Source organism: Mixophyes fleayi, chromosome 6 (assembly GCF_038048845.1).
Source record: "Mixophyes fleayi isolate aMixFle1 chromosome 6, aMixFle1.hap1, whole genome shotgun sequence".
In the NCBI taxonomy this organism is placed as follows: domain Eukaryota; kingdom Metazoa; phylum Chordata; class Amphibia; order Anura; family Limnodynastidae; genus Mixophyes; species Mixophyes fleayi.
Genome location: NC_134407.1, coordinates 125,366,876 through 125,487,539, shown reverse-complemented (window position 1 = coordinate 125,487,539; position 120,664 = coordinate 125,366,876). Strand labels below are relative to the sequence as shown.

The 120,664-nt window shown below is 41.6% G+C and overlaps 1 protein-coding gene and 1 long non-coding RNA gene across 2 annotated transcripts; one reads left to right on the top strand and one right to left on the bottom strand.

Annotated features, from left to right (window-relative positions):
• Nucleotides 1-6,027: 6,027 nt before the first annotated feature.
• On the top strand, nt 6,028-69,259 carry LOC142161564 (glycine N-acyltransferase-like). The gene is made up of 6 exons (XM_075217291.1): nt 6,028-6,157; nt 21,508-21,586; nt 27,896-28,003; nt 31,154-31,280; nt 60,441-60,573; nt 67,750-69,259. Exons 2-6 carry the CDS (start codon nt 21,509-21,511, stop codon nt 68,165-68,167), a joined length of 864 nt encoding a protein of 287 aa, XP_075073392.1. The 5' UTR covers nt 6,028-6,157; nt 21,508; the 3' UTR covers nt 68,168-69,259.
• Nucleotides 69,260-70,990: 1,731 nt separating this feature from the next.
• Nucleotides 70,991-114,598, bottom strand: LOC142160382 (uncharacterized). Its single transcript, XR_012693192.1, has 3 exons — nt 114,532-114,598; nt 113,231-113,313; nt 70,991-71,322 (listed from the first exon to the last, which is right to left on the bottom strand). It is a non-coding gene; the product is annotated as an uncharacterized LOC142160382 (long non-coding RNA).
• Between the last annotated feature and the right edge of the window lie 6,066 nt (nt 114,599-120,664).

Genomic DNA, 120,664 nt, shown 5'->3' with positions numbered 1-120,664 from the left:
ATGCAAGTTGGAGAGCTTGGAGACTCCAAAGAGAGGAGGTATTCGTACATTTCACTTCTTTGAGGTCGCAATCTACCTCAGACCTCCTCAGGAAAGTGGGCCTTTCTTGTACATGATGTAAAGTTTAATATATATATATTGTGGCAAAGAAGGATATTTGTAAGGGAACAGGAAGGAACACAGTTATTCTGCAGCAGCAGGCTGCAAACAGGGTTAAGTTTTCCCTAGGTTCCTTTCTTAGCACACACACACACAGGTGTTCCACATGGGTGTGATTGGTTTGCTGTGATTTGTTTGTATTGCTTAGGGTGGAGGACAAAGACACTGTCTGTATGTGTGGGTGGCACCACCAAAGCCAGTAAGTGGCCGGCGAGTAGACAGGCAAGTAATGTCCAGCCAGATGTGGGTGGTGGGGATTTTTGTGTTCTGTTACTGGATATGACTGCTGCACCAGAATTGGAGCTGTTTTACCATCCTGACAACTGCTAATAAACAGCTAAATGGTTCAGCATACCTGTGTACGATTCCTGTGAATGGTGTACTTTCTCACTATATATATATATATATATATATATATATATATATATATATTGTAACAAAAGGAGGCATTTAGCTGGCAATATGGGCACTTCAGACTTTTCAATGGCAGTACTCACTACCTGAGGAGAGGTTTCCTCATCATGCCAAGGTTTGAGGAGTTTAACATGATATATTTGCTCCTCCCTTCTCCTACCTAACTGGCGGACTCTGTAATTGACAGGACCGACAGCCTCTAGAACTTCATATGGACCCTGCCAATGGGCGAAAAGTTTGCTTTCCTGGGTAGGAACCAGGACTAGGACCTTGTCCCCAGGCTTGAAAGATCGAACAACAGCACTTTTATCATAACTTTTTCTCTGTCGTTCCTGAGCCTCTTTTACATGTTGCTGCACAATGGGCACTATCTTTCCTAGCCTCTCATACATTTGGGACACAAATTGGACCAAATTTGGCTCCCTGGGACCTTGCTGCTCCCACCCTTTTTTTAACATATCCAAGATACCCCTGTCCTGTCTCCCAAACAATAACTTAAAAGGGACTAAACCCTGTTGAAGCTTGAGGTACCTCACGGATGGCAAACATCAAATAGGGAATAAGAGTGTCCCAATCTTTTATTTCTTGAGCCACTGCTTTCCTGAGCATGTGCTTTAATGAGCGGTTAAAGCGTTCCACCAAGCCATCTGTTTGTGGATGGTATACAGAGGTGTGAAGCGCCGTAACCCCTAGCAACTGGCATATGTCCTTCATCAGTTTAGACATGTACAGATATATAGATAGGGGACAAACCGCGCTTCCCATGTGGTATAGATGCAGCCTCTAGGTAATAAAGTGGTAGGGGAGGGATCCTACCCCTAATAGAAGTAGCAATAAAGGTGGAATTACCTGGCGCAAGAACAGTGATGGGAAATGTAAATCAGTACAAAACAATTTATTAATACAGGATGACAACGCTGGTCAGTACCAGCAGAAAAAGGTCTATAAGATAGTTCACACTCCCAAAAAATGGGTTAAATACTGATGAATGCTTGTAATTATGTATGGGTAAAAAACATGCAGAAAAACAGAATCTAATAATAACATATAAATACTACTATATTTCGACATAACTGACTATGTGTTGCAACTACCATTAATGTGTACTATTTTATAAGTATGCGTGTTTGTGCGAATGTATGGTAAAAGACCTATCACTGTTGCTGCCACGTGTAGTGGATGCGTACGCCCTTTCACGCCGTAGCGTGCCCTTGTACGTCGATGCATACTGTACGCATCTTTTCAGACAAAGACAACCAAGTTTGCTCGACTTTAATTGAAATGACTTTATCCAATTTGCTGACTTCGACAGTTTTGACACTGTACAGATTTCACAGCAATACTTGGAGACCCTAAACGCTAGCTATACATAGACCAGCTCTCTCTCAGGACCAGCCAGCTACCCCAGCGTTGGTCTCTCTGAACAAGTGATACAAACAAGCTTTTATACCTGATACTCCTCCCCCAGCCTTAGCTTGATGGACAGGTGACACACCCACCTTCTCTTTTAAAGAAAACGCCCATCACTGCCTCTGTTTGCACTAACAGACAGACACACCCTGTCTGTTTGCAGAGAGGAAGGATTTCAAATCATGTAAGTTAATCAAACTTAAACTATTGCTTTTCATACATAAGTCTTTACATTGAATCTAGGTGCGTTACTGCACAAATGTTTTACTCTATTTTCCTGCCTTCTCTGCATATTGCCAGCTAAATGCCTCCTTTTGTTACAATATATATATATATATATATATATATATATATATATAAAACACGCAAACAGAGATATATATGATGGCGCTAATTACCACAGCGTAAATACAATTTGGATAAACAACTGGTATAGATAATGTATAAAGTCCAGTATTAGAGGATCAGTCCCAAACAACAGCACTTAGCTCAGTTAAGAGCGGCAGCCTCAGGATACTTGTGGCCAGATGGTTAATCCGGATAACGAAGATGCTGCAACAGAAAAAACAAGTAGGGCGCCCCAATGTGTATTATCACAAATATGGTGTTGGGAAAATGTAATATCTGCGTACCGTAAGGATGTATTCAAGAAGTATGGATCATATGGAGGTTTCCTCTTCAGAGGTAATCCCTCTCAATCTCCATCAGACATATCGACAATGTAGAAAAACAAAACAAAAAATAACATAGTGCAGTATTGTTATGTATAAAACTGCACCAGAACCCAGAGATAATCCTCCACCAGGAGACAGAGTGTAAAAATAGGTAGCAGACCCAAAGGTGAAGCACACAGGTGCAACATACAGCCCTAGGTAAATAAAAACTGCGTACCAGATAGTCAAAGGACCATGAATTTCCTTGGACCATGTAAAAGATCAAGCCATTCCTCTGGAGTAACACAGCTCCTGTAAATCTGCCCCAGCACCGGACATAGACCGTGTATATGTGTGATATTCTAGTACAGAGCACTCTATAGATTCTTGGAGGACTCCTCTTCTCTTTGATTTTAATCTATTCCACACACGCAAATCTGTTTCTACATATCACAATTTTTTATTTTATGTGTTGCCTCCAACACTAGAGCCCTTTGCTTCTTCTCTTTTTGGTGTTTTATTATTTGTTCTAGGAGAGTACCCCAATGAAATAAAGTTTTGGGATATACTACCAGTGGAAAATTAAATATATAAATACTATTCTGGTGCAGATTCTTGCTCTATATACTATAATTCCCACCACATCGACTGTTTATTTCTTTGTTGATTCATATGTGACATGACACAGCTTATAAACCCATACATAATCTTGCTATTAAACAGAGCATCATCCATCAGAGTCTCTTTGCTTACACATGTTTGAAGGCAGTGTCAGGCGCTCAGAGGAGCTATCTAATAATGGAAAATATAGACATTGATAGCAACGACCTGTCCATCAATATAAAGACAGAAATTCATTGCAGCAGTGGGACCCCAGGCCTGGGCAAGAGCCACCTGTCTCTTCATGACTCGTTTGTCTATCTTCAGTGGCATTGGAGTATATGCTTCAGTGACTCTATGGACCTAGTTCATTATAATCTGTATTTATAAAAATCCACAAAAATCTGCAGCACCAGACAGTCTGCATAGCAAATCATGCAAAAAATCATATTAATCATTACAATCATACATAAAAACAGAGAAGGTACAGACTTCGAGATAGTGGGAAGGGAGGGCCCTGTTCCTAGTAGCTCATTCAACCTGGAGAATTTACATCTAGAAGAGTTTGGTGACAAACAATGCCTTTCCCAGCATTGTGGAGCACCTTGAAATAAAGCAAAAGTGATAAGTAAGTTGCTTGGGGATCAAAACATCGAAATTTTGGGTCCATGCCAGGAAACTCCCCAGACCTTAATCCCATTGAGAACCTGTGATCAATTCTCAAGAGGCAGGTGGACAAACAAAAACTAGTAATGCTCGGGTTCGGTTTTCTGAATACCGAACCCACCCGAATTTAGGGGATCCGAGTAGGCTTGCGAGCCAGCTCGGTACTTTTGCACGTCTTCGGATCTGAATCGAGGCAAAACGTCATTGTTACATTGTCGGATCTCGCAGGTTTTGGATTCTTTAAGTACCTCCCTCCCCAGGAGACCCAGCACCATTGCTCACACAGAAACAGGGTTAGCAGTGTTCTTGTCACTCTCCATTCTCCAGTAACATTGCTCAGTGCCATTGATCACACAGAAACAGGAGTAGCAGTGGTCTTGTCGCTTGACAAAAATTGACTGGAAATGACTGGACATTAATGTTATTGAGGTTAATAATAATGTAGGAACAAAAAAAGAGTAAAATTATGTGATTTTAGCAAAAAAAAAAGGGGATTTTAGAAAAAAAAATATGGATCCAAAGCCAAAACATGCGAGAGTGGTTTTGCCAAAACCAAACCCAAAGTTAATCCAGATCCAAAACCCAAACATGGGGGTCAGTTAACATCTCTCGCAAAAACCCACAAATTCTGACAAACTCCAAGCATTGATTAGGCAAGAATGGGCGGTCATCAGTCAGTATGTGGCCCAGAAGTTGATTGACAGCAAGTCAGGGCGAATTGCAGAGGCCTTCAAAAAGAAGGGTCAACACTGCAAATATTGACTCTTTGCATAAATGTATGGTAATTGTCAATAAAAGCCTTTCACAATCATGAAATGCTTGTAATATTACTTCAGTATACCATAGCAACATCTGACAAAAAAGGCCTAAAAGCACTGAAACAACAAACTTTGTGAAAACCAATGCATCATTCTCAAAACTTTAGGCTGGCCATAACTATATATATATATATATATATATATATATATATATATATCAAAATTAGAAGTGTTGATATTTAATTTTTTTCAAATGACAAAATGCAAAGTGAATGAACAGAAGAGAAATCTAAATCAAACCAAGAATTGGTGTGACCACTATTTGCCTTCAAAACATGATCAATGCATCAATTCTTCTAGGCACACTTGCACACAGTTTTTGAAGGAACTCGGCAAGGAGGTTGTTCCAAACATCTTGGAGACCTAACCACAAATTTTCAGTGGATGTAGGCTTGTTTAATTTATTCTGTCTCTCTGTAATTTCAGACAGACTCGATGATGTTGAGATCAGAGGGCTGTTTCATCACTTCTAGGACTCCTTGTTCTTCTTTACGATGAAGATAGTTCTTAGTGACATTGGTTGTCTGTTTGGGGTTGTTGTCCTGCTGCAGCATACATTTTGAGCCAATCAGACACCTCCCTGATGCTATTGCATGATTGTTAAATACCTGCCTGTATTTCTCAGCATTGAGGACACCATTTATCCTGACCAAATCCCCAACTTCATTTGCTGAAATGTAGCCCCAAACTTGCAAGGAACCTTCACCATGCTTCACTGTTGTCTGCAGACACTCATTATTATATTATACAGCCCTTTGGTGAACAAACTGTCATCTGTTGCAGCCAAATATTTAATTTTTTTACTCGTTAGTCCAGAGTATCTGCTGCCATTTTTCTGCACCCAAGTTCCTATGTTTTCGTGCATAGTTGAGTCACTTGGCCTTGTTTCCACATGGGAGGTTGGCTTATTGGCCGACACTCTTCCATGATGACCACTTCTGGCTAGACATCTCCAAACAGTAGATGGATGTTCCTGGATCAAACTGTTTTTTTCCAGTTCTGAGCTAAAGGACTGAGTTGGTTTTGTGTTTATTAACCCTTTCACACCCACATGTCACAAGGTGAGTCTTATGACACAATACTAGAAAATTTGGGCACTGAATCATAAAGGAATAAAGGTTAATTCTGTAAACAAGCAAGGTAGCAAATTCTGGTATTATTCCAATAAACACTAAAAGTTAACCATAGAGCACACATCAGCAAGTTATTTTCCCCATTGCCTTAACCAGATTGCTAAATCTGGAGGCAAGAAAACAAATAATTAATCCAGGGTTTTCTATTTCATAGCCTACAAGTTTTTTTTTATATTAAATTGCTTTCGCTAGTGGACATTAATTAATCTAATCTGTGATCCCTATCTATCATATTATTAACAGTGGTGGATTATAACACAGACCGATACCAAAGTGACCTAGTATGGAGTTGCATTTGATAGAGGTAGTGTAAAACTAATGTCCTGTGCATGTTATAATCTGTTTGCTCAGTTTCTGCTGTTCTGCACATCATCCAGTGTGTTTTGTCCTGTGTCTGGAATCCTGCATGTCATTCTACGTACAATGTCCTGTGCATATCATTGTGGGTGTTCTGTCCTTTGTTCAATGCCATGTGCATTTTAAATTTGTCATGTCATCTTGGGTGTCCTGCATGGTAATCTGTGTCTTTAATCCTATGTGTGTCCTGTGTAGGTCATACTTTCTGCTGGGTCCTGTGCAGGTCATCTTATTTGTGATGTCGTCTGCATATTATCCTGTGTGAGATGTCCTGTATGTCATCCTATGTGCATGGTCCTGTACATGTCATCCTGTGTGTGGTGTCAATTGTATCGTCTGTGTCCTGCCCAGCATATGGTACCTTTCTAGATCCTCCGTATTGTATGATGTCCTGTGCTTATCACCCTGGGTGTTCTGTCCTGTTTGTGGAATCCTGTGCGTATCGTCTTCTGTGTGATGTTCTGTACATAACATCCTGTATCTTCTGTCTTCTGCATGATGTTTTGTATATAACATCCTGTATCTTCTGTCTTCTGTGTAATGTTTTGTATATAGCATCCTGTATCTTCTGTCTTGTGTGTGGTTTTCTGTGCATATTGTTTTGGGTTGAGTACGTAATCACGATTAACTAAACCCCGACAGTACTAACAACGACAGTGGAATAGCGAAAGTGACATTCCCTATTTACTCTTAATTCCAAAGATGTAATTTTCCGATAAAGTCTTCATTCCAACTGTTTACAAAAGTGTGCTGGAACTATTGCAGCATTTTAACATCCCCGCAGCCGCATGGATGTCACTTATAACAGCCGCACTACTAATTATGCTGTTAAAGGGGCAATGCAAGTAAGCAGAGGCTGTACAATGTAGAACGCTTAGTAAAAAGCCTTGTTCCAATAGTTTCATGTCACGTTTGTAAACATTCGCATTACCACCGATTGTTTCATCCTAGATCTTCTGCCTTGTGTGTGGTATTGTCTTCTATAAGAATATATTTCACTTAAATTAGGTGAGCAGCACATTTATTGATTTGAAGTCACTTGTTGAAAAACAGTATCTACTATATTATATTAATTCCTTTATTGTGGACCATTGTGCACCAAGTGATATTTTCTAGCTGTTTCAACATATATGGAAGGATACTGGAGGCCTTCTGAATCCCTGAGGGATGCGAATTTGGACTAACATTCACCACAACTTAATGCTTAATGATGTGGCGAAGATCACTCCTACATTTTCAATATTAAGTGCATGTCATATTGAATGTGACGTCATGTGCATATCATCTGTGTTTTATATCCTGTGTTTTTTATCCTGTGTATGATATTTTGTGTTTGATGACCTATAAATGTCATCCTTTGTTCAGCATCTCATCTTGTGTGTTATATTTTGTGTGCAATGTTCTATGCATGTCATCATGTGTGTCCTATATTCCGTATATATCATCCTGTGTGTAATGTCCTGCACTATCATATTGTGTGTCCTATCCTGTATGTGATATCCTATACATATTACACAGTGTGGTATCATGTGTTTGGAATACTGTGCTTGTCATCCTGTATGGTATCAAGTACTTTTTTTGGGTTGGGTACGCTTTACCGATGTCCACTACTCTGACATGGTGAAGGCCTACAAAGAAAATCCGAAATTAAAAACCGAGTAGAAAAGAAACAGACTTAAGCTGGGTACACACTACAGAATTTTCCACCAACTTTTTATGCCGATCGATTTTACATGCGGTCGATGTTCCAATCACTCGGTCCATTGACTGCATACACACTAGCCTTGTTTAGGACGATAAAGGGAAGAGCGGATGTCCCTTTAGCGACTTTTTACAGCCACGTTGTCGTGAGCAATGACTGTAATTTGTACTCACTGTTGTGCATCGGTCGGAAGTTTATACACATTACACAACGGAAACGAGATTGGAACGAAAATATTAAACAGTACGACCAACCAAATGAGGCGACAATCGTCCATTTGGGCAGACTTTCAACCATCGTGTCACTGCACACACTGACCCGACTTTTGAATGAGCGGTCGTATGTTGGCTGATTTAGCCGATTATTGGATGAAAACTGTGTAGTGTGTACCCAGCTTTACCTTCAACCCGACACTGGAGCTCTCCCATGGGAGCACGATGCTGACAGCAAGTGATTCCGATTGGAGAAATGCTTGTCACTGCAGGCTGACGTCATTGCGACGTCTGTCATTAGACATTTAAAGCAGCAATGTCGGGTTAAGTGTTTAAACACTTAACCTTAGGGGTCCCCACATTGCTGCTTTAAATTTCTATTGAAAGACGTTGCGATGACATTAGCCTGCAGTGCCGAACACTTCTACAATCGGAATTACTTGCTGTCAGCATGGTGCTTCCATCAGAGATCTCCAGCGTCGGGTTGAAGGTAAGTCTGTTTATTTTCCAATCATTTTTTTTCATAATTTCGGATTTTCTTTGTAGGGCTTCTCCATGTCGGAATAGTGGTAATCGTAAAAACGATTTTCTGTATGTGACAAAATACATCAGTGGAGGCTTGCAGTGTTGCATATTGTGTTGCCCTACTAACCATTGCATGATGATGTGATTCACGTCATCACACATTGGTGGACAGGGCAGCTCGGTCCTGTCCAACCTAACTTTGTACGTCTGCCTTCTGCATCTACCAGAGCGCAGGTGTACAAAGTCAGTGATTATGGTATCATGTGCGTGTCATTAGAGACAAGGTGATCTCATTCAGATGGATAGCTACACTAATAATTCCTTTAACATTGGAACATACCTCTCTGTTGCTTCTGCATGAGGTCACATTGTTGTGGTATATATGCATTTACAATTTGATCAAAATGTGCACAAGAATGTTTACTTCAGACATTACAATTGATATTATTGAGTCTAATACACAAATGTTTATTGTCATAAGTATGTCTTTAGTGTCTAAAGTGTGCCGCTGCATTCATGTTTTGTATTACAGTCAGCGCCGGTGCTAGGGTCCTTGTGTCCAGTGTGAAAATCGGCGCCCCCCCCTTTAAAAATCGGCGCCCCCCCCTTAAAAATCGGCGCCCCCCCCTGTCAAAATTGGCGCTGCGCTTCCCTCCCCTCAGCTCCCCATGTCTTTCTTTAACTTACCTGCATGAAGCTGCTCCTCTCTGCTCTGTCTTCTCCCCTCCACTCACAGACACTGTCGGGCCGTGATGATGACATCATCACGGCCTGTCACTGTCAGTGAGCGGAGGGGAGGAGACAGAGCAGAGAGGAGCAGCTTCATGCAGGTAAGATTCATAGCCCCTTCCCTCCTCTCCTCCCCGTGGATTTCCGTTTTAAATGACCATAGTCATTTTTTTTTAATTTCGAGGCACCCTGCAGAGCCCGGCGCCCTAGGCAATTGCCTAACATTGCCTAATGGGAGCGCCGGGCCTGATTACAGTGAATTGGTAGAGTTCAAATAGTGCTTAAATGTCCTTTGCCTTTGATGGTCAGGGGCAGATTAGTGATAGGCCTTACCAGTGGAAAATGAGGCCGCTTCAGGCCATCTGATTTAAAAAAATAAAAAATAAAAATGTTTTAATCCTCCTGGCTGCACGGGAGGACAGGGTAGAGGTGCCTGCGGATTGTCGAATCGTCCGTTCCCCCTTCCATATTTGGCCTCCGCCAGGCCCTGTAGAAGCAGAATGACACATGGGACAAGCACCACATGACAGGTGCTGTCCCATGTCTGCGAGAGTTGCAGACAGGGCCGGATTAACCCGAGGTCTAACTGGGGGCCCTTCAAAGTCCGCAGCAGCATTATTGATCGGTCCGGGGGCGGGGGGCACCCCCAGCCCGATCAATGCTGCTGAGCACAGTCAGTCCAGTCCTCCATCCCCGGCGCTCAGTACTCTGCTTATTGAGGAGATCTCGCGAGTAAACTCTCTCCAGATCTCCTCAGTAAGGAGCTTACAGCGCGCCAGGGACGGAGGACTGGACTGACAGGTAAGCGCTTTGGGGGGGGCCCTCACGGGGGACGGGGGCGGCGGGCGGCTCACAATGGGGGCCTCACGGGGGAATGGAGGCGCCCTTAGCCCAGGGGCCTCCATTCCCTTAATCCGGCCCTGGTTGCAGATAGGAGAGGACACTCCAGTGCAGCATGGCTTAAACAAGGTAAGTGTGAGGCTGTCACGGGCACTAGGAGTCTTTGCCCAGGATATCACCAGATGATGGACTTACCAGAGTAATATAGTTGGTAATATGGTTCTCTGGTAGCAGGGTGACAACGGAACAGGAGAAACAGCAGATGGTGAGAGAATGCTTGAGGAAAGTCTATGACTAGCAGCAACTGGTAATGAGTAGATGAATGTACACGAGGAACCAGATGGACAAGGGGACGTGAGTAAAGTCAGTGGTCTGTGTATAGCAAGTTGTACCACTGCGATAGTGAGGAGGAATGTCAAGGAGTAGCGAGGAGGTAGTGAGAGTCAGCGGTCTGCGTATAGCAAGTTGTACCGCTGTCTAGGTGAAGGAATGGAATCCAGGTGAAGGTAGGTAACAGGGAAGTCAGTGGTCTGCGTATAGCAAGTTGTACCACTGCTTATGTGAGAGGATACTTGAAACTGGTGTCACAGGGAACAGGAGTCAGTGGTCTGCGTCAGCAAGTTGTACCCCTGCTATATATATGTGAGGAGGGGCACGAGGAGATGAATGTAATACAGAGTATACACGGGGCACACAGAACTTGATTCCACGATGATATCCACAATACAACGATAACTGACAAGCACTGCTTAAGTATACAAAGTCACAATAACTATCCAGGCAATAGGAAACAAAGTCAATGGTAACAATAGCTTCAGTGGATAGGAGGCTCCGGAGGAGAACACAACTCAGTCCAGATGGATATGCAATACACAAGCAAAGTCAATGGAAAGTATGCATACCGCGGTTCAGGAGAGCAGGCTGTCAGAGAGACGTGCAGGGATACCTGAACGGCTGAAGGCCGGCAGGAGGAGAGACCACTGGAGGGTGGAAGCGGTAATCAGGTTGGTGCAGCGCACGGCAGGTAATCCAGAATGAACGAAGCAATACTCAGGAAGCAGTAGTAAGTGGAACTGGAAACATGAAGAACACGGGAGAGTTGAGGCTGTCTGGTATCCAGTAGTAGAGGTGAAGGCAGCGGGGCGCTGACACGATAAACCCAGGAGAGTTGAGACGATCAGGAACTCTGTAGTAGAAACGGAGGCAGCGGATAGGAATCAGCTGAGTGCAGGCACGATGAACACAGGAGAGTTGAAGTGAGCAGGAACTCTGTAGAAGCAACGGAGGCAGCGGATAGGAATCAGCTGAGTGCAGGCACGATGAACATAGGAGAGCTGAAGTGAGCAGGAACTCTGTAGAAGCAACGGAGGCAGCGGATAGGAATCAGCTAAGTGCAGACACGATGAACACAGGAGAGTTGAAGTGAACAGGAATCAGCAGGAGCTGAATACACGAGGAACACAGGAACACCTTCAGAGGCTCATGGGGAATGAGACTCCAAGATCAGCCAACCAGGTAATGATCACAGGTGGTTAAAATAGGGAGGGTTGCCTGATCATCCAATCAATTAAAAGCAACAGGTACTGAAGGTTTGAAAGGGCTGCACATGCGCAGACCCTCAGGATGGCGGACGGCCACGGTTCCTGAATACACGGGAAGTAGCACTCACAGTCCGGTGAGTGACAGAGGGGAAGGGAGCTGCTAATATATTTTACTATACTATGGGGGTCTGCTAATCTATTTTACTATACTATGGGTGGTTGCTAATCTATTTTACTATGATATAGGGGGACAGATAATCTATTTTAATATCCTATGGGAGGGGCTGCTAATCTATTTTATTATACCATGGGGTGCTGCGAATCTATTTTACCATACTATGGGGGGGGGGGGGAACTGCTAATCTATTTTACTATACTATCGGAGGCTGCTAATCTATTTTACTATACTATGGGAGGACTGCTAAACTATTTTACTATACTATGGGGGAAGGCTGCTAAATTATTTTACTATGCTATGGGGAGCTGGTAATCTATTTTACTATACTATGGGGGTTTGCAAACTGCTTAACAATACTATGGGGGGGGGGCTGCTAAACTATTTTACAATACTATGGGGGGCCTTTTAATCTATTTTATTATACTATGGGGGGCTGCTAAATTACTTTACTATACTGTGTGAGGAAATGAGAAGGGGGTTGCTATTTGATGGTGGGGCTGCTATACCTCTATACTATGTGAGGGAATGATGGGGGGCTGCTATACTACAATATAATGTGAAGGAAGGGCTACTATACTATGTGAGGGAAAGAGGCGTGGGCTGCTATACTACTATACTATAGGGGGCTGCTAAACTATTTTACTATACTATGGGGGGCTTCTAATCAATTTTACTATACTATGGGGGGCTGCTAAATTACTTTACTATACTGTGTGAGTAAATGAGAAGGGGGCTGCTATAGTTTTATAGTATGTGAGGGAATGAGGGGGGGCTGATATACCACTATAATATGTGAGGGAAGGGGGGGGGCTGCTATACCTCTATACTATGTGAGGGAAGGATGGGATGCTGCTATACCACTGTACTATGTGAGGGAAAGAGGGAGTGGGGCTGGTATACCACTATACTATGTGTGGGAAGGAGGGGAGGGCTGCTAAACTATGTGAGGGAAGGAGGGGAGGACTGCTATACCACTATAATATGTGAGGGAAGTAGGGTAGACTGCTATATCATTATACTATGTAAGGAAAGGAGTGGAGGGCTGCTATACCTTTAAACTATGTGAGGGAAAGAGGGGTGGGCTGCTATACTACTATACTATATGAGGGAATGATCGGGAGCTGCTATACTACTATAATGTGTGAGGGAAGTGATTGGGGGGTCTTAATATTAATTTGGATGAGAGTAATGTTATTCATCTAATGGTGGAGTGTAGGTGGGGGCTAATTATTTAATGGGTGCTATTTTATTTGTGGGATGATGGTGAGGATATTTAATTTAATAGTGGGGTTATTAATTTAAGATAGTGTGATGGGATCTTTAACTTAATCTTTGGGTGGTATGGGGACTATTAATTGAATGTGGGGATGTTTGGGGAGAATGAGGTCTATTTATTAAAAATTAATTATTTAATGGCAGTGATGGTTGCGGGATTTAGGTATATTTATTAAACGTAAATGCAATTAAATTATTACTGGGGTGTGGGTCTCTACTGTAATTTGTGTGGGAGGTAGGCTATTAATATAATGGGGGACTATGGATCGGAGCTAATTATTTAATGCTGTGTGCTATTAATTTATTTGTTGGTTGATGGTGGGGCTATTAAAAAGTAATAGTGGGCACTATTAATTTAAGGTGAAGTGATGGGACCTTTAATATAATGCTGGGATGGCTTGGGGCTAATACGTGAATGTGGAGGAGGGCTATTCATAAATGTGAATGCAAATTATTTAATGTTGGGGATGGTTGTGGGAAATGGTTATATTTATTAAACGTAAATGCTATTAATTTATTGGTAGGGCTGTTTGGTGGGAGGGAGATAGATTTATTTTTTAAATGTGAATACTATTATTTTATTATTGGGGCTGGAGGGAGGCCTAATTATTAATTGTGGGTGCCATTGATTTAATGCGAGGCTGGTTGAAATTTCATGTACCCATTTTTGTACCCAAATAGGGCCCCCAACACTTCAGGATCCAGACAGCCAGCAAGTGAGCTAAAGACACCAGCAGCCACAGGTGTTGAAAGTGACAAGAACAGGCAGGAGAGAGCAGGACCGTCTGCCATCTCTCCTGAATCTAGTGGGGCAGTCCCGGATTTGGGTGACTGTCTCACTTAGTCAGGACTTGGTTCAACTACAAGGACATTTGGGTGCTATGTCCCGCTTCACACTGTACTGCTCGTGAAAGCAGCGCTGCATACACAACAGTAGAGCTCACAGTTTTGTGTGTGTATTTGTCTAAAATATATCTAATATAATAACCCCCCACCTGTTGTAAGTGCCCCAGGCCCCCCCAGAGCCTTATTCCAGCTCTGGTGATACTTTAGTGGTCCTTGCATTGAGTCCATTGAATGCCTCCTTCCTTGCATTGTTACCAATCTTAGATCACCTTGTTGAACATACGGCCAGTCCCTGTTCCACTGACAATATCACCAATCCTGCCTCCTTTGTACTTAATATATCACCAGCAAACCCTTATATATATATCTCCCCTTCACTTATGCCATTGTCAGTCCCCACTGTACTGATCCCTTTGCCACCCCTCCCTGCACTGTTATTATTTCAAACAACCCCCAATCACTGGGCACATTTAGGGCTCATACACAATTGTTGCAAACTAAGTGTTTTGTTGCAGATGCTAGAAGCAATTCACCTTTGTGGTGATCGCATCTTTCTACTGGTAGTTTGCAACTCATGGCATCAGGGATAGATACAACAGTGTGGTGAGGTGCCAATACGCAACTCTGTCAGACTGTTAAATACGATTGTGCCAACATGTTTCATAATAGTTAAACTTTTAAAACAAAGTCAAATATGTTTCTATGAAGGGAATATTGGAAGGATGTGTTGGTAGGCAACAAAACCGTTTGGAGCACACAGGTATAAAGCATTCGCAGACAATGCAAAAGCATTCATGTATTTTTATAACAAAGGACTGCAGCTTTCGCCCTGCATTGCTTTAGAAAGCACCCACTGTGACTTGAGTCATCACATCTAGGCTTTTGTAAATACTAATACAGCCAAATTCCAGTAATTCTAAATCCCACCTACTTTTGTGTTGGCCCCACCTATAATTGATTTGGTGCTGCCCACATGAGGCCACTTCAAAAAAAAATTCCACTGCCGTTTTAAGTTCCCAACCCACCCCTGCTGATGATAGAGGTATTTGTCAAGACTCCTTACTTAATTCCAATGTAAACACAAACAGGGGTAGAATGGGAACATAAAGTGACCCTAGAAAAAATTCTAGAAGTGACCTCATGTGGGTGGGTCCAAATAGACTGTAGGCAGGATTTGCACATAGTTATATTTAGCCACATTGGTGGTAGGCGAGGCTTATGCAACACGCAATGGTAGGCAAAGTCATATCAACACAAGGCGGAACTAAGGGATAAAAAGGTTGCTGATCAGAAAGTACAAGGTGAACGGACTGACCTGTCCTGGTTTAGTTGATCTGTGGGCTACTAATACATCCTCTTTATAAGTTGTTTAATAAGTTTAACTGGTATCAAATATGCTGTCATAATTGTATTTGATCAGTCTGCCAGATCAGAATGTGAGCACCTCAGCGCACTGTTGCATCTTCCCCTGATGCCATGAGATACATACATACATACAGAGAGATCTGACTGGCAGTTTGCATATATGTATATATACATATATATATATATATATATATATATATACATACACACGTACACAAAAACATGGATACTCTGCACTCACCAAAGACACAAGTAATGCTATTCTAAATACTTTTATATATTAAAATCAGGGAATATTAGTTCCACATATTTAAAAATATGTTAAGCTGACAAGCTAACGCCAATATCTTCCCCTTCTGGTCAGTCCTAATATGATCAAATGCTATACTTTTCTATCTGGACTACAGGTTTATCTGCACAAAGCTTTCAAAGGCAAGCCTTTTCCAAGCACTAGCAGCCATGGGAGACCTGGAGCTCACCTGACACAAGTTGGAAATAATTAATGTAAATAAAAAAATAGGGTGCAAGTGATTGGAACTTACATAGCATAAACAAAATGATGTTGACCCTCTGCACTCTTCATGTGCAAACTGGGAAGCAAGAGGGGGTTGCCCAACATTGTGTAGGCATAAAACATGGATACTCTCCACTCACCAAATACACAATTAAAACTGTTCTAAGTACTTCTCTATATTAAATACAGGGAATGTTAGTTCCACATATATGAGTATATGTTAAGCTGACAAACTCACACAAAAGTCATCCCCTTCTGGACAGTCTTAACATGATCAAATGATATGTTTTTTTAGCTTGACACATATTTCAATATGTAAAACTAACATTCCCTGTTTCAGCTCCCTGAGCCCTCCCTTTTATTCTCCTCCTTTGAAGCCCACTATATCTGTCTCGCCTACCTCACCCCATCCATCTCTGTATTTCAGTCATCTACTGCCCCCTGGTCCCACTTCCCAATTTCTTGAAACTTTTTCAGTCTGGCCTCCCCACTACCTCTCCTCACACCCCTCCACCATCATCATAGGTGACTTTAACATTCCCATTGACAACCTCACTGACCCAGGGTCCATCAAAATTCTTGCCCTTTCTTCCTCTTTTGGCCTTTCATAATGGACCTCTTCCCCCACGCACTGTCTCAATCCCTCACTTGATCCTTGTTTTCTCCCACCAATGTGCTCATTCTTATTTCTCCAACTCTCCTTTCCTACTCTCTGACCACCATTTTCTCTCCTTCAATCTTTCCCCCATCTTTTCTCCAGAATTCCTCCACAAATGAAACCACCCTTACTAGATGCAATCCTAATGCTCTTGATCCTGCTATTTTGTCAATTCCTATCCCCTCTATCCACTCAGGCCTGCTCCAACCAGATGGCCTCCCTCTACAATCACACCCTCACCACCACTCTTGACTCTGCTGCCACTGCCTCTTCTGTCCACCTTCACCATTCTAATCCCCAACCTTGGCACTCCAAATTTACCTGTTTCCTTTAATAATGTACACATACTGCTAAATGCCACTGGAGGAAATCTTATTATCTTGGCAGATTTCCTTCATTTCAAGTTCATCCTCTCATCATACAGTACCTCCCTCTCCCTTGCTAAACAATCAATCCTTCATTTCTTAACAGTCCCCATTACCTACTGCAGTTTTTGCCAATTTCAACACTCTCCTTTGCCATCCCTCTCCTCCTCCCCTCCCATCCTCCTTTCCTGCCATTGACTTTGCCTCCATTTTCACTTCCAAAGTTGAGGCCATCAGACACAAAACCTCTTTCTTTCATCACTCTTCTGCCACTCCACCCTCCTCTCCCTCCAGCTATCATCAGCAGCAGCAGCAACAGCTATATATATATCACCTTCTGTGCTCCTTCTAACCCACTGCCTGCACCTCCTTGTTCACCTCTTCAATATGTCCCACTCCACTGGCATCTACCTTTCATCCTTTAAACAATGCTCTTGTCACACCCATTCTTAAAAAACCCTATCTTGATCCCAGTTGCCTCTCCGCCACCTCCTCCTGGATGTATTTTTGCATTCTCAAACGTAAAATGTCTAAATCTGAACTCATTGTTTCCCCTCCATCAATAGTCTGCTCCCCTCCCAATTTCTTCATCACTGTTGATAACACCACTATCTACTCTATTCCCCAACTCCCCTTACAAGAATCTTCCTCTCCCAGGATCCCACCTCGCTCCTCTTCGATCTACACTTAATGCTGCAACTAGACTTATCTTCCTCTCTTATCGCTCCACATCTGCCTTCCCTCTCTGCCAGGCCTTACAATACCTCCCCTTCCCCTACAGAATCCTCTTTAAACTCTTCTTCCTTAGGTACAATGTACAACTCCACTGCTCCATACATCTCCAGTCTCATCTCCATACATACTCCCTCCCGCATTCTCTGGTCAGCTAATGATCATTGCTTTTCCTCCCCTCTGGAAGGCACATCTCAAACGGCCATTGAAAACTCACTTGTTCATAAAAACCCTGCAAACCATTTCAACATGTAGTTTACCTCACCCTCTTTTGTCCTACATGTCTCCCACTGTTACCCTCAGATCCCCTTACACTGGTTCACCGCCATGTGTTAACCGTCTGTCTGCCCCTTTCCCTTTAGATCGTAAGCTCTAGCGCACCTCCTCTTTGGCCTCTCTGCCCCTTGACTTCCTCCTCCATTGTCTTAACATTTCATTAGCTCTAAACCTGTCAGTTGTGCTTACATTAGTGGGTACAGGATTCATCCATTGCCCTCATCACCCATCCAGGCTTTCAGTAGCTGTGTTGAGAGTTGTAGTGTTGCTTATGTATTGTATTGTACTATTATACAATTTACTGTCTTGCTGTTTGATCTCTGTACGACACTGCAGACCATAAATGGTGCCCTATAAATAAGGGATAATAATAATAATAATAATAAGAAGAAGAAGAAGAAGAAGAAGAAGAAGAAGTAAAAGATAATTAGCACAAAAACTTATGGTGGTCTTATTTTTCTAGGATACCAGGAACACTGGATGTCCAGGGGCTCATAGATGCTTCTATTATACCTAAGGCTGGCATCTCCTCTAACTACTTGCAGATACACTTCTGAGTCTATTTTATGATGCTGGTCACACCTGAGTCCACATCATTAAGTTAGTGTGCTCTGGCATTCAAGTGAACATCTCCAGCACTATATGCAGCTGGTATTGCTTTGAGACACTGCTCTCCCACAGTAACATATTTAACTCCTAAATATTTCTTAGCTACCTAGAAGAAGTCAGGAAGTGGGTCAATCTCAAGGTCTTCCAAGTGGTATTGACCATCCCTTCATGGTCCTGGCAAGCCTTTTTTTATATTTACATAGTATGTGGATTGTAGTATAGCCCTTATCAAATTATATAGTGTCACTCTATCCCCATGGTTTTGCAAGTCTACATACAGTCCAGCCCAGGCATCTTGCAGATTCTTGAGTGTGGTCACAAAGCTAGTGCTCCCTGCCCCCTCATAAAATTATCTGCTATTGCCTGCTACTTTTTTCTGTTCTGGACTTCCAGGAGATTGGCTCTTGCTAACTCTTTAAAAATCTCAAGTTTGTCTCTGAGCCTGAGCACTTAATCCACAGTGGAGAAATCTGTAGTGGTCAGCTTCCTTTAGAACTCCTCCCACAACAGATTGAGAGGGCCATGTATGCATCTGACCCTCAGGAGCTTAAACCAATTGAATCCTGCAGAGTTTTTCTACATTCAAAGAACATTTGTCTAGGGGTGGTAGGGAACTGTCGAGGGTTGCATAAACCCACCCTGGACTCAAAAGACTTGGAGATGCAGGTTCAAGGCACAAGAAAAGGAGGCAAAAAAAGTTTCAGCTTTACTAAATGGGTCACAGTGTCTCACGCTGGACTCTATGGCTCACTTATTGGGGTCCGGTTCACAAGACGGGTATCCGCCGTCTGTCCTCTCTCTGGCGGTGATGGCTCCTCTTACAATGGTGGCAGTCTTCTTTTATGTTTTCTATTTTCAGCCATTGGCTGATTGCTTTTCATGCCTCCTCATCCTTCAGACTAATTAAGGCACCTGTTTTGGCAATATGGTGCCAGATTTACTTGTCCTGTAGCCTGCTAAGCTGCTAGATTGTTTGGTTCCTGTGTAGTTCTGGTATCCTGTATCTGTTCCTATTCAGCAGATCTGGGTATCCAGCACTATATTCATCTCAGATAATCTTAGGTATCATGTAATTCTGTAATTGTTCTTATTCAGCATATCCTTGTATCTTGTGATATATGCTTCTCAACTAATCCTGGTAACCTGCTATCTTATATCCATTCCTATTCTCGTCACACATTGTCGGCTAATAACATCTTCTTCTGTCAGTCTAGCCTGGTACCCATCTGGAGAACCGAAACTGTGGACTGTAAGCAGCAAAGCCCAAACCTTCTTACGGGGATCCCTGTTGAAAACCTTCACCTTGTTAGACTCCACTGGGTGGAGACAAACTAGGCAGGTTGCAAATAATCCAACCGTCCTTGTGAATTCTGTGATACACAGGCATACCGGGACATTTGCAGGTAAAAGATATTTCCCCAGGATACAGGAGAACTTAAGTTATGAACAGAATACATATGATATAGGTTACAATGCATACAGGTCAATTAGTCTGCAGGCTCGAAGAAGGACCTCCAATATATACTATGTATACCTTTGAGGGCTTTTACAAGGTATTCATTGTCAATCTTCCAGTTTAATATTCACCAGTCAACAATACATTCCCACTAAGGGTTATGTGTCCTCTGTAAGATCAAGAAACATGGATCCAAGAATTTGCCACAGAGATAACACTTTTAAACACTGTTTTTGAGAGAGAATTGTCTGTAATTGTCGAGAAAATCTGTGAGATGACCTGGAAAGTCCCAGTTTCATCTTTGATAATCACTGAGCACAGTAGGAGATGCTATTACCCAGTCAAGCGTTTACAGGGTATAACAGATGCCTTTGTTGTTAACATAATTGCAAAATTGTCTATGTAGTCCAAGATACCGCAATTTACTTAATAACTGCAACTTTGAGTGTCTTCTTCTAAAGTCTTTAAGTTATTTTGTAAATACCTAAAATTTTGCTCATTAGTCACATACATATAAAATGTATTATTTCTCATTCTTCATTTTCTCACAGCTATTTTTGTAAAAAAATATTGAAAGAATCCTCCTGTGAATAGCCCCAGACACTGTTAGGAGGACAGGAGATAACACTTCATATTCTTAAAAGTAAAACAGACTAAATTAATCCAAAATTTGTGGAATTACAGCTCTATGGGCCTTATTCTTTAAGGAACTTAGGCAAGCAATTGAGTAATTTTTCTTACTCAGATTTTCTGGTCAAAACCACGTTACAATACAAGGGGTGTAAACTAGTTTATTATTTTGTATATAAGTTAAATACTGGTTGTTTTGTCATGTAACACACAAATACTTGATAGCTTATTTATACACTGAAATTTAATGTTGATATTTGCGTGCTACATAAAAAAACAGCTAGTATTTAACTTATGTACAAAATAATAAACTCATTTACACCCCTTGTATTGTAACGTGGTTTTGGCCACAAAACTTGAGTCTGAAAACGTACCCAAATTCTTGCCTAACTACCTTAATGAATCAGGCCCAATGTGTTTACCAGAAATTTAAATGTGGTGGGTAAAGTGGACTTGTACAATTCTCACACTCTCAGATTCTTGTCTTTTAAAATATAAGGGTATAAAAAAGACAATATTATTTAAATAAAGTATCTCTTTAAGGCTGCAAACCTTAGCATTTATTCAGACAAATGACATGATTTAAAATCTATCCTGCCTTACAGTAGTTAGTTGTCTTGTACTTCTTCAAGCCATACTTTCTTAAATCCATCTTATGAGAATGGTGTCCTTGTGTATGCAGTTGAAATATATACAATTGTTGTATTGACTCTAATGAAGCATTGTAAGTGTAACAGGTTGAACAAGCAATCGAATACCAATACCACTCCTTGATATCAAAAGTGCACCCCCTTCTTGATTGTTTGCACCTTGTCAAATCTAACATGTTTTATTTTGTTTATAGAATGCTTTTCCTGACTTGTTCCTCAAAACTTGTCAGTCTGAGAAGACTACTGATCCGCAGCTTCCCAGAGTCACTGAAGGTAAGTAAGTAAGTCTTCATATGCCTAGAGCTACATTGAATGTATTGTAAGTTTTTCAGGGGAGGCTGGCAAATTCTACAGTGGGCACAAGCACACTTAAATGGCCCACATTAAAGTCGCATCAGCAACCTTGTTTATGACATCTGGCTTTCATGAAAAGGAATGCAAAGTCAGCAACATCTGATGAGCTGGTAGCCCTGATCTTACGGTATTATCATGGAACTCTGATGAGGGTTAGCAGGATAAAAAAAATGCCAACAGGTCTATTTATGAACTGATGGTAGGCCTTAAATCTGGTACAAACATCTGTAGCAAAAAAAAAAAATCATTCTGAGAGTGTTTAGAATTGTAAGGATGTATCAATGCAATTATTCCTCTAGCATTACAGCTATCTCAAAGTAACCAATACGGAGTTAACGTTTCAAGGTTACACACTTACGATTCCAGTCTTCTTTCTATATTATCTAAATTAATCCAAGAGTGGTACTAAAACATCGACATCACATAATTATACTTTTCTTCTATCACACTTACTCTGTGAACTCTGTATACCATAGGCATTAATAATTCATTGTCCGATAATAGAGATAAGCCTGTTACACTGTTCAGCAGAGTACCTTATGCTCCATATATTTAATCACACATTTAGAAGTGACAGTTATATGAGCCTGGAATTCAGTGAACATATTTGTGAATATAATTATTTACTATTTATACAACTATTCTATTTAGCTAGATTACAGCTATTTTAGAGTACCCAATATGGAGTTTATACTTATGTCGTGAACATAGAGAGCTTGCAGTTAGTTATAAGGGATAATTCATAACTGCAGTGTAAATAGGTTGTATCAAATGAATCCATTGATAAGTTAGTGTGACATGGTTCTCTTAGAAGCTGTTAGATCAAGGGGTTTTGTGTATGTTAAAGCACCCAGAGGGGGCTGGTAGATAAGAGTAGCACCTCAGGGGCGCACAGAGGATTGTCGGGGGGGGGGGGGGTTTCTCCCCGCCGACCGAAAAAAAACAAAAAAAAAAAACAGCAGCTCCGTTTCGCCAGCGCTGTCCTATACAGCAGCCGCAGCGCTGTCTAAGAAGCGTCTGCGGCGGTGCTGTATACAATACAGCACCGCCGCGGACGCTTCTTTGACAGCGCCGCGGCTGCTGTATAGGACAGTGGCCACTTAGTTAGCGCAGGGGGGTTTCTAGAGACTCAGAAACCCCCCCTGCGTGCGCCACTGCACCTTATACCATTTATGGCAGGACGCAAAGGTGAAAGCCTTTGAGGATATCTCTTGCAAGACAATGAAATCTAACACATGTTTGGGAGGCCCCCAGACATGCCGACTGCAGAGACAGGGTTGTATGGTAATGACAGATTCAAGCTGGATAAGGTCACAGAAAGGGGGGGCTGTGGGCCCTGTAGCTTGCTTTTAAAACTGTATTGAAAATGTAACTCGTGGTTCACTCTGAGGGAGTCAATTCGATATTGAAGAGGTCCCATTTTTCCTGCTTCTCCCAGCAACAGAACCTTGATTATAAGTGAGGTATCAATTCTGTATTTTATCCTTTTTATTTTATAAGAAACAATTGCACTATATTTGTCTGTCTTTTATTATCTTTTTATCTTAAGCATTGTGGATGTATTTTCCATATTAAATTACACTTAATAAGTTCTAGTCTCTGTGTTCTTACGAATTCACGCGACAGTTTGGTCCAGACGCTACCTAATTGAAACTGTGCAAACCTTGTGGTTTATGTGAACTCTGATTAAAGTAAATTGTGCTAGATTAATGCTAGGGAGAACCGAAGGCTTCCTAAATAAGAGTGTCAGCTCTTGTCCGAAAAACCTTGGTGGTGGTAATTAGTATCGCAAAGCTAGTGTGTGGCATAGATAGGGAAGGATTTAATCATTTTAGACAGACCAGGTGGTTGTTGTTTGGTTAACCCTGTGTCACATATGCATCACGCAGACTCAGGTGAGTGCTGTTCGTGACAACTTACGATTCTATTCCTCTTCCAATATTATTCAAGTCAATCCAAAAGTGGTACTAACATTTTAACATCGTATATTTTCACTTCTTTCTTTCATAGTCAATCCGTGAACTATGTATCTCACAGGCATTAATCATTTATTGTCCGACAATAGAGACAAGCCTGTTATATTGTTTAATAGCGTGTGTATGCTCTATATATTTGATCACACTTTTGGATTTAAAAGGTACAGAAGCTCGTAATTTAGTGAATTTATTTGTTAAACTAATTATGAACTACTACCTATGACTGCACATTTCATAACATTCAATTCATTTGCTGCATAGTGCCAGATCTATTCACTTCTTCACTAGTTGGTATCTGATCTGGACTATTAATTTTCTATATTTATTATATGCAACAACTATTATATTGAGCCCTAGGTTATTAAATACAACTATTGAAGACATGCATTTAGTGAATATATCTGAATAATAATCAATACTAAGGGGTAGCATTATAATATAATATTCAGTTCCTAGTGTGTTTTCTTTTTTAACACACTGCACTAAATGTATCCATTTTTAATTATCAATTCGCTGACATTATGATTTTAATATTAAATTAATAAAGATATTATTTAAATCTAATTTGGATCAGAGTACTTTCACAATATGCCAATAATTTGAATAAACCCCTTTAAAAGGAACTCCAGATATGTACTCCTTCCTATATACATACTTTTCTCTTTGTTTTTTTTGACACATGTTTATTTATGTATAAAGGTTGCACCTCCTATGAACAAAAATATTTCATCCTAAATAGGAGTATCTGGTTCGTTATACATTGCTAACTTATTTAATCTGCTGCGACAGTCCCCCTTTCCCTTTTTTTTACAGTGAAAACATCTGTAACACAGCACTTAGGGAAAGTTTTTAAATGCTGTTATTGCCTAAGCTATACCTCTCATAGACAATATATGAGTTATTGTTATTGTACTGAGTTAATGTCAAACAGGAGCTTTATTGTGAGGATCCAAAGCATAACACAGCAATACATGTGAACAGCAAACCAGAGTTAATCAGAGTTGTTCAGGGTATATTGGCTCCTTCAGTGGAGAGGTGTAAGACTGCCTCCCTTCCCAGACACTAGCCAAGACTGAATTTGAGCCCTTAAATAGGCCCAAGCTCCACCCCTATGAGTAATGGGTGGGACTTCTTCCTGACTCCCAGGAGGTTAGTTTGTGGTAGTTTTTCCCTCTGCCATAGTTATAGGGGACAATTCAATTTGGATGCGTTATTCTAGGAATAAGTGGTTTGCGCACTACTATGGTAAAAGTGCGCAGTATTACCGTTAGTACGGTAATTTTAACGCTGATTTTTGCTTGCAGCCCTCGGGGCCACAAGCTAAAATCCAGGTTAAAGTTACTGTATTAATGGTAATACAATTAGTGCCGCATTATTCCTACAATGATGTTGCCAAATTGAATCGACCCCATAGACTGTTTACTGGTAAATTGGCCATCAAGGTGTGACTTAAGAAAGAAACCTTCTACAATATTGAAGGACTCATTTAGTGGTAGATGCATTTGCTCCCATATTGTGCGTAGAAAAATGTGCACGCACATTTATGTGCATATATTCAGTTGGACACATTTGACAATGCGTTAAGCTGTAAAACAGTAACATTTGCACCAGACGTATGCCAGGCATATAGGTATGTATATTTACGCCCCATGATAACATAGAGATGTGGCTTGACAATGTTAAAAAGCTGAAGTCGCATTACCCTGCTTGCACACACAATAATAATTTAATGTGGTATCATATACACATAAGAAAATAGTAGATTAAATTAAATATAAACATTTGTTATTATCCCCTTTAACAATTAAATGGGAATCTTCTTTCCTGCAGTAGTCCAAATGGAAGTGTCAAGTAATGAGAATAAATGTAAGCAACTTCATATAATATAGTCACAGCGTTAATAATTTAATTACTGTCGGCTGGAGGGGTCAATAAACAAACAACCAATCAGAGGGTGCTAGATAGTGCTACTGATAAGTATCATCAACATTATGTTTTGTTATACTTGCCCTCTAAGCACCTGCTAGAGATGTGCTTTGTAAAGGAGGTATATGCTGATGGGTCCAGGTCTAATTGAGTCGCAATTACGTGATCACTCCCTTACTTTACTCAGCCTCTCTCCGACCCCGTTCTGCCTCTCCAGGCATAAGGAGATGCAAGTCATTGATATGCAAAAACGTATATGTACGAATAGGTGTACGCACTTTTGGTGCACATGTGATGCATGTAAATGTGTATTTCATGCAAATAAAAAAGTATGACAAGCTCTAAATGAGCACCTAAATCTTAAAGGAAATTGCATACTGGTCCAATTCATTAGTCTGATTGTACAGTCTGTGGGCCTGATTCATTAAGGAAAGTAAAGCATAATAAATGGGTAAATTTTCATCTTGGCAAAACCATGTTACATTTGAGGGGGGGGGGTAAATTTAAAATGTGGGTACAGATTTATAGTTGGTATAGGGCATGTCCTAGATCAACAGCCAGTGTTTTCCGTAAGTGCAAAAGAATGAACTAATTTGCACCCGTTGCATGATAACATGGTTTGTCCAGGAGCAAATTTACTCGTTTTTTTGCTTTGCTCTCCTTAATAAATGTGTTCAGTAATCAGCCAGAAAGACAATAATTCGATATCACAGATGTTCTAATTTTTCAGTATTGTTCCAGCCTTTACTTCTGAAAACCTTTCATTTAGTATGTGTTTTCTAGAACCTAAAGCCTTGGTGAGCCTAGATTAATAAACACATGTAATATATTTTATACCTCCCAACATATGGGTAGGCGGGATCGGGGCAGAGGTCATGGCCATGGCATGACAGGGGGCAGGGCCACGGCACTGTTGAACAAACAATACCTACCTAATTTCCTAAAGCCCTCAAATCAGACTGTCCCGCCTAAATTGGGGTGATTGGGAGGTATGGTAACAAGGAAGGTAGGTATCCCATGTTTCTGTTTTTTAAAAACATGGGTGACTTGCCCATAACAGATACATACGCTGTCTAAGTCGTATAATTGGATGAACGAAAGTATATTGGTTAATATTGTTTTATCGTGCGATTGCACTCAGTATGCCATGCTACACGTGGCATAGCGCGATCACGCGGTAAAATACGCGCGCACACACTTGCACTACAACTTTTAGTTATTTATATATTTCAAATTTATATTGATTTCAATCCACAGTGATTTATGAGCAGATAGTATTTAGTTTATTATTAGTTTATATAATATGATTATATGTAGACTTCAGTGTTATTTAAGGTTCAGGTTATAGGAAATGTGTCATGTCTGATATAAATTTAATCCCCTATTCTTCAGCAGCTGTCCGGTTCATTTGCCGAAGACATCGCATATTGCACACTCTAGTTATTGATGGTAGGGAATAAATAGTCAGAGTGATACCAAACTGTAAAATGCTAATGGACTAGTTGTAACTGGTTTCTGGGTGGGAGAATGATCTGGAATGTTGACCCTCAGCCTTTGAGGGGGTTGTTTGAACTAGCCTATGACCTGTTTACACTGGACCCATCTGAAGTCTGGACCTATAGAAGCAAGCCACGTTATCTACATTGTTCTCTCTGTAACACTGAATGTATATAATCATAGCTGTGATCCCACTGGTTTCAGTCTACTCTGACCACAGTATTCTAGAGTGATATACTGTTCACTGGTACCCCTGGGAGCGCAGCGAGCGCATGCCAACGCAGCGGTATGTATTTATCTTTTGGTATTGGCTGTACTGTATTATAATCATGTATTGAACTGTTAAATGTTACATCTGCTAAAATAAATTACTTTGTGCGTTGAGAACACAATACAATCGCTTGGGCAATGCTTATTTGAAAACGATAGAATTACTTTAATAACGCATACGCACCAGTGTACAAATTTCAGATTTTTAGCTCCACCCATCTCTTATAAATTCGAAAGGGGAAATGTGTCACTTGTCTTACTCCCCTAGTCAGCCTAATCTTGCATTTAGTGGCAAAAAACATAATTTCTAACGTGTCATAATCATCAGAATGTATATTATTTAGGTGTAGTTACATGTGCCCCTTTTATTTACTGGAAATATAGGTGTCTATAAAACACCTATACAGAAGGTTCCATTTACCCCTTATCTGTTTGTTAATACCCGGTCTTGTTTTATTACTGTGCTTTTCCAATTGTATGGCACTGCAGAGTATATGTATATAATAGTATAGCAAAATGTTTCCTACCTGAACACATTCTCACTGTGCCCATCATGCAGGTGTGTGGGGCTTTGCATCATATCATCCATGACAACCCTTTCAGACTACAGGTTCTGGTGGATCAGTGGCCAGAGTTCACTTCTGTCATATGTCGCCCCCCACTTGAGGTGAGTTAAATAAGGGAGAGGCTTGTATGAATGGTTAACTAATTCAGTAATTACACATCCTGTAATACAGAATGAACACGGAATCAGTAGATTTCTTTCAAATATTGGTAGATATTTATTTATTTTTAAACATGTATGTTCTATAATTTAGACAGGACCCTGGAATCTGCATAAATTACAATTTATTTAGAGTTTAGAGATTAGGGGAAGTTAGAAAATAAACATTAGGCTTTTTAAGTGCTCAATGCTGGTATTTTGTGGAGCTATGTAACATTTCCCTCAAAGACAGTGGCAAGTTAAAATTACCGTTGGCCCAAACTCCACATCATATTTTCATGTTTAAATACACACTGAAACACTTAGTTCTGTAATAACCACTGTGGATCGCTTCTTAGTATACATAGAAAGCCTTATGCTTCAGCACCAAGAACAGCTTCCATTGGAACATGCAGAAAGCCCATCACAAGACCCAAGTAACAGAGTGCAGGATAACCGTGGTAAATTACCTAATTACCATAACTTTCTGTGGGAATTTGGTCATTTACAATGTTCACCTTTTCATATAGAGTCTTGCCTTGCAGGTCTACAACTTTACTGTACAGCATAAGAAGGGGGGTGGGGTATGGAAAGCTGATGGTCTATTTATCGCCAGGTGGAGCCAAAGTCTGCTCCAAGAAAGAGGTAGCGCAGCGAAGGACTCCAGGGTTAATCAACTAAAGATTAAATCCTGGAGTACCTCTAGAAGAAAAAGAGGTGTGCGGACACATATGCTGCTCATTCAGATCAGGACACATCTCCAACTCTGAATATGGATGGAAATAAGCATTTTTTGATTGCAAGGGAACGTATTTATGTTTTCTTCTTTAATTGTATATGTATGTACAAATGTCTGACTACATCAGTGATGGCCAAACTGATATACTTCAAGGGCCACATGTGCACCCTCCAAACTTCAAAAGCGCTGCATATTATCCTTAATGTTAAGAAAGAAAAAACAGCCCCAAAATGACCTTGACAACCCATCACTCATCCCATGCCTGCACATGCCCATCACTTGCTACAAAATGCCAACACATGCCACTCACACTCCCCCATATATCACACAGACCTTCCCACATGCCACTCACACATTTTCACATGCCATTGACATCTCCACACATGCCACTCAGACCTTCCCACATGCCTCTACTTTTTGGCACTTACCACATGCTCACACTCACTGGCACACCTCATATGCCCCCCACTCATTTGCACTTCCGAACATGCCCCTCCACTAACTAGAACACCCGACATACTCTCTCACTGGCAGTCTAAAATTACTTTTCCTGAAAACCGCAGCTGCAGAGGAAGGAGGGAGAGCAGGTGGTTCAAAATACACTACACTCTCTCCTCTTTCTACTCTGATTTGATGATTGCATAATCTCACTGCAGTTTGTCAGGTTGGTCACATGACACGGAACATGGCTACCTCTGGTCAACTTTTATCCTTTGCTTTATAGCAAAGCAGAGAATATGTTAAATGAGAAGTAGTGGCTGGGTGTCGCACGTGAAGGCTCGCTGGGATGCGGGCTGTGGGCTGCCTGTTGTTCACAGTTAGTCTTTATAAATTATTAATTAAAATCTTGCATTATCAGTTGTGACCACAAGATGTCCCCTTTCCCAGAATAGGAGAGGCTTACAGAGGGAAGCTAAATTCCTATACACAATATTTTGCCTTTTGGTATGGATGGCAAAAAAAATATTGTTGTGAACCCCTCTAATTCAACCGTGTTGAATCCAATGGTAATTCTTATATTACCCCATTATAGCTTATGAATTATGTTTGGTTACTTATAAAATTATGACATGATAAGTTTTCTACACTTCTAGACAAAGATCTTTACCTATTCAAACTACTGTATGTTAATGGCTCCCTCCAATAATATTCTTAAAGAAATCTAAAAATGTTAGTGCTGCAGGAAAACCTTTGTTCTTCTTTCGGGCTTCTCGCTGGGAATACGTGGTACCTGAGGCATCCTTGAAGGTTGTGCTGACTTGGTGAATTGTCTTGGCGTTTACTGGCTCATTGATCTGTATACATTATTACCTGTATCCTGTTTATCCTGTTTATTAAGTTATTTTGTACTTTTGCGTTTGGTCCTCTTCAAACGCAAAGGACACTTACTACAGCCTATGATTTCATTGAGGGAACGGGGAAGGGGATAGGACGTTTGTCCATAGTCATTGTACAGTAAGGGCATGCCAATCACGATGGCATTCTTATATGAATTTATATTCCACATTGGTATTGGACGTATCCTACAGTGTCTTGTGCAGTAGAGCTGAGCATTCCTACACCCACGTATCTTCAGATCCATTCCTTGTTAAATCGGTAGTGTGGAACAAATGCACATTGCACTCAGTATGCATGTCTTGATTAATCAGGCCCGTAGAGTTAACTATCTGAATCTCCTTGCACCATATAAGGAAGGTGGTAGCAGTATTTCCAACTATCCCATTGAGGTACTTTGAATCAAAGGGTTCCAGATGAGATCACGTCTGCACAAGATAGTATCACAGTGATTCTCTAACAAAGTAGGCACAGATAGATTAATGGAGAAATGCACAGCTTGGATTGATGTACTCATACAAGGATCAGGGTCTGTGAATTTATAGTCATACTTGCCTACTTTTTGGACCTCCCCTCTGGGACAAGTGAAAGGATGTGATGAGTTGAGTCATCATGGGGCCATCCCCTACCATGCAATGATGCAATTCACATTACCGTGATACTTGGAATGGACCATGATGATGTACATTATGTTAAGGCCTCGCTCACTTCCAACAGAAGTGATGTGGGATCTGGGAAGATGGCCTTCTCTCCCAGGAGTCTGGTTGGAAATTCAAGATTGTAAGCAAGTATGCCTACAGTATAATAGATGGCTGCATTCTCAGCTTTTTGACTTATATGTTATCCCATCAGGAGATTGTTCTGAAGATATGGGAGGCGCTTTAGCTGTCTATAGTGAAAAAAGAAGTTAATACTTTACTTTTTAACAGAGATACAGTGGAATGTTAATTTCAACAATGTATTTTGTCTCCATGGTTTAGATTTGAAGATTTCACTTTGAGTTCTTATTGCTCCTTTACAGACTCTCTATCTTTCCATAGGAAATGACAGACCCCTTGGATCCTTACACCAACACGTACTTTGTCTTCAGTAAAGACCCACAGAGCCTGCACCAGATGTTGCAAGATCCCCAGACTATAAAATGGAACCAGGAGTTATATATTCGAGGTGAGAGGGAAAAGTGCAAAAGTTATTAGAGGGAAAGGAATATTGACTATGGACTTGGAAACATGACATCAGCTTTCCTGGTACCAAAAAATAAGATTTAAGTAAATAGTTATTTGTTAACAAAGATGTACTATCAATGCATTTAGTGGAGTTCTTCTTTAAAGTTTAGTTTAACAGATTGCATTACAAAGCATCCAACTTCTTCTCTCCAACAAGTATGTTGCTTAAAAAATGTCCGTTTCTGCTTCTTTCTAAATGCTTTATCTGTTTATTTATCAGTCTTGTTTTCCACTCACAGTAGCTGATTTTATTTGCTAGATTGACTAAATGATCAACTCTTTCTCTTTTCTCTACTTCTCTTACAGAACATTCTCAGAATACAACACAGTTTATTGTTATATTCTTCTTTGGTTCTAGCAAGCAAAGTCATAGTCAGGGCCCAGTTTTAAATTAAACAAGTGCATAGCATGGCTTTCACCTAACAGACACAAGCTCTCATTTATAATTAAAACTAATAAAAAGACCCAAAAAAGATTTTTAAAGCGGCTGGGAAGTTTAATTGGTCTATTTGATCAATTTGACCAATCTGCCAATTACTGTACTGTGTATGGGCACAGTATACTTATACAATTGTATCAGAACTGACCTGTGTATGGTGAAAAACCGAGTCAAGCAATAACTGTCACCTCCATATGTGCAGTGGCAGATCCAGGGGGGGGGGGGGGGGGGCGATCGGGGTGATCGCCCCCCCTAGCAGGGGCTTGCTGCCGACAGCTACACACTGTGCAGGTCCGTTCAGCAGTGACAATGTGCTGCCCGGCTGCTCTGATTGTGTTTTAAACACAATCAGAGCAGCGGGACAGCACACTGTCACTGCTGAACGGACCTGCACATACTGTGCAGCCGCCGGCAGCCTTAGAAGTCGGAAAGGGGGCGGGGCCTAAATCGCCCCCCCTACATCGCCCGGGGTATAGTCATTTCCTAGATCCGCCCCTGCATATGTGTGGAGTAATCATTCAATGAAGTATTACAGGTAGGTGAATGTGCACACTGTCTGCATACCAATCTGGCTATTCAGTGCACATCCTGAAAAACCAGACCAATGCAATTATGCCACCCATGTGGTTCACTGGTCAAGATAAAACTAAATATGGAGAAAATAGATGGGAAGTAGGTAGGTAAGAGTTCTCTAAGCTCTTGATATTGCTTGGTGTGTCTTGTAGAAACAATGACAATATCTTGTCATGATTGTGAGGACACTGGGTTATTGTTTAGCTATTTTCCTGTTGGTTTGCCCAGAGGCAGCCTTATGTACCAGACTGGCACATATGATACAAAATCACCTAGGCTAATAGTTGCTAAAGTAAAACCGTACTTTGTTGTAATTGAACATCACTTGTTTAAATCACTTTTACAGAACAAGTACCAGTCGGTTTACCACACCACAACCTAGCATACAAGCCTATCTAAATAGAACCATAGTCCCTGCTCTTTCAGAATGCTGTTCGCGCTGCTAAGCCAAGATCTTCACTCATCTACCAGCAAAGTAGGCATCAAGCCCTAGGACTGCCCACTTGTATTTAGCTCACGATCCATGACTAACTCAATGGAAGCCATAACCCCTTGTCAGTATTGTCCAAGCAAACAATTCCCAGTGTTGGGGCAATGTTTCCTTTTATCACTTCCATAGTGATGTGGCTTCAGCAAGGTGGGTCCTAGATCAGGTTTGGGAAGTCTAGCCGCCTATGGTGTCAAAGAATGGGTATCCACTAAACCATATACAGGAACATAATCATCTTAGTGTAAAGGCATCTCAAACCATCCTCTAAGTTTAGCGTTAAGATGAATTTATGCACTGTACCAACCATCATTTCCAGCACAGTATGGCTGACCGCTAGTGGAGAAAGTCTCACAAAGTACTATACCAGCAGTCGGTCCAAATATTCTGGGTTCTGTCAGTCAGCTGGGTACCCAGATGACCTCAATGAAAATAGCTCCTTCAGGGGACATGTTAAACAATGTAGCAGTCCACCTGGCAACATTTAAGATCTGTGTACATTCAATCATTACAACTCGTATAACAATATATAAAACATTTGCATGTTATTTGTAACAGAAAACTGGCAAGAGGGAATAACAAGCAGGCTTAATATTTATTTTCATGTAGTCTGACACCCTGCTCTCACCACAAACATCTGCACCGTTGTCGTGAACATAGAGAGCTTAGAGTTACTTATAAGGGATAAATCATAACTGCAGTGTAAATAGGTTATATCAAATGAATCAATGGATCAATTGAGCGGTTAAAGCTGGCTGTGCACATTCCAGTGTGAAAAGATAAGTGTGTCACATGTGACAGCTTCAAATGACTCCTACTGTGAGACAGCCTGGCCTTGGAGGGAGTTTTGGACACTTAAGTAGACTGTGTGGGGCCGATCACAGCTGGAGATCCTTGTAGGCAGCACGTGGAAGCCTATACAGGTATATAGAAATATGACCTTCAAAGGAAAATGTCGTCATCGTTTTGGGAAATCTGGGTGGAACGCTATACTGAGGAACAGAAATCACACAGGGTTGTGAATGACAGGTACGGGTGGTATCCGTGAACAGCTAAAATCACATATCTTTGGAAAAGGTATGTCACATTGTCATAATTCCATCATGATTGTTATTTAAATGTGCAAGAGATTTTGACCGGTTTATTGAAGGGGGAGTTATTTCTCTGGGATATATCTGTGAAGAATTACCCACAGATCAAAACCTTGGGAATATTTATGAGTACAGTATAGTGACACCCAGGGGACATTCCTTCCCCCTATTAGCATTAAACACTGCCCCTGTGAAGACCATCCCATTTTATTTTGCTTAAAATACCTGTGTTGGGAAGGGGCAAGGGTCAGACTTTTTGGGGAAATCAAGCCACATTGATAAGTTGTCCATCTTCCTAGCCAATTCCCCATGGCGCAGATTATGCAACTCAAGTAAGTGCTACTCTAAATGTAACCCCTTTTATTTTTTTATCTGTATGCTCTGTATTTTTGTATGTTAAATCTATAATTTAATATGTTGCGTCCTTGATACTCTAACGAATCCATTAGCCTGTTAGAAGAGAAAGCTCAACCAAGTTAACCCTTGGAATGCCAGTGTATGATTTGTTGATACATTTGATTAACAAGCTGTGTGTGCTTGTATTTACATTTGTGTAACAGTCTGGAGGTGTGAAGAGTTAACCCTGTGCATGCTGGTGTGGGTCTTGCTAGTCTGTGGAGAGATAGAAGCCTGTGTGCCAGTGTGGGACAGTATATTGGGGTCCTATTGCCCATATTCAATAGGTGGTGATAAACCTGAAGTGTCTGGGGGTGTGAGAGCGCTGTGTTTGGGGGCAATTTCGTAGGTCTATAACCTATGTGATAGGTAGAGAGAGACTGTGGGCTGAAAATGTGTGTGACCTCATACAGCAAACACCCCAAAGTCACGGCAGCTGGGAGCGTGTTCGTGACAACCGTATTCCCCAAACATTAGATAGAGAAGTAGGAAATACATACAGACACATAGGCAAAGGGACATAGGGCAGAGATACAGACTTACAGGCAAATAGGAGTACAACCAAAGGGATGGACAGGAAAAAAGGATAGCCAGTTATGTAGGTACATGGATAGATAAGGAAATAAGACAGAAACACAGACACAGATAGAAATGGAGATAAACAGTAAGTAGGAAAGACAAGTATACCTACACAGGGGCAAACGCAGGATTCGAGGAGGGGGGTTTCCGCGCCATGATACAAGTGGGCGTGTCCAATATGTGTAGGGGCGTGGCTACAAACACACACTATGTCAAACACACAGATATGTAAACTTTCCCATACACAGACAAGCACAGACACACACACACACAGGATCAAACACACAGATATGTAAGCTGTCACATACACACACATACATAAACACACAAACATGTAAGCTGTCACATACACACACATACATAAACACACACATACATAAACACACAGATATGTAAGCTGTCACATACACACACATACATAAACACACAAACATGTAAGCTGTCACATACACACACATACATAAACACACACATACATAAACACACAGATATGTAAGCTGTCACATACACACACATACATAAATACACACATACATAAACACACAAATATGTAAGCTGACATATACACTGACAAACACAGACTCACACACACACAATCTTACCTTCTTCTGCTGCTGCCTCCTGCATAACACCCATGCTGGCCCCGTGGGAGGAAGGACGAGCCAAACTGCCGGCAGAGAGCTGTGCTCTCACAGCAGGGGAATAACTGGGAGAGTATTGCAATCAGTAGTGGCTGGTCCCGGGAAAGGGGTCAGCCACTGTAAGCATACAACACCCCAGGTAGGACAGGGGTTTCTGGGGACTAGGAAACCCCCCTGGGTGCGCCCCTGCTACACACATATATAATGGAACATAGGACAGACATGCAAGACCTCATTTACTAAAAGCGCAACAACAAATGCACCTTAATGGTTCACTTCATAGGTGAACGTCTATTTTCTGGTCCTTGAAGACATCTGTAGAAACTAAGAGTGTGGCCTGTTTTGCAGGGAGGCAGAGAAAGTGTAAAAGTGTAAAACTGTGAGTGTCTACCACTTTTAAATCTCCACTTTATTTAAATGAAATCTTAGTGTTTTTCTCCTAAAATACTCCTCAGTAAAATTCCTGAAGGAGCAATTTATGCGGCTTCGACTGATTTGCTCAAATGAAGATATATTTTTGGAACAGGCTGAGATAATGAGAAAAAAACTTCTTGATCGGGGAGTACTCATTTAAATTGGTAGATCAAGCACTCAGGGAAGTCAAGTTAATGAATATAATTACTTTACTGACACCTAAGATAGCGACTATGAATCAGAAGGAGATTGAAAAAAGCATCATCATCATCATTTATTTATATAGTGCCACTAATTCCGCAGCGCTGTACAGAGTACTCACTCACATCAGTCCCTGCCCCACTGGAGCTCACAGTCTAAATTCTCTAATATAGACACACACTCACTCACAGACAAACAGACAGGGAAAGACTAGGGTCAATTTTGATAGCAGCCAATTAAGCCACCAGTATGTTTTTTGGAGTGTGGGAGGAAACCGGAGCACCCGGAGGAAACCCACGCAAACATGGGGATAACATACAAACTCCTCACAGATAAGGCCATGGTTGGGAATTGAACTCATGACCCCAGTGCTGTGAGGCAGAGGTGCTAACCACTGAGCAACCGTGCTGCCCCATCACTAATTCATTAAATACCATAGAAGAAAATAAGAATGTTGTTACTAATTCTTAATGGGCTTTTGTCTCAAAATATAGTAAAGCCTCAATAAATGTCAAGAGAATTATTGCTTCTAATTATGTAATTTTGAAACAAGATCAATTGTAATAAACCTTGTTACCTGAAAAACCAATTGTGATTTTTTTTAAAAAAACAATAATCTGAAAAATTTACTAGCCCCTAGTTTTTTAAAATCTAAAACAAACACTTGGAAATTCAATATTACGGGAAGCCAAGGAACAGATGAGATGAGTTCTGAGTGGTTTTCTGCTACCCCAAGTGGTTTCTATAAATGTGGTGGTCAACGATGCATTACATGTAAACATATAACCAATAAGGTTGCATTCTGTTACATCTGGCAATAAAGAATTTAAGATAAAAAGATTTATTAATTGTAACTCTACCTTTGTAATTTGCCTGTTGAAGTGCAATTGCAATTTATACATAAGCAGAACAACAAGAACATTAAAAATAAGGTTTCATTAACATAGACATAATTTTTTGAATGGTTTTAGGGCACATAGTGTCTCTTGACACTATGTGCTCAAACATAATTGTAACCCTGTTTGCCTGTTATCGGTGTAGAGCAAATTAAGCCCACCCAAAGAGGAGGGGATATATACAGAAGGCTGTGCAAACAGAAGGTTTTTGGATGTATCAGTTTAATACCCTCTCTCCGGTAGGGCTAAATGAAATCCTAGAACTAAGCGAAATCGTTTAGCTGTGAACATCATAATCAGTCGTGCTTTATATTGGTTTTTGTGATGATACTAGATTATAATGTCTTTGGAATTGTAAGGTTAAATACACTTTTTTTTAAGATAATGAGTTTGCTTTTTTTGAAAATCGAGGTGCTGTGTTATTGCTTTTTTCATTCTCTGTTATTGAGTTATTGAATCATGTTATAGTTATACTAAGCTAATATCCTTGTGGCTTGTAAGGACACAGGAGTTACGATAGTATAATTATATTCAACTGGAACACTAAGTTCCTAGTTATTTTATTGCCCCATACTTGAAATCTAGTGCTACACTGTTTGCTGTATGATGATACTAGTTTAGAGTTTTAATTGATGTTAACCGGTAGTTACAGGATGGACCGCCTATGCCACCTTGTCTGTTGCTGGGAACCGGCTGGGCTTACTTTGCCACCGTTCCCTTTCGTTATCCCAAATGTTTAGTAGGAGGGGCTTACAATTGCTGCCACCACTAGACTCCTTACCGGCATCTAGGACTGGGTTCCTTCTGGGTAACTGTCAATGCTAGGGTACCCGTTTGCTGGTACACCTGGGCTGGTACCCCTGACCTCTTCCTATAGATCAGGATTGCTGTGGATGGATCTGTCACACTGGTTGAACGTAAAATGGAACAAGAATGATGATACATTTCAGTGTACAAGGTCTGCCTTTTTATATAGTTTTTGGACACAGCTTCACAGGGTAAGTCAGCCCCCTGAGGTCTGAGTTATTTTTAGTATCAGGGTGAAATATGTTTATCCATACAGGGATTTACATGCAATGCAAATCTAACAATATTTACACTTATATGTGATATCCTTAAAATTGCTGTGATTTCCTGCATCTTGTTTTGGACACAGAGGAAATCTAACAGCAAGTTTAATTAAACCTTCCTGTGCCTTCAGGTGTTTGGACACTTACACATCAAAAGGTCTAATTAACATGGGTTTAACATGGGTCCTTTCTTCAGACAGATGCAGAATACACATTTCCTCCACTCTATTGCTAACTTGAGAATTCCCAAAGAAAAATTACAAAACTCCAAACAAATCATTTCCCTACCACAAAATACACAAAAGACTTCCTAAACAAATGCTTATTGCATCAGATATATACCACAGAATATATATACCACTTTGCATTTCCTCTAGCAAAGTTAAATCAAAACGAATTTCCGCCCCTTGTCTCAGAAATAAAGATATTTCCTTTACCAAAATACACACAATATCAAAAGTAAGTATATTTGTAATTATATAAATAAGCCCCCTGCGCTATTTTCTTTAAATACATTTATACCATAAGTTATTTATAGGTTATACAGTCATAACCGGATTTCTTAAACCCCCATTTTTTGACCCTGACCAATAAGTCTAAGCTAAACTTATAGTCTATAATGTTATTTTTATATATTTTTATAATTCTCCACCCTCTAACTCCTATTTCTTTGGGAGAGAGAATAAATATAGTATAGATGTGAATTTAGCAGTAATATACATATGCATTACTACCATTCTTTGTTTCTGAATAGTGGGAGAATTCAGCTCAATGTATGGTTTTAGACTTCCCATTTCCCATTTTTATTATTTTTTTATTACATATTCTTTTGTAAAAAATTATGCATTGTTTATATAAATTGACAAATTAGGTTTATGTTTAGCTTATTATTTGGTGAAGATGTAGGGCCTGATTCATTAAGGAACTTAAATTAAGAAGTTTCTTATTTCCGTCTCCTGTCTTTGTGTGCTACATGTTTTTTCATGTAGCACACAAATATCAACTTTAAATTTCAGTGTACAAATGAGCTACCAAGTATTTGTGTGCTACATGTAAAAACAGTCAGTATTTAACTTATATGCAAAACAGAAAACTAATTTTCACCCCTTGCATTGTAACACGGTTTTGTCCAGGAGACTTAAATAAGAAACTTCTTAATTTAAGTTCCTTAATGAATCAGACCTGTAGTTTTTAAATGAGACTTTTTTATAAATGTATCAATCAGGTCTGTGGTCTTCGGTAAACTGATGGCTAAGATGAGAAGGATACCAATGAAGTGTTGAATATATAGGGAAGCTTATACATGAGCTCAGTGTGTGTCTGGTGAAATTGCCCTATAGTTGATGAAACGCGTCAGCCTATGTGTGGAAACTGTGAATTTGTGAGCGTGGAACACTACGATTATAAAGCAATTCCTGCCAGTGAACTGCCACTATTCTTCTTGGGACCAATACTAACTGAAAGACACCAACAATACCTGAATGACCTTTATTGATATCTAACGGTTTTCCATCTTGATATACCTTTTTTGGATCTTGACTAACATTTGCCAAGAGCTCATTAGAACTATTTCAGGTTTGAATGTATGTCTTAGTGGTTTTGTTATATTGTTTTAATATATTTTATATATTTTATGGATATATAAATAAATGCTAAAAAGTACCGCAGTCTATTCACCTGGTTATTGATTGATACGTTACATACTGTTGCATACTTTTTGCTTGTGAATATTCAGATATGTCCCTACAGCTCTACCGCTCTGACTGACACAATTTACCACCCAAAGTAAATATGTTTGCCTGTCAGTAATTACAGCTCCCTATGGTAGTGAACAAGATTAGGCAAACAATCCAACAAAGTAGAATAGATTTGATTGTAATAGAATTTAATGAGATTGAATTAAATAGAACTTGGTCAGTATATCCCTTAATGATAACTATAGCAAATCAACTGATGCTGGATGCCCGAGGTCTAACTGGGCTACAGCCCAGAGGCCTCGGGGCATCCAGGGGGCCCTTGACAGTGCTCAGCAGCATTAATGATCGGTGTGGCGGCGGGGGCGCCCCCGGCCGATCAATGCTGCTGAGCACTGTCACTGTAGTCCTTCCGCGGCGCTCAGTAATCTCCTTACTGAGGAGATCTTGTGAGTCTCACTCTCACGAGATCTCTTCAGTAAGGAGCTTATAAAGCGCCGCGAAAGGACTACAGTGACAGGACAACAGAAATAGGTAAGTGTTGGGGCAGGGGGCGGTGGGCGGCTCACCAGGGGGGGTGGGAATATGTGGCTCACAGGGGGGCCCTTCTCACAGGGTGATACAGGAGCAGGTTAGCTTATGCAGAACATGCACTCTATAACCGGCAGGAAGGCTAAACCCTCCCTGCCTTTTATATACATATGTGGACCAATGAGAGACCAGGACTCAGCATGGGCTAATTACTCCCAGGAGGCGCTAATTGATTTGCCCAGAATGCGCACGCATCTAGCTGTTCATATTTGTCATGACGCAGCGCTGATAAGAAGAGTGTCAAGGCAGTTGCCACAGATCATTCCGGTCGTCTTATTTAAACTTGTTATAAAGCAGATAATAAGTCAGACCTGAGGCAAGAGATAGTAGCCACTAGTGATAGCTCTCCAGATATCTAGCAGCATGTGGCCCCCCTGTTGCTCATCAATGCTTTATATGCAAGGTGAATGACAGTTGCATTTCTGCTGAGGACTGTTGGAGTATTGCATTATATCACATGTCCATATAGAAAGGTGTAATAAAAGTGTAGTTGTGACAGGATGGACCGCCTATGCCACCCTGTCTGTTGTTGCTGGGAACCGGCTGGGCTTACTTTGTCACCGTTCCCTTTCTTTATCCAAAAAGCGCCCTTTTGCCGCAGTAGGAGGGGCTTACAAAGGCTGCCACCACTGGACTCCTTACCGACATCCAGTACCTGGTTTCTTCTGGGTAAATGACGCTGCTAGCGTGTCTCATTGCTGGTGTACCTGGGCTGGTCCTCCTGACCTCTTATTATGGATCAGGGATGCTGTGAATGGATCCAGGGCTGCTGGGTAGCAGACAGAGCGGTGTTACTGGAAACGCTTGGTTCCAAAACCTCAGAGACAGCCGGAGAACTGATTAGGTTTAGCGTCTAATCTGTAGATCACAGGAATACAATGATATTGAAGATGGTTCAAAGCAGGTCTTTGAAGCAAGATGGTTTATTTGCTCACATACACTAATGGAAGATACCAGTGTGATCAGGTCAGATGAAAATCAGAAGAACACTTACATGCTCAAAGAGCTCATCTTTTATACAGTTCAGAAATAGTCTATTTTTAGAAACAGGATATACTCTATTGACACAAACATGAATTTACATGCATTTCAAGGCTAACAAAATTTACACTTATCTATGAAATTCACCCTGGCAAAAGGCCACACAGTAGCGACCCCCTGCTGGGCCTTTGGCCAGAGCAGCGCTTTCTGCTATCAGACTTCCTTGCACATATACCTAATTGGAGGTTTCCACTAGCAACCTTACAAATCCTAAACAATGACACTTCCATACTAAATACATCCCAATACACAGAAGACCTCCATCCACAAAGGCCTATTGTATCAGATCTTTTCTAACCTAGTCTCAGAGATAATGACTTCCTATCTTACAATAAACAAAAATAAGTGCCTGTGCCATGCGCTATTTCCTTTAAATACATTTTTACCAAAAGTTATTTAATAGTGATCCAGTCATAGTAGTCCTTAATCAACAATGAGGAAACACAATGTTATTTTTAGTAAGAATATGTACCCATGGGCTGTTATAGAGCTACCAATGGTATCTTCTCCATTCACCAATTTGCCAAGCATGCCAAGTACCATTCATCACAGGAATACCAATCCCATATGGTAATTTATACCAAAGAAAGGAATTAGTTATTCTAGAGAGATAAATTGTGAAACTGTGAAATAAAGTTTATAGTTTTCATTGTAGAGGAAATGTTGATCCTTCTACCTAGAATTACTAGGATCTCAGCAGGTAGTAGTTTTAACCTTTAATAGGTTATTAGTTTAAGTTGAGAACAGTAAGTATGTGTAAATGTAGCATGTTCCCTGGAGTTGCAACCTAATGAGACTTGGGGGTATATATACTAAACTGCAGTTTGAAAAAGTGAAGCTGTTGCTTATAGCAACCAATCAGATTCTAACTATCATGGTCTAAATAAATTACAGCAACAATCTGATTGGTTGCTATAGGCAACATCTCCACTTTTTCAAACCCGCAGTAAATATACCGCTTAGATGCAACACCAGTTTTGCTTCTTATAAGGCATATCTTTGACAGGCATCAGAGGTCTGGTAGTAGAACTATCTAGCAGTTTTTGATTGCTGTTTACATTCTGATTCCTCTAGCTCATAATACCTCATTCATTGATATCATCGTTATATTATGACAAGTTATGACAAGTTGCACCATCTAATTGGATTTCTTATTTGTCAATTCCATTTAGACTACGGAAGAAAACGACAATCCCATTGGATTTTTAAAATGGTAAAAAACAGATGTAGGAATGTTTGTATTTCATTACAGTGGCTGGATCACATAGAAATAACTGTAGATATTTATTTCAATAAGAGGTGCAATGCGCACTGTATATCATTGCAAATGTACTTAATATTGATATTGTGTTGCTTTGCTGTATTGGAAATGTATTGATTTTTGAGACTGTATGTCATGCAGGAAGAAATTCGTTTTTTGTAACGTTCCTACAGGAAGTGCTAATTAGGCCTTTTGATTTGTGTATGACCAACACATCCTTTAGTTTGAATGCCCGAGAGGAGGGACCTTTCACCCTTTGTTAATAGGATAGACAAACTACATGAATAATGCAACCAGCATGTAATTTAGGAAATCACAGGCTTAGGTGAATTTTATTAAGTACAAGATTAGAGAATATATTACATCCTCATGCTAATATCTGATGTAATATCTCAGACGTTGTGGTGCCAGCTAGAATTAGGGGGCTGGGTTACCCACTGCAAACATGTGTCTAAAACTGTATAAAAATAGCCCTGTTTGACCATGTATTGTATCATATCATCTGTAACTTTTGGAGATCGCTAGTGCCTAAAACTGGCTTGTAACTGTTCTTATTAGGACTACTTGAGCTAGTCCCCAAGATGCTGCTTTGACACCTACTTACCTGCTGTAATTCCTGTGTTTTACAGATTACACCAATCTAATCTGTTATCTGGCTTTTCGGAGGTTGGGACCCAGTGTCTAATAACAACGTTCTGCCCGCTACCCTGCAAATCTGGGCATCCCTGATCTGAAAGCAAGAGATCAGGGGTACCAGCCAAGGTGCCCAGCAGGGGGTGCACTAAGAGCATAATTTGCCCAGAAGGAAGCGGTTCTAAGCACTAGTGATGGAGCCCCATTTCGTTATCCCAAGTGGGATAACGAAATGGGACGGTGACAAGGCAAGACCAGCCGGTCCATATTAACAAAACAGGGTGGCATAGGATGTCCATCCTGTCACAGATATCTGGTGGCAAGCTGTGGGATATCCCGAGGCAGCATTTGTGCACCAGTCAGGAGACCCGAGTTATTCAGGAGAGGAATAACTGCAGCCAGGAGAACGCACAAAATATCTATATATTTGCCAACGTGTACAGCGCAGACCTTGAGACTCTGTGCAGTGCCAAGGGCATTGATATTAGGTATTCGCCAACAGGGAGGAGATGAGAGCGACGCTAAGTAAATGGCACCTACAGCATGGTACCCCGGCTGAGGAAACTGATGTCGGTAATGGCCAAGTTGAAACCCTTGAACAAGGTGAACTAGACTCCAGAGAACAGCCCCATCTTCTCAACAGTCGGTAACAACCGAGCCAGCCCCTCTGTCCTATGATGAGGGCAGGGAAGATTGGCTAAGGATCCATCTGGCGACCTTAGGCGACAAGGCAGCTGCAGCTGAACGGGCACAGGTCATCAAGGCATGGCATCAAGAGGGAAGGGGGCGCCAGCCGCACAGCCCAGGAGGGTAGGTGCCCCCTAGCAGATCTGGATTATCATCTATACCTTGCCCTAAATTTGAGGACAGTGTTGGAATTATTGATGATCACCTTTAAGTATTTGAAAGGACCTGCAGGCTACATGCTGTACCCAGAGTGTAATGGTTCAAGCATTTGGTGCAAAGACGTGCAGTGGAGGCCTACCATTTAGTGCCCTCAGAGGACTGTGAGGATTATGATATAATAAAAAGGGCCCTCCTTAAACAGCACACTATTTCCCCAGACACCTATCGACAAAAGTTCCGGAACCTTACCAAGAACCTCCACACCCCCCATGAGGAGTTTGGCAACCTGCAGCAGGAGTCTGCCAGGAAGTGGGTGCGTGGAGCTTGCGCCCAGACTATGGAGGAGGTAATAGACTTAATGTACCAAGTTAATTTTTGCTGCCGATGCACACTAGAGATGAAAGAATGGGTGTTGAATAGGAAGCCAGTCACCTTGGAAGAAGCCGCCCAGTTGGTGGATCAATATGTGATAACTAGACCACACTGATAAAAGCACCAAGTTAACAGCCAACCCCAAAGGACTGTACAATGAGGGGGACACCCCTCTTCTACTCATCCTCCAAAGCAAGTATGCAACCTTCCGGGTACTTCTTCCCAGCCACCACCATGCTCTGTCCTTGGAAGTTATCAGAGACCACCAGAGCCCAGGCTGGAGAAGAAGTGCTACAGCTGCAGGAAAACCAGTCATCTGATGATGAACTGTCACACACCTGCCTGTAGAGACTGCTTCCATCCCTGTCAGCACAACAGAGTGTGGCGTGATTGAACATGAATTGGAAGGAAGAGTTACATTTTTGGCCATAAAGACCCCCTAAAAACATGTGGAGGAACCCGCAGCCCCTCCAAGTGGGATCCCTGCAGGGAGAAGGACTTAGAGACTCAGGGGCCTCAATCACTACAGTTAGTCCCCATCTTATTGATCCTGCCGCAGTATTGCAATTCCACCCCAAACGATGTTTGGGGTGGAATTGTGACTGCATTTCTCAACTCCATTAACCAGAGCTAAGCTGACAGACTACAGTCTTCAAGATCAACACCTGCAAAATGCAGCACAGAGGAAAAAACTGCTAGACAACAATCATCACCATATCCACAGCATCAGCAAGCGGTGAGTAAAGCTCTCCACAGTGACCTCTGTTTGACCAACCCCACTTTGATTGACCCTAGTAACCCCAGCATAGGCTCCCCTGCAGAGTGTCCCCTTAGATGATAGTGAAGGCCGCAGGAAAAATTTCAGGGCAGCTCAGCTCTCTGATTCTTCTCTGGTAGGCATGAGGTGCCAAGCTGGCACCTCATGCCAGCTTGGTACCTCATGCCAGGTCAGGAGTGTGACCTGGCGTAAACAGTTTTTGTACTGTGTAGCTAGAAAGGTAGGTGGAGATAGACCAGTCCCGAAACAAGTTCAACTGGTCGTCCCAAGGAGCTTTTGCATGCAATTGATTGTCACTTGCCCACAAAATCCCTATGGCTGGACACCAGGGGAGGGACCGACACTGACATGCCTGACACAGACCCTTTTCTGGCCTGGAATGTCATATGATGTCTGGACCTACTATAAGTTATGTGATGTGTGCAGCGGTTTGGGCACCCCAGTGCTCGTGCTCCCCTCAGGTCATTGCCAATAGTTCTGGCACCTTTCCAGCGAGTGGCTGTGGACATTGTAGGTCCACTTCCTGTGCCCAGTAATTCGTGGAAGAGGCACATCCTAACCTTGGTGGATTACGATTCCCAGTATCCAAAGGCTGTGACTCTGTCTGCCATCACTCCAGAAAAGATAGTGGACGCACTGCTAGGAATATTTAGTAGCATAAGGTTCCCGAGTGAAGTGCGGAAACTTCATAGTGCCGCATACCATCCCCAGACTAACAGACTGTGCAAGCGGTTCATCCGCACTCTGAAGCACATGCTACAGGCATTTGTAACTTTGAAGGGTGGGACTGGGAACGCTAACTGCCACACCTCCTGCCACAGCAGTCTATTGATTGCTCCCCCTTTGAAACACTATATAGCCACAGAGTCTGTGGACCTCCTGACCTGTCCTTGGAGTCTTTGGAAGGAGAGATAACCACCCAAGATGTCTCTGTGGTGGAGTATGTGATAAACCTCAGAGATCAGTGAGTGAATGTCATGGGGCTTGCGCAAGCTAACCTAGCGGAATCGCAGACCAAGCAGGAGACTTGGTATGAGCAGGGCGTGCTTGATAGTGTATTTAAGGTAGGGAAGAAGGTTCTTATTCTGATGCCAATTCATCAGAACAAGTTTCAGGCTGCCTAAGCTGGACAGTACATAGTCTCAAACCGCCTAAATGACATCACCTATGTTGTGTCATTTGATAGCGGTGGTAGGCGGAAGCGGACCTACCATGTGAACATTTGGAAGGCATACCACAAGCATGTGGAGTCAGTAGCATCGGTTTACTGCTGATCGACTGAGGACCCAGGAAGCGGTCCACTACCTGACCTCTGTCACACTTCAATGCAGAAATTACAGCTATGGAGCCCGGATATGGTGAAACACACAATGTTTATTGCTGGATGGTACAAACCGGATGGTGTAAGTATAGATTGAGGATTGCAGGGAGATGCAGAAAGCAAATACCAGGAACATGGCTGATGCAGGTAAACGGGTAATATGAAGATATTCCATGGAACAGCTGAACCAGGAGCACAGCAGGGAACAGCACAGCAACATGGAACAGCAACAAAAATGACCAGCAAGGTATGCAAGGAGTGGCAGGTATATATAGGGAACACCCAGGCGCAGGGGATAATTGGTGCAGCAAGGTAATTCCTAAAAGACAGAGAAACAAAGCACAATAGCAGCACCTCTGGTGGATCAGAGGTACTGCCGATAACACATTCAGTGAAATGCAATAATAAAGTCAAATCCAATCCCAGAGACAGGAACTGCTATGATAAAGCAGCATCCTGACAGAAGCTAGGCAGATCCTGACAGCCTGTTCACGGATGCCAGTATGTGAAAGTGGTCTGGATGAATGTGGGTTGGGATGAACAGTTGTGGACAATGGCAAAGATGGGGTCCGCGCTCCTAAACCTATGTATGAGCAGCCAAAAGGAAGGGAATGGGGCTAGTCCTACTCCCCAGAATTGTAATGGATAAATCAGGTATTCCCAGGCGCAAATGTATAAAAGATAATGACAATGTTAGTGTGTTGTGAACAATCGGCTAAATGCCTGATTTATTGTTCACAGTAAAATGACCAGTATTTAGTGTGCTGGTGCATGGGATGAACAGTTGAATGCCTGCAAGAGGGAGCAGTGTGAGGCAGTTTTGCGGCCCTTTGCAACTCAGTTTAGTAGGAAGCCTGGCCAGACTTCCTTGATGATGCACCATGTGGACACTGGTGAGCATAGGCAAATTACGGAACCCGCTTATCGTGTCTCACCAGATGCCAAAGAGTGTATGTATAGGGAGATGCAGGAGATGCTTGAGCTAAGTGTGATCAAGTCATGGCGCAGTCCCTGGACGTCCTCCGTTGTACTAGTCCCCAAGAAGGACAAGACAATGTGGTTTTGCGCAGATTACAGCCGGATTAACAAGGTGACTGTGCCTATTCTCTGCCCCACATTGACGCTCTGTTAGACGAATTAGTTGGAGCAACCTTTATTTTAACCCTTGACTTGAGCAAAGGGTATTAACAGATACAACTGACACCAGAGGTTAAAGAACAGCCAGTGTTCATCCCCCTATTTGGCCTGTTTGATTTGAAGTCCATGCCATTTGGGATGAACAATGTGACAGCCACCTTCCAGCGTGTAGCTCATTACCTGCTGGAAGGGTGTAAATACTTTGCTCAGGCTTACGTGGACGATATTACCATTTTCAGTAAGTTTTGGGAGCACCATCTGATCATGTAGGGCAGGTATTGGAGAAGATTTAGTGGGCACGACTGACCATCGGGGCAGACAAGTGTCAAATGGGGATGTCAGGGGGTACAGTTCCCAGGGCATCAAGTAAGGGGATTTAGGGTTAGGCCCGAACCAGCTTACTAAACTTTTTTAATACAAACAAACTAATGATGATAATATCAAAACTACTTTCTTATTTCAAATCCACAGCCAAAAGCAGCATAGGGTTATAATGAATATAATCGCTGTGGTAAACCCCACTACTTTATCTCTACATTGGGCAATATTTAGAGGAAAGCGCAAGCATAACTTGTGATTAACAAAGTCGCAGGCAGTTTGTATGTACGCCATATTCAGTAGTAGAAGATGCATCCTTGTCTGAATGAGATGCACTGAACAAAAGACACATCCCTCAGACACTTATGACCAACTTGCTAACATGTACAAAAACCTCTTACTTTATATATTCCCAATCCAATTGACATGAAGCATCATTTAAACGTATACAATTTTTTTAAAATCTTTGCTATAACGTGCTTTGCAAATCTTAATCTATAGATGAGCAACTACTAAAGTCTTAATATGTGTCTGCGAATCATTCCCAAACTTTACAAGAGGTTCAATATTTTGGGTGTTCGCTATCATAATTATCTACTTACACCTGCCCCTGACCACCTGCAAATAAACCATCTATTTGAGGAGTATCAGCATCTATGTCCCAGTCTGAATATGTAGGGAATTGCTGGAACACACGTCTAATGTACATTATGTACGTTACAACTCCCCTTCCCTCTCGTCACTCCTCTTCAGTGATAAGGAGTCATAAGTGCCAAAAAGTGTCAGGTCTGAATAGTCGCTGTCGAAGTCAGCAAATTGGATAAAGTCATTTCAATTAAAATCGAGCAAACTTGGTTGTCTTTGTTTGAAAAGATGCGTACGGCATGCTACGGGGTGAAAGGGCACGCTACGGCGTGGAAGGGCGTACGCAGCTGCAACACGTGGCAACAACAGTATTTAGTCTTTTATATACATTCGCACAATGACACACACTTGTAAAATAGTACACATTAATGGTAGTTGCAACACATAGTCATTTATGTCAAAATATAGTAGTATTTATATGTAATATTATAAGTTATATGCATATCAGTAAAACATATGGTACACGTTGAAGGAATGTGTGGTATCATACTAATCCCCTTCACATTTGCGACTGTCCGGTTCACTCTGCGAAGGGATTGCAAAGTGCATACGCAAGTTATTGATGATAAGGAATTATGGGCTATTATGATTAGAAATCTTGGCGGGAAGATCAGAGCTCATCCCCTGGAGAGATGACCCCCCTCCTTTGGATTCCTGAGCTTAAACTAGCCTATGATCTGCAACCCCCTGGACTCTCCTGATGCCTGGACCAATAGAAGCAAGCCACACCTTTGCATTGTTTTACTGTATCTCTGTTTGCATATAAGCAGCAGCTCCTCATCCAGAGTTCAGTCACCTAGACCACAGACTTCAGGACTGAATTACTGTTCACTGGATCCAGAGCGCCTGCGATAAGTAACGGCTGTACTTACTATTATTTTTCTAAGATATATATACTGCTACTTTTGGAGAATAAATCTTTGTGCATTGGAAACACAAATCGAGATTCGACAATCGTTATTGGATAGCGACAAAACGCTCATAACCATTTGGGGGCTCGTGAGTTTGGAGGTTTCGTTGCCGGACGATACGCAAGACCAACGGATTTCGGTTCCACAACAAAGGGTGGAGACGCGTCATATACGGGTAAGAACGCAATGTGTTCAAAACCTGAATTTTACTCTGTGTTGTGAAACCGAATGTCCGTTTTGCATTATCTAAGGTACGCTAACTGAACCTAGGGACAAAAGAGAAAACTGTTTCTTTTTACTGTCATTGTGCGTTTTAACTGTATTACATTGCTTAGCGTATGTGTACTTCCTGCTTTGCGTACGCAAACTTCTGGGAGATTTGCCACGTGGTTAAACAATCGTTTTGATAGTTGTTATACATGCATAGTATAATTACTTGTTAAAACCTCTGGGACATTATTACTATTGTTGGGAACTTTGATTTTCTGTGCAGAAAAGGTGTATGTCATGTGATTTGGTGACTTTAAATACACTGAGGTTTGATCTTTTGTTGAGTAGAGTGTCAGTTGCTGTCTGACGAGGCAGGTGCCCAACTGGTGTACGGTATAAGAGGCAGGTATACCGGGGGCGGAAACTGAATGAGTTTTTCGCGACGTGCACCCAAGGGTAATCACATCGTTTACGGATTAGCTTTAAGCGTTGCGATTGCACCGCACGGCAAGGAAAGCCGTGATTGTGACTTGGGAGTAACGGGGAGGAATTACGTTGGTAAGGCTGGTAATTGACTTTACTGGATGCTACCAGATGAAATAAAACGCAACAGATTTTGTTGGAGAGTCAGGGGTGATCGAGGAGCTGATAACCCTTTAGTCCGCATTGATATTTCTGTATTAGGGGTCCTCGTTTAATCCAAGAGGAAATCGAGTGAACGCGGCTTGTAGCAAATACGTCCACGGGCCAGTAAAATATCTCTAGCGGTAGTGTTGAAATTAGTGGCAGGATATTGTGTTATTGCTGGAACCTTTTTTTGTGGCAGGATATTGTGATATTTCTGAGACCCTATTGTTCCACATGGGTGCTAAGCAAACGCTAGAGAAGGCCAAGGTAGTGCCTAAGGAAGGGCCTATTGGTTCAGATAGATTTTTCATGTGTAAGAAATATGGTGCATACGCAACTGCGTATTGCGACACGTGGGTCAAGATAACCAAAGATTGTGATAGGCCTTTCCCAACAATAGGGAGTTTTAATGCAGAGGTACTAAATACTGTAAAAGATAAAGTATGGTTGATTAAGTCAACGAAAGTGAGGAATAAAAATAATGATTGTTTGAAATTTGTGGCAAATGGAAGGTAACACTTGGCAGAGCAGCGAAGCACAGCGGAAGTAGGCATGACGAAAAGCGCACGTGCGTCGGAAGTAGCCGTTGAGAAGCGTGACGAACTCAGCGCAAGCGCGCTTCGCCACCTTATGTGGCGGGAGGGGTAAGTACAGCCGTTATTAAAACTGAAAAAAGAGAAATTGCTAAGTTATATCCTGTTTTAAGTCAGTTTAAAACAAGTGTATCAGAAGATGAAGATGAACCCACTGTAATTTCAGCCATTGCTCATGCTGTTAATATGCTAGAGGTTCAGCGTAAGTATGGGAAAGGAGCAATGGCTGAGATAGGTGAGAGTAGTGTGACCAAATCCTGTAGTGTCTTCTGAAGACAGTGAACCAGTGGGTGCGTATCCAGTCCGCACAATATCAGTTCCCAATGGGAAGGCGGACAAGGATGGTGTAGTTCCTTTAAAGAATGTTACAATGCATTGTCCCTGGACTAGATCAGAATTACGTTCTATTATGACTGAATTCCCAGATCCTAGAAAAGAGTTGGCTAAGTGTCAGAAATTTGTTAAAGACTTAGGAAATGCACACGAACCAACCAATAAGGATTGGCGTGTAGTGTTGAGATCGTGTCTTCCTCCCAATACTGACATACAAATTTTTTTTTAAAGATTGTTTGTTGGAGGAAGATGACACCTTGACGGATGAGATAAATCAAGAAAATATAGAACAAATTGTCAAACATTTAGCCATCTATTTTCCAGTAGTGGTAAACTGGAGTAAGATTTTCACCATAAAACAAAAAGATAGTGAAACTGCAGCGGACTATTTTGGTAGAGCTCTTGCATCAATAACACAGTTTACTGGGGTATCAGATGTAAGGGAGAACCCACATCATAGGGAAGTAGCAGTAACAGTAGTGATGGATGGTTTAAAGGAAAACCTAAAGACAAGAGTACAAACCTGGTTGGAGGGGCAGCACGGTAGATTCTCTTAGAGAGATTGCTGTGGAACATGACAAAAATATTTTTAGAAAAAGGGAAGAAAAGAGTGACAAGTTGATGACGGTGAGTATACAAGCATTAGAGGGAATGCATACACGACCACCAGTATATAACCCACATGACAGGAAACGCAGAATGTTGAGATGTTACAATTGCAACCAGGAAGGACATATGAGGAAAGATTGTACAAAGGGAAGACATAAGTCTACTGAAGGGTCACATAGATATCCTCCAAGGAGGGATTCACATAGACTAGAAGACTCATACCTGCCCGTGCATGTTATAGCAGCAAATGCTGCATGGGAAAGCAATAGTCAGCGCTAGGGGTCAGGTCATACCTGTAGTCTACAGCCAGTGAGGTTAACTGAGAGTCTGAGAGAAGAACCAACAATGATAGTTGACATAGCTGGTAGGAAACAAACTTTTCTTGTAGATACAGGGGCGACCAGATCTGTGATAACCTCTCCTTTTAATCTACAGGTGACCAGTAAAACTATTCCAGCTATGGGGGTAAGGGGAAGAGTGTTACATTATCCTCTAACTAAACCCGCTGAAGTTACTATCGGGCCCCTGCATACTAAGCATTCATTTCTCTTGGCTGCAGCTGCTCCTACTAACTTTCTAGGGAGAGACTTGTTATGTAAAATGGGATGTGTCATATACTGTACTTCAGATGGTGTGTTCCTAGATATACCCGAGAAGGTCACTCATGAGGTACAGGATATATTGGACACCCCTCAAAGGTTAATGTTACACTCTACTGTTATAGAACAAAGTCCATGTTAAGTAAAGGGGATGTTGCTGGAAATACCAGGTTCACTATGGACCAGAGATGGACAGGACACTGGACTGATGGCAAACGTAGCCCCTGTCATGGTAAATCTAAAAAGTGGTAGGATAGCTCTAAAAATCCCACAGTATCCATTAAAACCAGAGGTGGAACTAGGGGTATATCCTGTTATTGAAAGGCTGTTACAACAGGGGATTTTAATTCGTACATCAAGCACAGCAAATAGTCCCATTTTCCCTGTGAAGAAGAGTGGGGGGAGGGGCTATATATTAGTCCAGGACTTAAGGGGAATTAATAAAGTTGTTGAGAGCCAATTCCCCGTAGTGCCGAATCCAGCTGTCATCCTCATGCAGATTCCACCGTCTGCTAGTCATTTTACTGTCATTGACCTATGTTCTGCTTTCTTTTCAGTCCCCCTTCACCCTGACTGCCAATACCTATTTGCATGCTCCTACAGGGGATTGCAATACACATGGACCAGACTGCCCCAGGGGTTCATTGACAGTACCAGTATTTTTTCCCAAGCCTTACATGACTGTTTGCAATCCTTTCAACCCTGCAATGGGTCTGTTCTAATTCAATATGTGGACGATTTGTTGCTGTGCTCTGATTCTTTTATGTCATGTTTACATGATACTAAATTGTTGTTGCTTCATCTCTCACAAACAGGGCACAAGGTGGCAAAGGATAAATTACAGCCATGTCAGACTAAGGTCAAATACTTAGGACACTGCCTCACCAAGGGGCTAAGACACCTGACAACCGACAGGATTGAGGCCATACAACACGTGACTCTGCCGCAGAGCCAGAAGCAGATTCGTACTTTCCTGGGGATGTGTGGATACTGTAGATCCTGGATCCCTGGTTTTTCTATTTTGGCATTACTATTGCAGGAACTAGTCTCTTCCTCGAAACCAGAATGTGTCGTACACACAGAAGAGTCAGAGCAAGCGTTCTTTAATCTTAAAGATAGTCTGACTAGAGCACCTGCATTGGGAATACCTGATTATGAAAAGCCTTTTGAGCTATACTGTACGGAAGCTGACCGGTAGCATACTACAGTGCACAATTGGACACTGTGGCAAGATCAATCCCAACATGTCTCAGAAGTGTAGCAGCAACTGCTCTTCTGGTAAGTAAAAGTGAAGACGTAGTATTAGGACATAATTCAACTGTCTATACACCCCATGCTGTATCAGCTCTGTTAAATTCAGCCCAAACCAGACATGTTTCTTCAGCTAGATTCACAAAGTGGGAACTAGCCCTGATGGCACCCTCAAACATCACCATCAAACGATGTAGCACCTTAAATCCAGCTACATACCTTCTGTATGTGTCTCTAGAGACACAAAGGGTGGGAGGTGAGGAGACCCTGGTTGATGATGAGTTAGGCAAGAGTACTGACACGCATGATTGTATGGAACACCTGAACCAGACCTTTACTGCAAGGCCCGACATACGTGACACCCCCTTAAAAAATGTAGATTTTACGTTTTATACAGACGGGAGTTGTCATAGACAGACAGAGACGGGAGAGCTATGTACTGGTTACGCTGTGGTAGATGATCAGGATGTGGTAGAATCTGAACCCCTTGGCCCACCTCACTCAGCCCAAGTGGCGGAACTAGTAGCATTAAGGAGAGCGTGTGAGTTGGCAGAGGGTAAATCAGCCAATATATATACTGACTCTATGTACGCCTTCGGGGTAGTGCACGATTTTGGGGCATTTTGGCATCTTAGAAACTTTACGACGTCAGCAGGTACGCCAGTGGCACACTCACAACACATAAAAGGACTTTTGACAGCGATACAATTACCCAGAACGGTAGCCATCATAAAGTGCAAAGCACATACCTTTGAAGAAGACCCAGTGTCATTGGGCAACAACAGGGCAGACAAAGCTGCTAAATAGGCAGCAGGGCAACTTATGACTTTATCGACCGAGACTATGATGGTTTTTCAGACATTAGACATGCAGACATGCAGAAATTAATTGAAATGCAAGATTTGTGTTCCCTGCAGGAAAAGGCGGTCTGGAAGGCGAAGGGATGTGGTCAAGAGTCCTCAGGACTCTGGAGGGATGGACAAGGTAAGCATGTAGCTCCCCGAACGTACTATCCAAGCCTGGCTGAAGCAGCACACGGTCTGACTCACCTGGGTAAAGAAGGTATGTGCAAACTGGTGAGAGCATACTGGTGTGCTCCTGGATTTTCCTCTCAGGCTGGTAAGAAAACAATGTCATGTCTTACTTGTTTGAGGAAAAATGTCGGGAAAACTATTCCAACTGAGCCATCCCACATCCCTCCTACAGACGGACCTTTTCAGGTAATACAAATTGACTATATCCAATTACCACCGTGCAGGAATCTAAAGTATGTGTTAGTATGTATTGATGTGTTTTCCGGTTGGGTAGAAGCATATCCGGCAGCCACTAATACTGCTGTGTTCACTGCAAAGAAAATTGTACAAGATTTTGTGTGTAGGTTCGGTATCCCTAGAATCATTGAAAGTGATAGGGGTACCCACTTTACTGGTGATATCTTCCAAAATATGTGTAAACTCATGGGAATCAGTAGCAGACTTCACACCCCTTACCGACCACAAGCCAGTGGTAAGGTGGAAAGAGTAAATGGTACTATAAAGAACAAGCTTGGTAAGATAATGGCTGAAACTGGGTTGGCATGGCCTGAAGCTTTGCCACTAGTCCTCCATAGCATCCGAACCACTCCTAGACCTCCTCTTAATCTGTCCCCCTTTGAGATACTGTTCGGACGACAACCTCATTTGATCGTGAGTCCGCAAGATGACTTAAAGTGTAATAATGAAGTGACTGTGCAATATCTTATAAAAATGAGCAGACAGCTGAAACAACAACAAAAACTCAAAATGCTGTCACCTGGTATGCCAGAAACGAATTGTCATGATGTTGAACCTGGCGACTATGTTATGATCCGCAATTTCTTACGTTCAGGTTGTTTAACAGACCGTTGGGAAGGCCCGTACCAAGTGCTGCTGACCAGTACTACATCACTGAAGGTTGCAGAGAGAGACACTTGGGTCCATTCCACCCACTGCAGGAGAGTCAATTACCCGGAGAAAGTGCGAGATAAAACTGAGACCGATGAAACAGATCTGTCACTCGTAAATCTGTTCTGGGAGACCTAAGGCCCGCAGTCAAGACACCTAAGCCAGAGACGTTGCATCAGAACTATCTTTCCAGCTAAGGAGTGGCGGTTTTTGTATTTCTTTTGTTCCAGGATTTTCCTTATTTTTACTTTTTCTAGGACATTCTATTTTTGTGAAGGAGGATGGAGGACAGAGGAAGGTTCTAGCAGTGATGCGGATGAAATGGAAATCGAGGAAAAGTTATTAGAATACCCAGAGCAGTCCATTATTAAGCTTGGTCCAGGGGTTATGAAAAGGTCTGCTAGCTCGGGAACTCGGAGACAGTGTGAGGGGGCTATTGTCTGATGAGTATTGTATCTGCAAGTTCTGTGACTTCCTAGTTGAAGAGAGGTGCATCCAGCGATGTCAGTCCACCGGTAATTTGAATGTGGGCGGGCATCCTTTGGAGGATTATCACTCCCTGGTGGGTAAGGTGCTAAACCAAACAGAGTGCTGGGTGTGCTCTCATGTGCCGCAGGGGCAGCATAACATAGGACTAGTGCCATTCCCATTAAACATCTCTGAAGTATTTGAATTGAGGGGTGGGAGGCCAATAGAGGGGAGGTACAACAACTCTAGGTCTCCTAGTCTAACGCTTCGACAATACTCTGTAGACAGATCTTTGCTGTGTCTAAATATCTCTCATGCAAAGCGTCTGGAGAATTGGGAAGCTGACCTATCAGATCAGACAATGGCTCGCCACGCTCATTTTGGAGGGAGACTGAGGCCACCAATAAGCAGGAATGTTGATGGAAGTCACAAATTAGGGCGTGTAACCAAACATAAGAAAGTATCCATTGGAAAAGTCTCTATAGATAATTGCAAAAATGTCATCCATGCTGACACGTGTCTTGAGCAAATGGAGACACTAGGCATGGGTAGTTTTATCGAAACTCTGTGTGATATAATTAATAGACATACTGTTCCTTATGTTCTCCCTGATGATGTGTACTTTGTTTGTGGGAGGAAAGCTTATTCCTGGGTGACTCCGAGTTCCAAGGGCTTGTGTTTTTTAGCTAAACTGGTTCCTGAAATCATGACTATTACTCATGAAGAAATGGATGGTATTCACAAGACTACATCACCACCATACATACACATACACACACAGTATGAACACCGTGGCAAGAGAAATATGATTCCTGGTGAGGAGCCCATAGCTACAAAATTGATTAGTGAAACCGCTGGGTTTCAAGTTATGGTTGCTCTAGATCTCACCAGGACCGCTCGGGGAACATTAAACTTTAAATATATCCAAAACCTAGTTAAATTAATAGATAATATCACCGAGATGTATGATGACACTTTCAGGTATACTGGAAGGGAGCTACAAGCGTACAAGAAGGGGTTGGTGCAACATAGACTGGTACTGAATGATCTCACCTCTATTACTGGTGGGTACTGTGTGACGTTGGCTACCCAGTTTGGTGTCAAATGTTGCACGTACATCACCAATAATATGGATGACCCTAAGGATGTTATAGACCGGAAGATGGATGAAATTCTGCAACTGAAATGGGATTTTCGAAGGAACCATAATTCTTCGTTATACGAGGTCGGGGAAAAGATGGCAGGTTGTTTCTCGTGGTTGAACCCTGTGAAATGGTTCTCTGGTCTGAGGGAGTGGGTACAGGAAATGGTTGCTAGTGTAGCTAAGCTCCTTCTCCTTATACTGGGTGTCATCTTAGCAATTGGTTTATGTGTCAAATGTGTTCCGACTGTGTTGAAGTGTAGAAAACAGTCTTCTGGGAGTAACACTGAGAAGAAGACTGAAAGGGTGGTGCAAGATACCGAGATCATGGTATGTGAAGAAGTGTTGTATAACCCTGAACTTGAAACGGTGATTAGGTGATAGTTTATTACACTATCAAAGGGTGGAGCTGTCGAAGTCAGCAAATTGGATAAAGTCATTTCAAATAAAATCGAGCAAACTTGGTTGTCTTTGTTTGAAAAGATGAGTATGGCACGCTACGGCGTGAAAGGGCACGCTACGGCGTGGAAGGGCATACGCAGCTACAACACGTGGCAACAACAGTATTTAGTCTTTTACATACATTCGCACAATGACACACACTTGTAAAATAGTACACATTAATGGTAGTTGCAACACATAGTCATTTATGTCAAAATATAGTAGTATTTATATGTAATATTATAAGTTATATGCATATCAGTAAAACATATGGTACACGTTGAAGGAATCATATCATGTGTGGTATCATACTAATCCCCTTCACATTTGCGACTGTCCGGTTCACTCTGCGAAGGGATTGCAAAGTGCATACGCAAGTTATTAATGTTAAGGAATTATAGACTATTATGATTAGAAATCTTGGCGGGAAGATCAGAGCTCATCCCCTGGTGAGATGACCCCCTCCTTTGGATTCCTGAGCTTAAACTAGCCTATGATCTGCAACCCCCTGGACCCTCCTGATGCCTGGACCAATAGAAGCAAGCCACACCTTTGCATTGTTTTACTGTATCTCTGTTTGCATATAAGCAGCAGCTCCTCATCCAGAGTTCAGTCACCTAGACCACAGACTTCAGGACTGAATGACTGTTTACTCGATCCAGAGCGTCTGCGATAAGTAACGGCTGTACTTACTATTATTTCGCTAAGATATATATACTGCTACTTTTTGAGAATAAATCTTTGTGCGTTGGAAACACAAATCGTTATTGGATAGCGACAAGACGCTCATAACATCGCAAATGTTAACGCTCATTTAATGAGCATGCACAGTGTGAAACACTTACACTAAAAGACAGGATTTGGACATAAGAAGGCATTCCAGTTCACTAATTATTAAAACCTCTTTTATTGGTAACGTTTTGCTAAAAGTTGTATACTGATATCTCCACGTTTCTTGGGCCTATAGCAGCAAAATATTTTAAACTAAAGATGAGAAAAAGCGAAAAACAGAAAGAAATTAAGTGCTCCATTGAAACTTGATCAGACCCTTTGGAGGGGAGGGAATGTATTGCCTGGTAAACCAAGATTTCTGTTTATCAGTTATTCATTCTCATATGCTTTCTCACAGAACTAATAAATCTAATCCCTATTGTTTCTATTATTATTTACTAACTTTATAAATGTATATGATACAACGTTTTTATACACACATATATATATCTACAATATAAATGCTTAGTGGCGTGTGTTAGTCTGTCTGTGTGTGTGTGTGTGTGTGTGTGTAAAAAATAAAACCAAGCTGCAGCGCCACCTGCTGGGCGGAGTTATACACTGACCTACTAAATTCTTAGTGTGTGTGGAAAAAAAAATTCAGAAAGGGCTGAAATTTGGTATACTAAAATGTTTTTAATTTGTTAATTGTTAAAAGTGTTTATAAAGATTTTAAAAGTATATATATATATTTCTTGAAGGAGAAGTGACAGTTGGGAGTGGTTGGTGGTTGCCTGGGGTGACAGTGGGGAGTGGTTGGTGGTTGCCGGGGGTGACAGAGTGAGAGGAGTGTGATACTCAGGACTGCTGATAGAGATCCCTGTGTCTGGATAGACATCTGGATAGATGTGGCGATGAAAATGAAGGATGAGGTGATGGAGAAGAATGATGAGGTGGTGACATGTGGACAAAACCACGTTAAAAAAGGGCGCTTACGTCGGGAAGTAACGCTCTTCCTCTGAGGAGGCCTGGGCTATGGCCCAAATGCATGACAAGAACCTTTTTAACACCTTAAGTAGCTTGATTTGACTAAAATGCATGAGTATCATGCACGGGTTAACTTTTATATATATATATATATATATATATATATATTGTGGCAAAGAGGGATATGTGCCACAGGTAGGAACACAGTTATTCTGCAGCAGCAGGCTGCAAACAGGGTTAAATTTTCCTTAGGTTCCTCTCTTAGCACACACACACACACACACACACACACAAACACGCGTGTTCCACATGGGTGTGATTGGTTTTCAGTGATTTATTTGTAGTGCTTGGGGTGGAGGTTTTTTGCTTATCTTAAGCAAATCCACTCTGTGCATGCCCAGAAAAGGGAGTTAAGAAGCAAAATCCACTGCGTAAGTGAATAATTTCTTAAGTTAAGATGAAAATCCATCTTAACTTCACTGTTATCTCCCTGTTTCTTCTTAAAATAAGCATATTGGGCCTGATTCATTAAGGAACTTAAATTAAGAAGTTTCTTATTTAAGTCTCCTGGACAAAACAATGTTACAATGCAAGGGATGAAAATTAGTTTTCTGTTTTGCACATAAGCTAAATACTGACTGTTTTTTCATGTAGCACACAAATACTTGATAGCTTATTTGTACACTGAAATTTAAAGTTGATATTTGTGTGCTACATGAAAAAACAGTTAGTATTTAACTTATGTGCAAAACAGAATACTAATTATTACTCATTTATATTTTTACTTTTGCTACAGTACTTTCTTAATAAAAAATATTTTATCAACTTAAATAACTTTATTCCTATTAATGAATTATTAATATACCTATTACAGGATGTCAACCAGAGTTGGGGAAGGTGCTTCAAGAGGTTAGTTCCTCTTATGGAAGCACCATGCATACAACAAGCAACCTGTTATACATGAGGGATGGGATGGAGAAAGAGGAAATGGAACAGAGCACAATAAGGTACAACAAACCATACAAGATCATTTAAATATATACTAATGTGAAAAAGAAATGTACACAGAATTATGTCGCAAACAAATCCTGCCATTTACAAATGTCTCCCTCTCATCTTTAATATCCAGCTAGTTGTGTGTTCCATCATGTCGTGCATGCCATTATTTTTGCATCTATTTTGTACTGTAAAATGTGCAACTGTTCTTATATACATATTGCAGCAATTAATAGCCATATGCTTAGTTTGTATTACTGCAAGAACCAGAAAATGTATATTTTAATTGCAATGAGGAAAAAAATATAATTTCATTTAAAAGTTTAGCACATGGAATGAAAATATTTATGCAGATTTAACCATTTGGCAGCTTTTATATATGTGCAGGCATGCACTTAGGGTTGGTCCTGATGTCCCAGGATCTAGCTCATGCTTGAATTGCGTGATATGTTTGTACACCATTTGACCATATAGAAAGATGTACCTCAGGTGAGTTTGCCCTGACCCAATCTGGCTCCCATAGGCAACTTTAAATATATTGTCATCATCATCATCATCAACTTGGATTCTTGGACTCAGTCTGTTGGGCACACAAAGATATACCTCCTAAAAAAAAATGTATGTTAAAGATATATGTCAAAATTGGAAGCCTTTCTATGTGGCATGCTTGATTTATATATCCATGCCCTCCTGTACTGATGGCCCCTGATCAGGGCCAGACTGGCCATCTGGCACTTCTGGCAAATGCCAGAAGGGCCGATGGCTATATGGGCCGGCCCGACTCCCCCTGTCTTCTTGGTGGCTGGTTCCAGGAACCAGCCACCTCTGCTGCGCGCTCCCCAGCTCCCTCCCCCGTTATGCTGTGCAGCCAGTTACACTGGTGAGTTTACTTTTTTTTTTAATTTGTTTTTTCTTTTACTGAAGAGGGGGGAGGGGGACGCGGGGGTGCCGCGACTTTCGGGGGGGTGCCCGCGATTCTAGGGGGGGTCGCGGGGGTCGCGGGGGTGCCGCGATTTTCGGGGGGGGGGTCGCGGGGGTGCCGCGATTTTCGGGGGGGGGGGTTCCGCGATTTTCTGGGGGGGGTCACGGGGGTGAGAGCCGGCGGTGCTGGGAAAGGGGGTGAGATCCAGGGGGTGCTGGGAGAGGGGGTGAGAGAGCCGAAGGGGGTGCTGGGAGAGGGGGTGAGAGAGCCGAAGGGGTGCTGGGAGAGGGGGTGAGAGAGCCGAAGGGGGTGCTGGGAGAGAGGGTGAGAGCCAGGGCATGCTGGGAGAGGGGGTGAGAGAGCCGAAGGGGGTGCTGGGAAAGGAGGTGAAAGCCGAAGGGGGTGCTGGGAAAGGGGGAGAGAGAGCTGAAGGGGGTTCTGGGAAAGGGGGAGAGAGAGCTGAAGGGGTGCTGGGAGAGGGGATGAGAGAGCTGAAGGGGGTGCTGGGAGAGGGGGTGAGAGCCAGGGGGTGCTGGGAGAGGGGGTGAGAGCCAGGGGGTGCTGGGAGAGGGGGTGAGAGAGCCGAAGGGGGTGCTGGGAAAGGGGGTAAGAGAGCCAAAGAGGAAGGGGTGCTGGGAGAGGGGGTGAGAGAGCCAGGGGGTGCTGGGAGAGGGGGTGAGAGAGCCAGAGGGTGCTGGGAGAGGGGGTGAGAGAGCCAAAGGGGAAGGGGGTTCTGGGAGAGGGGGTGAGAGAGCCAGGGGGTGCTGGGAGAGGGGGTGAGAGAGCCAAAGGGGAAGGGGGTTCTGGGAGAGGGGGTGAGAGAGCCAAAAGGGAAGGGGGTGCTGGGAGAGGGGGTGAGAGAGCCAAAGGGGAAGGGGGTGCTGGGAGAGGGGGTGAGAGAGCCAAAGGGGAAGGGGGTTCTGGGAGAGGTGGTGAGAGAGCCAGGGTGGTAGGGAGTGCAGGAAGAGGAGTGAGAGAGCCGGGGGTAGAGGTTGCAGGAAGACGTGTGAGAGAGCCAGGGGAGTAGGTGGTACAGGAAGATGTGTGAGAGACAGCGGAGAAGGTGGTGCAGGGGGTTAAGGAGAAGATGGTGCAGGGGCATAGGTAAAAGAAAGTGTAAAGGGAGAGACATCTTAAGAATGGGAATGTCAGGGATGCAGCCATCATAAAACACAAGTAGTAATGAAGAATGGAAATGCACAGAGGGGACAAGTGTTAAAAAAAATAAAAAATCAAGCCTTCATACTCCATTCACTTATATTTTCTATACCCCCACTCCTAAATTTCTGCTTCGACCACTGCCCTCTATTCCTGCTCCCCACTGCCTGTGTGAGCTGACAGCTGCTGATCCCTCCTCGCCCAGCGTGCCCAGTAGGAGAACAGAACACAGGATGCCATAATCAGGTAAGTTCATATATTTTCTCGTGTGGAATATGTTTTTAACCATCCTTTCTTGAACTGGGAACACTACAGCGTATCCAATAATGTTTAACACTATGTATTGCTCATTATTGCGCTGTAAGGTTTTTTGCATATTTATCTGTACAGAGATTTTTAATTAAGAGGAAAAAACATTGCTTGTCATAAATTTTATCTGTAATTGGGTCAATATATCTATTTTTGTTTGCATTGTAAATGATGTATTAAGCTGCTCTTGGGACTCACACTCAGAATCTGATATGCTGTACCAATTTTTATTTGTGAATGAGTTTTTGTCTGAGCTTTACTAATGATTTGGGGGCACTACTATGGCATAATGTTATTTGGGGTCACTATTGTGGCATAATATGATTTGGAGGCACTGTTGTGACATAATATGATTTGTGGGCACTACTGTATGGTATATGTTTTGGGGGCACTACTATGCCATAATATGATTTGTGGGCACTTCTGCATGACCAAATATGAATTGAGGGTAATACTATGTGGCATAATATGACCTTGGGGCACTACGATGTGGCATAATATGAACTGGGCACACTACGGTGTGGCATCATATGAACTTCTGCCAAAGGCAAGTTTTTCATTGTTGAATATGATGGGAGCCCAAAGAAGTTGCTGTATCAGGGCCCAAAATTCCTCTTGTCAGCCCTGCCTGTGAGTCAAGGGGGTAGACGTCTCCAGGTAAATAATCTAAATGTTTCCTATCTAATCAAACTGATGGATCATGATGGGTCACATCCAATTATTTCTCACCCACCTCCTCTATCCCCCTTAATTTATATACTGTGTTATTTAAAATGAATAGAAAAGACGCATATCCAATTACTGTAGTAAAACAAAAATATTTTTCTCTGACATTTTGCTGTAGATGGAAATACTTTTAATGCGGCCATGTGGGTTCAACTGATCATTCAATAGTTATGTTTTTTTTTTATATATATGTTAGTTTTATTTCATGTGGAATGATTCATGAAAATTCTGCCATTACTATTTCATTGAGGGAAAAGGGTACCTGTTACCTATATGTGTGTGTAAGTACTCTGTTCGTAGTTGCTATTTTGTGGGAGATTTGAAAAAAGCAAAACATTGTTTCCTACAGTGGCGTCTGTATAATTGGTGGTATTGCTGTAGTATGGGGTGGCGTGCTGGTGGCAATGTTGTAGTGTGTTTGGTGCTTAGTATTGCTAATAAGTAGGAGAGGGTATTGCTATAATGTGGGGGGTGACGCTGGACGCTGTAATGTGGGGGGTGATGCCGGTTGCTGTAATGTGGGGGGTGATGCTGGACGCTGTAATGTGGGGGGTGATGCTGGACGCTGTAATGTGGGGGGTGATGCTGGACTCTGTAATGTGGGGGGTGATGCTGGACGCTGTAATGTGGGGAGTGATGCTGGACGCTGTAATGTGGGGGTGATGCTGGACGCTGTAATGTGGGGGGTGATGCTGGACGCTGTAATGTGGGGGGTGATGCTGGACGCTGTAATGTGGGGAGTGATGCTGGACGCTGTAATGTGGGGGGTGATGCTGGACGCTGTAATGTGGGGGGTGATGCTGGACGCTGTAATGTGGGGGGTGATGCTGGACTCTGTAATGTGGGGGGTGATTCTGGACGCTGTAATGTGGGGAGTGATGCTGGACGCTGTAATGTGGGGGTGATGCTGGACGCTGTAATGTGGGGGGTGATGCTGGACGCTGTAATGTGGGGGGTGATGCTGGACGCTGTAATGTGGGGAGTGATGCTGGACGCTGTAATGTGGGGGGTGATGCTGGACGCTGTAATGTGGGGAGTGATGCTGTAATGTGGGGGGTGATGCCGGTTGCTGTAATGTGGGGGTGATTGATGTAGTATGAGTGTGTGTAGGGGGTTATTTATTGCTGTAATTTGGGTACTAATAATGTATTGTCATGGTATTTATTGATGTAATTGGGGTGCTAATAATGTAATGTTGAGGGTCATTAGGAAAAATAAATACCCCCTCCCCCCCCACACACACACTCATACTACATCATGTTGTACTGCGCCAGCATCAGTGTGCAACAATATAGTGCATGGAGCCCACGTGGGCCTGTGTGCTTTAAATGCCAGGGCTGATTTTTAGTCCCAGTCCGGCCCTGCCCCTGATCCTACTATTCAAACCCAAGTAGAATATGCGTAATGCAAAATATGAGTCCAATTTTTACATCCAACTCTAAAACGCCCCTATTGTTTTCAGACATGAATATCCCCATTAGTTGTTATCAGGTGACATGCAGGTGGGAACCTCCCCAATTGTAGGCCTAATTCTTCCTGTAGAATATCCTCTGGACATCTATTCCTTCCAATACTACCAATTGAAGGTATATGCAAGTGAACTCATTTTGCAGTGTAAAATGAATCACAATAATGTCACATCATAACCAAACATTGTCCATTTCAGGTATATTGCATTGTTCCAAAATTAAGCTTTTAGAACCCCCCCCCCCCCTCTAGAAATGTTGTTTTTGCCTCTGACCTGGGCCAGTGTATTTCAAGTGCAATTTGATTTTAAATCATTTACAACCATAATGGCTCATACACTCAACACATATATGTTACTACTCCACTTTCGGTGAAAGGGATGGTATCCATAATACATTTGTTTTGACTGAATTCCTAGTCTGTGAATTCTGACAAGAATATAATATCTTGCAAAGAGGAACCATCATGAAATGTGTAACTGAAATATGGTGTGGTCATTGTTAATTGATCCATTTTCTGTTTGGGTTGTATTAAAACTGTCAATTATTAAAAAAAACCTTTGTTGTCCTCTGTAAGGCTAACAAAGTTTTTCTTTTCTTATTATTTTCATTGTAGGTCTAGGGAGATATTACAGATTATTTTGTTAGGCTGCTTAGAAAGGGTGTCATGGATCACACCAGCTTTATATGACGCAGAGGCTTTACTTATTGTAATACTGGTGTGAGCTTGGGAAATACATATTGTGAGTGACTAGATACAAATATTTATCTTATTTATTGCTATTGGCATTTTTAGTATACATTTGATGTAGAAAATACATTCAATGCCCACAAGAGATTAAATGAAATGTTTGTGGGTATGTATGTATCATTTAGTGTGCAGTGTGTTACAGCATGCAAGACAGAGATTAGGTGCAACAAGACATTCATATATCCCAGTACAAGAGTAAAGAAGTCCATACGGGGAAGAGTCTAACTATGAGGACACATACAAAGATAGACGGGTAGGTAAAAGTAAATGTAAAACGAAATGTAAAATAAAAGGAGTTGTGGACTTTGCAACAGTTCTACCCATCAATACTATAGGATTTCAGAATCAAACTGAAGATAGATGTTAATGTAGATCAAGAACGTTGAACTAACAGAGAAAGCACAGTCAGATAGAAAGCTTTAAGGTGTGAAAGGGAAAGGATTGTACAGAAATGGGGTCAGAGGGTTAATTGGCAGCTGACAACCCTAGTGTGTGTGTGTGTGTGTGTGTGTGTGTGTGTGTGTGTGTGTGTGGGAATTCAGACTATAAGCTCCAACGGGGCAGGGACTGATGTGAGTGCCAAATTTTCTCTTTACAGTGCTGCAAAATTAGTGGCGCTATATAAATAGATGATAATTTGTAGGAAAGTGCAATTGAATAGAGAAGAATTTTGTAGGTAATACAGTGATTGTCACTAAGCCATGAGGGTGACTGTGACATAAATTTTGGATAGCGTGGCACTAGCTGCTTATAGTAGGATGGAAAGAGGAAAGGAAGACATTGCAACAGTTCAAGGCATGAAAGCATACATGAGGATTTTGGTGGTGGATTTGGATAGAAAATTATTTCTGCAATATTATAGTTGAAAAAGGTATGTTTCATACTGAGTGTTAAAGCTACACTACTACCTGGTTAAATGTGGTAGTGCATGCCCCTTCCCCTAGCCAGAGCCCTGAGGGATGCTACATGCAGTGCCATTTCCCACGGCTCTGCCAGTTCTGTAATATAGAAACGGTAAATTAATTTTGTTAGCCAACTTAAAAATACTATGGAGGGGCGAGCAGGGTTCTCTTACCTCTCTCTGTATGTATTACCCAGTATTGTCTTATCAATGTTTGTTCCCAATTGTAAATCGCTACGGATTTTGCTGGCGCATTAAATAAATGTTGATGATGATGATGAGGGGGGTTGTGAGTGGGAGGGACAATCTCTTGATCAAAGCTTGGGAAAAGTTAGTCTTTTACAGGTAGGTAGAAGGTAAGAGAGGGAAATACCAGATGTTGGGGGGACATTTAAAGGTGAAGCTCTGCAATAATTGGGGTGAAGAGAGCAAGTTAGCAGAGAGAAGAAGAGATGTTTCTACAGTTTTGATTATCACAAGTCCAGTGTCAGGAGAGTAGAAATCTCTTTTGATATATTTTGATTTTGAAACGGGTAGCAAAGAACTGTGGGGAATGTGTGGAAGTAAAAGACATAGCAGAAGGAGAGATGAATAATAGATATAAAGAGAGCTGACATAATGTAGACTGGGTATTATATGTGTCCTGTTACATTTAACCGATGACCTGGATTCGTACTGCAGCATGTGATTATAGAGGGACATACCAGTAAATAAAGAGGTAAGGCTAGATTTCCATAGAAGAAAAGGAAGGGGGTTTGCACTAAAAAAAAATAATGGCATAACATTAGTGATACTGTAGGGTTTTCCAACATGTCTAGTTGAAAAAAGCAAAGAACAGACTAGGTGATGATTGATTAGAGACAGGGGAAGTCTAACTGTAAAGGTAGAGAGTGACAGGTTTCAGATAAATACCAGGTAAAAACCTTAATTGTTTCTCCTTCTCTGCTCATACAGTTCAGATGAGTTGCAGTTTACCCCACTCTTAACCCATGAAGCTCCCCTTGTTCAAGGTCAGTCAGTGTTTCGCAACAACAAGTTTGGACTTCATTTCGTAGATCGCTGCATCCAGAACTTTCCTAATGTCTGTATCCGGAAAAAAGGTGTCAACCAGCCTATTGCCTGGTCAGTCACTGAGCATTCTGCGGAGATACGTATGGGCTATACTGAACCAGCCTACAGGAATATGGGGCTTGCCCGTATAGTACTTTTGAAGCTTGCAGCTGTCAATCACAGTAGAGGGGCACCTATATATGCTCATGCTGTTCCTGATAATAAGAAAAGCCAAGCTGCAATGCAGAAGGCAGGATTCCGACTCAGTGGCAGATGGTTACTGTGGAGCTTCCAGCAACAAATATTAAATGCTAAATACTAATACTTAAAGAAACACACACAACAAAACATACTTTTTGGGCTCTAATAAAGAAAGGCAGATTTCCATGTCCATCATGTAATTGCTCCATTTTGATTATTAAAGGTGAAAATGTTTACCATCCCAGTCTGGGTACACCATTTCCTACATTCATATTCAACACTTGTGGCAACATGAATGTTATATATTTTCTTACATGTCCCTGTGGTTTATGCTTTGTTGGCCAGACCAACCAGAAAAGTAAAACCTGTCCAGCTGAACATAAAATCCAGATTAGAAATTTTAACCTTTATTTATTTGACCCTAGCACTAAGGCTGTTACCTTTCTAGAAATGCATTAGTAAATTTTACAATCAACGTTTTTTTTTTCAATTTCAAACTAGCATTAAGGTCTCATGATATCAATTTGACATATACTATCATACATTTAACAATATGGTAAATATATTATTTGCGGATTGCGGTAACTTGTGATTTAGAATTGACGCGTCTCTCTTCATTAAGTGTCAGGATATATAAATACAGGGGAATGTTTCTCTTTAATTTAAGTTTGGAATTGAAGAGACTAAATCAATGGAATATAGAACTGTGACTACACCTTTGATTGAATTAACTATAATAATCTTCTTTAAGACATTAGTTTAAGTTAAAAGGCTAATAATAGCAGTGTCTGTGACAAAGTTGAAAAATCATCATCATCATAGTTCAATATTATTTTTTTGAAAACGTTAGTGTTGCATATGGCTTTAAGTGTCTTTTGCAGTATGAGCTGGGATGGTTTTAATGATTAACTATTGATCTCCGTGCATCACAATAATTAACTATATAGACTATACCCAATTTAGAGATTAATGAGCTAAAAACTTAACATATCACTCTCATATTGTACATAATCTTCAATCCTTGGGGGTAAGTTGATTGATAAGGTGATAAGATTGGTAAATTTTTGAAGTATGTGGGACAACTAACGCATGGTAATATAACATCGGACATTATATCAAGAATTTGGAACAATCATGTTTTGTTTCCAATCATGTTTATATCACATTATAAATAAAGATATGAATGTTTTATTTTAAACTCTGTGGTTCAATTCGAGTCCCTGTGTTTTTTTTTTTTGGTTTTTTTTATAGTGTATTAAAGCTCTGTCTCCTGAGCTGGTTTACTATTCCTTCTGTATTAATCCATGTGTCTGTTGTTAATGTTATTTTTCCTTGTTTTTGCAGTGTGTAGCTTATAACAGTACTATGTTTTTATATTGTAAATTTTTCATTTAATGGTTTCACAATGTTTGTTACACATTTAATTAACTGGTTAACTATAACACTAGATCATCAATGCTGCATTTTAAATCTTCACTTTTTTCATGTAATTGTTAAACCTGAAGATGTGATCATGTTCTCTGAAACGTTGTGCCTCATACCATCCTGAATAAACATACTTCTTGTATGTAGTCAATATTAAACCACATTAACACAGGATCTCTCAAATTAGCATATCTCTCATCAGCCTTAATTTCTCTCTGTTCTATCTCTGTTTTCTATAGAGTGACTTGCAATTCTCTAAGTTAAACCCTGATGAAGCAAATCTTGTTAATGCAGTCTGGGCACTAGGTGGTATTTAACACAGTGAACGTCATGTCAAACGATGTATCCAGCGATTTCCAACAGTGTATGCCAGAAATGGAGGTGTGGGGCATCCTGTTGAATGGGTATTGAGTGATCAGTCTTCAGAATTACGTATGGGGTACACAGAAAGACTCTACGGCAGTGTTTCTCAACTCCAGTCCTCAGGATCCCCTAACAGTGCATGTTTTCCATATCCCATTGCTGGAGCACAGGTGTATTCATTACTGACTGACACAGTGTAGCAGGTGGTATAATTATTTCACTGGTCACCTGGAAATCTTGCACTGCTAGTGGGTCCTGAGGACTGGAGTTGAGAAACACTGCTCTACAGGAATCTAGGAGTGATTCGTACAATGATAATTAGGCTGGCTACAGTGATGAAGTCCAAGGGAACCCCACTCTACTGCCACGTGGCTACAGACAACAAGAGTAGCCGAGTAGCTACTCTGGCTGTAGGATTCCCACTGGTTGGCAGATGGCGACAGTGGAAGTTTCAGCCTTTGTGACCTCTATTCTGGTTGTTTATTTTTCTTATAAAATTCCATTAAACACTTAGCAAGGAATATGCCAGGAAAAAAAAATGTTTTTTGAAGTGGCTTACAATAAACATAGATCTTATTAAATGTATAAGTCCAACGTGAATTAAAGGATAGTATTCAGTATGCCTCATAGAGCAGAAAGAAGTAGGTTGAGAATGGGCATCAAAATGTTTTATTTATGGTATAATTCCCACCAGTGTTAAGATTACAAAATATAATGACAATGTGCACAATGTGTCACAGTAACATTTAAAACATTCAAGAAAATCATTCTTTCACAGACTGGAGTAGTCTGTGTATGTGATCATCTGTGTGCAATAAGTCCATAGACAAACTGTGTTTGTTCTGTGATTAACTCAGGAAGTTAAAATATGATATGTGAATGGGAGACCTCCCAGTTGTTACAAGTATATTAACAGGAAGCAGAAGCCACATATATCAATATTGTGATAGAATGATATATGATGGGGATATAAAGATGAGTGCTACAGCCTGGATTGATATATTGATACCTATTGATTGATAAAATTATATTGTACATGGAGAATTGAAATAAATATATATATATAATATTGTAACAAAAACGCACCCTTCTTGTGGCACTTTTGTCACCTTCTGTTGCAAGAACACCCAGCAGATATCAGCAACACTAAAAAAAAACTTCTTGTTTTAAATCAAATATATTTATTGTTTGCATCACAATAAATGGCACTTCTTCTGTCAGGATGACACCAGCAAGCAATCCCTTTTGTTTGCACCTCCTGGTGACCCTACTGCTTACTAGACACAGACCAGCTCACTACTGACTGGCCAACTAGTTCAGCATCAGTCACATCTGACAAGAGCACAACTCAAGGTTAAATACACAGGTCTCCTCCCATAGGCTTGGATGACTGACAGGCGACACTCCCACCTTGTCTTTAAAGGAAGTCTCCTCAGGTGCTCTGTAACGCATATTCAGCACAGCCACCCCTATCAGCTCTGCTGCTAGCTGTGGAAACAAACACGTCAAAGCATGTAAGTAAATCACATTTTACATTTACTTTATCACATGTCGCAGACCTGTACATAACTGAACCCAAGCACAGTGCTACACCTGTATATAACTTGGTTTGCAGCCTTTTACCTGCAGACTGTTAGCTCCATAGCTAATTCCACTTTGAGGGGCCTGTGGAAAACCACTCCCATTGCCACAATGTGTATATATATATATATATATATATATATATATATATATATATATATATATATATATATATATATATATATATAGTAACAAAAGGAGGCATTTAGCTGGCAATATACAGAGAAAGCAGGGAAGTAGAGTAAAACATTTGTGCAGTAATGCACCTAGAGTGAAAACTTATGTATGAAAAGCAATAGTTTAAATTTGGTTAAACTTACATGATCTGAAATCCTTCCTCTCAGCAAACAGACAGGGCGTGTCTGGTTCTGCAAACAAAGGCACATTGATGGGTGTTTTCTTTTAAAGAGAAGGTGGGTGTGTCACCTGTCCATCAAGCTAAGGCTGGGGGAGGAGCATCATGTATAAAAGCTTGTTTGTTTCATTTGTTCAGGGAGACCAATGCTGGGTGAGCTGGCTGGTCCTGAGAGAGAGCTGGACTATGTATAGCTAGTGTTTAGGGTCTCCATGATTGCTGTATAAGTATACGGTGTCAAACATTTACCATCCTGACAATAAAGCACCATAAAAAGGAAGATGTTGTTCGCGTGTGCTTCTGCAGTAGCGGGCTCTTGCCACAAGTGATGTCAGGAGTGGGATGCTCTGGGAAGCAAGTTTCCGCTACCCAACCCGCGCAGACGTCAACATGGAGGAAGTACTGAAAACCTTTGTGAATGTGGCCGCTGCGCAGCAACAGCAGCAAGCTCAGATGCTACAAGTTGCCGAGGCACAGGTGGAAAACACAAGGCTCTTAAGGGAAGAGTTAAGCCAGATGAGGCATGACAGAAATGAACCACCTGGTCCTGTTCTCCTGAAAATGTCGCCAGTTGATGACATAGAAGCATATCTGGTGTCCTTTGAGAGACTTGCAAAAAGGGCAAAATGGCCTCCTAAAGATTGGGCTGTTTGCACAACCAGACACGTCCTGTCTTTTTGCTGAGAGGAAGGATTTCAGATTATGTAAATTTAACCAAATTTAAACTATTGCTTTTCATACATAAGTCTTCACTCTAGGTGCATTACTGCACAAATGTTTTACTCTACTTCCCTGCTTTCTCTGTATATTGCCAGCTAAATGCCTCCTTTTGTTACAATATATATAAATATAGATATATAGATAGATAAATATAGATATATTTGCAGGATATAGGCCCTGTCAGAGTGTACAGAGTTCTGGTCTATGTACAAGTGAATTTATGGAGGTATTCTGATGGTTTCTATGAAGTACATTTTAGAGATAGGCTTTTAAGTTACATACCCATTTATGGGCTTTTAATACTTACAACAGTATATTGATTTGAATGACTGCACTATGAGGTAGTGGTAGCCTTATTTCTATGGTTCTCAGTGAGGCATTTGCTGCCATAGAGGATCCAATGAATTTTAGAAAAGTTTCAGTTTGTTCATTCCAAGTAGGAACTTAAATATATTATCTGGTGCCATAATTATTACATTATATTGCTCTTTGATGATTGTGAGTACAGGTGAAAATGTGCATGGTCAAAAGAGTACAAATGTCACATCAACGTCCTGTCTACTACCCCCTTAGGGTTACCTTCTTCATTAAACATTTTTATTTCTATCTAAATTATTCCTTGTTCCAGCCTCATTTAAATTTTAAATAATTCAGTGGTACTGGGAATATTGGCTGTTGACAACATATGTCACTATTGTGTGATATAAACATTATTATATGGGTGTCTGTACACTTAGAAACATGCTTTCCCACATCAGGTATTCCTAGATGATACAAAAGCTGTCCCCTTATAAAGGAAGTACTAATTACCAGAATATTCTGTTCCATGCAAAACACAGAACAGTTGCTGGGAGAAAGAGGCTCTGGGGTCACCTGCTATCCTGGAAATACCCCCATAAATGCAAACGATATACCCCTCTTTCCACAGATCTGCCCAGATTCTCCCATCAGAAGATGCATCAGTTTAGACTCCCACATACAGTATATCAAAGAAGAAAAAAGTCTCTTTTGTGGGGGCTCTCAAAGGGTCCACACTGATCAATTAAAATATTTAATTATTTATTTCAATACATTTGAAATATTCCAAACTATATGTACTTTTATTTATTTTTTTCAGCAAATTATATTGAAAATGATAGCTAAGTTAAGTGAGAGAAAATATGAGTAAGTGAATTAAAAATATTGTCAATTTAACAATCTATAGAAATCTGATAATGGGTTAAATCAATATATTCTGTGTTACATCCATTATAATCATTAATCACTTCTCATTCTTTAGTGTTTATCTCCCTTTCACTGAAACAATATTTACAATCTCACTGTGCAAGGTTGTTAGTTAAACTTGGCACATTTATTAAAAATATCTTTAATTTGTAATTTGTACCTTGGTGGTTTTTAGTTATTCATTGTTGCAATTTCTCTTAGGAGTTAGATTTTATCAAACTTCACTGACAACACTTTACACTTCTGATCTTTTCCTTATCATCATAGTTCACTGCCTGTCTGATTCATGATAATTTAATTGCAATTATATGTTTTTGATACCCTGACAAAGCAATAGCGAACCATACAACGGTTGTGAAATATGATGCCTGCTGGAAAATCTGTTTTAATGGGGAGAATAACCATGAATATAGTGAGGAATCCAATAGCACAATAAAATGATGATTTGGATAACATAAATACTGCGATTGTATCAAACAAAATTACACAACTTAATCCACTCAGAATCTCTCTGAAATATTACCATAACTGCTACATTTTATAATGATATATAATGATTACTCAGATAAAGTATGGGAGGCAGAATGTACTTATAATTGAAATTAATGCCAATGTTAAATTCTGAAAATACATTGAATAAGGTTGTATAAATGATAATGTGGACACATTAAGAGAATGCCACAAAAGGATGGAACTCGTGACTATATAGTTCCGCTTTGCAAATCAGATAGGTCTGCATCTTTTAATGACATATAAATATCCTCATATTGAATTAAAATCACATTGAGCTACATTGAACTAGCTTTGAATGAACTTCTAAATCAAGATGAAAGTCAACGTGAACTTATGAATAAATTTGTTGACGAACTTATGAATTAAATACGAGAGCTGTAGATTGCAATGTTAGTAAAATGATATATCAAACCATATTTTAGTAGTGTAGCTAGCACAATTATATCAATGTAGTATGAATGATAATAACCAGACTTTCAGCAAAAGACAGCACGTGAATTAAGGAATCGGCTGTCAGCATTAGTGCTGGTAATGCATTAATCACTATGTCATTGGAATAAGATAGCAACCATAAATATTGGTGTTGTAGATGGTCAGTGAACCATAACATGATTATTTCCTCATACATGCTGTAATTAACTCCTTGAACATTAATTAGAGAACTAAATGCTGTCAGTATTAGAGCCGTGATGGACAGGGATGTGATTTGAGAGTCATCATGATATAATTACAATTAAATAATCATGAAACAGACAGACTGTGAACTATAATAATAAGGATAAGATCAGAAAGTGTTATGATCAAACTTTGAGAAAATCTCACTCCTAAGAGAAACTGCAACATTGAAATACTACAAATAAAAGTTTAACTAACAATTTGGTACAGTGAGATTGTAAATAACTTTTCAGTGAAGGGGCGCTAGACACTAAAGAAGAGTTCAAAAGGGCGATAGACACTAAAGAATCGTTCAGAAGTGACGTGATTATATGATTACAATGGATGTAATACACAGCATATTGATTTAACTCATTAACAGATTTCTATAGATTGTTAATTTAACAATCTTTTTGTTGACTTATATTTTCTCTCACTATTCTTAGCTCTCATTTTTAATACAATCCACTTAAAAAATTGCAAATATATGTACTTTGGAAGATTTTAAATGTATTGAAATAAAGAATGAAATATTTCAATTTATCAGTGTGGACTATTTGAGAGCACCCACAATAGACTTTTTTCATCTTTGATATACTCTAGTGGAGCATCTAATGATTATCCATATATGAATATGACAAGGGATCCTTAATAATTGATTATATACGGACAATTCGGGGAGGTCCACATAAGTATTTTGTCCAATGTGGATATTCACAATTACTTCACATGTATACCATCATATTGTCACACACATATTGTTACATTTGTGCTAAAAATAGGAGAATGATATGATAAGATGACATATATGTCGCAGAGACATATTTATACATATATATAAATGACCCTTTGTAGCTGGGTACACACTACAGAAAAATTTCTCTCAATCAGATATTTGTAATGATTTTACCAGCGATTGAAAGTCCCGATGATTGTGCAGATTTATATGTACACACCTACATAATTTGGATCTGTGCTCATCATCTGTCATAACCATCTACTGAAAAGATCATAACTCTGCACACTCTAGAGACACTCACACACTACATACTCTATACAGACATTGTTCAATCATGGATAGTGATATTTAGTCAATCTATAAAATAAAATCAAACAATATGATGAGCTTTGGTACAATAAAACATGATCGTGGGAGCGTACACACTGATGCAATATCGGACCTAAGAGTGGTTCATCGTGTGATTGGCATGATAATTGGGTGAAAAACCTGTAGTGTTTACCCAGCTTTAGGCTTGTCCTGTGAAATGATGCACAAGGCAACCTTGAGTATAGCTCTGCATATAAACTGATATGATTACTTACCTCAGAGATATGGTAACAGGACAGCAACAATCACCTGTTCAATGTGGCAATGCTGGAAATGTCAGTGTGTCTTCAACCCTTCAGCCAGGTGGAGTGGAACTGACTTGTGTTGTTGTTAGAAGGAAGACTGAGAAGATGCTTACATATACAGGTAGTGATGTCACTGAACTGACACCCGTCCCCTGCAATCTGATTGGACAATGCTTTCCTCCAATTTAGACAGAGGTCATAAAACTTGAAATATGTGACATCTGAGCTCAGTTTAAATTGCAGTCCAGGAAGCTGAGAGAGGGTTCAACTATTTTGCTGCAGGTTGAGAAAGACTGAGCTACACAAGATAGAGAAAACCTTTGTATTACATTTATGACATTTATACAAGAGATATTGGGATTTCTGTGAGAGAGGAGGACTAGGATGGATTTGCATTTTGGAAGGCTGCTGTGCTTCATTCACAAAGTTTAATGTATCTTTGGTTTGCATTTTCACATGCTGTTGCGAGCTTTGCACTTCTGTTAAAAAGTCAAGCACAATATTTAAATGTCAGTGGGTAAGGAGCCTAACTGTGATGTATCTCTTATGATTTGCATCATAATAAAAACATCTTCTTTAACTTTAACACACCTAGGCAATGAATTACCAACTGCTAACACACAAGCATAGCATTTATTATACATTATTATTATTATTATTATTATTATTATTATTATTAATTTTTATTTATAGGGCGCCACTGGGTATCCGTAGCGCCGTACAGGGACAGACAGAATCACATATACCAAGTGTGCCTTCCTTAGTGTGGAAGATTTATCAGGATGTTTAATATCTTGGTTATGTACTGTTTGCTTATTAAGTTTCACTCAGCATAAGTATGCTTGAATACATGAGTATGTTCTTACAGTGCTAGAAAGCTACAAGTCTCCAAAATGTTGTATAGGACCTGGTGTTACATAATAGTGAATATGATCATGTAAATGAAACTTATGTACTGAAATACAGTGATTGTGAAATAAACTAGCAAAAATGGAACATATTATATATACGCTGTTTTGGTAAATCCCACAGTGTGACCAGTGCAAGATAGTGAGTGAAAAAAATGGATGTAGAAGAAATTGTTATTAATAATATCAAACTAATGAAAGCGAATTAATAAAAAACTTTCATCCTTGCCTAAATATATTTATTGAGACATATGCACCTGACTATGTATCAACTACAGCAAATCTTTATTTCCTTAAAGAAAAGCCAGTTACTACAACTGCTGAGAATACAGCACTCTGCACTGATTCAGTCAGGGTGGGCCTACATTAAACCAGAGAAGAATAACCATCATCATCATCATCATCAACATTTATTTATATAGCGCCAGCAAATTCCGTAGCGCTTTACAATTGGGAACAAACATTAACAAGACAATACTGGGTAATACATACAGACAGAGAGGTAAGATAACCCTGCTCGAAAGCTTACAATCTACAGGACAATGGGAGTTAGAAACACAAGGGCATGTGCTACATCATATTGCACAATGGACCAGCCAGACTGCAAAGGTAAAAGTACTGAGTGGGCTGTGTGTGTTGCAATGTTGGTCAGAAGGTTGTTGTCTTGCGTTAGCAGTGTAGAGGATGGTAATAGGGTAATCTAGGGAAATTAGGATGATGGTTGAGGAATATCATAACCTTGTCTGAAGAGGTGGGTTTTCAGTGAACGCTTGAAGGTTTGAAGACTAGAGGAAAGTCTTACTGTGCGAGGGAGGGAATTCCACAAAGTAGGTGCAGCCCGGAAAAAATCCTGTAACCGAGAATGGGAGGATGTGATGAGAGTGGAGGAGAGACGTAGATCTTGTGCAGAACGGAGGTGTCGAGTAGGGAGATATTTCGAGACAAGTGAGGAAATGTATGTCGGTGCAATTTTGTTGATGGCCTTGTATGTTAGTAGAAGAATTTTATATTGGATTTGTTGAAATACAGGCAGCCAATGTAGAGACTGACAGAGTGGCTCAGCAGAGGAATAACGGTTTGTAAGGAAAATCAGTCTAGCTGCTGCGTGCAAAATAGATTATAGGGGTTCAAGTCTGACTTTGGAAAGACCAGTAAGGAGGGAATTACAATAGTCCATGCGGGAGATGAAGAGTGCATGATTCTGCGTATTCTGGAAATGTTCTTTAGGTGTATGTAACATGATTTAGATATAGAGTTGATGTGGGGAATAAACGACAGTTGTGAATCAAGGATTACACCTAGGCAACGAGCTTGCGGGGTGGGATTTATGGTCATGTTATCGACAGAAATAGAAATGTCAGGCAGGAAGCTTCTGTTCTTGGGTGAGAATATTTTTAATTCAGTTTTTGAAAGATTGAGTTTGAGTTGGCGAGAAGACATCCAAGATGAAATGGCAGAAAGACAGTCAGTAACGCGAGACAACACAGATGGTAAAAGATCAGGAGAGGATAGATAAATGTGTGTATCATCCGCATAGAGATGATACTGAAATCCAAAGGAGCTTATTAGTTTTCCAAGAGAAGTGGTGTAGATAGAGAATAGCAGAGGACCTAGGACTGAGCCTTGTGGAACTCCAACTGATAAAGGAAGCGGAGCAGAGGTGGATCCAGAGAAAGTAACACTGATAGAGCGATTAGATAGGTAGGATGAGAACCAGGATAGGACAGTGCCTTCAAAACCTAGGGATTGCAGCGTTTGTATGAGGAGAGAGTGGTCAACAGTGTCAAATGCAGCAGAGAGATCCAGGAGAATTAGAAGAGAGTATTGGTTATTATTTTTTGCAGTGATCAAATCATTGACAACTTTGGTCAGCGCAGTCTCTGTGGAGTGTTGAGAGCGAAAGCCTGACTGAAGAGGATCCAATAAGTTGTTTGCTGTAAGAAAGTGTGTGAGGCGAGTGTAGGCAATTCTCTCGAGAAGCTTGGAGGGGCATGGGAGCTGGGAGATGGGGCGGTAATTTATGAGAGCGTTAGGGTCAGAATTCTGTTTTTTTAAAATGGGAGTAATCACTGCATGCTTGAATATAGATGGAAAAATACCAGTAGAAAGAGATAGATTACCATAAACACAGATATCGCTTGAGAATTTGCATTTATATTTTGGTGCTTGCTAGCTTCTGTCCTAAGAAATTGTCAGACCCGTCAGCACAATAAAAGATAACTGGTATCTATTTATGACTAATTGCTTTGCAAAATGACTGGATTCCATGTCAGGAAAAAACTGTTTTCAATGCCTGTAAGCAACTAATAGAAAGAATTCCTATGTCACCAAAAAGCCCTAATGAGACTGTATCTCCAGAAATATGTGCTTCTCACCTGACCAAGGCTACTAATGTGGAAAATCCTGCTCACGCTACAGCTAACAATACCAGTATTACTATCAATGAACAAAGGACTATGTTCCTCTTGTTTGGATTAGAATAGAAATCTGTTCTTTTTAAAGTAACACTGTCATTTTTCAGAATTGTATATTCTGTCAGATCGCCAGTACCAGACTGTCAATCTGGAAACTGGCAAATGCCAGTGCACTGATAGGTAGACCCAGTCACTGGCACCCTTAACAATCCTGTGACCACAACCCTGATTGCAAATGTGTGTAGCTGCATGAGCTGGTTTTGAGAATAATGCAAATATTGGTTCTCACAAAGTTTGCTGCTTCAGTGTTTTTAGACCTTTTTGTCAGATGTTAGTATGGTATACTGAAGTAACATTAAAGCATTTCATACGTGTCAAAGGCTTTTATTGAGAATTACATTTAGTTTATGCAAAGAGTCAATGGGGCATATTTAAGAAAGCACGATAGTGCTCTTACTGGGAAATTAAGGTCCCTCTGTGTCCTCTGCATATTTATGAAAGGTGCATCGCAGCAGATAACGTGGATATCTGCTGCTTTGCACTCCTCTTCGTTTTTGGGAGCAGTCACCATTCAACAGTATGGTGACTGCTCCTGGCCGCAATATAAGAAGTTCCGAAAAAAAGTTTTTTTCGGTAACTTGTCTTGATAATATACGCCAGCTGAAGCTGGAGTACATTATCAAAATTGGCAGATTTCAGTGCTGTCAGCTCTGCTCCGAAGAGCAGAGCTGGACAGCGCATGTGTGGAGGGATCACATGATCCCTCCCTGTCACTCACCACTCTCTCTGCAACTATAGTTGCAGAGACAGAGCGGGGATGCTTGTGCGCATGTGCAGTTCCAGTGTGAAGACAAATGAAGAGGACCTGGAGGACATCGCGTTCCGAAGAGGCGGGGTAAGTGTGATTTTTTTTATCACATAAACAGCAGTTTATCGGAACTGCTGTTTCTGTGATCCGTTTTTAATAAATTTGAGAAATAGTTCAATCCTTATCCATGCGATAAGTATTGATAACTATTTTTCATTTTTGCCGATGATTGATACATGTGCCCCAATATTTGCAGTGTTGACCCTTCTTTTTGAAGACCTCTGCAATTCGCCCTGGCCATGCTGTCAATCAACTTCTGACTATTGCCCACCCATTCTGGCCTAATCAATGCTTGGAGTTTGTCAGAATTTTTGGGTTATTTTTTGTTCACCCGCCTCTTGAGTATTGACCACAAGTTCTCAATGGGATTAAGGTCTGGGGAGTTTCCTGGCCATGGACCCAAAATTTCGAAGGTTTTGATCTCCGAGCCACTTAGTTATCACTTTTGCCTTATGGCAAGGTGCTCCATCATGCTGGAAAAGGCATTTTCATCACCAAACTGTTCGAGGATGGTTGGTAGAAGATGCTCTTGGAGGATGTTTTGGTACCATTCTTTATACATGGCTGTGTTCTTAGGCAAAATTAGTCAGAAAGAAGGGAACATCGCTATGTTCTCAAATAATTGTATACTTGTGTGAAGGACATTTCTAAAAGTTTTATATAAGACAATTTTTAATTTAGGCAAATAATATTTTCAACAAGGCTACCATGAAATGTTCACCAACAAATATTGTTTACTTATGTTAATAATACCATATTTCAAATAAATGACACATTTATAAGCAATGGTCCAAAGTAATATGCTGCTTCTAGAATCTGATCAGAACATTTTGATTCATCTAGTGAATCCAAAGAAAACAAAGAAAAGAGCTCAATACAGTATATTTAGTATGGCACAGATAATAGCTCACATAAGAACTTCCTTAGAATAATTTATTCAAGCTTCTTTAATATTCATTGGATCCTCTATGGCAGCAAATGCCTCGAGAGGCAACCTAAAAATAAGATAAACACCACCTCATAGAGTAGTAATTAAATCAACTTAACATTGTAAGGATTAAAAACTCATACACAGATATGTAATTTTAAAGCTTATCCTGACTTATATTGTGTAGAAACCATTAGAATCCTTCAATAAATTTACTCACACATTGACTGGAGATCTGTGCACTCTGAGCCAACCTGCAAGTGAAGTCCTGTGAGGAAGGTGAATCAGATCAAAGGGAAAAGTAGTTTGTGATGCAGGGAAGCCACTGACACATTTCAAACTTGCAACTTTGCCAGGAGTATGACTTTCTGCATTCCAACAAATGCATTTGTAGTGTCTGTCTCTATTCATATTAACCCTTTCACTGCCAAACATGGGAAAGTGACTTAGAATGTTAAAAGAACATAAAAATAAAACCCAAATGAAGGTTTCAGTACTTATATAAACGCATACTTGCCAACATTTCTTTTTCTTTTTCCGGGAGATGCCGGCTGGGAGGTGGGCGTGCAGGGGTCGGGGCGGCGAAATCGCGTCATTTTGGCCCCGCCCCCGTTACGGAATGACGCAAATCGCGTCATTTAACAGCAGGGGCGGGGCTAAGCGCCGCGATTCCGGGTGAATCGCGGCGTTTAAACTGATTTTTTCCCACTTACAATCAGGGAGATTGCCACACTCGTCCGGGAGACTCTCGCAAAATGCGGGAGTCTCCCGGACATTACGGGAGAGTTGGCAAGTATGTATAAACGTTTTAAGAGATTTTAATGATAAACTATAATATGTTTACTTATTTGGTTTCCAATACAACTCCTATACTGAATTTACCAACCCTTCCCCCTTTTGACTGTGAAAGTGCTTTACATATGTAAGAACTTACCTGCTCCACAATCCCGATCGCAGCACAAACTTGTTTATTTCCTGCACAGTGCTGCAACTATGTGACTCTGGGCAGGGAGTTGGAAACTTCCTGCACTACATAAGATCCACTCTGACATACTATCTGTGCTGCTGACTTCTGTGTGTATCTGACCCGGCCTGTTTATTGACTACGATTTCTGGCTTACTCCTGTTCTAACTTTCCTCCGTGTACCTGACCTGGCTTGTTTACTGACCACTGACGCTGGATCATTCTTGGCACTGCACATCCCAGTGTGTATCTGACCCGGCTGATATATCCGACCACCTCTCATGTTCCTTGCTGTGTTTATCCAGCCTGTGCATAGGAATGGACTCTTCCTGATCTCTCTCTATGGGAGAGATCATTATATAATCTTGTAGTTCTATGTAAAAATGCTTTTTTTGCTACTTTCATATGTATGCAATAAGGAATATTGTATCTGTTGTATTATAGAGGATTTTTAATTCAAACCAAATTTGTTGTTCACTATCAAAATAAATGTGAAGGAAACTTATCTTTGTGTGAAGAAGTGTATATGAATGCCTGATGTAAATCTGGTGCAAATACTATTGATGCAGAACTTTATGCATGCCATGATGTGTATGCCTCAGTATATGGGGGTAAATATATTATTTGTACAGTGGTTTTAGAGCATATTTTTTGGATGCATATGCATTCAACTCAACAGTCTTTTAAAAAAAATTCAATGAAATAATGTTCCACAGTTCACTGATTACTACATTGCACTTTCTTATAATTTACACTGCACACATTGATTTATTTCGTGTTTTTTTTTTTAGATTGATTGCCATCAATGTTGAATATCTTTGGACATAAAATATTATGTAGTGCTGTCCTTTGTGTGGAAGAGGTAACCAGAATAGGACCTGTCCAGCAGGTAAAAGGATAAGACAGGGTTAATGATCCAGCTGTTACCTTGAGGAAGGATTTTACTCACAGGTGCATGACATAGGTGTGATTGCTGTGGTGCATTTGTTGTCAATAAAAGGATTGTGGGATCTGGTGAGCGGGGCTTCCGATGCTGACTAGCAGCGGGACGATAGCTACGGCTGGTGGGTGTAGTTAGTGTCAGAAACCCTTGGAACACAACTGCTTAATAAGACTGTAGTAAGGAGTCACTTATTTGGTAATTCCTACATTTGTTTTTCATTGTAATATCATGCCAGACGACCACCGCACCCCTTGCCAGGTAGCTGTGTATCTCAATGCACTCTATGCCAGGCAGATGTGTATCCTAGTGTACACTTTGCTAGACAGATGTATATCCCAGTGTACCCTATGCCAGGCAGATGTGTATCCTAATGTACACCTTGCTAGTCATATGTATCACAAACTACTTTGCTCTTGATTTGATCTGATTCACCTTCCTCACAGGATTTTCCCTCCAGGTTGGCTCAGAGTTTACAGATTTCTAGTCAATGTTCAAGTGAATTTATTGAAGGATGCTAATGGTTTCTACCAAATACATGTCAGGAAAAGCATTTAAATATAGATTTGGGTGTCATCAGCATAGAGGTGGTATTGGAGGCCGAACGAGCGAATTAGTCCCCCAAGAGAAGAGGTGTACAATGAAAAAAGTACAGGGTCAAGAACAGAGCCTTGTGGGAGCCCAACAGATAGTGGGAGTGGAGGGGACAATGTGCCAGAGTTAGAAACACTAAAGGAGCATTTTGATATGTAGGACGTGAACTCGGAAATAACTGTGTCACGAAGGCCAATGGAGTGAAGGGTGTGTAGGAGAAGAGGGTGATCAACACTGTCAAAAGCAGCAGAGAGGTCCAGTAAAATGAGTATGGAGAAATGACCCTTAGACTTTGCAGAAAGTAGATCATCAATCTATTTTGTGAGAGCAGTTTCAGTGGAATGTTGGGGACAGAAGCCTGATTACTGATTTGAGAATGGTGCGAGAGGAGTGAAAGTGAGACAGACTTTTGTACACTAATCGCTCAAGTAGTTTGGAGGCAAAGGGGAGGAGAGAAATAGGGTGATAGTTGGATAGGAAGGCTGGATCGAGAGATGATTTCTGTAGAATAGGTGAGCTGAGCGCATGTTTAAAAGAGGATGGAAAACGTGTCAGTGGAGAGACAGGTTGAAGAGGTTAGTTAGAGGTGGACATGCAGTGGGTCAAGTGAACAGGTTGTAGGGTGAGATGATGAGATGAGTGCAGAGACTTTGTCTTCAGTTACTGGAGTGAATGAATTATGGGTGGATTGGGAAGTGTAGGTAAAGGTGGGTAGAGTGGGTGAAGTGAGTGGAATTTGGCATGAGGAAATATTATATGGTGTTGATTTTTTCTTTGAAATAGGTGGCAAAATCATGGGCTGTGAGGGAGGAAGGGGGGAGAAGGTGCAGGTGGGCAGAGAAGGGAGTTGAAGGTGGCAAAGAGGCGACGTGGGTTAGAAGACTAGGTGGGTATTAAAGATTTGAAGAATGCTTGTTTTGCAATTGAAATACCAGTACTGTAAGATGAAAGGATGAATTTATATTGGATAAAATCAGGATAGGAACAAGATTTCATCCAGTGGAGCTCTGCAGTGCAGGAGCACTTTTGCAGGTAGCTGGTCTGTTTGGTGTGCCATGGTTGGGATTTGGATCATTCGAGACTATATGTAGTACCTGGAACTGCATTGACTAGGTCTGAAATGATTGTTTTGTTATAGAAAGAGGCTGCCTGATTTGGACAGGACAATGCAGTCATTGGAGAAAATAGTTGTTTTAGTGAAAATGAGAAGTGGATTGGGTTAAGAGTATTTATGTTTCATTGCTCTATATGCTACGCACATATGTCTGACAAGCGCACTCCAAAATTCATCAAGGAATGGATCTCAAGATACGTAGCAAAATGAATTTGTTTGTACGCTTTTTACGGCATGTAAAAGTAATGTGGCGCATTCCTGCGTCCGATCACAGAATCGAGCCGTTTGTGGCTGTACGGCCCCCGCGCATTAGAGTACGCTATACATTGGTATTATAATAAATAGTATAGTTGAGTCGAGTTGACTTGAATTGATTTTACAATAAATAGTCTTAAGTTTACTTTGCAGGTGAGTTCTTAGGTAAATACAACATTATTTACCTTATTTAAGGTTTTAGTTTGAGTACACTCAAGGTTATTTATTTTAAAATCAACTCAACTATTTATTATAATTTTCAATGTATAATAATGTATAATAGTAATCACATAATGTATTACAGATGACAGACCCTTCATGTAGGGGACTGATAAGGTGTGTGTAATTTATGGCATTAAAAATTATGTTTTCTCTTGTTGTGTGTGCTATATTTACTTGTTTCATTGGGCACTATAGGTCCCAGCATGAACTTGCAGCCATGGACTATGCATGTTGTTTCCGGTGAAACTATTTCAGGTTCTTTCAGGTTGCAAGGAGTTAAAGAGTCGTGACCACAAACTTCAAATATCAATCTTTTATTGCAAACAAGTAAAAATATAATAAGGTACTTTGCTTTGATAGTTCTCTTAGTAATATGTTTAACCAGCAATTATCCAGTGCCCCATTCTCTCTCTCTCTCTCATCTCAAGTTGGATAGACAAATGACTGGCACCATTACAGACAGTCCAGGACAAGGCACCTTGTGTAGCAGCAAAACCAGCTTTTATACAAAGGAAACTAAGGGTGCTGGATATCACTAACATATAAGGTATAAACATATTTAAGATCTTCTTATTGGTACAGCTATGAGTATTAAACAGTTTCACTTATTCTACGCAGGTGCAATAGCAGTGAAGTTACACAGGACTTTCCAGTACATGCGCAGTTAGCAGTGGGACAACACCTAGCTGATATATTTATATAGACATATCCCGGCTTTGCCTTGGTTACTACAGTATTTTTTATAATTTACACAATAAAAGTACAAAAGCAATAAAATGGAGTTCAGCTGCCAACTTGCTTGGGCTGTCACAAATCCACCTTACTTTTATGGGTGTATGACATTATAGATTTTTCTATTCACTTGCCATTATGTGGTTCAAGGATACAACCTTTGGGAAGGAAAATAGATAGGATTAGTATCACATTCCAGTAACACATAATATGTCTATCATAAACCTTGAGCCACAATTTCTCCCTTCAGCTTCTCTGTCTGCTGTCCTGCAGGAAGCACCCAAACCTCCCCACCAGGTATTGAGTATTCAATCTCTTGAGAGATATGCACTGTTCTGGGCATAACCAGTATAGAGCCTATGGGCTCTCTCTACTTATTAACTGGAGGTGGGTATGAACTGTGAGAGTATCACACCACTGCCCTGTTTCATCTTGTGTTGCTATATCTTCCCATTCACATGTTCTCTTTATTTTTGGCATGGGTATAAAATACAGAACCTCACTGTTCCCTATCTGCAATATACCTGTAGTAAAAAACAAAGCAACTACTCCTTCATCCCTGTATTCCCCTGGAGGTATATTGTCCACATATGTTTGTGTAAAAGGTGAATACTGTGAAATTGCATGTTGACAATTAAATTATCTAAATGTTTCTTTGTAAGTATGATTACAGCATGTGAGGGCTTAGGATTTGGGGGAATCAGTAGTCTTTCAAAGGTTGATATGTCTCCTCCCTCTGACCTTTTATTGAACAGACACACTGCATTCTGAAGGACCTTCCCAGAGAAAAAACAAGGCCACACTCGGTATATCCCATATTATATATGGTACCAGCTCTGTGACAATATAAATGCCCATATATGTTAGCGACGTGCACCGGCGACTTTTGGTGTCTCGTGTTTTGTGTTTTGGATCCGGATTTTCGTGATGTTTTGGGTTCGGATTTGTTTCGCAAAACACCTGACGAAAGGTTTTGGTTCGGATTTCAGGTTTTGGATTCGGATTTTTTTTGAAAAAAGCATAAAAAGTTAAAAAAAAAAATCAAGTTTTTGGGCTTATTTTCACTCCTACGCTATTATTAGCCTAAATAGCATTCAATAACAAGCAATTCCACTAATTTACAGTGTATTCTGAACACCTCACAATATAGTCATTAGTCCAAAACGTTGCAACGAGGTATCTTTCTGGACTGTGTAGTGGAGTGGTCACCACAATATAATAAGAAAACCATCAACTGGTCTTAATCGCACCAAAAAATGTACCTGGACTGCGTAGAGGAGTGGGTCACCACAATATAATAAGAAAACCATCAACTGGTCTTAATCGCACCAAAAAATGTACCTGGACTGCGTAGAGGAGTGGGTCACCACAATATAATTTAAAAACCCTGAACTTGTATGATTCGCACCAATAAATGTATCTGGACTGGCTAGAGGAGTGGTCACCACAATATAATTAAAAAACCCTCCACGGGTCTGATTTCCAAAAAAAAAGTTTCTGGACTGCATAGTGGGGTGGCCCCGGTACACAATTTTTTACCGGGGCCACAATATTATTAAAAAAACCCTCCACGGGTCTGAATTCCACCCAAAAAGTTTATGGACTGCGTAGTATAGTGTTCCCCACAATATTATTTAAAAATTTTGCAGCAACAGTCAACATTGTTTAATATCTGATACACCTCTATCTGGACTGCATAGTGGAGTGGCCCCGGTACTAAATTTGGTACCAGGGCCACAATACCTCCTCCAACCATGGTACAGAGCATTCATCATTGAGATCCCATCAAGTATGTTAAAGACAGACAGGGTCGAAGTGTTATTGGTTGACTTTGTAAACCAAAAAACTGTCCCTGTTGCACATAGTCGTGCAATGAAGAGTGACTTTTTCATTTAAAGGCTCCATCTTTCAAGTGTAGTGTTTGTAAGTCATATTATACTTTTGGTAAAATTTGTTTAATTTGTTCCTCTTTATGGTAACTACTAATAGAATTAAAGTATTAAATAGAAGCGGCAGTTCCTCTTTATGGGAATTAGTAATAGAATTAAAGTATTAAATAGAATTAAAGGAGTTTGCCCAGGGAGGGGAAAACACTATGGAAATTTGACCCTAGATATAAGGAGCCACTCCAAGGGGGGATGCAATGTTCATTCTGTGGACTGATTCCTGGAAGGTGCAAGGTCTGGTGTTGAGTCGCCGTTCTCTACCAGACACTACATATGCAGCTGAGAGAGATTCATGGGTCCGCAAATCAGGACAGCCAGGTGACTGTAACTCCTTAAGCTAGTGGGTAAAGAGACAGATTATGTGGTAAACCTGCCTGGCATTTATTTCCTGTGTCTACATAATATTCTAGTGTTTGTTTTTGTTACAATAAATATATTGTTTTACTTTCTAATTGCATTTGCCTGAGTGACTATAAGAACCATAAAAGGTACTGGGTAGGCTTTCCTGGCATAGTAAGGCACCCGTGGGTGATCAGTCAGCGTAAAGTGGGTAGAATTGGGCAATAAAACCCTGTATCTTCACACATGTCTTCTGCTCCTCAATGGCCACACTGAGCATGAGCCCATTCACTGAGGTTGTACAGCTCTGTCTTTCCTTTAGGTGACAGTTCTACTGTCTTGACTTGGACCAATGCATTAGCAACTTCATTTCCTTCAAGTTCAGTGTGGGCATTGACATGGCCCACTGACACTTATCTCTGATTACACTGATTCCCTATTTCAGTCCAAACTTTTGTTACTCCCTAGATCACCTTGTCATGGACTTTCCAGCTGTTTTGTTGCCACATTGGCATCCATGTTGTCAGACCTTGGAATACTGTCCAGCTATCGGTGTAGATTATAACTGGATCTTCTGTTTCTTCTAATATCATCAATACAGCCTTGATTTGTGCATACTGGCTGGAACCTCCTTCTCCTGACTCATAGATGATCTCTTGTGTCTGTGGTTGGTAGGCTGCTGCTGTTTGATGTCAGTATAGCCGAGCCATCTGTGGACCAAGCATATTTCAGCTGCTCTTCTGGAAGTATAGCATTTGGTTCGGCCACTTGCACTGGCCCTACTCCTATCTGTAGTTGAGTTAACTCTTTCTCAGTGTTGTCAAAGATCACCATTTCAGCCAAATGTGTGGAAACTTGTGAAGATTCTTGACTTGATACTCCTCCTCTTTCTTGTAGATAACATTTTCAGTTCTGCAGAGTCTGTTTCTGAGCTACAGCAGTATGTGCTCCCAGTCCTCCTTGCCTCACCCAACCAGCCACTGGCAATTCTGTTCTCACTGTCGCTGGCTGTTGTTTAGTAGTACTTTCAATTTGTTGAAAGGCTGTGTATGCTGCTAGAAGTGTCTTTTCGAGATTGGTGTATCTTCTTTGTGCAGATGCAAACTGCTTGGCCCAGAAACCAATGGGTATCTTTTTTTCTCCACTGTTTGTGCTCTTCTGCCACTGGACCCCAGGACATACCTTGATCTGTTACCGTCACGTCTAGGTGGAATGACTGATCCACCTGGATGGGACCCATGGCGTTTTTTCACCTGGATTGCTTGCTTGGCTGCTTGAAAAGCATCTTCTTGTTTTGCAGTCCATACAAACACTGACTTTTTTCTGTTAATTTTGTATATAGGCCTTAAGATGAGGCCCAAATGAGGAACAAAAGATCTCCAGTAGCCAAGTGTACCTAACACCCTCTTTGCTTCTTTGGCACTGGTGGGAGTCTTCATCTGTGATATTGTTCTCAGACTGGCTCAGAAATTGTTCTCTTTGGTCCTGTCCAGATCATCCCAAAAAACTTTACAGACTGGGCTGGGCCTTGCACTTTGTCTCTGTTGATTGCTCTCACTGGGCTCTCAATGTGCTTGATCAGTGTCTGTAGATCCCTGCGACTTGCTCTGCTGTATTTCCTGACAGCATGATGTCATCAGTGTAGTGGTAAACACTGCAGCTGAGCTCTGGACTGACCATTTCTAAATCTCTGGATACTAGGCCATGACAAATTGTCGCACTGTGTTTGTAGCATTGGGGGACTACCTGTAAGGTGTATTGTCTTCCCTCCCAGGTAATGCCATTTTTCTGATGTGTCTTGTATTTTCTCCAAAATAGTTATCATGTCAGGAACTGCTGCTGCCAGAGGGGGCACTACTTTGTTTAACTTCCTATAGTCGATAGTGAGAATATATGTTCCATCTGGTGTTCACACCGGAAACACAGAGGTTAGTTATAGAGGCTGATTGCGTCTCTGATCACCCCAGCTTTCAACAAGTTGTCACTAGTCTGTGTAATTTCTTCCTGACCTGCATGTATGCGGTGTTGGTTGAGGTTCACTGGTGCAGCTGGCGGTGAAATATAAACTTATATAAATTTAGCATTTCCTCTAACTACAGGTTTCACTGCTGAAATTGTGAGGGCTTTTATACAGCAACCAAACATATAATGTTCACTGGGGTATCTATGGATTACCAACACTTTAGCATAGAACCATGGACCATGTCCAATCCGCATTCGGCAGTGAACCCTGGCCTCCCATGACTGAGTACCTCTTAAACCTTACACTGCTACCGAACTGATGTTGTTACTAGGTAAATGTGATCTATGAAACAATGAAACCTCAGCTCCTGTGTCAAGCAACACTGTACATGATGTCACTGATTGTGCAATCCCCACTTGATTGCACAATTTACATAAGGGCATCAATGTTTGGTTTTTAGTGCACAAATATCTGGATTTAATCACCTCCCTTGGTGGGTGGTGTGCCAAAGACCCGCCTTCCCATCATTGGAGAGGCTTTGGGACTTTCCAAGCTGTTGTCAATGTAGGACGTTCATGTCTAGTGTCCCAATCAATCTCATGGTATGCATCCCCCGTGTCCTGATAGGGTGATGAGCATTGAGGAGGAGGAGCTGATGGAATGACTTGCTCATGCACTTTCTCATTCACTCCACTCTTTGCTATGTACTTAGACTGTACTTAGCCACCGCTTTTCCCCTTCTTACTGTCCGGCAATGCTTTGTATTTTTTAAAAAGCTCTTGTTGTGGTATGCTGTCTATTTCTGCTTTCAAAACACCAGCATTCAACAAATCAAAGAACATCTGTTTCCTGATTACTTTATTTCATACAAGCTCTTTTCCTTTTTCCAATAACTGTCTCTGCTGAGGGCCTTGCTCATATCTTTCTCCTAATGCAGCTAATTGTCTTAACGACTCACACATCTGCCACACAGTCTTTCCCTCATTGGGATCTGTATCAAGAGACAATGTGTTGAACAATGGGATCCTATAAATTGATGGGGCATACTTAATTAAAAAACTAGTTACCCTGCCTGTCACTAATCCCAAATCAGGACCCTCCCAATTAGGATTTATCTCACTTCCTGTCTTTTCCAAACTACTCATACATCCCAACACTCTCAACCAATTTATGCCCTCCCCTGTCATGCCATGGTGTTTGTGGGGCTAAATCACTGGGGTAGGGGTAAGTCTTGGAAATAGAAATCCTAACTAATGTCAATAACGACCATACTCCTGCTGTATGTCTGGCTCTCTGCAAATACATCTGCACCTTGGAATCCTTGCTCAAAGATCCTAGCTGTACTGCCTCTGAACTTTCTAACATAATGGTATCTTCACTCTCATCCTAAATGCGTAATGTCCATTCTAGCAGTCCTTCCCCCTATCTCTGCCTGAAACGGGTTCCCAAAGTCTGTAGCTCTTGGGCAGGGCATAACCTTTCCTCTGAAGTAGTACTTTGCTGTCCCTGCTGTTCTACTTGAAAAGGAGTCTGATAATCTGGGTTTTCAACATACACTCGTCTCTGTTCTCCCCCTGTATCTAGGGAAATCACTAAATGGCCCTGCAGATTTAGGAGAGGCAAGAACTGAGAGGGAGCTGCATCTGCAGACACCCCATTTGTACCAGGGACCGCAGTCCTCGTTGCTGTTTCAGTTACATCCCTTGTAATGTGCTTTGTGGTGACTGGTCTCAATTGTCCCTCTTCTATAATATACTCAAAATCTTCATCTGACTCATCTTCAATTTTATTAAAATTTTCCCAATCCTGTGCAATAATTAATGTTCGCAATTTGGCAGGTATCACTTCTCGACTGCCTTAACGGGCCTGATTCATTACCGATCTTATCTTGTGCGGAAGTTGCGATGAGTATTTTAAGTACAAACGGGGAGAGAAGAAATTCGCAATTCAACAAGGAGCAGAAATTTCAAACACAGGCCCACCATGAGCAGGGGCCGCCTGGACTGGAGGGCAGGGGAGGGCACATGACCCCCGGCCGGACCGAAAATTCCTATTTTGGCCCGGTGCATGAACCGGCTCAAATCTGTATTATTTTGGTGGCTGGCCCCTCTTCTGGGACCAGCCACCTCTCATCATTGGCCGCGGCACGGCCCCTCCTCCCCATAGCTTGTCACATGGGACGTGCACTACGTGACAGGTGCCGTCCCATGTGGGAACTGCCGCAGATTCGATGCACGGGTGGAATAAGGTACGTGTGTGTGTGTGGGCAGTGTGTATATTGTGTGTGTGTGTGGGCAGTGTATATATTGTGTGTGTGTGTGTGGGCAGTGTATATATTGTGTGTGTGTGTGGGCAGTGTATATATTGTGTGTGTCTGTAGGCAGTATATATATTGTGTGTGTGTGTGGGCAGTGTGTATATTGTGTGTGTGTGGGCAGTGTGTATATTGTGTGTGTGTAGGCAGTGTGTATATTGTGTGTGGGTAGTGTGTATATTGTGTGTGTGTGGGCAGTGTGTATATTGTGTTTGTGTGTAGCAGTGTATATATTGTGTGTGTGGCCAGTGTATATATTGTGTGTGTGTGTGTGTGTGTAGGCAGTATATATATTGTGTGTGTGTAGGCAGTATATATAGTGTGTGTGTGTAGGCAGTATATATATTGTGTGTGTGGGCAGTGTATATATTGTGTGTGTGTGGGCAGTGTATATATTGTGTGTGTGGGCAGTGTATATATTGTGTGTGTTTGGGCAGTGTATATAGTGTGTGTGTGTAGGCAGTATATATATAGTGTGTGTGTGTGTTTGTAGGCAGTATATATAGTGTGTGTGTGTTTGTAGGCAGTATATATAGTGTGTGTGTGTGTGTGTAGGCAGTATATATAGCATACTTGCCAACTCTGCCGCGAGAGCTGGCATTTTTTTCAGCCTCCTTTTGGCCCCGCCCAGGGCTGGTGCTAGGGTCCACGGCGCCCTAGGCATTTTTAAAAAAGCGCCCCCCCCCCCCTAAAAATCGCCGCCCCGCCCCGCAAAAATCGCCGCCCTCCTCCCTCCTCTCCTTACCTTGTCTCACCACCGCCGCCTCTCCGCTCCGTCTACTCCCCTCCACTCACTGACACTAGTAAGTGGAGGGGAGGAGACGGAGCAGAGAGGCGGCGGTGGTGACAAAATAGCCTCTTCCCCCCCCTCCCCGTGCATCTGAATGCTGTGCGGTGGCCGGGACAGGTGTGGTCAGCGGTCGCCGCACAGTTTTAAAGTATTTTAGAATTCTGTGGCGCCCTCCAGGCGCCCTCCAGAGCCCGGCGCCCTAGGCAAGTGCCTAACCTTGCCTAATGGTAGCATCATTTTACTCGTGGGGGTGGGGCCAAAATGACGCGTTTTGAGGCGCCCCGCCTACTCCCACCCATTAGTCATGCCCCTCTCCCGGACATCGCCTACTGAAAGTAGGCAAGTATGATATATAGTGTGTGTGTGTGTGTAGGCAGTATATATAGTGTGTAGCCAGTATATATAGTGTGTGTGTGTAGGCAGTATATATACTGTGTGTAGGCAGTTTATATAGTGTGTGTGTGTGTGTGTGTAGGCAGTATATATAGTGTGTGTGTAGGCAGTATATATAGTGTGTGTGTGTGTGTAGACAGTATATATATATATATATATATATATATATATATATATATATATATATATATATATATATATACTATATAAATATAGTGTGTGTGGGGGTAGTAGGTTAATATATGTGAGGGAAGGGAGGTCTTAATATAGGCACTACCGAAATTTGGGTCAGTCTCCCGGACTCCCGCGAGAGCTGGCATTTCTCCAGCGTCCTTTTGGCCCCGCCCCGTGACAAAACGTCATTTTACTTGTGGGGGTGAGGCCACAATGAGGCGTTTCGAGGTGCCCCGCCTCCTCCCACCCATTAGTCATGCCCCTCTCCCGGACGTCGCCTACTGAAAGTAGGCAAGTATGATATATAGTGTGTGTGTGTGTGTAGGCAGTATATATATAGTGTGTGTGTGTGTGTGTGTGTGTGTGTAGGCAGTATATACAGTGTGTGTGTGTGTGTGTAGGCAGTATATACAGTGTGTGTGTGTGTGTGTGTGTAGGCAGTATATATAGTGTGTGTGTGTAGGCAGTATATATAGTGTGTGTGTGTAGGCAGTATATATAGTGTGTGTGTGTGTGTGTGTGTGTGTGTGTGTAGGCAGTATATATAGTGTGTGTGTGTAGACAGTATATATATATATATATATATATATATATATATATATATATATATATATATATTGTACATACTGGGGGCCAGTATATACATATAGTGTGTGAGGGGGGGCAGTATATAAATATAGTGTGTGTGAGGGCAGTATGTTAATATATGTGAGGGAAGGGGGGGTCTTAATATAGTGTGGGAGGTAGATTATTTAATGGTGGAGTGCAGGTGGGGGATAATTATTTGATGAATGCTATTTTATTTGTAGGGTGATGGTGGGGCAATTTAATTTAAAAGTGGGGTAATTGGACCTTTAATTTAATGCTGGGGTGGTTTGGAAGCTATTTATTGATTGTGGGCTGTTTATGGAAAATGAGATCTATTTATTAAATGTGATTATGTATTATTTAATGCCTGTGATTGTGGGAAATGGTAATATTTGTTAAATGTAAATGCTATTTAAATTATTGCTGGGGCTGTTTGGAGGGAGGGAAATAGGTTTATATATTAAATGTGTTTGCTATCTAATGTCAGGGTTGGTTGGAGGGAAAGAGATCTATTTAGCAAATGTGAATATTATTAGTTTAATGTTGTGGCTGGAGGGATGCCTAATTATAAAACGTGGGTGCTATTGATTTAACACTGGGACTGGTTGGAGTTTTCTAATTTTTATGTACCCATTTTGTTTCCAAATAGGGCCTCCAATATTCCAGGATCCAGACAACCAGAAAATGAGCTAAAGTAACCAGCAGCCACAAGTGGTGACACTGACAAGAACAGGTAGGAGAGAGCAGGACAGTCTGCCAACTGTCCTGAATCTGGTGGGACAGTCCCGAATTTGGGTGACTGTTTCGCTTAGGACAGTTGGAAGGTATATCCCGCTTCACCGTGTACTGCTCGTGAAGGCAGAACTGTGTGCACACAGTATTGCCTGTGTATTTGTCTAAAATGATAACCATGCTACATCATAGGGGGTTACCCTGTCTAAAGTGCCCAGGTGCCCCAGAGCCTTAATCCAGCTCTGGGCCTGGGCATACAAATATATATATGGATTAAGCAACACTAAAATAGCCTCTTTTTATAACGATAAATATATATTGTACCAAAAACCACCCTTTAATAATGGGCCGCTACTTATGGGCCAGTGCTGTGTGCTTGCCCCCCAGGCTAAAGTCTGCCAGCCCTCCCCTGACCATAAGTCTCTTACGCAACTGAAAATAAGATGCGACGGCTTTTAAGCAATAAGTTCATCTAAAGATCTGCTTCTTAACATCTGCTTCTTATTTAAAGATAAGAATGTGGTGTGGTTACAAAATAGCTTACTCTTCCTTAATCGATACATAGTAGAGTACACACAGATAAAGGTGATGAGTCGAACTCATGACTCCATTGTTGAAAGGTGTATTGGCTAACCACTAAGGCAACATTCAGTTGGAAATATAAATAAATTCTATAGACTAGAGCAGCGGTTCCCAAAGTGTGTGCCGCGGCTCCCAGGGCTGCCGCGGCGCTGTGACAGGGGTGCTATGGCCAGGGGTAAAAAAAAACAAAAAAAAACAATTTACCAGTTCGGCGGCGCATGGGACCCAGCATCCTCCTCCCTTCTCACTGAATGTTGGATGACACGTCATCAAACCCGACATATTCAGTGAGAAGCGGCAGGAGAGAGGAGGATGCAGGGTCACGGGCGCCGTCGCATTTTTAAGAAGATAGAAGAGAAGACAGGAGAAATAGAAGAAAGAAGGCCAAGTATGGTAAGTAAAGAAACGGAGGGGAAGGTGAAAGGAAACAGCAATGGAGGGGCAAAAGAATGAAGATGGGGTCAGAGTGAGGATGAAGAGGGGCAGACAGTGTGTGGATGAAGAGGGGCAGACAGTGTGTGGATGAAGAGGGGCAGACAGTGTGTGGATGAAGAGGGGCAGACAGTGTGTGGATTAAGAGGGGCAGACAGTGTGTGGATTAAGAGGGGCAGACAGTGTGTGGATTAAGAGGGGCAGACAGTGTGTGGATGAAGAGGGGCAGACAGTGTGTGGATGAAGAGGGGCAGACAGTGTGTGGATGAAGAGGGGCAGACAGTGTGTGGATGAAGAGGGGCAGACAGTGTGTGGATGAAGAGGGGCAGAGAGTGTGTGGATATAGATGGGCAGGCAGTGAGGATGAAGAGGGGCAGGCAGTGAGGATGAAGAGAGGCAGACAGTGTGTGTGAATGAAGAGGGGCAAAGAGTGTGTGGATGAAGGGGCACAGAGTGTGTGGATAAAGGGGCACAGTGTAAAGGTAAAGGGGCACAGGGTGATGATTTTTGTACATGTTGTTGTTTTTGTGTTTTGGTTTTGTTTTTCGTTTTGGATCTGGATTACCTTCATGTTTGCCCCTGTGCCTGGAGGCATCCACGGCCTCGTACCTCATCAATACTGGCCTCCATCTTTGTTGGCCTTAGTGCCCCAGTCTCTGCCTCCTGCCTCCGTAGGCTACCCCACGTGCCCCTGCCCTCCCCCACCTACAGCCCTTACTGAGGCCTACTGACCTCACCCAATGTCCTGACCCGCCTCCGGGTCCATCTGAACCCGTTCTGGACCGTTCCCACCGCCTGCACTAGCCTCCGGGTCCATCTGAACCCGTTCTGGACCGTTTACACCGCCTGCACTACCCTCCGGGTCCACATGAACTCTGGTCCGTTTGCCTCGACCCTCCGAAATCTGATCCCCCTAATCGCTGGACCCCTGGACCTCTCCTGCTCCCTGGACCTTTCCTGGTTCTGGTCCCCACGAACTACTCCTGCGATTACCTGGAACTCCTTGTCCCGTGTCCTTCGTCTCTCCTGGTACGGAGGACTCCTCATTTTTTCTTGGGTTTTATTTCTTGTGTTTTATTTTATTTATTTTCATTTATTTTTATTTTATTTGTGTTTATTTCTTGTGTTTTAATATTTTATTTTATTTTTTCTTGTGTTTTATTTCACCCCACCACCAATCCATTTATTTAACTTAATTTTATCTATTTATTTAATTACTCCACCTTATTTTACTGCTTACTGTACATTGTTCTGCTTTGCCACTCCTCTTCTCCATCTACATTGTTTCATTGTCTACACTGGTTAAACTGCTATACCACTACCCTTCTGTTTCACTCCGTCTGGTTCTGTGCAACTCACCTCCCGTCTCTCCACGCTCCGTTAGTGTCACCTGACCTTACTCGAGTATTCTCCTCCTGCCTCCATTGCCTCTTCACTCTCACTCCTGCCACACATCTCTCACTATGCCGCCCCGCTCCTTTCCCATTCCCATCCTCTCCCAGAGTCACCCTTACCGGTCCTCCTCTCATGGTCCCTTCTCTTTCCCGGGCTCCAATAACCTCTCCCCCACTGCCCCCCACTGGTCCAACTCTCACCCCCACCCTCGCTCCATCAACCTCGACAACCTTATCCGCATCTCCCCTCATCCTTCCCTCCCCTTCTCATGTGCCCTCTGGAACTCTAGGTCCATTCGTAACAAACTGACCTCCATCCACGACCTCTTCATCTCTAACTCTCTCAACCTTCTTGCCATCACTGAAACCTGGCTCACTCCCTCTGACACCACCTCACCTGCTGCCCTCTCCTATGGGGGCCTCTCCTTCACCCACTCCACCAGACCGGATGAGCGTCCAGGAGGTGGAGTGGGCCTCCTCCTATCCCCCTGCTGCACTTACCGGGTCATTCCCACCGTACCTTCCCTCTCTTTCTCCTCCTTTGAAGTTCACTCCATCCGTCTCTTCTCTCCTATCCACCTCCGCGTCTCTGTCATCTATCGTCCCCCTGGCCCTACCTCCCTTTTCCTGGATAACTTCGCTGCCTGGCTCCCCCACTACCTTTCCTCTGACCTTCCTTCCATCATACTCGGCCACTTCAACATCCCTATTGATAACTGCTCTGACCCTGCCACCATCAAACTTCTCACCCTCTCCACCTCCCTTGGCCTCACCCAATGGACCTCCTCCCCCACCCACTGTCTTGGCCACTCCCTTGACCTAGTCTTCTCTCACCTCTGCGATCTCTCTGATTTCTCAAACTCTCCCTTCCCACTCTCGGACCACCATCTCCTCTCCTTTACTCTGTCCTCCTCCCCTGCTCCCCCTCCGCCGAAAGTCACCCTCACCAGACGCAACCTTGAAACGATTGACCTTACCTCTTTCTCCTCCTCTCTTGATTCTCTCCTCTCTCCCCTCCCTTCCCTGGCCTGTCCAGACCAAGCGTCCTCTCTCTACAACCATTCACTCACTACTGCCCTGGATGCTGTCGCCCCCGCCGCTCCTATCCGCCGCCGCCGCCTTATTCCTCAACCGTGGCACTCCAAACTCACTCGCTTCCTCCAAAAGTGCTCCCGCACTGCCGAACGCCTCTGGAGGAAATCTCGCTCCCTCGCTGACTTCCTTCACTTCAAATTCATCCTCTCCTCTTTCTGCTCTGCCCTCTCCCTTGCTAAACACACCTTCTTTAAATCCCTCATCTCTTCTCAGTCCTCTAATCCCCGCCGCCTCTTCGCAACCTTCAACTCCCTCCTTTCTCCCCCCTCTCCTCCAGTCCCACTTTCCCTCACCGCTGCTGACTTCGCCATTTTTTTTCACTTCCAAAATTGAGGCCATCAGACTTAACATCTCTTCTTCCTCCCCCTCTCCCCCTGCCCCTATTGCTCCACCCCCATCCAACACGCAACTCTGGTGCTCCTTCCACCCCACATCTGGCGATGAAGTTCGCTCCCTTATTCTTTCCTCTCCACCCTCCACCTGTCCGCTTGATCCCATCCCCTCTAACCTCCTTCGTTCTCTCTCTCTTACTGCCTGCTCCTACCTTGCACACCTACTCAACTTATCACTCGCCTCAGGTGTTGTACCCTCCTCATTCAAACACGCTCTCATCTCTCCCATCCTCAAAAAACCCAATCTTGACCCCACCTCCCTCGCCAACTATCGCCCCATCTCACTTCTCCCCTATGCCTCCAAATTACTTGAGCGGATAGTCTGCTGTCGTCTCACCAATTACCTCTCAGACAATTCCCTCCTCGACCCTCTCCAATCTGGCTACCGCCCCCTCCACTCTACTGAAACCGCCCTGGCCAAAGTCACCAACGACCTCCTCTCAGCCAAATCCAGGGGTCACTTCTCCATACTCATCCTCCTCGACCTCTCTGCGGCCTTTGACACTGTGGATCACCCCCTCCTTCTGCAAACTCTTCTCTCTCTTGGCCTCTCTGGTTCTGTCCACGCCTGGTTCTGCTCTTATCTCGCCAACCGCACCTTCTCTGTCTCCACATCTGGCTCTGCCTCCACCCCTTCCCCTCTCCCGGTTGGTGTCCCCCAGGGCTCTGTTCTCGGCCCCCTACTATTCTCGCTCTACACTTCCTCACTCGGGACTCTCATCTCCTCCTATGGTCTTCAGTATCACCTCTATGCTGACGACATTCAGCTCTACGTATCTTCTCCTGATCTCTCTCCCACTCTCCTCTCTCGTGTATCTGACTGCCTCTCTGCCATCTCCTCCTGGATGTCCTCGCGCTTTCTCAAAATTAATATCTCTAAAACTGAACTAATTGTCTTCCCTCCCCCCAGGCTCCCCTCTCACCACAACCTCTCCATCGTGGTTAATAATTCAACCATCTCCTCTGTCACCCAGCTCCGCTGCCTGGGTGTCACCCTTGACTCCTCTCTCTCTTTTGTCCCCCACATCCAATCTCTAGCCCAAACCTGCCGCTTCCAGCTGCGTAACATTGCCCGCATCCGGCCCTTCCTCTCACAAGATGCCACCAAAACCATCATACATGCTCTCATCATCTCCCGCCTCGACTACTGCAACCTTCTCCTTACTGGCCTCCCCCTCTCCCACCTCGCCCCCCTTCGCTCTGTTCTTAATGCGGCCGCCCGACTCATCTTTCTCTCACGCCGCTCCTCCTCCGCCTCCCCTCTCTACCGTGCCTTACACTGGCTCCCCTTCCCCTACAGGATCCTTTTCAAGCTCCTCACCACCACTTACAAAGCCCTCTCCCAGTCTACTGCCCCCTACATCTCCAACCTCCTCACCATTCACACCCCTGCCCGCTCCCTGCGCTCGGCCAACGACCGTCGCCTCTCCTCTACTCTGATCACATCTTCCCACTCCAGAATCCAAGACTTCTCCCGAGCTGCTCCCCTCCACTGGAACGACCTCCCTCGCTCCATCCGTCTCTCACCCAGTCTGTGCTCCTTCAAACGGGCACTCAAAACTCACCTGTTCCTCAAAGCCTACCAACAATCCACTTAACCCTTACCTCGTTGCACCTTCGCAAACATCCTTCTCTTGTTCTCCCCTCTCTCCACCAGCCCCACCCTTCTCTCCCTTACTTTAATGGCTCCCTCCTGTACCTGTTTGTCCACCCTCCCTTAGGATGTGAGCTCGTATGAGCAGGGCCCCTCTCCCCTCCTGTCTCCATACCTGTTCTTCTACTCCATCTTCACTCATATGTCTGCCCGGAGTTCTGAAGTATTGGTACTTTGTGTTTATTGCTGTGTACTATGTCACCCTGTATGGTCTCCTGTTTGTATTATGTACGGCGCTGCGGAAACCTTGTGGCGCCTAACAAATAAATGATAATAATAATAATAATAATAATGTTTTGGTTTTGCAAAACCGCCCTTGCATGTTTTGTTTGGTTTGTTTTGCTATTTTTTAAAAAAAAATACAATTTTTTTGGTCTAAAATAACCTAATTTAGTGCTCCACCAGTTTCTTAGATAAGTGAGGTAATTCTAAAGCTAATAAATTATGAAAAAAACAGTTTAATCCCTGGTAGGCCGTCCTTAATTCGAACACTTGTCTGCAAATTATACAGACAAACCTGGTTGTCTACCTCCTCCATCTTTGATTATTGGCAATGTAGCCATCGTCTTTGGGTGTATATTACACCCTCCACTTGTAGTTGAATATAAAAAAAGCAGCCTGCACAGACTGTGGAGCTAGAAAGTAAAATTAAATGGACCACGGTACTTTGGTGGCAATCTATGCCCCCGCCCTCCACTTGTAGTTGAATATAAAAAAAAGCAGCCTGCATAGACTGTAGAACAAGAAATTCAAATATACAAAGAAATGGACAAAGGCAGTTTGGTATCTGTCTGCATCAGACCCCCCCCCCCCCCCATCCACGTGTAGTAAAATAAAAAAAAAAGCAGCCTGCATAGACTGTAGAACTAGAAATTTGAATATACAAAGAAATGGACAAAGCCAGTTTGGTATCTGTCTGCATCAGATCCCCTCTCTACTAGGAGTAAAATAGAAAACTATTCAGCCGTTATATAATCTAGAATATAAATAGAAATTGAGAAAGGCAATTTGGTATCTGTCTGCATCATAATCAGCAACATCCTCATTAGCGCCCTCGTCACCTCCATAAATCTCCCCCTCATCCTCTTTTATTTCCAAAGTGGCATCCTCAATTTGTGTATCACCGGCTACACTCGGGCTGTTCAGGTACACATCAGCAGAACTGCTGAAAGGGCCCTTCTTTATGGGTACACTAACAGAATGCTCACGATTAGACATCCCACTGTTGGATGGACTCTCCACAGGGATTGGTGTCCTTTGTGAATCAGAGCAAACATTATCCTCTAATGCCTTACTGTTATCTTGCAGCTTGGCTTTGACGCGTAACAGTAGTTGTGCACCAATTGTAGGCTCGGTAACTTTTTGGGATCTGCCACTAATAGCCAAAGGTGAAGGCCTAATTCTCTCTTTGCCACTGCGTGTGTAGAATGGCATGTTTGCAATTTTTTTTTATCGGCACTTAACTTTTGCTCAGTAACACTTCTTTTTCGCTTCAACACAGTAAATTTTTGTGGGGTTTTTGTTTTTTGCACTAATTTGGAAACACTCTGTTGTTTGACATCGCCTTGGCCAGATGACGTACTGGGAACACTAACATCAGGACTGGTGACAGAATCTAGTTGCTCATTCTGATCATATGTGGATTGCTTTGAATCCATTCTGAGCGCAAAGCACTTGTAGTGGTAAAAATTATTTGGTAAGATGCTGCTGACAGATATGACTTTTGACAGCCAGAAATATTTATGCACAATTATGGGGGACACCCCAAAAGCAGTGAGGAGTGCTAAAAATTAGTTGGTAGATACTGCTGACCGATATGACTTTTGACAGACAGAAATATTTATGCACAATTATGGGGGACACCCCAAAAGCAGTGAGGAGTGCTAAAAATTAATTGGTAGATACTGCTGACAGATATGACTTTTGACAGCCAGAAATATTTATCATACTTGCCAACTCTCCCGGAAAGTCCGAGCTGGCATTTCTCACTCATCGCGATCTCACCGAGAATCGCGTCATTTGACGCGATTCTCTGTGAATCACGCCATTTTGGAGGGCGGGTGGGGCAGGACGAGGCCAATCGCGTCATTTTGGCCCCGTTCCTGCAAGGTAAATTAAGTTTTCGGAGGGCGGGGCCAAAATGACGCGATTGGCCTCGTCCTGCCCCGTCCCGCCCTTCAGTCACGCCCCCTCTCCCGGAAACTAGTTTCCGGGAGTTGGTAAGATTGATTTTTATGTACAATTATGGGGGACACCCCAAAAGCACTGAGGAGTGCCAAATATTAAAAAAAATAATAAACCTCTATCCTCCTCTCTTCTCTAGCGATTTTTGTTAGAGCAATTGCAAGAAGAATATTTGTTTCTCTGTCCCTGCTCTAATCAGCCTGTGACTACACCCTGCTCTCTCCCTTTGTCAAATGGCGATGGATTGCTGTGGAGGCGTGTATTTATAATCTTGAAGTATCGCGAGAACCGAGCCCCGAGATCCGACGATGTCACGATGACGTTCGGCCTCGATTTGGATTCGGAGCGGGTGGGAGAGTACCGAGCTACTGAGCTCGGTACTCGGATAGGCAAAGTTCGGGTGGGTTCGGTTCTCAGGGAACCGGACCCGCCCATCTCTAATAAAAATATTCTTTTCCCTTGGATGTATGTATATTATTTTTGCAAAAAACTTACTAAGTATTTCTGTCCTGACCTAAATACTTATTATGTTATTTTGACTCAAATACTTAAAAAACAGGACTGCTCGGTAATTATTTTGGAGGGGTGCCTTGAAAAATTATGGAGACTCTAAGGGTGCCGCGAACTGAAAAAGTTTGGGAACTACTGGACTAGAGTGAGAAGCACAACAATACAGCATGTGTGCAACAGATGTAAGAGCTAGATAATCGTACTCTTCCTTATTACCTAAAAATATACATCAGCTAAGATCTGTATGGGCACCTTAGTGGTTAGCATTTCTGGCTCACAACTACTGGCATCATGAGTTTGAATATCAATCATGGCCGTAGCATCTGTGTGCAGCTTGTGGTACTTATTCATTAATGAAAGGAAAATAACAGGAACTTTGCCCATGTTTTGTTTTTGAAAGGGCTAGTATTAGTATTATTTAGCTAATAAGGAAAGTAATTGTTTGTTTTCATGTAACACACAAACACTTGATAGCTTCATTTTTACTCTGTCGTTCAAACGTGATCTACTACACGCTCTACCACAATGATAAATCTGTCCTTATATTTTAGATGTATCTCCCCCTCATATGCAACTTTGTTAGGGCAAGGTGCATTTTTGCTTTATTACAATGTTTTACTTTCAAAAAGTATTCTGGCCCACAGGTCACATTTACATTATTATGTGCATGCTGACATATATTACTATGAATGTCCTAAGACTCAGAGGGGGTGGCTTGATTTTGATGGGACTTTCTTGGAGTAAAATGTTTCATTGTCTTAAAAACTTGCTTTTTCTCTATCTCCGGCTTGTATTTGTTATGTTATGTACTTAGCTTTACCAAAAATCAATGCAGACCACAGTGGAGCAGCATGGTGGTTTAGTCACTCGCACTGCTGCCTTACAGCACTAGAGACATGAATTCAATTCCCAACCATGCCCTTATCTGCGTGGACTGACTTTGTATGTTCCCTTCCATGTTTTTGTGGGTTTACTCTGACATTCTAAGTTGATGTATGCTATGTTCTTTCTCTAATTTAAATCTGATCTCATATTTAGCATTTTCCTCCACCTTCAATGTAAGATGGTTTTGGGAAGGTGTTAATTTGATTTGCCATTTGGCATATACCTTCCTTATTGATTCAGGTCCCCAGGGCACCTTATGTATATGATATTACTACAAATGGCTTAACTTTTCGAGGGAGGGGGGTGTTGTTGGTTGAGGGCACAGGTTGTTTTTTGTGAAATGCAATTAGCAACTTGTAACATTTTTTTCATCATCTCTTGCTTGTATGTTATGCCCCCATTTTCTAAAGAAAAACACTGCAGTCAACACTGGGTCTGCACAGTGGCTTAGTGTGTAGCACCTCTGCCTTCCAGTGGTGGTGTCATGAGTTGGTTTCCTGCCCATTGCCTTATCTGTGTGGAATTAGTATTCTCCCCATGTTAGTCTGGCTTTCCATACAAAATCCAAAGACATACTAGTGCTTCATTTCTTCACTGCTAACAAATTGACCCAAGTCTGTTTGTGTTACGGATTTTACATTGTAAGCTCTTTTGGGACAGATTGCCTTTTCTGTACAGTGAGGCAGAATTAGTGGTGCTATATAAATGTGGAAATGATGATATAATAGTAACAATACAATCTACCTTAAATGGTATTATTGAAATCACCATTCTTTATTGTCCTAATAGTCACATGTTGTGCAATTGTAATAAATGAATAAATAATGTCACCACGTTGCCTTAGTGGGTAGTACTTCTGCCTCACAGCACTGGGGTCAGGAGTTTGAATCCAAAACATGGCTTATTGGTCTGGAGTTTGGGCCTTAATCATTAAGGAAAGTAAATGTTCCACCATAAAATTAAGATACATGGGCCTAAGTATGTGGCATTGGAGGGGGAGTTACATTTCTAATCTGCAGACAGATTTATATTTGGGGTAGGACACCTCATTGACAAAGTTTGAAACTATTCATAAAATAAAGCAAGTGTTTGTATTACAGTTTTTTATCCGATTAATAGAGAACTCACATCTTACTATCTCCTACCTGAGCTACGCCAAAAGCTGGGGCTGGCGTCAGTGTAGGTCACTCCAGTGCCACTGAAGCTGTACTATTGTGCACTGGCGGTTAAAACGCCACCAGATGTAGCGGTGCACCCTCTGGCACGCCCACAATTTGATCTCATTGGAGATGTACTGACCAGAGTGAACGTGGAGAACCTCATCTTGTATTTCTACAATCTACTCTCCAATACTCTGCTCTCTGAGCACGTGTGGGCGAGCTCACGTCACACGCGGATCTTTTCTACATCTGTGTGTAAAATGGCTGCCTGTCATTCAACCATCCTATCCTAACAAGAAGGGAGGTGTAGACGGAGCAATGAGATGAGTACTCTGTGCTTAGCAATTAGGATAAGACATGTACACCTGGACTTGGTATTTAAAGGCAACTGTTTGGTGGCAGGGACTATATGGCACTTTGTGACTTCAAAAACATTCTTACAGTGAGTATTATTTGATATGTCTCAATAGATATTACATAGATGGTTAGTAATAGGAACATAACTTGTTAGACATAAAGCAATGTAAGTGTATTTGTAACTTTGCAATAGTCTTGTTTTGCTCTATATGCAGGTGAAAAGTGTCACATTCATAGCAACACCCTGCTAATGGGTTTCCACCACAAAACCCAGGAGTAAGCAGACTATAGCATTGTTGGCCTGAATCATTGAAATGTATATAGTGACTAACTTTTGTTGCAAAAAAAAACATGTATGTACAATATTGTCTTCACTATCAATCATCCTTATGCCTCTCTTTTGCCCTCTCCTTAGATTTTGTATCTAATTATATCTTTGGGTTTTGTGTGCTCAGGGACCTGAGTTGGATATTGGTGAGTACACTGTGCTTTAAACAATGCAGATTAGTTAGTTATAGAAATGGAAACTGTCCGATTGTCTTTCATTATTCTGGTCCTCAGAAGGGGGATGAAGGGTGTTGCAGATGCATAAAAAGTGTATACGTCTATTCGCAATTACAGACACCTGTATCTATAATGTTAGTAAACTTTCTTGCATCGAGTTTTTTACTGATTCTGTATAGGTTAGTCACTCCTTTCCTATTTTGCGCTGTTGCATTTGGCTATATATATATATATACACAATTTGTTTATTTAAACAATCTTGGGCTGATTACAATGTAATTTAGTTTGAAATTAGTTTTTGAAGTGCTTATAAAAAGGTGAATCTCTGACTTTAACTAAGCCCCTTTTTAACATGTCATAAACGTTAGAGGTGTATAAATCTAATGCACAAGCATTGACATACTAATATGCATGTACTTGCAAACTATGTAGGAGCCTGAGGGGTGCTTTGTTTAGATTAAGCATGCAATAACTTAGAAATTGCTTGGGATCTGTTGCTTGTTCTTCTACGTTGTCCAAAGGACCGCTGGTGGGTGTGTTTTTTTACTTTGAGCTGCTTATTTCTATAGCGTAAGTGTAAAGGACTACAGGGGGGGGGGTGTTTTTTGACTTTGAGATGCTTATTTCTGTAGCGTAAGTATCTGCATCTCTTAGAGTACGCTACACAAATTACAATGTGTTAAGATACGGATCCGTACCTTGATGAATCAGGCCCTTGATGTGTTTTATCCATTTTTCCCTACTGGAATAACTGGCATTCTCTTAAACAAGTATGTCTTCAATATGTAGAGGAGTACTGCAGTGCATACACACTGAATAATATTCAGGTGCCATTATTTTCATGAGATATCCTCTACTTTCACTTCCATAAAGTAGGACAAATAATTGGAGGCTGAGAGAAAACAGAGGAAAGGAATGGCATCAGTAGAAGCATTAACTGATCCATGGAAAGGAAATAGACATCTTCTATCTTGGTCAAATAATATGTAAAAGGGGTAAATTGCGCCAAAAATCAGCTGCTGCTAAACTTCCTATTGGAATCACACAATATTCCAAATAAAATTGATCAAAAAATATATATATAGGAATAATTCAGCGCTGCCGACTGTAATCACATAGATATATCCCAAAATGAAACAATTAAAACCAATACATTTATACAGATGGAAATTTACAAATCCTATCTTCTTATAAACATACACAAGTGAATAAAAATATTCAAAATACTTATTTTTAAGGAGTAGATCCGTGGGTCACAGTATTCTGATCTTTTTCTCCGTTTTATATACGATGATGATATAATATGAAAAAAATATAAAAATACAACATAGTATAATATTGTAACAACAAGTGATCTATAGTGTGATGAATGTTGCTCTTTTTAAAACATAATCAGCTTCCATTCAGGATTTTCTTCTTATGTGAATCCACTCACCAGATGTGAAATACATAAATGCCTTGAGTGTTTAAGTGTGTTCAATATAATGTGGTGTATATAACATCTTCACCCAACTCCTTAAGTGATAACACTTACAAGATGGAAAGAGATAGTAGGCCTGGTTTCAGATTTCTTTAAGGTCCTTCGTGGGGATACTCAAGGGTTCTTCCCAGATAGATATTCTCAATATCAAATGCAAAAGAAAAATCAAGCGGATCTAGTGTGATACCGTTTGACTCCAAATATTTATTGCACATACATAGCTTAAAAACAAAAATATAAAAAATATATAAAAACTGGAACATAGGATTATGAGGATCCCTACCAGAAAAAGATGGATAAGAAGCTTGTAGTTATAAGTCCCCGGGGTATACAGTCTCCACTTTCCTGGCTATCCAGATGGTATAGGTGGGGTCCTCATAAGTTCCAGATCTAGTAGCCCTAATATTCCAACACGTTTCAACCTCTTAGTTTAGGTATTTTTCAAGGATAGGACTAATGTGAAATGGACTCCCTTTTATACAGGAAGTTGCCTTAATCCAGGTTCAAAGGTTATGTCCATACATCATAGAAATAACATTTCTATCACATAAAAGCAAGAATCCACTGGACTTAACATTACAAATATCCCAAAATCTCTAAACAGCCAAAGGTTCCTCATACTATACATACATAATGAATATACATTTAAACAGCTTGAAAAAAATATTTTTAATATATACCTTCCAATGATGTCCACTACCGTAGTTCTCCTTCCTGATTAAGTCTCCACCCAGTCTAACGATGATAAAATAGATTATTCCTTTGACAAATTCAGAATATGTTATAAACATCGAGGGGGACGCCATTTGCGTTCCACCCTCACTTCCGGATTGCGGGTCATCGCAGGGTCAAGTGGAACGCATATGCTCCATTTCCGGTTCTTATTTTTCAATAGTGCTACCTCACTTCCGGCAAATGCGTTCCACTCCTCCACTTCCGGTTGTAGCGAAACCTAATTTCCGATGGGTATTTTTATTATAGGCAGGTGGAGAGCAAGATGCGTTTCAACTTTGGATTTCAGATCTCTACTTTGTTTTATATATTCCATTATTTCGGAGAAGAGGAAGGAATACATTGACTGAATCCTTTTGCTAAAGCAGATGGTTTTAAGCAACAAATATGGAGGATATGAACAACATTGTATACACTTAGCTAATATATTCAAAACAGGGATAACTGTCTTCACATTCTTTAGGAAAATAAGGAGGTTCCCACTAATAATTTAGGGATGTGCACCGGCCACTTTTGGTGTCTCGTGTTTTGGGTTCGGATTTGCTTGATGTTTTGGGTTCGGATTTGTTTCGCAAAACACCTGTCGAAAGGTTTTGGTTCGGATTTAAGGTTTTGGATTCAGATTTATTTTGAAAAAAGCATAAAAAGTTCCAAAATCAAGTTTTTGGGCTTATTTTCACTCTACGCTATTATTAACCTCAATAACATTCAATAACAATTATTTCCACTAATTTCCAGTCTATTCTGAACACCCTCACACCTCACAATATTGTTTTTAGTCCAAAACGTTTCCCCGAGGTAGCTTTCTGGACTGCGCAGTGGAGTGGTCCCCACAATAAAATAAAAAAAACCTCAACTGGTCTGAATTCCACCAAACAAGTATCTGGACTGCGTAGTGGAGTGGCCCCGGCACCCAATTTGATACCGGGGCCACAATATAATAAAAAAAATCTCAATTGTTCTGAATTCCACCAAACAAGTATCTGGACTGCGTAGTGGAGTGGTCCCCACAATATAATAAAAAATCCCTCAACTGGTCTGAATTCCACCAAAAAAGTATCTGGACTGCGTAGTGGAGTGGTCCCCACAATATAATAAAAAACCCTCAACTGGTCTGAATTCCACCAAAAAAGTATCTGGACTGCGTAGTGGAGTGGTCCCCACAATATAATAAAAAATCCCTCAACTTGTCTGAATTCCACCAAAAAAGTATCTGGACTGCGTAGTGGAGTGGTCCCCACAATATAATAAAAAATCCCTCAACTTGTCTGAATTCCACCAAAAAAGTATCTGGACTGCGTAGTGGAGTGGTCCCCACAATATAATAAAAAAAAACCAATTGTTCTGAATTCCACCAAACAAGTATCTGGACTGCGTAGTGGAGTGGCCCCGGTACCCAATTTGATACCGGGGCCACAATATAATAAAAAAAATCTCAATTGTTCTGAATTCCACCAAAAAAGTATCTGGACTGCGTAGTGGAGTGGTCCCCACAAAATAAAAAAAACAATCAACTGGTCTGAATTCCACCAAAAAAGTATCTGGACTGCGTAGTGGAGTGGTCCCCACAATATAATAAAAAATCCCTCAACTTGTCTGAATTCCACCAAAAAAGTATCTGGACTGCGTAGTGGAGTGGTCCCCACAATATAATAAAAAATCCCTCAACTTGTCTGAATTCCACCAAACAAGTATCTGGACTGCATAGTGGAGTGGCCCCGATACCCAATTTGATACCGGGGCCACAATATAATAATAAAAACCTCAATTGTTCTGAATTCCACCAAACAAGTATCTGGACTGCATAGTGGAGTGGCCCCGATACCCAATTTGGTACCGGGGCCACAATATAATAATAAAACCCTCAACTGGTCTGAATTCCAGTGCACAGATGGCGGACACCGGATGGACGTCTAAAACCAACATAGCAGTTAAGGGCGCAGTTCCTCTTTTTTGGGACTGCACAAACAATTAACGTAGTAATAGAAATGACAGTTTGTTTTTTTTTTTTAAATATAGAAAGAAAGAAGGTAGTAATAGAAATGGCAGTTATTCGAATCCCCAGGAGAGTCTAAGTGGGGTGAGCCACAGAGAGATTATTTCCCTCAGTTTCTCTAACAGGTTGTCAGTGTTGTGCCTCTTCTTAAAACCTGTGATACATAACTACACACACTCGGCAAAGCTTTTACAAATTATCTGCGGCACAGGAGAGTACCACTGGACTGTACTTTAATAGCAGTACCTATTATTTTTGGGTACAGCAACAGTGAATGATCGTAGTTAGACTTTTAAATTGCAGTACAAGCTAGATTTTTTAAAATTTTGTAATATTTTTTTCCAATTATTTATGGAAAATCTTTTATTATTTTATTTTTTTTTTTTTAATTAATTTTTTATAAATTTTTTTATAAATTTAAATTTGTTTTTTTAGAACTTTTGGAAATAACAATGCCCTTAGCAGAACAGACCACAGGACACAGGAAATACAGAAAGAAAGAAGGTAGCAATAGAAATGGCAGTTCCTCTTTTTTGGAACTGCACAAACAGTGATGAAAATGAAGGTGGAGCTGGTGGCATGTCACGGTCCTCTTCAGAGGACAATCTCCTGACCAGCAGGTCTTTGCACCGCTGTCGACTTGTGTCCGCCGGTGGGTTTTATTATTATATTGTGGCCCCGGTACCAAATTGGGTATCGGGGCCACTCCACTATGCAGTCCAGATACTTGTTTGGTGGAATTCAGAACAATTGGTTTTTTTTATATTATGGGGACCACTCCACTACGCAGTCCAGATACTTTTTTGGTGGAATTCAGAACAATTGAGTTTTTTTTTATTATATTGTGGCCCCGGTATCAAATTGGGTACCGGGGCCACTCCACTACGCAGTCCAGATACTTGTTTGGTAGAATTGAGAACAATTGTTTTTTTTCGACAGGTGTTTTGCGAAACAAATCCGAACCCAAAACATCAAGCAAATCCGAACCCAAAACACGAGACACCAAAAGTGGCCGGTGCACATCCCTATCTAAAAGATGGCTTTTCGGGGAGTATTTCATGTAAAACTGGATCTTTATGTAAGAGGTTCCAATGCTTATATACAATTTTTTAAAAAGTTTTATATTGTTGTCCATATTGTGTAGTGATTGCTAGTTCCATCTTACCACCACTCTGATATTCCTTTCTACCAATATCTTTTTTTTATTTATAACTAGATTTTGTCTCTCAATATCCATCACCTTATTTCTTGCTTTCTTTAGTTCTTCCACTGTATATCCTTTTCTCTGAAATCTTCTTCCATTTTATCTAACTGTTTTTCTAAAATTCTTTTATCTGAACAATTTCTCTTAACTCTTAAAAATTGACTATAAGGAACTCCCTTAAACCAATTATTATGATGTTCACTATTTCTTAAAGATAAGAGTTAACATCTGTTAATTTACTGTAACCTTTAGTTTTTATAGCTTCAGCTGGCATACATTAACATAGGAAAAAAGAGGGAAATTTTTTTTTCATACATTGTTAAATAGCGTTGCTGAGCAGTCCTCATACACTGTTATGTGGACTGCTCAGTAAAACGAAGAGAGATGCAAAGCAGCAGATACCGCAATGCAATGATCATAAACCACAATTTTGCGGATTTATGTTTCATAAATAGGCCCTTTAAACTTTTGAGAGATGTTTGTTGTTTGAATGCTTGTACACCCTTGACCTAGCTTTAATTATTTTGGTCAGTGTTAGGTAATACACATGAAATCCACTACAGCTCATCAGGGCCGGACTGGGACTAAAAATCAGCATTTAAAGCAGACAGGCCCACCTCTGTTGATGAGCAGGAAAAAAACTGTTTTACCGCGGTGCAGCGGCGCCAAGGGCTTGGCCACATTATGTTGGGGTCGTGGTCAACATGTGGCATTGATACATATATTATAATAAAACATTACAATTTTCAGGTCCTCCCCATCCACATCACGCCACCTCCCACCCCAGAAACACATTACAACACCCCAATACACTGTACTTATCTATGCTTCTGCTGCTGCTGACATCCATCAGGGTGGGAACTTCCTGTTGAGTGAGCAGGGAAGCTCTTAGTCTCACAAGATTAAGAAATCTCATGCGACTAAGAGCTCCTCGGCTTGCTGTCCTGTCCGGGGACTGGGAGCAACTATCAGATTCCTCCTGCTAACCAGAGCTGGATTAAGGCTCGGGGGGCCCTAGGCACTTAAGACAGGGGGGCTCCTATGATGTAATATGGTTATTAGACACATTTTCAACAAATACACAGGCAATACTGTGAGCACTACTGTTAGGTGCACAAAGTTCTGCCTTCACAAGCAGTATAATGTGAAGTAGGACATACCTCCCAACTGTCCTTGCAGTCAGACCAAATCCTGACCAAGCGGGACAGTCACCCACCAAATTCAGAACAGTTGGTAGACTGTCCTGCTTTCTCCTACCTGTCTTGTCATTGTCACTGCTTGTGGCTGCTGGAGTCTTTAGATCAGTTGCTGCTTGTCTGGATCCTGAAATGTTGGGGTCCCTATTTGGAATAAAAAATTGGAATATGAAATTTAGAAAACTCCAACCAGCACCGCTGTTAAATCAATATAGCACCCAAGTTTTAAAATTAGGCCTCACTCCAGCCCCAACATTAAAATAATAGTATTCCCATTTAATAAATAAACCTATTTCCCTCCCTACATACAGCCCCAGCATTAAATTAATAGTATTTACATTTCATTAATATACCTATTTCCTGCAACCATCACTGCCATTAAATTCATAGTCACATTTAATAAAGAGACCTCACAGGGACAGTCAGCAGGGCTGCCATCAGAAATTGTGGTGCCCAGTACAAAAGAAACAAACAGGGTTCCCCCCTCGCCGCAAGCCCCCTTCCCCCGCCCCACCCCTGTACTCTGCTCCGGTGAATAACTTGTGTTTTTAGAGGCAAATGGAAAAGTGTTAAATATAAAAGAAAGTACTATGTGTTTGAAAGATAAACAGTAGGAGATGGAAGTAGGAAAAAAATGAGGAGTATGTCATACATACAGACACAATCACAGAGAGCCTATCCTCCTGTCACTACAAGGAGCACTGCTATACAATATAATGATGAGAGAAATGGCATATGCATAGTAGAGATCACAGAGAGCCTACTCCTACAGTCACTATGAGGAGCACTACGGAGTATAATGAGGAGGGGACTGTCAACTGTCATACACAAAGTCAGGCTCACAGAGAGTGTTCTCCTCAAGTTTGGAATGTACTTAGCATATTTTACATACAATATTCTAATTATGGTCCCAAGCTTTCCAGGTAATAAACCTCATATCCGTATTGTCTTAAGAATGATATTTTGGTAAATGTTCTGTGCATTTTACCTGACAATATATACACTTAATAATGAAATAATGAAAGTGTGCAAGCAAGTAAGAATCTAAATATTACCTTTATAGTGTGAAATTATTCAGTCTTTTAATATACTTATTTGCAGTCTGCTACAATTTCTTCTTAACATATCTAAATATTACATAGGGGGGGGGGGGGGGCTTTCAGTTTTTCACATGGCAAACCTGGAATTATGTAGTCCCCAAAAGTGAAAGTAAAATGCACACTTTAATCTTACCCAGAGATTATATTACAGCTGGTGGCTAAAATGGTTCTATCATGATAGCCCTGACAAAATAACTGTCACCACATTTTGTACTTAGTGATACTAACATGCTCATTTATGAAAAGAATAAAAAATACTTACACAGCCTCACTTAATAGTAGAGCCTCCTTCTTCCTACAACAGCAGCAGGAAGTTGATGAACTAACAAGCCATCGAGTCACGATCACATGAGTCATTCCCTTGCAGTTCGCCTCTGATCGCATTTGACAGCTGCTGCCTGTCACTGACAGTCTCACAGCAGCAGCGGGGAGGCTGGAAAGGAGACAGCAGCGGTGGACAGCTTAGGCAGAAACGTTAGCTGACATAGTAGCCAAGTCTGAGCTCTCGGTTTTAATGAAAATCGCTCGGGACGAGCATTACTTTGCTCCGCCCCACCATGGAAGAGAGTGGGGTTATCAGATGTCTAAGGCCCATCGGGGATACCCCGGTGGGCCAGTCCGACGCTGCGTAGATATATTGTGGGGGATTGCTTTGCAAAAAAGACACTCAAAAGGCCCATGACGGCAATATTATCACCACACAATATTACATTATCCCCACTGGAATCGTTAAAGATTCTGTTTGAATTTGGCAGCAACAGTATTATTTCGCATATAATTTCTATTTTATTTTTATGATCACCAGTTTTTCTACAATTATTGAATGTAGACTTTAATGGCGATCGTTCACAATGTGTCACATATCGGGGTCTTAACTGCACTTACCTCCTCCGCTGTCATATCACAGCTACCCGGGTCCCTCCTGGTCGCCTGCAGCATTCCTGTCCATCACATCTCCGTTTGTAAACAAACATATAGGGGTAAATGTATGAAGCTTGGAGTTTTCCGGACGGTTTGAAAAACCAATCAGATTCTAGCTATCATTTATTTAGTACATTCTACAAAATGATAGCTAGGCAACATCTCCACTTTTCAAACCCGCCGAAAAACTCTCAGCTTGATACATTTACCACATACTGTCTGTTCTGCTGCATGGGCATGGCCATCTTAGATGCAGTCAGGTGATCATTCCAGACCAACCAGATTCAGCAGCTGTGATCAGGGCTGCCAAGAAGAATTCAGGGCCCGGGTACAACAAATTCATGGGGCCCCCCTCATAGTGAAGTAAGCCCCAAAAAAAAGTTAAAAAAAAAAGCGCAAGACAGAAAAATTAAAAAAAAAAAAATTAATTAGCAGCGGGGGCCCGGCCCGGGCCCCCTGGCATGGCCGGGCCCGGGTAAACTGTACCCGCTCCCCCCCCCCTCTCGGCGGCCCTGGCTGTGATCATATGAACTGTGCAGCCAATAGTTGCTTTGTACACACTATTTAAACCTGCTGCTGAGATCTGTTCATTACCAGAACAACACACTTCTCTCCTGAGGATAGTGCTTGGCTCCAGATTCCAGTTGTTTCTGCACTGTTTCTGATTCCCTGTGTTACAAATAGATCATTCTACAGATCCTGAATTACCAACTATATATCACTTTGCAAGTATCCTGCATTCTAAAGTGCATATCTTCTTTCAAACTTCCTGCATTACCCGGAGTTCATCATCCTGCATGTACTTTGCACTTCCAAATTGCTCATCTTCCTGCAATATTCTGCATCCAGCCGGAGCACTTACCTCAGTGAGAACTTTGCACCATCCAGTATCTATTCTGTAGTACCAGTGACTTTTCCAGTATCACCTGTTCTGTTGCTATGGCTAGTTCTGAGTCTCTTTGGCTTATTTCCAGCTCCGTTTATCTGTCTGTGGGTTCCAGGTCTGTGATTGCCACGTAGTCATGAGTTTGCCATTCCATGTCACGGTTCTGAGTTCCTAGTCCCTGTCTCCAGTTCCAGTTCATTCTATTCTGAGTTTCCATGTGTTTCCTGAGTTCTTATTAGTGGGTTCCAGTCCCGTGTGACCAGAGCCGGATTTAGACCTCATGGGGCCCTAGGCAAGATACTGGTTTGGGGCCCCCTCCCTGAAAAAATCCATAGCACTATAGTTTTTAGCATAACATATACCCCTACCTGGCTGGCAGACTTTAGCCGGGGGGGAATGGCAAGCACATAGCACTGGCCCATAAGTAGCGGCCCATTTTTAAAGGGTGGTCTCACTGCCGGCCCTGGCAGGGCCCTCTGGGGGTTGCTGGGCCCTAGGCAATTGCCTTGGTTGCATAGTGGTAAATCCGGCCCTGCGTGTGACTGGTCACAGGAGGCGGGATTGAGTTCCCACGAACAGTTCCAGTCAGTTATTATGCCGGATTCCAGTCCAGTACTCAGGCACAGACTCCGGTCCTTATACTCCTAAACTGCTTGTGTTACTCTTAGGACTGTAGATGAGCAGAGAGATCATCAAGGCCTTTAGGTTCCATTTCAGTCCTGCTCCAGCTAGACCCAAGGGTCCCGATTCGGATCGAGAAATACAGACGACCATGACACAATGTTCCTGGCTGTGCTAAACACTCTTTCAGAGTATACACTGGAGTGTGGGCAGCTTAAGTACATCATAACTAGTTTGTACAAAGGACTCCAGATTGTGTTTTTTTTTTCCTCCAAGAATTCAAAGGAACGGTCTGAAATTTTAACTTGTACATTATCAATAAAGTGATCCTCCACTATTCTATTAATATAAAATGTATAACATTGAGATGTGGTAGAGGTGGCTTCAATAGCTTGCATAAAACCAAAAGGATTCTCCAGTGCGCTGGAGTAAGGTAACCTGTCCCCTCACTCCTTGTCTAATGGCTTGATGTGTATGTCTTGATGGCTTGTTGCATTCCTCCAGTTGCTGAAGCATATAAAGTGTGGAATTCATATTATCAGCTATGATACGGTATATGAGGAGGTGTTCGCAAAAGTGTGCAGCCGACTTTAGGATTCCCTCACATTTGCTGTTGACTAACTGGAGCCCTGCTTGCCGCGATCTGGATTTAGACGGGACTCCACAGGACAGCTAATCGGATACTGTCAGTCTGCCTAAACACACTCCCCTATACCCTTGAAGCTTATCAGCTCAGCATTGAAATATTGCTGTTTACCATCGATTGTTCCCACTTGTGTGATTCAGCTGATTTGTCATCTCATTCATGATCTGCTATAAGCATATGGATTTGTAGTAAGTGGTACCACTCATTTTGTAAACAATTTTACTCTCAACACAAGTCAAGATAAAACTGCAATTTACATCTAAATACAAGTCAAAACTTATGACATCTCAAATCGAGATTTTTGTTACATGCAGGATCCCAGTGACTCATTTTTAATATCAAGTCAAAACCTATGTTATTACTTATTGGATGTTTCACTATATGCTGGATAACAGTGATTCATTAATAATTAGAGGTTGTTTTGTTTATTTTAATTGGTTATTGATAGATTCTCTACAGATCCCAAGATATCTTCGCTATTTCATGTTACATCTTTTCCAGCCTTGGTTTTTATTATGACATTGATTTTATATATGTTTTAGTATTGTCCGTAGCATATGGAAAAAGGGAAAGGGAGTGCCTGTCGCACCAATGGATGAGAGGAACAAACCCACTGATTCACTATTGAACAGATAAGATACTATCTATAGTTCTATACTGGTGCAACCTTAAACTATGATAGAGTATAATGTAAGACAAACAAGAAGTTTGATAAATAAAGTGCACAAGTGCCTACTGTACTTGAAACATAAATATAGAACTTGACTTATTATTATTGTTAAAAAAACAGCGAAATATATAAAATAATGGAACAAATAAAGACAAACAATCAGGGGCGGATTGGGAACTTAAAGTGGCCCTGGAAAAATTTCTGGAAGTGGCCTCATGTGGGTGGGACCATATCAACTGTAGGCGGGGCAAGCACAAAAGGAGGCGGGATTACTACTAAGTCGACTATGCCACCAGAGGCCTGTAAAGTGCTAGACTGCCTTTTACATAGAACCCTTCCCCCAACATCCTCACGAATGGGACAAACATGTCCCTGGGCGGGACAGAACCCTAAATCAGGACTGTCCCACTGAAAACGGGACAGTTGGGTGGTATTATTGGTTCACCCACATAATGGCTGCCTTCTTTGTGTACGAGTGATGGGTACACTTTGACTAATACATAGTAAGCAGGACAATATGAGCAACTAAATTTAGCAGTAGTAAACCAGTAACAGAAAATGTCATCACAATATATAGTCATGGCCAAAATTTGAGAATGGCACAAATATTATTTTCACAAAGCCTGCTGTCTCAGTTTTTATTATGGCAATTTGCATATACCCCAGAATGTGGGATCGCGGCACCACCAGTGCAGAGCTTTCTCAGTATTTGCAACAGGCAGGTGTGAGTGCATCTGCACACACAGTGAGGCAAAGACTTTTGGAGGACGTCCTGAAGTCAAGAAGGCCAGCAAAGAAGCCACTTCTCTCCAGTTAAAACATCAGGGACAGACTGATATTATGCAAAAGGTACAAGGAATGGACTGCTGAGGACTGGGGTAAAGTAATTTTCTCTGATGAATCCCCTTTCAGATTGTTTGGGGCACCTGGAAAAATGCTTGTCCAGAGAAGAAAAGCACTACCATCAGTCCTGTGTCATGCCAACAGTAAAGCATCCTGAGACCATTCATGTGTGGGGTGCTTCTCAGCCAAGGGAGTGGGCTCACTCACAATTTTGCCTTAGAACACAGCCATGAATAAAGAATGGTACCAAAACATCCTCCAAGAGCAACTTCTCCCAACCATCCAAGAATATTTTGATAATGAACAATGCCTTTTCCAGCATGATGGACACCTTACCATAAGGCAAAAGTGATAACTAAGTGGCTCTGGGATCAAAACATCAAAATGTTAGGTCCAGGGCCAGGAAACTCCCCAGACCTTAATCCCATTGAGAGCTTGTGGTCAATTCTCAAGAGGCGGGTGGACAAACAAAAACCCTCAAATTATGACAAACTCCAAGCATTGATTAGGCAAGAATGGGCGGCCATCAGTCAGTATGTGTAGATGTCTTCAAAAAGAAGGGTCAACACTGCAAATATTGACTCTTTGCATAAAGTTAATGTAATGGTCAATAAAAGCCTTTGACACTTATGAAATGCTTGTAATTTTACTTCAGTATACCATAGCAATATCTGACAAAAAGGTCTAAAACTTTGTGAAAACCAATACTTGGGTTATTTTCAAAACATTTGGCCCTGACTGTACATATGTGTTTATTTAATAACAGGGTGCAAAGGAACTACCAATATAGAAAAATACAGTTGGCAGACTGTCCTGCTCTCTCTTACCTGTTCTTGCTGCTTTCCCTACCTGTGGTTTCTGGTGTCTCTTGCTCAGTTTGCCACTTGTCTGGATCCTGAAATGCTGGGTGCACTATCTGGAAAAGAAAATGGGTACATGAAATTTAGAAAACTCTAAGGAGCTCTGGTGTTAAATCAAAATAACCCACATATAATGATAAGGCCTCCCTCCAACCCCAACATTAAAATACTAGCATTCACATTTAATAAATATAACCATTTCTCACAACTATCCTGGCATTAAATAATTCATATTCAAAGTTAATAAATAGACCTCATTGTCCCCAAACTCACACTCACATTCAATTAATAGCCCCCAAACCACCCTATCTTAAATTAATAGGCCCCACTATTAAATTACATTACCCCACCATCACCCCACAAACAAAATAGCACCTATTAGCCACCACCTACCCCACATTACATTGCCACACGCCCCCTTGTCATCACACACACACACACACAGCCACACACACAACACTGACATCAGCCCCCCTTCACACATACACAAAACACTGACATCAGCCCCCCCTTCACACACACACACACAACACTGACATCAGCCCCCCCTTCACACACACACACAACATTGACATCAGCCCCCCCCTTCTCACACACACACACAACAATGCCATCAGCCCCCCCTTCACACACACACACAACATTGCCATCAGCCCCCTTCCCCCCCACTGTTGTCCTCACAAACTCAACTTTGCCATCAGCCCCCCCCACGCTGCTGCCCACACACACAACTTTGTCATCTTCCCCCGCCCCCACACACACACACAGCCAACAGGCCCCCCCAGCTGCTCACCCACACACACATAGCCAACAGGCCCCCCCAGCTGCTCACCCACACACACATAGCCAACAGGCCCCCCCCAGCTGCTCACACACACACACACATAGACAACAGGCCTCCCCAGCTGCTCTCACACACACACACACACAGCCAACAGGCCCCCCCAG

Bases quoted from the DNA above. Each gene is read 5' to 3' on its own strand.
- LOC142161564 (XM_075217291.1), top strand. From the start codon at position 21,509: ATGCTTTTCCTGACTTGTTCCTCAAAACTTGTCAGTCTGAGAAGACTA. The intron at 21,587-27,895 runs GTAAGTAAGTAA...CCCATCATGCAG, and splicing joins GCTTCCCAGAGTCACTGAAG to GTGTGTGGGGCTTTGCATCA. The intron at 31,281-60,440 runs GTGAGAGGGAAA...TACCTATTACAG, and splicing joins CCAGGAGTTATATATTCGAG to GATGTCAACCAGAGTTGGGG.